Source organism: Crocodylus siamensis, chromosome 2 (assembly GCF_052110815.1).
Source record: "Crocodylus siamensis isolate JL-2025a chromosome 2, ASM5211081v1, whole genome shotgun sequence".
Lineage (NCBI taxonomy): Eukaryota > Metazoa > Chordata > Crocodylia > Crocodylidae > Crocodylus > Crocodylus siamensis.
The window spans coordinates 50,420,727-50,564,905 of NC_143396.1; the positions used below are offsets into that span (position 1 = coordinate 50,420,727).

At 42.8% G+C, this 144,179-nt stretch overlaps 1 protein-coding gene and 1 pseudogene across 1 annotated transcript; both read left to right on the top strand.

Annotated features, from left to right (window-relative positions):
• The first annotated feature begins 24,521 nt into the window (after nt 1–24,521).
• Nucleotides 24,522–35,494, top strand: LOC149870227 (syncytin-2-like; annotated as a pseudogene).
• A 4,094-nt stretch (nt 35,495–39,588) lies between these two features.
• Nucleotides 39,589–112,076, top strand: GRXCR1 (glutaredoxin and cysteine rich domain containing 1). The gene is made up of 4 exons (XM_090035858.1): nt 39,589–40,133; nt 85,390–85,629; nt 104,827–104,892; nt 111,568–112,076. The coding sequence occupies exons 1-4, from the start codon at nt 39,627–39,629 to the stop codon at nt 111,745–111,747; spliced, it is 993 nt and encodes a 330-aa protein (XP_089891984.1). The 5' UTR covers nt 39,589–39,626; the 3' UTR covers nt 111,748–112,076.
• The last annotated feature ends 32,103 nt before the right edge of the window (nt 112,077–144,179 follow it).

Consider the following 144,179-nt stretch of genomic DNA (forward strand, 5'->3'; position numbering starts at 1 on the left):
AGATTGAGTCCAAACACAGCTATTTCCAAACAATCCATTTTCTCTGGAGGAATATTGATCTCCTGAAAAATTTTGAACACAGCACTGTGATGGCTATATTCATGAAGCCAAAGGTCTTAGTGTATTAAACCTATTCTGGTAATTATAGGGACCGTGTGCTACATTTTTACATTGATTTAATTAAAATCATACATCATGAAAAGATTTTGCAATCATTTGTCAAGTATGAGTAAGTTTATTTGCTGCAGGTAGTCTGACAAGTGATGTTGTAGCTATCATGGTCCAGAAATTATACAGTCATCCCTGAAGAATATCCTGTATTCAAAAGTGTCCCAACCATACAATTGGTCTGATAAAAGATTACCCTAAGAAATCCTTGCCTTTCACATTTCTTTGCAGCAGAAATTCATCATTAGTGCATGAAGGACTCTGGGGCCTTTGATGCATCACACTGCATTATGTGATCCTCACATAGGAGTGTGACCAACCTACAGTGAGGGGGTTTAAAGTCTGAGGTATCTGTTACTCCCCAGTGCATGTCAGTGCTAATTAACTTTTGTTCAGAAGCTGCAAGAGGAAAAAGTCCTTCTTTTTAGCTGAAAAAGAAAAAGAAGAGGAAAGCAGGATGAAGTATGAGTACAGCCCAACTTTCCCCCCCTCCACTATCGTACTTACTGCTCCATTTTATTTTTTCAGATAATGCTGCAGCAGAATGAGTCACTGGCCAAGAACAACTGTTGCCTAATACTACAAAGGCACATACAGAAAAAGAAGGATGGAGAAGGGATTTTCAATTTGTTTCCTAGCTGTGCCACAAATCTTTAATAATGTTTTCATTGATTACATCCTCCTGCTCAGCACTTACACTCACTGAAAATTTACTACAGTCCATAACATATGGGACTCTAACACTGATGAATGATTTACTGTTCTACCAGTTACTTAATTAGAATGAATTATTTATAGACTTTCCTGATGAAAGACCTAATTATCATGATAATCATAATAGCCTAAATCTTCAGCATTTTCTCCTAGCAGGCCTTATTGAAAGAGGCTGTATTTTTTGTTTTGTGAAATAGGAAGCACTGAGACACATTTTGATAGAATTTTGTCAGTACTGTACTTCAAGAGAGTCCAAAAATACATCAGAAAAAGCAGAAGTTGCACATGGTTCAGCCTGTTCCCTCTACTTGAGCAGGTTGGAAGGACAGACAGCTGACTGCACTAGGAAGAAGAAGTAGTTGTGGTGGCTGTAGGAGGAATATGATGGATGAAGAGCAAAGAATGCTGGAAGGGGTGAAAGATGAGCCCCAGTAAATAGCTGCCTTATATAGCCTGTTAGGTTCCCACACAGAAAACTCCCAGGATTATAATGAGCATTAACTTAAAAGGCGCTCATCTTAGGGCCTTGGAGGGGCAGGTAAGGGAGCTCCAGGAGGAGGTTAGCAGGCTGAGGAGGATCAGAGAAGCAGAGGATGAAATTGATGGGTATTTCTTTTCCCTGCAGGGCCAAGCACCAAAGGGAGAAGCACCCTGGGAGATGCTCTCCACAGCAGAATGGCAGAAGGTTCCCCGCAGAGCCAGGGCTGCTAACAGCAGTGCACTACCAGTTTCCCCCAGTCTAGCTGGAGATTAGGTATGAGGCCCTAGTGACACTGGAAGAGGAGGAGGAAGGAGAGGAGGAAACCTCTGGAGAGGAGACCGCACCACACACTGAATTGACTGAAGGAGGCACGTTGACCTGGAAGAAGAGATGCCGAGTGCTTGTCATAGGTGACTCCATCCTGAGACGTACAGAGGGTCCCATCTGTCACCAGGATCCTTTGACACGCAAGGTCTCCTGTCTACCCAGAGCGAGGATTCAGGATGTGACAGAGATGATCCTGGCCATTATCCGGCCCACTGATTACTACCCCATGGTACTAATTCATGTGGACATGAATGATGCGGCCAGGAGAAGCTCAGATCATCTGATGATGGACTACCATACTCTGGGGGGGGTAAGCTGAAGGAGACAGGGGCACAGGTGGTCTTCTCATCTGTCCTTCCAATGAGCAGAAGTGGATGATGCCATGAGACTTGCATCAGAGAGGTCAACTTGCACCTTTGAGAATGGTGTCTAGAGGTGGGCTTTGGCTTCTTGGACCATGACCCATACTTCAAGACAAGAGACATGCTCGGGTGGGATGCGCTTCACCTCTCCCCCAAAGGTAAGTGTATGTTCTCTTTCAGGTTGGCTGATCTCCTCCAGCGGGCTTTAAATTAGGCTCAGTGGGGGAAGTGGAGGATGAGGTTGGAGGGAACCTGAGAACACCAAACCAAGTGTTGCCTACAAGAACATCCCAGCCAAGACTGATGATGAGCACAAGAAATACCTGGGTAAGAGACCTGGATAGTCCTGTGATTAGAGGGGCAGTGCATACACCTTCAGGAGGCCTTAAATGCTTCTACACTAATGCTCATAGTATGGGGAACAAACAGGAGAAATTTGCCCTCCTGCTAGCTAACACAAACCCAGACATAGCGGGGTCCACCAAAACATGGTGGGATCCAAAGAACGATTGGGTGGTGAATATCTAGGGCTATAGGCTGTACAGGAGGGATAGAAAAGGGAGGAAAGGTGGGAGTGTGGCGCTGTACATCAAAGAGCAATACACATCCTCAACAAACAGCACTGTGTCAGAAGAGGGGCAGACTGAAGTGCTCTGGATCTGTATACAAGGGGGTCAGAGGGACAGGGACTTAATGGTGGGAATCTACTACAGACCACCCAACCAGGGAGAAGAGCTAGACCAGGAATTCTCAGGTCAGCTCGCAGAGGCAGTTAAGTCAAAGGATGTGGTCATCATGGGTGGCCTAAACTGTCCGGACTTTTGCTGGGAAGAGCAGTCAGCCAAGTCTGACTGCTCACATAGGTTCCTAGCCATGTTACAGGACCTCCATCTAACGCAGGGGGTGCACAGCCCCACCAGGGGAAATGCCTTGTTAGACCTAGTCCTGGCCACAAGCGATGACCTGGTGAGGGGACTGTGGCTACTTGATCACCTGGGCGTTAGCGATCACTGCCTACTGGAATTCACTATCCAGCGCAAGGTGACAAAGGCCTGCAGTAAGACAGCAGCCCTGGACTTCAGGAGGGCAGATTACACTGAGCTAAGGAGACTAGTTGGGGAGGCACTGAGGTCCCAGGGGGGTGGGGAGTTGGGAGTCCAAGAAGAATGGTCATTCCTGAAGGAGACGATCCTCCAAGCCCAAAGGGTGGCAATCTCAGCATGGATCAAAGGGGGCAAGAGTGGTCAAAAGACCCCATGGCTCACCAAAAGCATCCAGGAACATCACAAAGCTAAGAAGGAGTTGTACACCCAGTGGAAGGGAGGGGCCATCACCAGAGAGGACTATACCTCTGTTGCTCGGGATTGTAGGGGGACTGTTAGGAAAGCCAAGGTGGAGATGGAACTGGGACTACCAACCCGGATCAAGGATAACAAAAAATCCTTTTTTAAATACATAGGGGGTAAAAAGAAGGATCCGGGTAATGTGGGGCCTTTGCAGGACATGCCTGGAGATCTGGTGGTTTCACCAGATGACAAAGCTAACCTATTTAACAATTTCTTTGCTTCCATTTTTCTGAGCAGGGATCAGGTCATACCCCCCACTGGGATCCCTGATGATCCCAGGGGAGGCTCAGCCAGGCCCAGGGTCAGTGAGGACCTAGTCAGGAAACTTCTGGAGGGACTGGACGTGTTCAGATCAGCAGGTCCTGATGATCTCCACCCCAGATTGCTGAAGGAATTAGGAGAGGTCATTGCGGGACCCCTAACATGGCTTATGAGCACTCGTGGCACTCTGGCGAGGTGCCAGAGGGCTGGAAAAGGGCCAATGTGGTTCCCATTTTCAAAAAAGGGAGGAAGGAGGACCCAGAAAATTATAGGCCTGTTAGTCGTACTTCGATCCCGGGGAAGCTCTTTGAGAAAATTATTCAGGCGCACATCTGCGAGGGGCAAGCAGGGGAGTGTATGCTTAGGGGCAAAAAACATGGGTTCATTAGAGGCAGGTCCTGTCAGACCAACCTGGTGGCCTTCTATGACCAGGTCACAAAATCCTTGGACGCAGGTGTCGTGGTGGACGTAGTCTTTCTGGACTTTAGGAAGGCCTTCGATACTGTCTCTCACCCTGTTCTCGTTAAAAAATTGGGAGATTGTGGTGCTGATGCCTACACAGTCAGATGGGTTGCCAGTTGGCTGGAGGGCTGCACCCAGAGAGTGGTGGTGGATGGGTCATTTTCGACCTGGAGGAATGTGGGCAGTGGGGTCCCCCAAGGCTCAGTCCTCAGGCCCGCACTGTTCAACATCTTCATCAGCGACTTGGACGAGGGGGTGAAAATCAAATTTGTGGATGACACTTCTGCTAGCCAACACAAACCCAGACATAGCGGGGTCCACCAAAACATGGTGGGATCCAAAGCACGATTGGGTGGTGAATATCTAGGGCTATAGGCTGTACAGGAGGGATAGAAAAGGGAGGAAAGGTGGGGGTGTGGCGCTCTACATCAAAGAGGAATACACATTACACAAGATGTGAGGAGAAGTGGGCATGCTAGAAGGGAGGGACAGGCTGCAATTGTATCTGGACAGGTTACAGGGGTGGGCGGATGAGAATAAGATGGATTTCAATACTGACAAGTGCAGGGTACTGCACCTAGGGAGAAAGAACAAGCAGCATAGCTACCGGCTGGGGAACTCCCTTCTCATCAGCACAGAGGCAGGAAAGGATCTTGGAGTCATTATAGACTCCAAGATGAACATGGTCTGCCAATGTGGGGACGCAGTCAGGAAGGCTAATTGCACCTTGTCAAACATCCACAGATGCATCTCGAGCAGGTCCAAGGCCGTGATCCTCCCCCTCTATGTGGCACTGGTCAGGCAGCAGCTGGAGTACTGCGTCCAGTTCTGGGCGCCGCACTTCAGGAGGGCTGTGGACAACATGGAGAGGGTCCAGAGGAGGGCCACTCACATGGTCAGGGGGCAGCAGAGTAGGCCCTATGAGGAGAGGATATGAGATCTGAACCTGTTCAGCCTCCACAGAGAAGGCTGAGAGGGGATCTGGTGGCCATCTATAAACTGGCCAAGGGAGACCAGCAGGCAATGGGAGAGTCCCTGTTTCCCTGAGCACTACTGGGAGTAACAAGGAATAACGGCCATAAGTTGACTGAGCGTAGATTCAGGCTAGACATCAGGAGGTGCAACTTCAGTCAGGGCAGCTAGGACCTGGAACCAACTTCCAAGAGAAATGGTGCTTGCTTCTACCCTGGGGGTCTTCAGAAGGAGGCTAGATAGACATCTTGCCAGGGTCGTTTGACCCCAGTACTATTTCCTGCTTATGGCAGGGGGTTGGATTAGATGATCTGCTCAGGTCCCTTCCGACCCTACCAACTACGAAACTTTCACTTCTCTTTCTATCCCCCGCTCCCCCCACCAGAAGGGAAGGGGAGAGCAATGACAGGATGATCTGAGGGTGCTAGAATGATAGGGAATCCTGGACAGCATGAAAGAGGGAGAAGTTCTCCCTGAAATTCATGGCATTGCATCCAATTTCTTTGCAGAGGCCAGAGCTGCTTTGTGCTTCTAGTCACAGCATGACATTGCAAACCTCTTCCTCTTATCAATTCCTGTGCATTCTCCTTTTATAAGAAGGATGGCAAAGTTTTTAGCAACCTTTTAAAGAGTAGCAACTCAGTTTAAATCTGGTGACGTCTATTTGAAGTAAGAGAACAACCCCCCCCCCCGAAAACAACTATTTTCTCTGTAATACTTTGTATTAAATTTGCATTGCAAAATGGTGGCTGCCCCTGAAGGGTAGGTCAATGCTTAGAAAATTTAAGGAGAAGCAATGAGAAAACAAAGCCATTACAACCACATTGTTACATATAGTACAGGAGTTACTGGGTTCATTAGTTTTAATGAGGTAATTAATTAAGATGATATTTCATATTATGTATTCAAGCTCTTATTTGATGGGTGATAAAAGTACAGTAAATTTGCACTGGTTTTGTAAATAAAGGCCTAAAGGGCTGTCACTTTGGCACTTCTTAATAGGAGGCAGATTTTTTCTGGCTGATATAAAAGCTGAAATACTTGATTCATAAAATGAAATAAGCAAGATGGGGTTAGTTTCAGTTACCAAGAAAGCACTTTGAATTCTCATTGATTTGTTTGTACACTGGATCTCATAACTGCCCCTTTAGCAATTTCTTTCCACAGGTCATCCAGTCAGCACAGGCACCACATAAGAGAAACAGTAAAGAGAAAGACTGATGATAGTACGTTCACAAGAGTTGTAGCCAGGCTGAAAAGAGAAGTAATGAAGAAGTAATGAGAATGCAACATCTCATGACACAAGTGAGTTTCTCTCATGTGGTAAAATGTCTGTCTCCTTATTTGTCTCCTTATTTATGCTTTGGGCAACAATGTCGTTTGTTGTTTGCATTGATGTTTGGGCAACAATGTCTTCAGTAACAGTTTTCATCTGAAAGGTTTACTAGGGGGCTCCTATGTTTTGGGCATGTAATATCTACCTTTACATGAATATGGAGGAAATCTGAATAATATTAGACCAACATCTGCCTGCTCCTGGAAGAACATAAGCATATGATACAATAGATTAATTAGAGCCAGAAAGGAAGAACTCAACCTGTCCATGCTGTAAAAGATCACAATTAGTTGGCTTATTGTAACTGATGATGGCTGTGAATTCTAGCTGTTGAAATATCTCACTTAGGCTTATTAGTAATGGTGAGAGCTTTTGCATTGTTTAGATTCGGTTCCATCTGGAACAAACTTTTAATGTTTGGCACATATCCAGAAATGTCAAGTAAGGACATAGTCACAGCTGACTGCTCAGGCTGTAACTAGAGGGCTTGCTATTAACTCACTGCTATTGAGATTGCAAAGGTAAAAATTGCTTTTCACATTAAAATTCAAGCCACAGCAATACAGGAGGAAAATAAACAAAACCTTCCCCCTTACAGAGAACAAAAAGTACCTTATTACATTATTATTATTTGTCTCACTTTGGCTCAAAAAGTGATCACTGTATGAGCTCTTTTTTGTAACCCACCCCAAAAATAACTGCTCAGACTGGAAAATAATTGTTCTGAAATTGTTTCCAAGCCTCCCCCATTTTGTTAGATACTACAAAGGGACAACTATTGTCTTTTTTCTGCTCAACTCTCAGTTTATCTAAAAAAAGAACTATAAATATATCAATATAAGGGAAACAGTAAAACCAAGCATGGCCAAATTCTGCTATCATCTGCTCTGATGCAAACCCATAAGTCTTTCTACTGAAGTCGATGGAGTGACTCTAGAATTACAGAATTATAAAACTGGCATAATTGAAGGCAACACTGCCCTTTATTGTTATTTACACTAGTTGAAATAGTAACAAAAATTGACAAATTTGTATTGACCTGATTGCATGACATAGGTAAAATCTCATTAGTTTTTCTTCATCAAGGTAATGGTGGCAAAGTAGACTTTTGTATTGATCTGTTAAATTTTATAATGATTTTGCAAGCTTTCCAGAAATTATGGAAAAACATATTTTTATTAATGTATTCAGTAAATGCAGTTATGATGTTGTCTTTTGTGCTAGCATGTAAGGGAGAGGGAAATAGTAGGGTCATTATACAAATTATTCAAAGTTTTAGTTATACTGATCCTGGTTTTTTTAAATGAGGATGTATAGCAAGTTTCTCTCTTGGATGAAGTAGCCTTTTTGATATATTTATTTACTATGATACATACCCTCATGTGGCAGCATACATGTATTACATTTATATGAAAAATAGATTGAAATATTTTGGAAAGCCTGTTTCATTTTTGTGCAAAACCAAATGATAACTGAAGATTATGATGCAATGAAAGTAGTGTGGTACTAGAAGAGTCAGCATCCTGGGAAGGTGGACATCCTCTAGTATCCCATTTACTTTGCAGGGCTTGCATAGGGTCTCATTCAGTACAGAGTAAAGTCTGTTAAGTTTTAGCCCCCCAGAGGACATTTGGAAATTATGATATAGTACAATGACATGTACCTACATTGAAAAAATCTCTTTCACAAAGAACAGAGTTCCAGCAGTTAATGTTCTAACTTAAATTGTTTTTACTTAACAGTGAATGAACTACAAATCACCATGAAAGGATAAATAGTAGTTATGTGAGATTTTTATATTCCTTTTAAAAGGCCTGTATGTTTGGACAGTTAGCACTATTGAATACCTCAATAGACTACAGCTTATCCACACATTTGGAACTACTAAAATGTTTATATGGGATGTGTATGCTTCTGGTTTTAACATCTTTGTTCATAAACTCCTTAACATTAGCACTTGGTCCAAAAGTGTGTTAGATACCTGTCCTGAGGAGCTGGCAGTGTAGATTTTAGTGAAAGTGGGGATGAACAAGATTGTAGAAGGGGTCAGATGATTGATTCATGTACTTCTCTTAAAACATTTTGAAAAATCATTTTGCTTGAATGTTAATTAGTTTGTTTACTGCAAGTCTTTCAGCAAAAGCTATTTCATATCAAGTTGTTGGTGGATGGATAAATACATTTTTGGAGAGGGTTCCAGACCCTAGCACCTGCTCAAAAGAAAGAAAGTGATACTTGTGCCAGGAAAGGTGAAGGTGTGTCAAGGCTAAATCTTTAGAAATTTGGGAGGGTAAAGGCATAAACTAACAAAGCAGGTGCTTTTCAGTGCATACTGTTTCTTCTTTGCACCCTTATGCAGAAGGCCCTCAGAGACTATGTGCATCATTTATGTCTCACTTGAGCCCTATTTTGCTGATCTTTGCACAAGGATGAATTTCACTTTCTTCAACTTTCTAATACATTTCATATCTCTGTTTTGGTTGTATTAAGGTTTCTAGTTTTTGACAGACGTGTTTGCCTACAAAATGTAAATATATTAAATGTGGGATCTGTGTGAACACTGTTTTTGCAACTTTGGTCCCATTTCAGATTTCAGTGAACTTAGCTAACCTTAACTTAATGTCAATCCAGAACGTAGCAGGTACATTGCATGGGAAGTGGATGGCCATTCACAATATAAGGTGGTACCTAGGTACGCTATTTGAAGATATCATATGAACATTAGATACTAGATTTGTAATCTTAGGGCATGTCCAGAAATTCAAGCACACGTGCTTACAGCTGCTCAAATAAAAGCGGTGCAAATTTGAGCTGGAGCTTTCTGCCTCAGCACACGTGCCCAGACATGTACTTTGGTCTGGGGCAAATTGTGCCACATGGGGAAAAACAACCCTGCCTGGCTCCTCCTTGATCTGCAGCCAGGGGGACCTACAGCCCAGGGACAGCATCCGTGCTGTCCCCAGCAGTATAAAAAGCTGCCCTGTGCTGTCCCCATCAGTACAAAAACCTCCCCTGTCAAGTAGCTCAGGGCTACTTGCTCTCAGGAGCTTCAGGGGCCCAGCCAATTGGTACCTGGGGACACTACCCCTTGTGCCAGCTGCACTGCTGAAGCAGGCCTGAGAGTTCCCTGCACCCTCTACCCACTGCAGCAGTCTGGCAGTGGGGGCTGCTGCCTGGCTGTGACCTGCTGTGCACCTGCCAGACCCACATGGGGACTGCACAGCCAGTAGAGGCATCTGCCCCTCTGGGCCAGCTGCCAGTGGGCTGTGGCTGCAAAGTTGGCCTTTGTGTGGCACTACTGCCATGTGTGCCCCTGCCTGGTCATCTGGGCAGTTAGCGCATGTCCTTCTGGTCCCATTTGGCCAGGAGGTCAGCCACCTCTAGCTGGGTCCAAGGTGTCAGCTCTGAGCAGGCAGGGCCCTGTCACTGGCCTCCCTAGCAGGAATTCTGGTGTTCCCTATTGGAAAACTGAAAAATCCCTGATTAAAAAATCCCAAAGTCACTCTATAAAATACCTCCAAATCCATGTTCCTCAAGAATTAAAACAAAATACCACTATATATATATATATAGAGAGAGAGAGAAAGAGAGAGAGAGAAAGAGAGAGCGCGCACAATCAGGTGGGCAATGTTTTATTGCTATATCCAGCTCTGGGGCCGGGATTTTGCAGTGGTGATAGTGTGGTCTGGAGCTGGGGCAGAGCTGCGATCCGCTGCCTATGTGCCTCTGCCTAGAGCATGCAGGCAGTGGATTGCAGCTGTGCCCCAGGCCCAGACCAAGCTGTTACTGCTGCAAGATTTTGAGGAAGATACAGATGACCCTATGTTCCCTTCTTTTGTATTTATGTGGTTAATAACATTGATAAGATGCAGGTTGAGAACACAATGGTTTCCCTTTGTAGGTTTATTGTCATTCCCATTTACCCTTAGCCTATTTACATCCTTTAAATTTCACTGTTGTTAAATTCCTCTCCCATCTGCCCCAAACCTCAAGGAATGATTTGTAAATCTGTATATGTAGGAGTATTCTGTCTCTGGACTTTTACGCTACTTGTCATCAAAGAACCTTTTATGAAACTTGGATATAAAGTGGATGTTTTATCAATGTTTTGACCAAAATATTGATTATTAAATATTAAATATGTAGAGTGGGCTGATCAAACTTAACATTGAGTTATTCCTACTCACTCTACCTATTTTGGTTTTTAAACATAGAGTTTCTTAATTCTCTGGGTTTGGAGGGATTTATCTTCTCCCTTGTATCACCATGGAATCCACTTTTTGTTTGATTTAAACGAGCCACTCAATTACTGCAGTTTTCCATGATCAGACAAGTGTTCAAGTCACATTTACTTGTGTATTTCATGCTTTAAGGTATTACTAAGCATTTTGAACTGGTAGCTGTGATACTGAGTTGAAAAACAGAAAGTGAAGACTATCATACCAGTATCACTGTTGCCAAGATCTGGATTGCCCATATTTGGTCTACCGCACAATTAGGACACAACTGTAGTGCACACTGCACGTACATTGAGTGGCTACTCATTTTGTATTGGTTTACAAGTCAGGAGGAGTTCGTGGACTTCACTGTGATGATGCTAAGGCTATGGCTAAAATATGTGCAAGGCTTACTTAAGCCTTTCTCACATTTTCACAATCCTGTTCTTCACTCTCTCCCTTTTGCCTAGTATTTTAAATATTTCCCCTATTTTATTGTACCACTCATGATTTGTGAAATAATTTTGCAAATGCAAAAATGCATATATTTTTAACAACTGGTGGCCCGGGGAAAATACCAGATCTCAAGATAATTAAATTAACTTAAAGTTGACTTATGTCAGCTTAGACCAGCTAAGGATCAAGCCCTTGATTTTAACCAGAAGAGTTAATCAAGATAATTTTAGGAATTGGTTATTGAATCTGGTGTTTTTCCTTCCAAATGATATAAGAAATGTCATAGATTTCATAGACATTTGGGCTGGAAGGGACCCTGGACGATCATTGAGTTCAGCCCCCATTCAGATAATACTGTTACAGAAAATCCTTATGGTAGTTTTATCAGATAATAGTAATGTTCACTAGTTAAAAAAATAGAACTAAGTAAATAACAGCCAATTATTTGTACTTGCAAACTATCCTGTGTGAAAATTTCTCAGACTTATTCAGTATTCAAAATTGTTAGTTGATTAGTTTTGGGAAATTGTTCTTGGTATGTGGATTGTTTGCAAGCTATTCCCTGCAAATATTTAATATTCAAGTTGCAGCAAATTTTGACTCCAAAATAGTCAGATATTTGTAGTTAAGAATGAGACATTTACTTTCTGCAAATGGCCTACAATGTGCATGTCAATTTAATTTTAGTATTGAAATACCTGCCAGTAACCTCATTTTCTAAATTATTCATGGTAGGTGATCAGATGCTGGTAGGAAGTGCGACCTTATAAAAGTCTAAATAGACTAAACACCAAGTGGATGCGAACATACGCTAAACTAAAGTAATTAAAATAGCAAATTAATAACCAAGAACTTTTATTTTTGCAACATTGTCTAGCCTTCATTAAAGAAATGCCCTTTCAGACCCTAGATTTACTAAATAATTTCTGGATTTAAATATTTAAAAAGTCATTCCCTCCCGTACTTCAAGCACAGTTGAAAAGGTTTTTGCATATTTTATTTCTTCATAAATTTTGTTTTATTCTTGCTTGAATTGAGCCCAAGTACAAGAAAACATTAAGAAACCCCAAACCTATAAAAATCCTTCATTTCTATTCTTAAAGTGTTAGTTGCCTGAGAAATTCCTAAGATAGATAGCTCTCATGGGTCAACAAATTGTATTATATAATGTTAGAGTGTCAGTCTTTTCACTTATAGATATAAAAATATTTCATTTCCTGAGACAACATATTTAGCTGTGTAGTTAATCTGAGGATAATACATAATTTCTGCAGAACTGTATATATATAAGGTTATGTATTATCCTCAGATATATTTAATTACAGGATCTAGAGAGCTATGAAATCATTTATTTGCATTATTCAATCTGTTGATCATATAACAGCAAATTGGATGTGTCTGATCATTTATTATGAAATAGCTTTGTTATAATGCAGCTTGTTTTAGTCTGGGAGAATATATACTTTATGTACAGAACTAGGGAAATGGGACTTTGTAGTTCAGTACATGGAACCCAGGTACCTGTAAAAATACAAATATAGCATAGAGATATTGTTGTTACTATTATTGTTCATAATAAAATAACATACTTATCAAATCATTATAATATTGCTTAAAGGACAATTAAGGATGGCCTTCTGTGCTGAGCACTGTACAAACACAGAATATAAAAGAGGGTAAGGGGAATGTGTGTAGTGTAAAAATGAGGAGAGACTGTGGGAGCAGAGAAAGGCTGGAACCAACAGCCAATCAGAACAGGGCCAAAAAAAATTCAGTCAATATTTTAGAAAGTTTTCTGAATATCAGAAGGTACCTGGCTGCAGCTTGTGGTCACAATCGCATCAGTTCTTTCCCAAGATCAAACATCACGGGGAAAACATATTTTAAGAACTTTAATTAGACCTGGAACCTTCTGGATGACGACTTGTGTACTTGTTCAGTGCACAAATTGGTGTCATTACGATGTATCTTAATGCAAGTGCTTGGAAAGGGTGTTGAAACAGCTTCTCCGGTGAAAATTGAGTTATTTGATATCATCATATTTGTAATTTTCTGGACCATATTGCTTTCTAGGTGATACTATCCTCCCTGCACTGGGACTATAAAACACCAAGAAACTGTAAGTGTCTTATCACACGGGACACTTAGCACATGTTTTATCTGTGAAATGTTATGCAGTATTAAGAGCTAGAATGTGTCCTGAATAGTAATGCTTACCACGACTTTCTAACATGTATGGCTTCCACTCTCTTGTGAATGTTCTGTTTTGTTTTTTGTTGGCTCTGGACACCCGTTCCCCTCTGTACCAGTGCCACATGGAGCCTGCTGATATCTATTGCTTACCTGTCTCACAAAGCCTGAAGTTATCTGGAAGCAGCAGAAGAACCCCTGCTGAACTGGAATTGTGCTGAAACTGTCACTCGCCACCTGCAACCCAGCACTACTTCACACTGGCTCCTTCTTCTTCTTTGCAACTCCCATGCTTGGACACTCCCTACCACATGCCCAGCACCATCCAGCTTGGGAGTGCATGCCCCTGGCCTCCTGAGATGAACTGGGTCTCTGCTGTGGGTAAAGGGTTGCACAGAGATCCAAGCTCAGAAGAGGATGCTGCCTTTGTTTCTCAATCCTGCTTGTGCCAGGAGGACTGCAAACTGTTCATATTATCTCTATGGAGTGATCTGACAATACCTGAACACATTGCTTATTATGATCTGGAGATGCCCCTCCAAAGAAAAGTCCTAACTTGACTATGATACTAGCATGCTTTGGGTCTTGAACACATGTGTGCTCATGTTTTAAGGCAGTTAACACATCCTAAGTGGAATGTGCGACATGGCCCTAAGCCTTCTCACAATAGCTTTATGCCTGGTGTGGTCCTCTTAATAGGACTAGAGAACTGGTTAGACACATTAGTCTGAGGTAATGGTAGGTTAGCAGAAGATAGCGCAGGATGGCATCTTAGAGACTAATTTTTTCAACTAATGGATTCAGAGAGGCATGAACTCTTGTGACAGCCTACACTGGCAGATGCTGTTGCCTACAAAAGCCCATGCCTCTCTGAATTTCATATAATCTTTCTCTGTACCTCCTCTGTTTTCTATTGGATTGTGCCAAATGTTGAGGGAAATGACACGAGTCACTTCTACATGGTAGTACCAAAATAGGACAAGCAATGGGGCTGCCTTTTGTCAAAAAAAAATTAAAAAAAAAAAATTACAGTGAAAAAGGTGGGATGACATGAGTCTTTGTGAGGTGATCGGAGTACTGTTGCAACCATGATGGTCCAAGAAATACGTGAGAACCAAGGGTTTTTTTTGGGTGATATCTTCTATTGGACCAAACATACAGTTGAGAGAAATGTTAGACAAGCTTTTGGGCATAAAGCTACCTTCTTCAATTTACTTTGCCTTCACTATACTTTGGGTGATAGGGTTTAATTTTCTGGAACCTGAATGATAGTCCACTGGCTTGGATGATAGCCTGGGTGATCCAAATCAGTTCAATTTCTTACTCCATCACAGCATTTGTGTAACCTAGGGCAAGCTTCTTAGGCCCAGATCCACAAAGCCACCCCTGCACCTAGGTCCTATTAGCAGGCATTCCCTGTGCTGTTAATTTGCAGCACAGGGGCAGTTTTCTGACATTGGGGGAGCCTGGTATAAAAAAAACCCACAGTGGAAAAAAGTGAGGTGGCGCATGTGGTAGCAGGATGCACCACCTAAAACTGGAGCGTGGCCAGCTGGAGCCATACTCCAGCTGCCAGTCAGGAGCCCTCATCACTGCTGGAGCCCTGGGAGGTCCCCTGGGAGGTAAGGGTGTTAGGGCCAGCTCAGGTGCTGGCCCCAGCCTTCCCTACTCTACCTGGGGCAATGTGCTGCACACCATAGCATACATGCATGGGATTCCCTGGGGACATATATACCTCTGCTGTTTGTCCCTGGGGAAGCGCATGTGCCTACAAATCTGGATCCGGCCTGTGTGTATATATAACAACAGATAAGCAGATGCCAAGTGTCTGGACCTAAGGACCACTGAAACGCTGTCCCCAGATTTAGATATTTTTGAAATGTTACTTAGCCAGCTTAGGTGATATAGTGGTGGGTGCAACATAAGACTTATGCTGTTGGAGGTGGTATGTCTTTTTCAAGTAAAATCTTTCTTTTTTTTTGCACTTAAGATTTTTTTTGGGCATTTTGGCTCAAACTAAATTTTCAAACTTTCAGCATTAGATACAGCTGGTCAATTATTTATTCCTGACTATTAGATATGGAATATTGAACTTGCCATAATTTACTTTAGCTAAATACACAACTATGGAAAAAAGGGAGCTCATTACACTGGTTGTTTTTTAGTGTTCCCCACAGCTTTCCATTTCTAATCTAGTACTCATTTTCAATTTCCAGTTGCAAATTCTTGCAAATGGTTTTGGGGCCAAATTCATTATTGTTATAATTTTTTGGTGTTACTTATATCATTGAAAAACCAGAATAACTCCATTAGCAGGAGTAGTATTTCTTTGGATTTCTAGTTGAGTGACTTGCAGCAGGTTTTTTTTGCATGATGTAAGCTCATTTTGGCTCTAGATTCATTTAAAATTAAATACTCCATTACTTAAATTATTTTGCATCTACACTTAAAGTTGGTCAGCCATATTTCTCTAAGAACTGTTTTTTTATCATTTACTTAAAATCTTTCTTGGAATTCTTTTCTTTAATTTATTGATTTAGTACTCTTTGATTTAAGTGGCTATTTGGTTTCTAGTATCTTGTGAAACATTCTGTCAAGCAATCTGATTTACACCCAATTTAGACATAAGTGGCTGGTAAAAATTAATTTTCCTGCTAGTCATCTGCCAGGTTACACAAAGCTCACTTTATATACTTAGGTATGATAGAAGTTTTAACATTTACCATTATACCTGATAATGCCAAATAATTTGACTTGGTTTTAACTGGGTATTCATTGAAGCTCAGAAGCTGGATTCAAAGGAGATGTTTGCACACTGTGCCTGTGGATCCCAGGTTTCAGTATTGCCAGTTCTGGTAGTTTTATCACAAGTCCTGCAATAACTGGTAATTTTCTTAAAGTTCCACAAGATAAAAGGATTACATGAAATTCTTAGCTTTCATAAGAAAAAACATCTTTCTATCCCTCGTCAGTTCAAGGGAAAAAAACCCCCTTAAAATGATGCAAAGGAAGTGCAGTTAAAAGGCTCATGAATGGCAACAACTATGCATAAGTGTGTGTGTGTGTGTGTATAGATAAATAGATATCTGTAGATAGATAGATAGATATGTATGTATATATGCTGCAAATAAACTTCATGATTTTAAGATAATCTTACGTGTGTTTTATAGCTTCAAACATTATATTTGAACATTTGAAGCTGGCCACACAGGTGACTGATCCAGTCCATTCGCTGGCACATATTCAAATATTCTGATGGTGGCTCTAAATTGCCCCAGCAAGAATTGTGACAAATGAGGACCACCAGGATGTAAGCATGGATGCTAAACTAGACATATGCCTTTTATCATTACCCCTGGGTGGGGACAAAGGTGTGACTGGGACAGGGCTCTGATAAATCTACACTGCTGAAAGCTTCCTTTATCTAAGGGAAAGCTGACTAGTCAACTTGATTTTCAGACATATTTTTATTACTGAAATGGCATAAAATTTCTGCAAACAGATGAGGATCTGGTCCAGAATTTGTAATATGTGGTAAAGTGAGGGAGACTTTGCAAATCATCAAGCCACATAAACCAAATGGAAACAAAATGAAAGCAGGAAGTTTTAAAATCCTGTATATGCAAGTTTCTGCATATCACATTAAAAGAGAGTTTTAATGCAGGTCTCTGAAGAGTTACTGTAGTATCACGCATTCTAGGGTGCATATTTTACAAGGAATTATTATTTTTCAGGATATACAAGGCACAGGTCTGGCCACCAGGTGTATTCTGTGTTCAGAGAGATGGCACTCATTTTTAATCATCTGGTCCAAAATGTCAGAAATTGTGAGAGGGAAAGAGTGTGAATGGGAATGAAGTTACACATTACACTTAGACTATACTAAATCTATGCAATGTTAAGTGATGTTAAAATTCATATGTGCTATGAGTCATGTCATGTTAAGGGTTAATACCACTTCCTGCATTTCTTGTGTTTCTTGCGAACAGGGGCAAGGCTAGGAGCCAGGACAACTGGGCTCTATCCCTGCTCAGTGGGGTGGGATGAAGGGCTGGGAGCAGTGCATCTTGGGATGATGGATGACTGCAGATTGTTTGTTTTATCTCCATGGAACAGACTGAAGTTATACTAATGTCCAGCCCAGAGTTAACCTTCAACTCTGAGACCCCCAGGAGGCACTTAGTATGAGTTAATGAGCTTTAACCTGTGTTTTAAGAGTCATTGGTATTTTTAAGTTTAACAGGTAAAGCATGGTGTGTGTGTGGGCTGAATCACTACAGTGAATACACTACAGTGGCTTAACACTACTTCAGGGAAGTGCTGAAAGTCTGCAGTTCCTACCAAATTTATTTAGAATTAAGGTTTTTATCAGACTTTCTGGAAGTCCTGAATTTGGGACTTAACATATTTTGAATATACACCTCTTCCCAATCTAATAAAATGAGAAACCACCACAGAATTCATTTCCGAAGAATGTATGATGTGTAGGAAAGAGAAACTGTTATATTCAAATCTGCAATTTAGATTTGAATCCTCTGGGAGTGCATGACTCCTCAGTTCCAGTGAACTGAGACACAAATTAGAAAACAGTTTTACAAAACATCAGTACAATGACCAGGAAAATAAGGTTAAGTCTCTATTACTTATTAATGAGCTTAACTTTTCTGTTGAGAGCATTGCTGCCTGTCCTCCTAGATAAAGATGCTATGTGCTTAACAGTTACATCATGAAGAAGGGGGGAGCACCCTGCCTTCCTGTGGAGATTCAGCATGAAAGCCTTTTATGGTAGCACTCAATTAAAAACCATGGAATAGTATTTCCCTTCAATTCCAGTGGTTCCTAAATAGTCTCAGAATAACATACAAGTTTCAGTAGTCTCCTAAACAAACCAGACTGTCATGCTTTTGAGTCAGAAGGGAAATAAGGATGATCAGCTGCTTTGAAACGTGCTGTTAGTCCTGCTTCCAGCTGTACAGGATAAGAGAATGAATTTGACAGTACAAGGAGCAGGTGGAGTTTTCTTCAAGTGTCAAAGCAAACATTTTAAAAATTAAACCAGAACAATTTGGCAATTAGAGTAAGACATTTATATTAATGTTATTCTCCCTTTTTGGCAAGTCAAATATATATTTTTAAAGACTTTACCAGGATGCCCAAGTAATCATATATACATAGATAATAGGCTGAAATGAGGGCCATTAAATTGCTCCCATCCAATTTTTCCTTTCTTGGCTACCAGTCAGATTCCCTCTGGGGTTTCTGGTGCAGGGAAGATAGATTGATGCTGCAGTAATAACCCATGAGATTTCAAACCGTTGGTACTGCCCTGACATTGAAGATTCCTGTGGAGACACACTGTTTTCCCCTTTGATTTGCAGTGTGGTTAATGAGCCTGTAAATTGAATTAGCTCAGTCTAAGTGCTCAAAATCCAGGCTGAAATAAAGAATGATATCACAACAGAGGATGGAGACAGTGGTTTGTTTGTGCTTAGTTTCTTGAGCACTAACGTAAGACTGAAATATTAATAACTTAAAATAAAAAATACTATATTGAAGATGTATAATATATGGTAATTTTACAAGTCAAAACATTAAATCCTGTTCAGGTATCAAGATTTGTGGCACTGAACTGACAGTTTAGTGTTTCCAGCTTGCTTATGACCAAAATAAGAAGGCAGATCATTATCTTGCTTTCCCTGATGCAAAAATACCTGAGCCATCTTCATGGAAATTTCTGACATATTTTCTGTTTTGAGTAGCAACTGAATGGCTCAAGGAGGAGACCTGCAAATTAGAGTCATGAATAATTTGGCTCATAATAACATCCACATACTGCTCTGTGCAGAAAGCTAAACAGTAAGGATTTTTGTGGGTGATATCTTTTATTGGACCATCTGCAAGTTGGGAGAGATTTCGATACCCCTGCTCCTGCCTTTTTGGCACTGTCCCTCACTGTGGGGGCCTTGATCTAGCCCTTACCCTTTCCCTCCCCCACGGACTGACCTGCGGGGCTGGGGCGCACATGCATGCATGTGGGTACTCAGACCCCCACCCCAGTCTCAGACCGACTCCAAGAGGCTCCGAGATCTACCGCAAGAGGCTCTGAAATCTACTGGTGGATTGAGATCTACTGGTTGGTGACCACTGATTTAAACACTTGTTCTGGCTTACTCAGTATAAAAGTATTTGTGCAATCAGTCTAGGTAAGTGTGCCCAAACAGAGCCTGGTTCTGCTCATACAGTTAGCCTGAATCAATGTTAAGACAGTGTCAAATTGAATTTGAAAAACACTTACAGGCTTCGTTCAGCTAATGTAACTCTTGGCCTGGGATTGACAGAGATTGTCTTGGTGAATGATCAATTTAGCAATTTGCTGCCCAAGTTTCTTTTTGATTGTCCACTGTTCACTTTAGAACTAGTGATTGGTTACTCTCACATGGACAAAAATCAAACCCATTTCAAAATTGTCTTGTGGAGCTTGTAAGCAGGTTGCTTAGCTTGCTGGTTTCTGCAAAGCAGAGGGGAGGTTGATCCCTGAGGAGCTCCACAGCTCAACTGAAACACAGTCTTTGAGCCACAAACACACAGGCAAATAAGCAAACAAGCCAAAATCCCTCTGCTCTGTCCAGGGCACTAGGAAGGGAACCCCTTTGGTTCTGTCCCATGGCACGGCACGGCAGCCTTGCCCCTTATTATGGCAGACTGTTCTGCTCAGAACCAGCTTCCTTCCCTCACAGTTCATCCTTTTTGCTTTCTCCTGGGTTTTCAGCTCCCAGTAGGACACTCCCTTACTGGCAGAATGCTTCTCAGCTACAGATCCTTAACAGGGCTGTCTGCTCCTTCTTAAGGGGATATAGCATCCTGCTGTGGTATTATCTTTGGAAATGTATGTCTGCTTAACGTTTAATTTGGAGACAAAAGCTGATCGTTGGGGACAATTATTTTAAATGAAAAAGGTTTATATTTATAACTAGCTTCATTCTTTCAAACCACAGTTGATATATATATATATATACACAACTTATATATATAAGTTTAGGAAGCATTTATAGATAGAAATGCTTCCTAAATTAACAGATATAGGTTCGAGATTATACTGTCAGTTAAATAACACTGTAAGAAAACGGTCTGTGAGCTGTATTTCTGTTCATTTATGGGTTAGAAGAGAAATCACAGATATGAAGATTTAAGTCATATATCTATTCATGAAGGACATTCTATTATTTATGTTAAAAAGTACACTGTGGCTGCCTGCAGTTGTTAAAAAACAAAGAAATTGCGCTTTACTGGAAGAAACAGCACATTACTTCAACTCAGCTCCGCAGCATCTATGTAGATTGTACACTTCCACAGCACTTTTGGGGATTGAATCAGCTATTAGATAAAAGCCCCCCAAAAGCCTCATTAAAGTGCCTGATCTATACAGATGTTGGGAGAGCCAGGTCCAACTACTGTGATGCCTGTTTTGGGCATGCACTGGGCTTGGTGCAGGGTGTGAATAGTTTAAAGTTTTAAAGCACTGTTGTTTTTTTTAACATCTGCAAGCAGCCTGCAATTTTAAATTAAAAGCAAACAACCCACCCCCAATTTTTTGAACATTTTCTCTCTGTGTGGAGTGACTTAGGGATATTGAGGACAAATTTATAATAATGCATTCATTTTTTAAATAAATGAAAGCCATAGAAACAGTGCAGCCTGCTACTCAGCAAGAAGGCAGCTATATCACCCTCCATCACTTGCATGCCCATGTTCTGGAAGATAGGTAAGTTGTTTTATTATTTGTTGCTATTGCAGTGTTTGAAATGAAGAAAAGGTCACAATAAATATATAGTGTATTGAGGTGAAAATGCTGTTGAAAGTAGTAAAAAAATAAATGGTTGATTCTCTCATTTGATAGAATCTAAGAAAAACAACACAAAAGATCCGCATTGTGGGGTAGAAATTTGATTTCTTCCAATTCTTGTATGCTCCAAGGAGGAGTTTTCAAACACTATATCTGTATTAAATGGGTCTTAAAAAGAGAGCATGTTCTGGTCAAAAAAGCTGTGCTTATTTACAGCTGTGCTTACCACTGCAGATGGATGGGTATATGAACATATAGATCCCTTATTAGAAAGGCCATAAAAACCCATCAGCTATCCAGCAAATGAGCTTGGTTTTGTGGGACATTCCTGCTTCCCAATCTCTACACAATCTTGTTTGATGGCTTGTAAAAATATATTTTTGCTACAACTAAATAAATACTTTCCACTTCAAACTTTTATCTAAGAGTCTCAAAGTGCTTAAATAAAATCATTAAATTTGTTCTTAAAATATTCCTGGAGACAAGAAACAAAAATTGAAATAAAGTAATTCATTAATGAAACTCAGCCAACACTGTGGTACAATTCATTGATTGCTTAACAGCACATGACAGCTTGAATTGAATATTACCATATCCAATTAAAACTGCAGAAGACATTTAAAGATGCAGAATGAAATGTTCTGATTTGGACCTTTTCCAGATTAATGGGACAAACACCTGGGTATAACACATCTATTCTGAAGAAGTGCTAAAGGAATCTTATTTTTAATTTGTAATAGATATTTCTAGGAGCTTCAAGATGACTATATTAAGATTGAATGTAGGTCACATTTCATTCAATAATATTACTTGGAGCTACATAATGCATGCTACCTCACGCTGTGTAGGGATACGAAAAAGACTAGAAAGCTTTATGCTATAATATGTAACCAATAAATATGAATAATGTAAGGAAATGCAACACTGAAATGAATGAGCACCTGTTTTATTCCAGTGTGATGGCAAGCCAACTTGTCCTCATCCCAGATGCTGGTGCAATTTGCATATTATAGCAATGACCCTTGAGTAATATCTCTGACATAAAAATTGTACCAGTTTATGATTCAAGGAAGTTAAGATGAGCAGACAGACATGAGAACATGTGCCTGGGAAATGGACAGAGAGACTCCTGGAAAAGGGGCTGAGATGTACATACTATTTATTTTGGAGCTTTGAGATTGATGCTGTCCATGTGAAACTTTAATATTGTTTTTCTGCAGTCCTCATTTAGGACAGAGGGATTGTCTACATACCCAGAAATAAATAACCTGGAAAATATCACAAATCTGGACATTATTTTTCTTTTTTAGCAAAGATTAAACATACTTTAGAAGGCACATGCCCTCTATCCAGTTCAATTTAACTTGGCACTACTTGGATTCTGAGATTTGATAGCGATCTCAGGCCAGACAATTATAAATAACACTATAGAAAAGTGCCAGCATATTTTCATACTTAGGGAACAAAACGGAAAAATTGTGATTCCAAATTGACACAACTGTTTGCAAGCATTTTCTTCCACTAGTCACCTGCTTCTAAGTTCCCAGTGCTTTCTTTTCAAATGTGTAACAATTATCTCTGATAATCAACATTACTTGTGATGGTAAACACAATTTGACAAGAGTTCAAGAAAAGAAATTATTCAATCCTTTGTTTATAAAATAAAGATGTGGAGAAGCTTGAGAGAGTCCAGAGGAGAGCCACGCGCATGATCAGAGGTCAGGAAAACAGATCTTACGATGACAGGCTGAGAGCCATGGGACTCTTTAGCCTGGAAAAGCGCAGGCTCAGGGGTGATCTGATGGCCACCTATAAGTTTATCAGGGTGACCACCAGGATCTGGGGGAACGTCTGTTCACCAGAGCGCCCCAAGGGATGACGAGGTCGAATGGTCACAAACTCCTGCAAGACCGTTTCAGGCTGGACATAAGGAAGAATTTCTTTACTGTCCGAGCCCCCAAGGTCTGGAACAGCCTGCCAGCGGAGGTGGTTCAAGCACCTACACTGAACACCTTCAAGAGTAAATTGGATGCTTCTCTTGCTGGGATCCTATGACCCCAGCTGACTTCCTGCCCTTTGGGCAGGGGGCTGGACTCGATGATCTCCCGAGGTCCCTTCCAGCCCTAATGTCTATGAAATCTATGAAGAAAATAACACCATTTTTAAAAGTGTTTTCTGGATGGTGTACAATGGAATAACCTTTTGGAGCAATAGTTGTGACCTGGGTGCTAGTCTGTGCTATAGTGACACTGAGTTACAATACAGGGGAGGTAGTTAGTGGGAGTTTCACCTCTCTAGATGTTACTTAGGGTGTTGTTTGTACTCAGGTGATACGAACTCTCTCTTTCTCTCCAAAATCTAGTACTCAATTTATTATCTGTTAAGAGCTAATAGAAACGTGCAGGGAGCCAGGAGTTCTCTTAAACACAGAGGCTCAAAAATGGATGGTATTATCCTCAAGGTCTTTATGGATCCCAAGCAATTCACAAAGTACATTAATCCCATCCTCACCCTCCTAAGTGGAGAACTGAAGGAAGTTCTGTGAGTAGAAAGTTCAGTTTTTATCCCAGTCCAAATACAGAAGTTGTTAGAAATGGGAAACTTTTTTCCCCCTGCCCTTCATAAATTTCTATTGATTCAATACTGAGTTTGGACGTGCAAATTATTTAGGGTGATTGACACAGACATCTTAATGATGTAGGTTAAAGGCCAGTACTAGCTGCGTAGCTGGAATACAGGGCCTGAGACAATAGCACCACCTATGCTATTTAGACTTCTTTATGATGTATAGTGGTAGAACAGTTAAGGTATTTCATTACAGATCCAGAAGAGTGAGGCTCTTCTGGACCTGTGCTGGGAGATTACGAAATTGTGAGTACTTTCTCATCAGGCTCGAAAGCCAAAGGTGGCCATATGTGATGGTGACCATATTGTTCCCTGCATGTAATTGGTTATAGACACTAGTATTAACCATGATAGCTTGATGAGATGGATTGTGCATGTGGACCACATCTGGAAGAATATATAAAGCAACTACCACATTCTGGGGGGCATGCTGAAGGAGATAGGGGCACAGGTGGTATTCTCTTCTGCCCTACCAGTGGGCAGACATGGAAGATGACATGAGTCCTACATCAGAGAATAGAACTTGCGGCTTCGGGAATGGTGTCTTGAGGCGGGCTTCGGCTTCCTAGACAATGACCCGCACATCAGGACAAGAGACATGCTCGGGTGGGATGGGCTTCACCCAGGTTCTCTTCCAGGTTGGTGGATCTCCTCTGGTGGGCTTTAAACTAGGCTTATCAGGGGAAGTGAAAGATGAGGGTGGAGGAAGCCTTAGACCACTAAACCAAGCGTCGTCCACAAGAACAGCCCATCCTAGACCGATGATGAGCCGAACAAATACCCAGGTAAGCAACAGGGGCCAGGGCAATGTTGAGATTAGGGGGCCAGTGCACACATCTTCAGAAGGCCTCAAATGCCTCTACACAAATGCTCATAGTATGGGGAACTAGCAGAAGGAACTTACCCTCCTGCTAGCTGACACTAACCCAGACATAGTGGGGCTCACCAAAACATGGTGGGTGAATATCAAGGGCTATAGGCGGTACAGGAGGGATAGGACAGGGAGGAAAGGTGGGGGTGTGGTGTTCTATGTCAAGGAGACTTACACATCCTTGATGAGTAAGGGGCAGACAAGTGCTCTGGGTTAGAACACAAGGAAGTCGAGGGGTAAGGGACTTAATGGTGGGGGTCTACTACAGACCAACCAAGGGGAAGAGCTAGACTGGGAATTCTTAAGTTAGCTCACGGAAGTAGTTAGGTCAAAGGATGTGGTTATCATGGGTGACCTGAACTTTCCAGACATCTGCTGGAAAGAGCAGTCAGCCAGGTCTGACTGCTCACGTAGTTCCTAGCCAAGATACAGGACCTCCATCTAACCCAGGAGGTGCACAGCCCCACCAGGGGAGATGCCTTGTTGGATCTAGTCCTGGCCATGGGCGATGACCTGGTGAGGGGTCTGCACGTGCTCGACCACCTGGGCGAGAGTGATCATCATCTGCTGGAATTCACCATCTAGTGCAAGGTGGCAAAGGCCTGCAGCAAGGCAGCTCCCTGGACTTCAAGAGGGCAGATTTCTATGAGGTAAGGAGAATAGTTAGGGAGGCACTGAGGTCCCGGAGGGGAGAGGAGTCAGGTGTCCAAGAAGAATGGTCGTTTCTTAAGGAGATGATCCTCTAAGCCCAAAGGGAGGTAATACCAACACGGATCAAAGGGGGTAGAGGGCACAAAAGCCCCCATGGCTCACCAAAAGCATACGGGAATGTCTCCTAGCTAAAAAGGAGGCATACACCCAATGGAAGGGAGGGACCATCACCAGGGAGGACTATACCTCCATTGTTTGGGGCTGTAGGGGGGTGGTCAGGAAGGCAAAGGCAGAGATGGAACTGGGACTAGCTACCTGGATTAAAGGACAACAAGAAGTCCTTTTTTAAATAAATAGGGAGCAAAAAGAAGGTTCTGGGTAACATGGGTCCTCTGCAAGACATGCTAGGAAATCTGGTTGTCACACCAGATGACAAAACTAACCTATTTAACAATTTCTTTGCCTCCATTTTCCTGAGCATGGACCAGATCACTCCCTGACTTTCCACACCGGGACCCCTGTGGGCCCCAGGGGAGGCGCACCTAGGCCTAGGGTCAGTGAACACCTAGTCAGAGAACTTCTGGAGGGACTGGACACATTTAAATCAGCTGGTCCTGACAATCTCCACCCCAGAATGCTGAGGGAATTAGCTGAGGTCATTGAGGGACCCCTGGCATGGCTTTATGAGCATTCATGGTGTTCTGCCATACTGCCAGAGGACTGGAAAAGGGCCAATGTGGTTCCCATTTTCAAAAAAGAGAGGAAGGAGGACCCAGGAAACTATAGGCCAGCCAGTCTTACCTCAGTCCTGGGGAAGCTTTTTAAGAGAATTTTCCTGGCGCATGTCCACGAGGGGCCAACAGTGGAAATTATGCTTAGGAACAACCAACATGGGGTCATTAGAGGCAGGTCCTGTCAGATCAACCTGGTGGCCTTCCATGACCACCACAAAATCCTTAGACGCAGGGGTAGCAGCGGATGTAGTCTTTCTGGACTTTAGGAAGGCCTTCGACACTGACTCACTCCATTCTCTTTAAAATACTAGGGGACTGTGGCATCGACACCTACACCATCAAATGGGTCACTAATTGGCTGGATGGCCGCACCCAGAGGGTGGTAGTGGATGGGTCATTTTCAACCTGGAGGGATGTAGGCAGTGGGATTCTGCAGGGCTCGGTCCTGGGGTCTGCACTGTTCGACATCTTCATCAGTGACTTGGACACGGGGGTAAAAAGCACCCTGTTCAGATTTGCAGACAATACTAAGATGTGGCGAGAAGTGGGCATGCTAGAAGGGAGGAATAGGCTGCAATCGGACCTAGACAGGTTACAGGGGTGGGCGGAGGAGAACAGGATCAGTTTCAGCACTGACAAGTGCAAGGTACTGCACCTGGGGAGGATGAACTCACAACATAACTACAGGCTGGGGAACTCCCTTCTCATCAGTGCAGAGCCAGAAAAGGATCTTGGAGTCATTATTGATGCCAAAATGAACATGGGCCAGCCGTGTGGGTACGCAGTCAGGAAGGCCAACTGTGCCTTGTCATGCATCCACAGATGCATCTCAAGCAGGTCCAAGGAGATGATCCTTCCCCTCTGTGTGACACTGGTCAGTGGAGTACTGCGTCCAGTTCTGAGTGCTGCACTTCAGGAGGGATGTGGACAACATGGAGAGGGTCCAGAGGAGGGCCACTCGCATGATCAAGGGGCAACAGGGCAGGCCCTATGAGGAGAGGCTACGGGACCTGAACCCGTTCAGCCTCCACAAGAGAAGGCTGAGGGGGGATCTAGTGGCCCGTTACAAACTAGTCAGGGGGGACCAGCAGGCATTCGGGGAGTCCCTGTTACCCTGAGCGCTACCAGGAGTGACTAGAAATAAGGTCACGAGCTGGCAGAGGATACATTCAAGCTAGATATCAGGAGGCGCTACTTCACTGTCAGGGCAGCTATGATCTGGAACCAACTTCCAAGAGAAGTGGTGCAGGCTCCTACCCTGGGGGTCTTTAAGAGGAGGTTAGATGAACACCTTGCTGGGGTTGTTTGACCCCAGTACTCTTTCCTGCCATGGCAGGGGGTCGGACTTGATGATCAGGTCCCTTCTGACCCTACCAACTATGAAACCATGAAACTATTACAGCATGTCACCTTACCAGTATTGTCTGATGGGTTGCATCAAAGATAGTATATTTTGGCTGCTTGCAGATGTGAAAAAAACCAAAAGTGATTTACTTTAAGCTTGGTGCACTCCCACACTGAGTGCAGCATATGCCCAGAAGAGGCATTACATTAGTTTGACCCTGCTCGCCCAATGTCTGTGTATCTCAGGCACTTCAGTGGGGCTTTTTGGCACTTTTATCTAATAGCTGATTGAACCAAAAGGCCCTGCTGAGGAGCCCAATCCATACAGATGCTTTGGGGCCAGGTCAAACTAATGTGCTGCCTCTTCCGGTAAAGTACTGTTTTTTTTTCCCCACATCTGCAAGGAGCCTTTATGTATTAACGGTAAAAGCAATCAAAGACAATGCAATGTCATTGTCAATGTACAATAAATTAATTGTATAGTACATAGGTAATCATGTGACTTATGATAATTCTTTGAACTAGAGACTATATAAAGTGCAATAATTTAAAGGCAAAGCATGTCTGAACATGTCTTGGATTGCTTGGTTTGGTCAAGTAAACAACACATTGCATTTGACATAGCTACAGTAACTCAGCTTCCATGTGCAATTCATTTCAGCCAAACATCTGGAGTTTCAATTGTTTCATTAACAATGGGTATCTTCAGGGGATTCACCCTTTATCTATTTTGTCCATTTGGTAATATACCTAGATGAGCTGACTGTACCAGGGAGTTACCTGGCACAGCAATTCATTTCTGTGACTAGTGTAATCTGGATTTAGTTGGTAGGAGATATTCATTTTCTTTTCTGGTGCAGCAAAACTTTATAGTAAAAAGACAAAATCCCTCCTTCTCCTCTAGAAACCGTTAGTATAAAAGGTTCTGGGTTTTAGAAACAGTAAGCATATATAGTTCTTCCATTCTGATGAAATTGTTATCTTTTTCTGAAATATCACATTCAATTCTCAAATAATTTTGCCTTTTCAGAGTCAGGTGGAACACTGGAGAAAACATATGCGGTATCTGCATGAACAGGAACAAAAAATTCAGTGCCACACTAGTCACTGAAAAGATTTGTAATGACCAAAGAATTCATTATCAACTTTAGTGTTAAGTTAAAGCTCTGTGTAATCCATCTAGTTATCAACACACCTCACATCAATGCCTATTACAGTAGCTGCTGCCATGTGTGAATCCTGACCCTAGCTGTGAAACAGTATTGAATTATGCACCTTGGCCTTAGATGGCTAAGCTCAAGGCTCAAAATCAGCAGAGCTGATCAGCTGTATCAGCTGTTACACCTTGCAAGTATAGTATTGGATATTCTTAAGAGTGCCATTAGTTTGAAACACTTTATTGGTTCCAGGAATATTCTATATGTCTAAACTGAGAAACTTTGATGAAAATGGTACAATTGTCCTTCAAGTCATGGAAAGCTGAAGGCATCATATTTAAAAAGGGAAATAACAAAGATTAAAAAAAAGTTGCCTAAATTTAGGCTCCTAAATCGATTTATAGGAATTAGAAACATAGATTGACAGATTTCTATAGATCATTATTCATTTAACAAAATAATTTAACTTTTTAATAAAGAAGGTACAGAAAAAGTTAATAGTTGCATATTAAAACAGCAAAAACAAGCTTGGTTTGGTCAAATTATCTGCTGTACATAGTTAATGGTTTCCAGGTACTAGGACTCCCTAGTAGCTTGCAGAACTTGGATTGACTTTGTGTCCTCTGGGATATTTTCACAGCTGAAACAGTTTTCTGTATCCTAGGTTCCTTTTTTTTTTTTTTTTTTTTTTTTAACCAAACAAGGAAATCTAATCCAGTGGGGAATTAACTGAATTTGTCTCAGATAGGGACAAATTTTACCTTTCATGGTACAAATCATCTAAATCTGCAGCTCCACCTGCCATATCTTCTTTTCTGTTGCTTCTGGTGTTCAATAACCTTACTTACTCCAAACAGAGCAAATTAGGGCCAGAGCTCAAATGCACATATATATGTTAGAGCATGGGACCTCACAAACACGTGTGCTTTTAAAAACCTACGGTCCAATTCATTGTTGTAATATTAATGTAGTAAAACTGTAGGAGCTAGTGATAGGCTTGTGGAAAACTATCCCTGTAACTGAGCCAACAGGCTTCAAAGAGATCTCACAGTATACTGAAAAGTTAATATTGCATCAGTATGAATTTGTACCATATTTCTACTGATCAATGGCAGCACTGTGACATATTAATGGCTTTCAGATTTGCCATAGGTATTTAAACATTATAGGAGGACTTCAAATTAGGAATTTGTAGGTCTCTAAAGTTGAAAGCTCTAAGGGAAGAGGGGCAGGGGATAGATCAGTCTGGATAGGCCCTTTCTTCCCCTAGCATCTGCTCTGTGCCACTGTGAGATACAGGATACTGAGCTAGGTAGACCTGTAGTCTGACCAAGTATGACATCTCTTATGTTTTTAAAAATCTGCAAATAAGTAACAACATACAGAACATGTGCAAATGAGGTAAATTGACCCCCTTTATGTGTTTATGTGTTTTATGTAAAATTTTGTTTTATGGCAAGTTGCTTTATAAACATCACAGATGAAGTGCATGTTCATTTATTTAAATTTAGTACAATAAAAGCTGTGTTAACCATAGTTTACTAATCTATTAACTGAAATTGCCAGTATCCCACAATACAAATCTTCACTTCAGCAACTGGAATTTTTGCTGAGTCTATCTGGCATGCGCATCAAGTATTTCTGATGCACAGCTGGGGCAGGGCAGGGCACGGGACAGAGTCACGGCTCAACCGGGGGGTGTGGGGAAAGGTGGTGGCTCCTGCCACTACATGCATCCTGGGAAGCATGTGGGGTGCCTGACCCTGGATCTGCGTGGGGCAGGGCGGGCTGTTGCTGCAGGCTGGGGCTGGGGCAGCACTGGACTCCTCTCAGCATGGATGGCTGCACTGTGCTCTTGTCTTTCTTCTCAGATAATTGGTTTTAGAAAACTGGTACCCCCCTTATTCCACTCATGCCAGGATAACAAAGCTTTTACTGTACCCTCTTTTCCTTTTTATTTTGACATCCATTTTATTCCAATAGTATTTTTTCCATGGTTCAATTTCCTTTTCACTGCTATTTTTACATGGCTTATTCTAACCATTCTTTTTCAGTTTTGCTTTTCAGTTCTACCATCAAATAGAGTCTTGTAAAGTTCATTTTTACTGTGGTTTCAAAAAGTACAGTTGGAATCTCTTCAGCAGAGCTAATAAATGATTAAGGAAAAACACTCTTTGTTGATCTATGGACTTTCACTAGACCCTGCTTCATTTATATTGCTACAATCCAATCTAATTAATTTATGGTCCTTTCCTGAAGTGAAGCACAGTCAACTTGAGTAACATAAAGTTGTACATAAAATTGAACTGAGATACTCAAGTTGTACAGGGAATTAGTATGCTAACCCTTAAAATCTGTAGATCAGGGCCATCCAATTTCTAAGAAGCCAAAAATCCACAAATAGTGGGGGCTGCACTGGAGGGGGTGAGGGGCATGGAGCCCTTGGGGCCATACATTCCCCCACCACATTTTGTGGCATCTCTTGTTCCCCTTTTACACTGCACACTCAGGCAACATCCCCCTACACCAGATACCCTGTCTCACCTAAGCTGCTAGCCATAGGTTCCCACTCTGCATTGTGCCTCAGACACCCTGGGCCTTGGGCTTCCCCAGTACTATGAGCTATGCTGTGCTGCACTGTACTGCCTCAGGGGCAGGGAAGAATAAGTCAGAGGACAAGAGAGTTGGTAGATGCTAGCTGCTTCTACAGTCAGGACAGTAAAGGTAGTGGTAACTAAGTGACTGCAATTTATGCTGCCTGTGGGCCACCAGTTGGACAGCTCTGGTGTAGATCATGGGTTGGGTCCTCCGCTTTTGCAAACTGAGTGTATCTACGTGTGAAAATAATCTGAAAGAAATTTACTTTGAGCAAACTCTCCTGGGCATGTGTCTACATGTGCAGGGATGTGGGAACAGATTTGATGCTCCTAGAAGCAGACTGTTCCCACTCCCTGTGGCTTTGCAGTGGGCCCTTGCAGCAGCCAGGAGGAGCTCTAGACTCCCCATAGGTGCTAGCCAAGGGGCCAGGAGACAGCTGTCTCCTGGTGGAGGCTGCAGTATTGCTCCCTGCCCCCAGGACCAGCCTGCCACCAGAGCTGGGCAATGTCCCCCTGCGTCAGCAGTAGAGAGCTCCCAGCCCTCGCTCTGCAATTGGAGGGCCATGGCTGGGAGATCGGTATCTCCCAGTGCCAGCTCCTCAGTCATGAGGCGGGCACTGAGCAATCTCCCAGTGGAAACTTGCAACACAGGGGGACATTGTCCCCACCTGGGCTTCAATGGCAGAGCCTGCCTTGGCAGCAGGCAGCTCGTAGGGAGAGGGAGCAATCCCCTGCCCCCTGCTGCCTGGCTGACCATGAGCACATTTTCTTCTCGTCAGGTGTCTACATGTGCGCTACTTATGCACAGTTACTAACGACAAGTAAATTTGCTACTTGCATTTACAGGTAGGAATTTACTCATGGTTAGAGCCAGTGACTGCATAGTAAGCATCTGCCCATGTAGATAGAGACACTTACTGTGCAGTAATTAGCTCTACTGCACAATAGAGCATCTTATGTAGACACACCTACTGGCACAGAATAATCAAAGTACACAGAGCTACACTGCTCTTTACTAGGAGTTCTAGATCCATATATTCAAGGTCTGCTTTTAGCAGCTTAAATGATTTTCCAGCTGGTCTCTTCTGTACCCTTTCTGATGTAGTTATGAGGATTTCACCCCTATTTTTATTCCTTAGTTAGTTTCTTTTAGATTCAAGTTTTAATTCTTAAGTCAGTATGTTTTGAACTTTATCTGGTAAAAAGATAGATTTTACCTTTAGGTCAATTCAGTGCTGTTTTCCTTGAGTCTGCAGAAAGATGGATTGAATCAATAGCTGCAAGCAGAAGTGTGTTCTGCTCTATTCATCTCTGTTAGATGATATCTTTTTCACTATGGATCACATGGTAGCTGAGTCATTATACTAACGTGCTTATCCACTAGTGTTATGGGTGACAAGTATGGGGAAAAGAGTCAGTGAAATGAATTCAGCCTCAATCAATCATTTTTAAAAAATGTTACTTAATAAGTGGTGGATTTTAGTAGTGCTTTTCTTTTTCCTTTTGACTTGTTATGCTCACTCATAGCTTTCCAACCTGCTGCCCTGGAAGGAAAAGACACAGGAAGAGAAGCTACTCTGTGGGGTTCCTGCTTCCCTGTAGAAAAGAGAAAAAATTAACAGTCTTCCTATAGTTTCCCTCCAGGTTCCAGGGGTGCTTCCTACAGCAGCTGAACAGCAGTCAGTTTCTACCTCTCTTCTTCCCTGAGCAATTTATTTTCTCATTGTAATGCAGCATAGCTGGAAGATGCATAGAATGGAATACCAGGAATGGGGCTGTGTAGAAGCCCAGGGAGGATCCTAACTGCACCCCCTTTTTTCAGAAAATGGGAAGAGGATCCCCTAAGATTCCTGTGGAAGTTTACTGTCTAGGGATTATACAGAGGCAAGAGAAAGTTGGTGTTAGGTTAGGTGGAGGCTAGAACTGAAACATGAAGAGCAAGAATTGAAGTTGTGTTATCATGTGGGAGAAGACTGGAAAAAATACATTAACACTGCACTGGCATGTGCTCATATCATATCTATATGACTCCCATTACTCTTAGGTTAAGTAGTGGTGTGCCAAAAGCCTGTGGTGGAAATGAATTAAGTTAAGCAGTTTTCTGTAAGTGAACTGGTAGAAAGGTTAAATTGGTAGTCAACAGTATACATGTTTACCCTTTGGTGGTGGTGGGGAGGGAGGGGGGCACACAGGCTGCCTACACTGGCTGCAGCCTGCAAGTTGGGGGCACATGCCCATCTCCAGCATGCTCTGCAGGTCCCCTGGGCTGTTGGACACTGCCAAGTGCAGCTGAGCACCTGGGCCACCTGTAACTGGCAACTAGGCAAGCATAGCATGCCTCCTACCCAAGTACTCTGGCTCCTGTAGCTGGGCCAAAAAAACCTGGCAGCATCATAGGTGCCCATGGCCCGGTATCTGTGGGAAGTGGTTGAGCTGTGGCGCTCAGAGTTGCCTTCATACAGGCCAAGACCTGAAGTTCTTCCCCCTGCCATGCTGACCCACTGGAGGCACTGGCTCCTGCTCGAGGGAGAGTCCATGCTGGGGCGAAAGACCTGAAATGAGACATTTAAAAAATGAAGAGAAATGGAAAAAGGGAAAACACTTAGCACTGAACAACCACTAGCTAAAAGCATGAGAGAGAGAGAAGCTTTACTGGAAAAAAAATTCAGTGGTAGAGTAATAAAAAGGATAATTAAAAAAAAGTGACTTTATTAAGCAAAAAAATTCCTCAGTGTTGCATGGAAACTCCCCCCCCCCCCCCCCGGGAGTGACTCTGTTTTGTATTTTGTGCTCAGTGTTTTGTTATTAGTGTTGTGCTGGAGGCCTAAGTTTTAGCTGACGAAAGTTCCTCAGAGTTCCAAGAGATAGCTGCATTGGGATAGCATTTCGGCAGGCCCTAAAATGTCGTCCCTTTTTTTGCTTTGCCTCTTGCCAGGGGTTCCAGTTGGAGCATGGGAAGAAAAAAGCATTGTATCTCTGGGACAGAGCATTGCTCGTGCAGGAAATCTTACAAATTGCTGGGTATGCATACATGGGCTCATGCATCTGACCAAGGGAATCCCAATGCTTGGGGTGCCGATTCCCCTTGAGGTTTGGGGAACTGACTCCAATACTAGCTTTGTCAGGTTCTCCTCCCCCATCTAGCAGAGACCAACTGTCAATACCTACATGGTGGAAAACAGCTCGAGACAATTGGAAATTGTCCTCAGGGCTGGAAGCAGCCCTCTGTTATAAGTTTAATAGGACAGGAAGGATGGGGAAGGCTGGCTACTTTGTACAGCACTACTCCAGATGTCGAGTAACCTTTGATTATCACTCCCATAATACGTCTAGGTCCTGCTAGGAAACACGTCCCTTCAGTGCACCAACAGGTCTCTCACTATTTATAAAACCCTGGAGGACACCCATAGTGTGGTAATCAACGGGTCTGAATTTTACGTGTTGTTAGGTTCTACTTCTTGTAACCAATCAATATCTTGATGCAGGTGGGTGGGGAGTCAACGTGCCCCTTCTTACACCCTACAGGTAATCAAAAATGTCGGGAGGGGAACACACCCTGTAGGGATCTTAGTACTGCAGCAGCTCCCGGTTTGTACTGGCTATGTGGGGATGATGCCCATAAGACTTTACCATGGAATTGGGTTGGCACCTGTACCTTGGGTGGAGTCATCCTGAAATTTGACTTGCACTCTAACCTCTCTTGGCATGAAGTGTCTAACTTCTCGCCTGGCTTGCCCAGACATGGTCATGTGGTTGAGAGAACCCTCTGGTTCTCTGACACACGAGGTTTCACCAGTTCACCAGGGTGTTTGTCCCTTGGCTAGGTGTAGCTGAATTAGAAAAGGCTATAATAAATATTTTGGGAGTCATGGAGAACTTTTTCAATGCTAGTGCTAACGCTTTAGGAGCTCTCAATGATGAGATTACCCAGGTGAGACAATTAGCTGTTGAGAATTGTATGGCCCTGTATTATCTCCTAGCCGCCCAAGGCGGGGTATGTGCTGTTGTGAACCACACGTGCTGCACTTGGATAGATCAGCATAAATGAGTGCAAGGGGATCTCTGCACCATAAGAAGGCAGGTGCAAGTAATACATGCTGTTGCTGAAGAGAAATTCTTCGATTGGTGGGGTTGGCTGCCAAATATAGGGGGATGGGTGAAATCTCTATTGAAGTGGTGCATTATAAGTGTATTATGCCTTTTGCTCTTTTTATTATTATCCAAATGATTTTGTGCTGCTCACGCCTTTGCTTATCAAAAACCGCCCAGAGTGTTTCTAGGTTGTCTGCAACTGAGTTGCAGATGATGGTGCTCAGAGAAGTGGCCTACAAGTGTGTGTGTCAAGAAGAGGTCAAAGGGCTTATGAATATCGAGATGTAAGCACAGGTGCTTACAAGGGGGGAATGATGAGGAAAAATACCGGAGCAAGCAAAATAAAGTTAGGCCATAATAAGGAGCATAAGTAAAGGCCAAATAACAAAGAGACCTTGAACATTAGCTTATTGGGAGACAGCTGGAGAAAACCAGTTAAGTCTATCAAGACTCCAGGGTGAGTTATTGTCAGACTGCCAAGAATGTATTAAGGGGAGACTGATCCGTATCTTTTTCTCACAAGTATATAACAGAACCTGTGTCCTTTTTCTGTTGAGCATCAGCTGCCTCTTGCTGATCTCCCGTGGCCATGTAAAATAAAGCGCTTCTGTTAGTCAAACAGTGATGCAGTCGTGATTTCCACATCAGTATTTACTTACCTTACTCCTGACAACCAAAGCATTCAAGTTTTTCATTTTCATAACCTCTCATTCATCAATAGTATTCTCCAATGAAATGTTGAGTTGTTGCACAGTGGAATTATCTTATAATATTATAATAAAGTATTCATACTCAGTTAATACACAGTTTAGAGCTTAATTTAAATTAGAAGACGATGCCTGCATTTACTGGATGTTGCATTAACACTTTTTATTAGATGGTCCAAGTCAGCCTTTAATCACAGAAAAAGCTTAGCCTTGCAGGACTTTGCCACTGAGTCCAATTGGCATGAGATCAAGTCCATAATAAAGAAAGCACGTTATCTTCTAGAGGAGAAAAATATTAATTTGTTGTGTAAAATAAACCATGCAGGGAATCAAAACTTGGAACACATTCAAAAGTCCTTGCAAAACAGTTGAATTTTACTGTTGAAACTGAAGAAAGAAAACTAGTAGAATAATTACTGTACTATAAAATATTATTCATTTTAAGTAATGTTAATAATGAATTGTGCTGGCTCTCATAGGTCATGTGGGTAAGTAGCAATTTTGTAATCTGTGATTCAGCCTATGGAGAGACATTTTTTATCAAATGTATGATATACATATTTGATAAAAGTACAATTTGATAAGATATTTTGCTTTCTAAAGGATTAAATCTTTTTACTTCTGTAATTAATTATTTTAGAGCATTTCTTCTCTGAAAAATAATAGTTGATTATTATTCACATCACATTTTATTATTCAAATTACATCTTTTCAGGAGAAAAATGTTTGACAGCTACACACTGTTATGAAATATCATTACCCTTTAGATTAGAGAAGAAGAGAAGATGTAATCCTAAACCACATCCAGATGTGTGCAGCCATGCCACATACTGCACATTCAGCTATTCTCTTCACTGCAAGGAAGCAGTGTGGGGGGGTTTCTGAAAAAGAACCCACACAAATAAAAAAGTGGAGTGGGGCACATGGGGGCAGTGCACACCACTCAAAACTGGAACCTGGCTGGCAGGAGCTATGATCTGGTTGCCCGCCAGGCTCTGAGCAGCATGATTGGCACTGCTGCAGCCCCAGGAGGCCCCCAGGACCCTAGGTAAGACTGCTGGAGCCAGCCCAGTACTGGCCCTCGCCTCCCCTACCCCACCTGGGGCAACTTGCTATGTGCCAGAGGGCATGTGACACAGGCCTTCCCCAGGGACAATTAGCAGAGGCACAAGATGTCCCACTGCTAATTGCCCCCGAGGAACCAAATGTCCATGCTTGTGTGGATGTGGCCCTAGAGTCTAGATTCCTGATTCTTCTCTATCCTACATAGTATTTATACTACTACCAGGGCACATCTGCACGTGCAATTATACTGCCTGAATAAAAAGTGGAGCTTATTGCTCTGGACTTAATTGCTCTGGGGTGCGCCTTCTGAACATGTGCCCAAGAGCAATTGATGCTAAAGTAATATGCTCTGCAGTTCATTCAGGCATAGCATGTGAAGCCAGGGTGGAGAATCCCTGCCTGGCAGGGGACCCTGGGGGTCTGGTTTATGTGACCAATAACAGCTCAACAACATGACCTGAAGTTTCTGTATCAAGCCATGAATACTAGAGTGAACCATTCACTATCATTCTATATAGTAGAAAATGTGCAATTTCTTCAAATGTAAACTGCTCCAAACAAATATGTTTACACTGGCTGCCCATGACTTTTATTCTTGCAGCTATTAATACACTGCCCAGAAACCTGCTGCTTGAATTTAGTACTGACAGGTCACTAATAGGCCTGTGTGAGTAGGCAGCTATTTGATTTGGATTAAGATCCAGCCTCTTAGGATGCCAGCAATCCGATCCAGAGCTCCAGATCGAGTCCTGCTTCAATCCGGCTTCAGAGCTGCCTTGGAGATCTGGCCATAGAGTATAATGGGGAATCAACCAAATATCTATAACTTTGTTGCTTGAGGTGCACTTTCCCCCAAACCCCTGCACTTATCTCCTTGAAACTTGGCAGGCTTTGTGACCTAAGCAGGAGCCACCATCCCTGCAGTTTTCAGCCCGCTGCACCTTAACACACACAGTGTTATCTATGTCACAAGTTTTGCCTGTCAGCAGCTTCAGGAGCAGCTCCCCCCAAACCCCTGCACCTATCACCTTGAAACTTGGCAGGCTTCATGGCCTCAGCAGGGGTAACCACCCCTGCAGTTTTCACCCCCCCACCTCTCCCTATGGTGTAACACATACACATGACATGAGTTTTGCTTTCAAGAAGTTGGAGTGCAGTTCCCCCCGAACCTCTGCACCAATCTTCTTGAGACTTGGCAGGCTTCATGCTCTCAGCAGAGGCTACCTCCCCTGCAAGTGTCATCCAGTTTAGACAAAAAACAACAACGTTATAGATACTTCATTGATTCCCCATTATACCCCATGGCCAGATCTCTGAGGCAGCTCCGAAGCTTTTCCGAAGAGGTTTGAAAGCTCTGAACCACTTTGGAAAGCTGAAAGAAGCCAGAATTTTGATCCAGACATGCTGCTTCAGTTGCCAAAGCATCCAAAGCTTCTCTGGATCCAAAACATGGTCTGAAGCCTCGCACAGCCCTAGTCACTAATATACCATTTAGCTTTAAAAATCAGTAAAGTCTTAGTTCCAGTTATAGGAGTTACTCCATGTTTAGTCACACTGGTTTCAGAAGTAGAAGCTGGCACTAAATGGTTGTGATCTCTTGTGGTGGATCCAAGCATGTAAAACTCGTTCCTACTCCCTGTTCTTGCCCCATTTTTCTTCATTTGCCTGTTGTTGGCCTGAATTATTTCTTTTCTACCTCTTCTCAAGACACCCTTAACTCAGCCTATCATGATTTATAAAACAGAATAGAAATACAGCTACTGCAAAGTATTACTTATGTCTAAGTTTATTATTTATTTGTTACTTTGTGGGCATGTCTACACAAGATACCGATTGTGCAGTACCTGAAAAATACTGTGCAATAGCACATCACAGCATGGACTACAATATTATTTGACTACTGTGTAGTAGAATCATCTAAAAGATGTTCGCTGGTGCCACTGCGCAGTAACTCCAGTTACTGTGCAGTTTTTTAGCTAATACAAATACTAAATAAATGTGCAGTAATGACTGAACAGTAGCATCTCATATAGATGTGACCCGTGTATCAAAAATGTGTTTATTCACTTTTTCTACCATTGTATGAGCAGGCCACCAACACCAAATATACACATTTAATTCTGCCCTTATTTGTAAACTCCATTGATTTTCCACTGAATTGCATGGAAAGCAAATACTGGCTTTTAACCTATTATTGAGAGCTTATCAGTCTGTTTAAAACTATGCATCCATCATTGGCCTCTCTTCAAACCCGGAGCAGAGAAAAACAGAAGTATAATTACAATGGAACTAAACGCCAAAGAAAATTTTTCCTTCCCTTTTGACTCTCTCAAAAAGACCTTTACCTCAAATAAACTCTCATAATTTTATTGTTATTATTTTGTTTTTTACATATTAATTTGATACTAATTTTAGATATTATTTTCTCTTTAAATCAATAATTATTAACACTTCCTTCTTTCCTGCTTTCCTTTTCTTTCTTCCTTGGTGCTAAAAAAACTACACAATGCCTCTTTAATATTTAATTGATGATATCAATTTTCAGGTTTTAGTTTAAAGGTAACCATAGCACAAACACATTCATTATTAACCGGAGAACAGCAGTGTAGGTTCTTGGGAATCCTCTTTCTTTTAGACATTAGTTCAATATGAGTCCTGTTGTCACTGGAAAATCTCTCTGTTGTAAGTGTGACAAACTGGCAAATACAGTGACAACGAAACCAGAACAATGTAAACTGCTGATGTCAATGGGTATGACGATTCTTAAAAATGAGATGAAGACTGAAGTTGAGAGACTGTCAAGGAAAGTCCGCTTTCGAATTGCTTCTTCTTATAGTGGGAGAGTACTAAAGGAGGTGTATGCAGATGGAGAAACTGCAGACTCTTTAGATTCTGAATGTGCCAGTAGCTCGGAGACTGACCAAAACAGCAGACTGAGTGAACTGGATGGACAGCAGAATGGACATTTAGGATCGGAGTGTGATGAAAATGAAAATGAGCAGGATGACTTGCTCATTTTAGCACGAGCAACTAAAGACAAGGGGTTTGGTACAAAACGAGTCAACATTCTAAGCAAAAATGGTACAGTCAGAGGAGTTAAACATAAAGTCAGTGCTGGTCAAGCTCTGTTTGATAATTTGGCAAAAGTGTTTCAGGTAAGTGAAACAGATATGTTTAGTGAGAGAACATTCTCTCTCATTTATTTGTACTAATAGTGACCTACTATTTCTTCCAAAACTCTCTTATTAATTAGTCCTTATGAACAGGATTCATAGAAGCACACCTCTTCACTGCAGATTTCCCTATGTGGTACAGGATCATTGTTTCTCTCAATGCAAGTTGGTTATGCAACCACTCTCTCCATTTTTACTTCCCTTGGGGTTTGCTGACTAAAATGTTTATTCTTTGCCTGGTTCACAAAGACATGGAAGGGAGATATGACTGAAGAATGAATTACCAGCTTAATTATTTGAAGTTTTTGGAATGGAACTATGGGGTTATATTATATATTATCAGGCTTACTGTGTATGTTTTAATGGGTTTACTTTCCTAGCTAGTATCCTCTGTATGTAAATAGTTATACTTACAGATTGCATTGTGTTTAACCTAGTAGTGAATCAAGTAAAACAGAATGGCAGTAATAACCATTCTTACACCCAAAGGTTTTAGAGTCAGAGATCTCTCTAATTAACGTCTGGTCACAAAATTGCCAAATACCTACATGTGAAACAGTTGATTTCTCTCTGAATCCTTAAAACTGAGAACAAAATTCCTCAGAAAAATAAAATCAATTTGCATCTTAAAGTAACCTATATTTCAAACATGAATATTATAAAATACACTATTAACGTTTTTTAATATTAATGTCCAAACTGGGTGCATGTACACATGCAATTAGTATGCAGCAATACACTCTGGTGCTGCTCACGCTGGAGTTTATTTCTTCAAGGCATAGTGTTTACACGTGCACCCAGGACCACTGCACATTGAGATAGGGCAGAGCAGCCCTGAACTGGCAGGGGACTCTGGGGATCAGCCTGCCAGCTGGAGGCTGCTCCACCCCAGTTCAACATGCTGTGGAGGGGCTGGCTGGGGTATGAGGGTGCTACAGTGTGGGGCTAGCCACCACTGTCTTCATGTGCATTTTGGTGCATGTAACTACTCTGCTGTAGGATAGTACTTGTGTTAGGCAGTCCTATCCTACAGAAGAGTTAATTAAGTTACTGCACCCTAAGGTGCATGTGTAGACAGTGGTGCTTTAATGAGAAGCCAATTAGGTCTGCAGTAAAGCGCACATATAGATGCACCCACTGAATTGCAACTTGTAGGCTTTCAAATAGTTTTCTAGATGCAGCTAAAATCCACAATTATTATTAGAATTAATAAGTACTTACTTAGGTAGTCTTGTTTTCAAAATACTTATGTACCTCTGGTGTTTTAAATATTTTTAGTTTCTTAAATTAAATACTCATATCTATGCTAAGTTTTTGTGTCCTCCACTTAGGAATGGCTATAGAAAACCAAACACTCTATTACATAAGTATTTTGAATGCAAGTGTATCTCCTGTATTGTTTCATGTCCTCTTGTTAAATACTGGCTTTCCAAAGGAACAAACACCCTTCAAAGAGGCCGTGCTCAGTCGATGCTAGTGCCATGTAAGCATTCTGTCCCACTTACCTGATGCATGGTGTCATTCTTACTGGTTACGCATGTATTATCTCTTGAAACTACTTTCAGTCACCTTACAAGGGATTCTTCCTAATTAAGTCATGAATCAGGAAATGTTAATTAAGATGTGTTTGTGGCTTTCTCCTCTTTTTTTGGCTCTATATGTTTGTTAATGCTGCTATCCTATGTGAATCAGATCTCCACACTAAGTCACTTCCTCAGCTTCTGTCCTTGTTAAAAAGGACTCACTTAAGCCATGTTATATACATAGAGTTAAAAAACCCCTAAATATCTAAGTTAATGGAACCACCAGAGTGGGTATGTACCTTATTTAGTAATTGTGTGACCTTCATCACTCTTAACTTTCTGTTCCCAAGTTTGAACTATAAACTAAATTCTGTTTCACCAGTTTTATACATGTAATTGACTTCACTTCAGTGAAGTCATTCCTATTATTAGTACAGTAAGAGTCAGGTCCAGCCATTTTAATTATTTCTTTGAGTGGTTTCATAGGTGGGTATGTTGGCAAAGGTGCTAACTTAACAGGGCAATAACCAGATCCGATTTGTACCTGGATAGAAGGATATGCCAAAAAGTGTATCAAACTCTTGGTCTTATGCCCTTTCACTCCACTGACTGATAAGACTGCTGCCAGGAAGAAACTTTTTTTTTTGAAATATTGAAAAAGGTATAGATATAAGCTCTGAGAAACCCATAGTTTGGGGCTTTGGCAAACTGTTTTCTTCAGATTTAAGGCTCAGGACCTAGGGGTGAAAAATTATCTTTGAATATCTTCATCTCAAGTCATAGAGTAAGTTCTGTATTATACCAGACTAAGTCACAATGTGTGAGAATGAAGTGCATAGGTAACCTTTGAGACTGTCCCCGTCTTGTGGAAGATATGATCACCTGTCCCTCTGGGTAGGAGTGGAATAGTATCTGCCCGTCTCTTTAAAAAGAGTATCAGAGGATTTCTATTATCCCATGACCTCGTTCAGGACCTTTTGATTTCAGAGGAAACACTGTGCAGAAGAAACTAGTAATTCTGTGGTCAAACATATGACAGGATAATTATGTGGGTCTCACAAAAAAAGCTTCAACTTCTGATGAAGGGATGCCCGAGAAGATCCAGTGGTAGATAGGCAAAGCTCTCCATAGTTACATGCTTTTTCCCTACTTGAGAACAGCAGTCTGATGTCTCACATTAGTTTAGTTAAACATTTATGGATTGTTTCAGTATCTGTGGGGACAGTCTGTATCTCCTTGCATGTTGACTGAGAACTAGAAGGCCTGATAATATGTTTGATCTTTACCTGATATAGCCATTCAAAATCTGAAAGTCTGTACACAAGCACTGGAAAAGCGCTGGGACAAGATGAAAGTTGACTAATGAAAATGTTATTTGGGATGTCAAATATATGAGCATTCTCTGATCTGTTGTGACCACATTTCAATCCATTATGCCAGTATGTAACAAAAGGTTTGCTAACTAGTAACTGTCACAAATATTTCCTGATGCAGAGGAAAGGGAGGCTTTAAAACAAAGTCATTTTTATAGCAGAGATTCTAGAGATGAACAGGGATTTTCAGTAACTGGAGTTTGGTGAATACTATCTAGTCAATTATTTTGGTCTTTTATTGTACAAAAGATGCTTTTAAGGACAACTGTATCTATCAAAACTCCCACGTATTTTAAAATGCTCCAAGATTTGGGGGTGCTATTATGTTTGAAGATAAAAAAGTGAATCTTGTCTAGTAAAGAACGGTGTGGAACAGAATGGTGTGGTGGGATTTATATTGTGGTCATCGTAAGAATGGATGGCTCTTTTAGGTTGTGAATACATTGAAATTATGGTAGAACACTGCCAAGAAACCAGCCCTGTTGATGACTTAATAGGAAAATGGTTTCCATAGCAACCCCTCCAGACTTCACCTCTAAGCAGCTGGTGCTTAGATTGGAGATTGTCATAGCAACCCCCTCATGATGCTATGTGAGCTTCAATGAGGAAGGGAACAAAGTTGCTATAGCAACACCTTCCAGATTTTTCTTAATGTGAGTTGATGCTTTTAGGATAGCAGGTGACATAGCAATTCCTAGGTCTTTCTTCAGTATATTCTGAAGTCCAAAGGTGAAAAAATTCTAGATTCACTTTGTATCTAGTGTAGAGCACTGGGATGGTAAAAGCTTTGACTCACTTGATGTTTGGGGGCCTCTCCTCCCCTCCAAACCTTCTGTGCTGGAGCAGACAGCACAGCCCAGCCTAGGGCTGGAAAGCATAGTTTCATAGTTTCATAGTTTCTAGGGTCGGAAGGGACCTGAGCAGATCATCTCGTCCGACCCCCTGCCATGGCAGGAAAGAATACTAGGGTCAAATGACCCCAGCATGCTGGGGGACTCTGATTTAACTTAAACCAGGAAGAGGTCTGGGACAAGTTTCATAAACTTGTTTGACCAAAACCAGTTAAGTGTGATACTACATTCAACCAGGTTTATGTTAAACCAGTTTTAGCCATTTTGAAACTGGCTTATGTGCACTGAATTGCTGTTCTGTTAGAGGTTTAAAGCAGTTTCTGATGACTTAAACTGTTTACATGTCTCTAGCCTATATGACTCATACTGGGAAGTCAGAGTAGTTAATGCAGAGTAGCTAAACTGGGCCAATTTTTATCTCTGAAGTAACAGCAGTCAAACAAATTGGATACTCTTAACTATCCAAGGTTAAGAAGGAAGAGGGCTCCCTGTATGCTCCACTGCTGCACCTACTTAGTGGGAGCATCTACATGAGATGCTACTGAGCATTTATTTAGTAGGGGCAGTCCCTGACTTACAACATTTTAAGTTACAACATTTTGCATTTACAACATTTATAAATTGACACTCTGTTTCAACTTTCTGACATCAGTTTTGACCTTACAACGCTTGATCCGATGCAATGCCACACCAGCAAATAAGTTCGCTGTGTCACCCATCTCCCTGGAGAACATCTGTCCAAACGTGCTTGGACACTTCCTTAAAGAAAGCAGATAAGACTCCAGAAAAACTTGTGGCCAAGACTCCTGAGAAGACTCCAGTCTAGAGCCCTTCAAAAAGTCCAACCAGGAGGCTTTCAGAAAGTCCAGCCAATTCACCTCAAAGAAGTCCTTCCAAATAACATGAATGCTATTTACAATATAAATACATTAATGTAGGTATATTACTCATCTATAATTGATCGAGTACAAAATTCTTGGTTACTTTTGGTGAAAATAGGGTATTGGGCCCTGGTTCAGGAACCAGGCCCCCATTTATAACATTGTTTCCTATGGGAAAATTAGTTCTGAGTTATGTTTTGACTTAAGACGCAATTTTCAGAAACCAATTGGGTCGTAAGTCTGAGGACTGCCTGTACTTGTATAATCAATGTGCATAAATAAATAATGTAAATAGTACCATAAATAAATGCGCAGTAACTGAAGATACTGTGAAGTAGTGCAGGTGAATCTTTTAAATGATGTTACTTTGCAGTAGCTTAAAAAAACTACACAGTAGTGTATTAGCACTGTCGGTGCTGTGACGCACTACTGAGCAGTATTATTCAGCTACTGTGCAGTCAGTGTCTCGTGTAGATGTGCCCAGTGTGATGGAAGATACTACCTGCTGGTATTGTCAGAGTAACTTGCTGAAATTTTAGAGCCGTTGGAGTGACAAGCTACATGTAGTAGGAACAGATATATCCAGTAGGTATGTATCTACTTTAACTGTAGTTTTAGGTTGGTGCATTCTTAATATTTGTTTGCATTTCACATTCAATTTTATTTTCCACGCTTCTTAAATATTTGTTACTTAAAAATTATCAGGTTTGAATATACCTAAGATTTCTATAGAAAACTTAAGTGTGACATGGTTTCTCATTTCTATGTAAACACAATGCTCTTTATAACCTCTTTGTGACTTGAACATGCCTTTTGTAGCCAATAGATAATGTTGAACAAAAATGCTCAGATGATTTGAATCATCATTAATTAGCATAGTGTTCGGTTTGCCAGATCAGATTTCTATCCCAAGGTGTGGTGTAATGGAGTCCAGCCAAAGGCTTTGTATGAGACCTTTTTCTCCTCAACACAATTCCAGTGAAGAGCTTTTTCTTTAATTCCAGATTTACACACACTGTTGATCACCCAGTATGTTCTGAAAGGTCACTGTCTGTTAGATTAAGTATATACCTAATTCACCAGCAAGCCTGCTAATGTTCATTGCAGGAAGGTTTGGTTAAGACATATGATTAATGCAGTTGTGGAAGGTACAGTGGAAAGTGATACAGCTGAAGAAACAGAGATAATACACTTGGTCTTCAAGGTATTATCAAATAGAGTATCATGGAGAAAACTAAAAACATCCTATGCTGAAATTCTGGGAGGTAGAAGCAAACATTCAGTGAGATAAAGAGCTTGTTAGAGCTGAAGAACAGTTGCAGACAGTTAAATCAGATAAAAGTTTAGCAATAAATATAGTACTTTCAGACTCATTGCCATCCCAGCCCCAGCCGCAGAGCAGCTCACCACCCAGCTGTGTGCCCTGCCAGCACTGCTGGGGTTGGTCTCCATGGAAACCCTGGCCCTGCATCATCATGGTGCTGCCGCTACTGGGATCTCCATGGAAACCATCTGCAGCAACATGGGCAGCGGCTGCTCGGAAATGGAGTCTGGCCACTGGCTGAATCCACCATTTTGCACACCCTGATCTAGAGGGAAGTAACGTGTAAGACACACCACTGTGTTTCCTATTGACTGCCTTAAGTAGATCCGTGCTAATTGTGCTCACTACTGTGGATCCCACGCTGAAGCGCCTAACTTTTAGGAGCCTAACTTTGGCTGTGGATTCAACTATAGAAACCACGTGCCCCAAAGTTAAGCACTGTGACACCATGCATGACAGCATCTGAGTACCTTTGCAGACTCAGAGCTTACTCTAAAATGATCTCAGCAGGGCTTTCAGATCCTTAATTATAATCTAAAATATATTCTCTTCCTTTAATTTGGCTTTATTAATAATTCAAAACCACTATCACAATAGATGACTTTGTCTCCCCCAAATCAGCTTTTCCACTTCCCAGAATCTTACCTTCTTGGATTTTCTCTCTCAGAGGGAGACTCCAACTTTTCTTTTATCCATGGTGGAGATAACAAGAACCATTGGCCAGTATTAATCATTAACCAGCAGTAACAGACTTGTATCTTTTTGCAGTACTCTATGACCTGAGTTTAATTACGTGACTCAACAGAACAAATTATGTGTTTTTACTGCAGTCTTTCTGAAGTAACCTTACAACTAGGACCCACTGAAAGATAACAGAACAAAGCAACTCCTGACATACCTTTCTCATTGTGGAGGAAACAGGAGTTTGCCTTGTCGTAGTGAACAAATTCTTGCTCCTTCCCTTTTAGTTGTACAACAGGCTGCTTATTGGGTGCTTGGATGCTGTCTTTCCTCTCTACATGGGCTGCATTCCTGTGGCACTGCATGAGCTTCACTGCATGAGGTGTAAAACATTTGAATTTGAAAGGTGAAAAATAAATGCAAAAATTACTTACAATTATAAATAGCAATTATAAATATTTTCTTAGGGAGCTGAAGTCAGTTGTGATTATTTAGCAGTACTGGATGTGTGGAAAATAAAAAGTGTTGCACCTGAATTTTTAAGACTTGCATAGCAGGTATTTTATACTTATGTCTGTAAATGTAACCAACTTCTGGCTGCCTTGGGCTTCACAGTCATCACATGGTGCAGCTACCAGTACAATGATAATGGGGGCCAAACTCAGCTTCTGCTATTCCAAATGCACAGGTTCCTGCCAATTGAAATAAAAGATAATTTCACTTAGCTGTTTAGCAGGATATGGCTCATAACACCAATAGCTCTGATCCCATCTAGCAGAAGGCAATGGCACTAATATACATTAGCCATTTATTTACACTCTTTACAATACTTAAGTAATAGTATTAGTGAACCTGCACTAAGGCTTACAAGTATTGACTAAAGAATTCATGCAGTGCTGGTGCTGTACTATGACAATAGGAAAAAAATCTGATAGAGAATTTTAGTAGCTCATCATAAGCCACTGACATTTCAGTCAGTCATATGCTACTAACATGACCAGCATATGGGAGTAGTTTCTTCTTTCTTCTAAGGACAGAAGTAACAAAGGAGTGATTTTTTTTCAGATGAAATTCAGAACGAGAAATAGCTAGACTGTCTAAATAGGTCTACCTGCAGCAGTACTGGCATTTGTCTGCTGGTCTTGGCAGTTTATACTGCATACAACACCAACACAAAATGCATGAATTACAGCTTTAAAAGAAGATTATAGGTGACATAGGTAAATATATAAAAGACATACCGTACAGTCGCATCTTACACGGGGGTTATGTTCCGAAGTCAGCGCATATAGTTAAAATCACATATAGTTGAAATCGCTGGGCTTTGGCGCTGAGCAGCGGCAGGGCCCAGACAGCAGGTGTGTGCAGGCAGTACCACGCAGCGCCACACTGTGCGCTGTGCCCTGCCCGGCACCCAGCAGCCAGCCCCAGCAGCTGAGTGTGTATAGCTGAATTTGCGTAACTTAAATATGTGTAAGATGCGACCATACTGTAGAGCTATTCTTTTTGGATGTGCTAGGCACAGAGCTTCTACCTACACTCTGGAGGATTCTGAGTAAGCCCCTACTTTAAATGCAGCTCAGTGTTTCAAAATGTGGGTAATTTGAAGGCAGAAATATAGGTATATGTCTGTTGTGTTCTTTACTGCCTTGTCCCACATGCTTCGGCATCTGTTACTCAGTGATGAGGGTGTTGGAGTACAAATCATCATCAACATTCACAATTAAAGCTGGGCCTTGCTTTATATGTAAAAACTGGGATATTAGCTACTTTCTGCAGGTGTTTAAAAAAAAAAAAAGGGTTAAGGAAAAACAATTTCTCCCAATTCAAGCCGTCTGTACTGTGTATTTGCTAGATGCAGGAATCAAATACAGCAGGAGCATGATTTTTCGTAGCTTAAAACAATCCAAATCAACAAAACTGGTCACAGAAGACTTGCTGGAGCCAGTGAGGTATAGACTCATTTCACACATGACAAGAAGGATGACAGAAAAGCCATCTGTATAGCTAGTGTGAGCTGTGGAAAGCATTTTAAAAGCCATAGTGCCAACTTTGCTTTGGAATTATCTCCAGAGACATCATCCATCAATATTGTCAGAGGAGTACTTCTGCCATACTTCAGAAATGCTACACACAAGTTTTGCAAAGAGGCATAGAAAAGTTTGTTCTCAGCTGATATTTACATCCATGTATAGAATCATACAGTATGATAACACTCATTCCCCCCTCAAAAAAATCACTAGATATCACTCACTGTGGGGCCTATCACAGAACTTTTCCCAATCAGATTACCCCTTGCATACTTAGCTTGATGACAAGTGGATCTAATGATTTTCAAAAATATCCACAGAAAGACTGAAGAAATGCCAGAAGCCAGCTGGATATAAGTACTTTACAAAAACTTGTTTCCACAGTGCACATAGTGGAGAAAACGGTCAGAGCCCCAAGAAGGTTCAACACCTGCACCTAAAGCCATAAAAGAAAATCTGTCCCAGGTGCAGCTAAGTGATGAAGTCCTTTTGCTTTCCATGAATTTCATCTTTAAATATAAGAGGCATCTGTGAAGTTTTCTGATACCAGCCAGATGTAGGATATCACAAAATGACAGAATTGGTGGAATAATGACAGCTTTAAATACTGCTGCAACAACTTTCTCTACTAATCACAAACCTTTATCTGCTTTGTGGAAGCCTCCCTTTCAGCTGTTGGTTAGTGCTTTCATTCGGACCGCGCATCTTTTTGTCAGGGTGATGATTTTCGCCCATGTTCTGAAATCTTCTGGGTACTTAGCACTTTTATAAATCAGTCTATTTATTTAGGGGTTTAAATATAGAAATATATATTTATGCCTTTTCATTTGACAGTTTGATGGGTAGGAGAACATATTTACAGTTAGTATTTGCAACTAAATACAGGTATTCTTTCTGCAATTGAAACACCTTGCTGTGTACCTGTAAGTGATTATGAAGTAACCTTGAACTGTGTGGAGATACCATATACTTAGCTTTTCTAAAAATTCTTTCTTGAAGCCATAATTGGCAAGAGATATAAACACAGGTAAGTCCAACTATGTTTAGAAAGATTTCTAGCCAGTATTCTATTCTGTTCATATCATATACTTCAGCGGAGGTGCTTTCAGGTTACTTATTTACATACCTACATATAGATTTAGGTGCCTAATTTTAGCACCATTGAAAATCTAGTTAATCAATGCACCTGTTTATCTTACGTGCTTCTATAACACCCATAAATATCAACATTCCTACTAAAATTCTTCCGAATATTTTCCTTCAAGGATATTTGTCTCCCTACCATCATGGGGTAAACTCATGTTTTTTTCCATGTTGATTGTTTCCTCTCACATATGTCTATTGTTTTCATTGCAATCTTGATTAGTCACTCCAGTTCTAGGTCTAGAGTAAAGCAATTTATGAACATTTTCATAACATGCTATGAAAAAATAACTTTTGGCAAAGTGGTTTAATGCACCCCTGGGACTAGAAGGTCCGGAGTAGCTTGAATAATCATGCATTATATGCACAGACATGCACTGTCAATATTACCTTCTATTTTATTCTTTCTACATGCTATTATTTTTTGGAACCTTCACTACACATTGAGTGAATATTTTCCTTGAAGTATCCACAGCGATTTGCAGGTCTTCTCCCCACAGTTAATTTATAATCAGCCAAGTATACAAATGCTTCAGGTCTCTCTAATCTCTTGAACCTTGCATTGGTCAGCAGCACATTTCACCTGCCTTCTTGCTGCCCACTTACCTAGGCTTGTTCACCTATTTTTTCTTAAACTTTTGCATTGGCTCTTTTCTAGGTTATTAATAAATATATCAACCACCAGGGCCACATGCGGATAATATACTTTTACCGGTATAAGTGATCGAAAACCGGTCTATACCTGTGACAGAACAGAAGTTTAACACACAAAACTGGTCTATATCCATAACAGAACAGAAGTTTGGCATGCATAGACTGGTTTAAAAATGGCAGAACCCAGTGTAAGATTTGGCCTTACCCCACCAAGGGTGAATCTGGGTTCTGTTTGCTACCTATCTAAGCTACACTGCTTACAGAAAACCATGATTTAGATCAATTCCACACGAGACTTTCTGAATGTCTGTACTTATCCCAGGAATCCTCAAGGTAGCTCAGTGTTAACTTTTTTCAAGGTTAGAAAATAGTAATTTAAATTGACCTTTGTAGGACTGCACCGGTCACTCTCTGACGAAAGTTTCTTTAGGAACTTATTTAAATTATTTTGTCACAAGCTTTCTTCAAGTTCAAACAAATTATATCTATCTGCTTTTGTCTGTTCTTTTTCTTAGATGATGAAAGAATTGTAGTGGATTGGAGAGGAACAATTTTGCATTACAGAGGCTATGCTGGTTTCTAATTGTTGTTTCTTGCTCTGCTCCTCTGGCTTCTTTGTAATTATTTTATTAATTATTGTTTCAGCCAATCCAGTTATGAAAGCTGGTCTGAGCATATTGATCAAAGATACACTAGGAGGGATAAAATATTGCACAGTAAGGAGGTATACTAGGTTACCTAATTGCTTAACAGAATAGCTTAACAGAATTTTGTTTTTAAGTAATGAAGGATAGTTGACAGGTATAGTTCCAATTATGTTAAGTAAGCGGTAAGGGGATTCACCCTTTGTAACATTTAATGATGGTACAACACCATGTAGTATAATAACTTGAAGAACACCGGTTCATCACTACTGTATTCTGAATTGGGTAAGGCACAGCAACATCACTGCAGACTCAGGACTGAGTCAACACTTCATCAGCACTTTGTCAGGCTAAACGTAGTCTGCATCTTTGCCTCATTAAAATCTCAGTGGAGAAGTCAATAATGTTTGCATGGTGCTCTATGATCCTTTGGGACAAAATGTATTGTGCATGTGTAAGGTATTATTCTTAACTGTTCAGTCATCAATTTTTAGAGAAGAGCCCATTTTCAGTTTATTACTACTTTTCTTTTTAGCAGAGTTGATTAACAATTTCACCTCTTTAAATAATGGACGTACATACTGCATTAAAAAAGTGGCATGACATTTTGCATTTAAATAGCAGGATTTTAGAAATGAAAATTAAATATAAAGGATTTGAAGATAGTTTTGCAGTTGTATTTAGTACAGTGTCTCAGTGCCATGATCTCTGGGCAACCCATTTCAAGTTCTAACCATGGGAACATAGTACAATATGAGCTGACGGTTTTATTGTTTGTTTGTTTTTTAAAAAAGCTAGTTATTGCCAAAGGTACACCCCAAGCAATATCTAGACTTTAATTCATTCCCATGACTGAATCTATTGCTTGAAAAAGTAAAACCATGAAGAAAGGATTTTTCCATTGCTGATTGCATATCTAACAAAGTGGGGTGACACCTTATTTCACTAATACCCATTGCATTCTTTAGTCTTTCACTTGGATGGGGTGAACAAAAATCGTTTTGTTGTTCCAGACATACTGCTCCTGGCGTGTAATTAATCCATGATGAAAGGCTGGATCAGCTGCCAATGAAAATTGTAAATGCTATAAATTTTCAACTGAGCTAAGTATAACTGATAAGAGCTTTACTGGCAACTTGTTTGTTGCTTGCTGATTACTATCTATAACACTAGGAGGGTTACTAATCGAAGCACTGACACTTGTTTTAATTAAAAAAGGCACCTCAGATAGTTGGAAAATAAAGATAGTCAGAGAATATTGAACTGATGATTGTTTCTTTTGTTTCTCTGGGATGTCAAAGGCAAGCCTGAGAAAAGCTAATCCTTTCAGCAGATAAAATGCATCTTGGCGACTAAAAAGAGATGTGATAAATGCATACCATTAGATTCTCAACAGCTAACCATATTATTCTCCAGCCAGAAAGACAAGTCACAATAGTAGGGAGTTCAACAAGCTAGAATTCATTTTTATAGGCGAGTAATGCCTTAATGAGATTACATGGAACTGATGTTTTGAGATCAGTAGGGAGGATGAAATTGCACCTGGCTATGTTTAAATGTAAAATGACTGAGACACTGCTTTGTGTATGTGTTATTATTAACCTCTATAAATTTATATTAGGGTTTAGGACTAAAATGGACATATTTTACGTGGTGGGAGTGTAGAATCCTGAAAAAGGTAGAAGGGAGAGAATGATTTATTTTGCAAGTGGAAAAACACTTCTAAAACTGGCAGAGGTAACACCTCTTTCAATTTTCACTTCCTGAGTGAGGACAAGAAAGAGGTTTTTGCAAATCTACTGAGAAGCTTAAAAGAAAATCAGCCAAAGTAGACAGTCATTTTCATAGCTGTCATACACTGCCTGTGCACTTGGTCTGAACAATCATGTTTCCTTGCAGTGAAAAATATCCTACTGTGTGATACAGTATATGCTGGTGGAAGACATAAGCAGCACAATGATACCCCTCTGCTGCATGTCACCCAAGATTAATGTGTCTTGAAATATGGGGGAAGTGAGGAAATAAGAGGAAAAATTGCCCTTTGGCTTATAGCAGAGGACAGATAGCTCAGAGACGAGTTCTGTACTTGAGGGGTTCTGTTGATTAATGTTTCTAAAGCACTTCAAGATTCTGTCATAGAAAGTATTATCTAAATACAAAACAGAATCATCATTAGAAACTATGAATGTAAGACTAAAACATCCCTACTCTGAGCTAAATAAATTTGAAAAATGTTACCCTTTATATAAAAGTCTAGGAAGTTCCCCCAAAAGTGAACTGGCATAAAAAAAATGACAAAAATAAGAAAAGTTGCATGGTATTATATATAATTATTAAGTATGAAGCAGGGACAGTAAGGTCCAAATGACATTCTACCTACTGAGCATCTAAGTGTATTTAAGCACCTTCATGTGATTCTATTTTACCGTGTTCAAGTTCCTGAGAATCCATTAATGCATCTAATTGTGCAACACACTGGGTGCATCTACACAAGACACTTTACTGTGCAGTGGAGCTAATTACTGCATAGTAAGCATCACTGTCTGCATGTGTTGACCCTTACTACTCAGTAATTTCCTCTACTAGACAGTGAAGTTGATACCTGAAAATGCAAGTATGTTAGGCACTGTTGCAGTGTAACGGCACGGTACAGACCCCGAAGGGCAAAAGGGGAACCCTGGGACCCAAAACAGGACTGGGAAGATGAGGGGAGAAGAAAAAAAACAGCAATCTCCTTACCTGCAGCCGATGCCACGGAGGGATCGGAAGAGGCGGCGGGACCCACGTGGCTGATTAGCCACATCTTTTTGAAATTGCAGCCAGCTGTGATCAATGAAGATCGGAGCCGGCGTGGGGGGAATAAAGAGTTCCTCGAGGGAAGAGGAAGGGGAGAGCAGTAGTGGAGCCATGAGCGGAGGCACTCTTGGGGCCCTGCTCGGAGGTGAAGAAGGGACCAGTGGACCGCCACGAGGCGGGAAGATATCCCATGGCTGCGGGAAGGAGACCACCCATAGAGAGGTGGCGGATGCCTGGGCTCGCAACGGCAGAGCTGGGTGCGAGGATCCGGGGATGGAGACCGGCGAGAGAAGCCACTCAGAAGAGAGAGGGACAAGGGAGGACCTGGCTATCCAGGTGGGACCGGCATAGGTTTGGGGACACCTCCGGAGTCCATCCCGGCAGAGAGCCGAGAACATAAGCAGCGAGAGGGGCTGCAGAGGACAGGATCCTGCCGGGCGGAACCACTCGACGAGGGACCGAGTAAGGAAAGAACCGGAGTGACCGGGAGTAGCCCAGGCGGCACTTAGAAAGTACAGTAACCAGATAGAGGGGTGCTGTAGAAAGGGCTGGAAAGGGGAGAGGATTTTTCCCGGGCCAGGGAGGCCAAACTTTATTTTGTAACCAGGGAGGCTTACTGGTAGTGTTTTCTTTGAGTTCTTTGTTAAGTTGCCTACTTTTGGAGGGGTAGTGAGGAAGCCTCAGAAGGGCTTCTTAACCAGCTGGGTCTAGGGTCAGGATAGACCTACGGATTTGCAACAGAGTACCCCTTGGCATTGCAAGACGAGGGTCGGGCCCAGGAAACAACAGCAACTTGGTGTAGCTGGGTACTAGAGCGAGGTGTAGGGGAGGGCAGAGCGCCCCTAAGAGTCCTGGCTCCAGATAGGCCTGAGTAGTCGACCCCTCCACTGAAAATTACAAGCAAAGTCGTGGCAGGTGAGATAGGAGTGGGAGCTACCCCAAGGACATATCTGGGATAGACAACTTCCGGGATGAGGTGACAGACAACCCCACACATCCGAAGCTGAGCAGCACGGGACTGGATGTTTGAAGCCCGCCGGGTGCAGGCACCTAATGGGTGGAATAAAATCTAACCCTAAATGCTCATAATGTTTAGAACTTTTTGGACAAGCAACCAAGAATCCAAACAACCAAGAGTCCAAGCAATCAAGAATGTACTTACCCTTTGGTTTCCAAGCTGCATTACAAACACTGCATTTTCTTGCTTACCCTATGTTTCCAAATGTTTCTGGAAACTGGGATGAAGAAAAAAAGATATTTCCTTGAAAATACAGGTAAGTATTTTTGGAGGGAAAACATGAGCACCTGAATAAAGGGGAGAGCAAAAACCTGTGGCTGCTTTGCTAAACCTTAGCTGTGGGAGGTAGCAGGTGTTACTTGCTGTCCATGTGGCTTGAGAAGACAGCTAAGCAGTTCAGCTCCAGCAGGATCTGTCATCACTCATTATCAGCTACCTTGGTAGGTGCTACTGGCTGAGCCAAAGTACTTTGGCCCTTTCCTGAGGCAGGGAGGCAGCCTAAAGCACCTGGTGAGCCAGCTGAGGACATGATCCTGCTGAAGCCAAACTGCCTGGCTTCTTTTCTTGAGCTGACATCAGTAGCTCTGCCACTCAGTTCCTGCAAGATTGGACCCTCTTTTCACTTCATTTCTTCATTAAGACACTCCACTTTCTAGTACCTAATTTTCAGAAAAGGTGTGTGTCATATATGAGCAAATATAGTATCTTTAGTACCAGCTATTATTTGAGATTTCTGGTGCTTCTGTTTTTTGTCTTGATCAGGATCAGAAAATGCAAAGGCACAGGAAAAATGAAAGATAAAATAATAGAAATAAAATAGTGTTAACCCATATGTTCTGATTTGAGAAAAAAAATTATTGCAAGTCAATTCCTATTTTGTTTAATTTGTTCTTCTGCTCCGCTAGAAAACAAAGTAAGAGAAGCAAAGTGAAACACAGGGTTATACTGGTCATGTCTACACAAGACTTACCGCACATTGGCCTAATAACACTGTGCAGTGGAGCATCACAGCACAAACAGTGCTAGTAGTCTACTGCACAGTATTATTAGGCTACAACTTTAGGTACTGTGCATTTACTTAGTCCTTTATTGAGGAAGTAGTATCTGAGACTCATTAATGAATGTGTAGATGTGGCCACTGTAGCCCAAAAATAAAGATTAAGTTAATATGTCTTCCATACCTCTACATATAATTTTTCTTACAAAGCTTAACTCTAAGTATTATGCAGTAGGAATTTAAATTTTGTTACTATGCAGGTAATGTTTAGTTTTTAGCATTCTTAAGACTTTCATATTGTTTAGAATTTTATGATTAATATTAAACTTCTAATTTATGATCCTTATGTGATCCATTGTTTCATCCTTTAGATGTTTTGTGCTAACTAACTGCGGACCCAGGTTTAGGTGGACATATGTTAAGCCCACAAAGGCATACATTTTTAATACCTTGAGAGCAACATTTCTTCAGTTAACAGAGAGAGGTCCTATTTTTTGCTCTTAGATTAATTAGTCTATGTTGTAAAGTGCTCTGGAGGAGTAAAAATAATCTTAACAATTTGGCAGCTCTGTAAGCTAATGTTTTGTGTTAGTGACTAGGGAGAGGAAAACTAAGAATGAAAATGGTGAATTCTGCAAATTTGTGTTCTTTACTTTTTGGGTTTGGGGGTTTTTTTTTGCTTTACCCCACAGCTTTTCATATATTCGAAGATTTCTGTATTTTTTTATTGCGAAGTTGTAACTTTCACAAGCTAAGCTCTTCCCTTAACAGAAAACTGTCTCCAGTTGAACAATGACTGCAGCAAGAAAAAGCTCAGTTCCTTCCTGCTCTCTTCTCATTAGTGAATGTGAATATCAAAACCTGCAGGGATTATTTGAATACTAATATTGCTTAGCATAGCTTAGAAAAAACATTTAGCTGGATTCAGGGAATGGTTAAAATGCACTGAAAACTGAAGCCTGAATGAAGAACTGAATAAGGCATCCAAAATGTGTTCATGGCTATGGAGTGAAAACAGTGTTGTTGTGTATGTGTCGTCAATAGCAACTTAGCTTCTCCAGAACACGTTAGTTTTGCCCGCAGGGGTTATTGTAGCATATTCTAGAGGACTTATATTTAACCATAAAATACAGCTTAAATACAATACATCCTGTACCAAATGGTGGTGGGATAGAAAATGACAACTGTGGCTACTGTGTGGGTGCTGAAGAGTCTGAAAGCAGAGGGGTGCATTTCTGGTGGGAAAGGCAAGGCTTCCTGATTTGTGATCTTTGTAGGCAGAGGCAGTGGGAGGAAGCTGAGTGGCAGCTCAGGGAAATTTTTTTATGCACATATCTGGGAAGGATGGAATTATACTGGGACCTGTCAGGGGAACTGATGGAAACTGACATAGATAAGGGAAGCTGAGTTTGGAGGATGTCTGGCTGCCCTAGCTCAGGGGAGGGCAATTATTTCAGGCAGAGGGCCACTTGCTGAGTTTTAGCAAGCCACTGGGGGCCACATGACAGGCAACCAGGGGCAGATAAATATTAATTTTCTAAAATTTTTAGATAGAATGACCTGGCAGGCTGCATTTTGCCCACCCCTGCTTTAGCTGGTTAAAAAGTTAGCTTTGCAAAGATGTCCAGGTGTAAAGAAGAAAGCAAGCTCAGTGGTTATGGAAGATATGGGTAAAGGTTGGGGTGGGAAGGGAGAAGCTGGGAACCACTGGGGATGCCTGGGAGGCTGCAGGGTAATTTGGATAAGAAGCTGGGTCTGTGATAATGTGCAGGGGATCAGAGGAGCTTGAGATTTTTTGAGATATCCAGGAGGAAAGATGGATGGATGCTTGGCTTTGGGGGTTGGAGGAGGGAGCAGGATCTTGAGGGTTGAGGGAAATTGGGGAGTGGTTGATGTGATAGATATGGAGCTGCTTTGCAATCATTCATTAACACAATATGTTGCTATGGTTATTGGGATATTTACTGTATGAATTTATTGGTTTAGTTAAATAAGATCTGTCAAGGAAGAAAGCAAGTAGAAAGAAAAACAATGGCACAAGGTAACATGGGTCATTAGCAAACTGTTGAGGGTAGTTCAGAGATAATTCAAGGCTGTAGTGTTGCTAGCTTAATTTCTTCCTGCTTAGCCCATGAGATTGCTTAAGACCCAGTTATATAAGCCTCAACACTTAAATTAACAAAGGAACCCTTGCATGATTAAGAGAGAGGTAGTTCAGGAGGATCAGACTGAGACAGGTATCTTCTGGAACACCTGCAAATGTCAGGCCTGCTGTATGTCCCATTATGTACCATACTCAGCATTTAAATGAGAAAGGTATACATTTCAACTAACAATTCTCAATCTTTGCTGGCCTTTGAGCAGCAATACTGAATAACTATCCTACTGCAGGCAACATCATACTATGCTCTCGCTGTCAATCTGGATCAGAGTACCAACCTGGATCAGAGTAATGGTAGCCTCAGTTTGAACTTGATTATTTCCTGTAACTGCAAGCAATGTCAGAGGATACTTTGCACAACATGTTGCACATGAACCACAGGTTGAGGGCTACTAACGTAGACTGTTGTTTTAATATCCTTTTTCTCTGTTTTGTTCCTAATTTTAGGACAAATAGTACTTTGGATTTAAGAAGGCAGAGAGATTATTCAATATTGCTAGTCACAGGCCGGAGGCATAAGTAGTGAGTTGCAAACCATGAACAAAACTCCCCTACTCCATGGGAGGGAGATGCTGAGTGCTAGGGAAGGGAAGAGGAGAGTGGTCCTACCTACTCTCAGTGCCCCTGCAGCCAAGTCTTCTGTCCAGGCAGTGCTACAACCTGACTGTCCTGGCCTAGAGGTACAAGGCTGCGTTTGCTGTGGCAAAGACTGGGGAGGTTGGGGGGCAGCCATTCTGGCACCCTTTCTGAAGTTGGCATTGTCAAAGATCAAAGTCTTTGATTTCAGATGCCGATGGCAAAAGGTCAGAGACAAAAGGTCAGAAGCTAACACAACAAACTCTGTAATTGTAATTTATCCCTCTGTATTAACAGTGCTGTGTATACACACCCTGTCTGTGCCTCATTTCAAATCACTTGAGTTCCCACAAGAGAGAGAGATACTAACCTTGAACAAATTGCAGCTTGGTACCATGACATCAAAAAAAGATATCGGTACCCATGGTGACCAGATAAAAATGAAACTACTTTAGTGAAGTTGTAAAATTAAGTAATACACTATGCGCGCCATCCTGTGACCAAACAGGACCAGTACCACCCAAGTAAAAATAACCCCCCTTTTTCTGAAACCTGAGCAAACAAAGAAAGTGCCAACTCATTAATTATTCATGCCTAGCATATAGTAATTGGTCACCTTTGGCAAATATAACTTTGAAAGAACTTCCGCCCAAAGCAGAGAACTGTGTATACACTCAAGAAGAACAGATCATGCACAAATATTATCTCTCCGCCTACGTATCTTTCTGGCATATCTCTGTCTTGCTGGCCCATTTATCTCTCTATCTCTGTCACAATCTTTCTTATCAAGAGCTCTTGGTAATCTGCAGACTGCAACAGCTTATGTGAATCGCTCGGAATCTGTAACAAGCAACTCTCTTACCCACCCTGTAAATGCTGGGTAACACGATATCTTCATGCTGTAACTGAATAAATCAACTCCTCTGCCTACGCTGCAGCACATCAGTAGCATAAGTAAAATGAACCTTTTGTGTAACCATACGCTGTGTTTAAATCCTCTGACTCCTGCTCACCGTTATCACCCACCTGTCCGGTTATAAATCCCCCTCCTCATGCCAAGCCGGTCGTGCCAACCCAGGCTCGCAGGTCAAGGGTGCACTGGCATTAGGGGCGTGACAGGCATCTAGGACTGGGACCCCACTCACCATATCCCTCCCCACCTTGAAACAGCTTGGAAGTTCAGCTTGCTTTAGTGAAAAATCTATGAGTTAGGAGATGTGAGGTCTAGAGAAACAGGTGTATGCATGGTACCCTGGTGCTGGTCTTTGTTGCTCAGGTCCTGGTCTAAGATATTGCAGACTGTGGGATTCTGTTAGTCAGGTAAAAACACAAGACCTGATGCTCCAGGGTGTGAGCTCAGAGGTATCAGAAATGGGTAGAGGTGCAGTTAGCTCTGTAACTATGACAGTTGGGTAGCTGAAAGGGAGTTTGGAGGTCACCAAGTTTCTTGGGTATGTCTGGATGAAATAGGGAAGCTGGAACAGCTGATATTTTGGGTGACTGGGCCCATCTTCCACTGCCACTTGTAGGCCCCTGCCAGATGGTCCTTTCCTGCTCAGAAATGAGTAGTGAAGTCTTTCAGGCACATGGAATGCAGGAGCTGCCATGTAAGTAACTTTTTGCTGCCCATCCAAATGTGTAACAGTAAGCATTGTCCATGGAAATGCATGAGGACAGCCTGGGTGTGTGGATGGCACATAAGATGTACAGCACTTAGTAGCTCTGGAGCTTTACATGCATGAACACGTGAATTGTGTACCTCACAAAAGTTCCTGTTAAAATTAGATTTTAAGAAAGCCACAAGAGTAATATTTTCTTGCTCAGCATATGTTTGATTTTGTCTTTGCCAGATTTTGGCCCATTCATTTTATGGTCTTCTTCATACTGGGTTTGTTGTATTTTTGATTTGATGGAAAGCATAAATCCCACACTTGACTGATGTTGGCTAGGTTTAATTTAAGTGGATAACTTAAAACATCTTGGAAATTCAGCTTGCTTTAGATAAATGTCTATCGGTTACAAGATGTCAGGTCTAGAGAAAAAACCTCCTTGACAGAGGAAGAGAATCAGGGCAAGAAAAAGATAGGACTGAGGATGGAGTGTAAGAAGTTGATGTCCTGGGTCTGATCTCAGTCTAGGCCCTCTCACTTGATTCCAGGTAAACCACCCACCTGTCTCTCTTGCCATGCCTCGAAGCTCAGATTATTAGATGTTAATCAGGCAGGAGGCTGCCCTTTACCTGCCCTGATGACAAGGGCCTCTGTATACACTCTGACCTTCCCTTAATGTGTCCCATGTCTTTCAGATGTTTCCCCCAGCTGGCTAGCACTGGGATCTGAGCTCTGAAGTCTCAGGTGGGACTCTCACTCCCATTGGAGGTTGGGATCCCAGCACCCTCACACTGGGTTCTCTATCCTGGCTTCACATCAGGCTATATCATAACCTCATTATCAAGAGGGCCTACCAGCCCCATCTCTGGGCTCTCTCTCTCTCGGGGCCCCAGGTCCTCTCACTATGGGCTCCAAGCCCCTTAACTAGGGCTTCAAGCCCTGTCCCACTACTCTAAGTTATTTAACTGATATCCCCTCGCCCCAGAAGCTTCCCTAACTGCTCCCCAAGGCTCAGGGCCCTACTCCTCAGGAGCCTAATTCCCAGCTCCCTAATGTACCCAGGCTCTCCTGCGAGACTGGGCACTGCCAAAGGTCCCACCACCTGGCCTGGGCCCTGCCTCAGTGCTTGCAGTGAGCCTGGGTTCTCCCTGTCTCAGATCACAACCCACCAGGGATGTGGGGGCTAAGGTTTTCAGGCACCTTGACCCAACTTTTGCCAGGGAGGTAACTGGCCTGGCATTCCTGGAGAGGTACCCCACCACAGGTAGCTCCATCAGGCCACCCTTCCCTGGCAGGGTGCAGTTTCAGATCATGCCCAAGACCATGGGGTCTCCTCCTTCCCCATAGCCCCAGCTCTTACTTCCAAGATGTTCCAGGCAGCAGCTCAGCTTGATGTTGCCTCCTCAGGTGGTAGCAGCAAACTGCTGCCCTGCTGTTCAGGGACCCAATCCCTACCTACCCCCTGGGCCCTGCTCCCTAGTCAGGCATCCTGATGAGGATTGGAAGTTGCTGCCAGGTCCCTGAAAGACATTAGCAAACTGGCTCCCTTGTGCAAGGCAGTGATCTTTTTTGAAGATCTGAATAAGATTGTATGCTATAGACACAAGAAGAGAGAGGAAAAACAATTAACTTTCCCTGATGAGAAGGGATATTTAGACTTCAGACTATTCATCTGCTCAGTGTACGGGAAGATTTGTTGGCTTCCCTGAGGGAAGAGGAAAACATAGGTATACAGAAATTTTCCTTTCTGGGATAAGTTCATAAGCTCTTTTAAAACTCTAAGCTATCCTAATGGAAATGAAAGCCCTGGTAATTAAATAGGTAATTGGTAGCTTACATAAACTTCTTGACAGTGTAACTGAGGCATGGCACACTCACATTCATTTTTGTTCTTTGGATTACTATGTACTAAAAGGTATATTTTTCCTACCCCTATCTTGAGGTGGGTTTTCTTTCTGGCCCTGCCCTAATGGGACTCTTCAGTTTTAGCCTGTACCTTCTACACTGGGCTCCCCATATATTCTTGAAACTTAAGAGTCTTCTCTGTTTTTATTTCCCTGAGTTGCTATTTCCTCACATGTATCATTAATAACAGTGGACTGATATATGGCTTCATTTTAAAAGTGAAGTTTAAGTGAATGTTATGTTGCAAGATATCAAAGAACTAAGGTGAGAACCAACTAGACTGTGTTTTCTATAAGCTGTTAGACATAATTTGGGAAAAGAGAAGGAGAATGAGTTCAATTATTAGTGAGCACTGAATCCAGTGATTAACTCAAGCAAAGAGAACCTGTTTATCTCTGTAATAGAATGCAAATTGTTTGGCTGGGATGCCATTTATTACACAGTGGATAATCAAATAATGCTACCCTGGCATCAGTAGTATCTGTTCACAGAACATAATGGTCTCTCTCATATATATGAAAATTGTGGTTTCATTTTGCTCCACTTATGCATCAGTCAGAGGCCTAAGATGAAGTAGTTGTGTTGGGAAAGGTGGAAAGCTCAAACTTACTGTTAGGGCCTCTGTGCAGCTGCTTTGATATACACTTTCTGTGAAGAGATTTTTATAACATTAACTTTACATATAGCATGAGACTGTAGCTTTGGAGTTCAAACTTTATGCTCTAATGCAGTAATTTTTTTTTCTGTTTGTTCATTATGCTTGAAAGAAAGACTTCTACTGTTTAGACTGATTCTTGTAAACTGACTCAAGAGAACCATTTCAGAAGAAGCACATTTATGAATTTTAAATGATATTACACCATGGAAACAAAACAATCCCAATACTGTTCCTCATATACAGGGCCACGGTATAATCCTTGTTTTCCTGATGCTGTTCATTAAAAGCTCCATTCATTTCTGTTTTTAATACCATCTCCTCTTCCCACAGCCAACTGTTGTCTTGTTATAAGAGCCAATGTTATAGCCACCAAACTATTAGTCAAGATGACTACATTAGACTAGGTTATAATCCTTTTATGGCCAATTCTTACTGAATCTGCCACTGAGAAATGGGTGGTTATTGATTTGGTGAATAGGAAAACAATATCAGGTTTCCACTTATATGAAGCCAATTCATTAACCCCAAAAGTTCTTTCAGATTAACAAACCCTATAGTTGGCTAAACATATATACAGTAAAAACTGCGTTATGTGGCACCTTACAAGCCAGCATGTTGTATTAACCCACATGCCAGCTTTTAAGGTAAAAGTGAAACTGAAAGTGCCCACTGTGGCATTCCAGTTTTGCCAAGCCCCCACGGCCCAGGGCATAGTAACCTGTGTGGGGCCCACTTCCCTGTCCTTCAGGGCCCATAGGAGAGGCAGCAATGCGGTGGGAGGGGCAGCAATGCCCCAGACGTGGTGGGAGAGGTGGCAGCCTGAACAGGCAAAGGTGTCTATTCGGGCCTCTCAGTTAACCAGCATATTTTGTTATCTGGCACCCCCCATTCCCCATGGCTGCCAGATAACAAAGTTTTGCTGTACCTGGAAATTCCTGAAGTCCTGGTCATACAAGTCCATGTGTCTCTTTAGGTCCCTTTACTCCTGTAAAGTTCCACAGAAGTCAAGTTGGGCTCGGGGGGGGGGGGGGGGGTAAAGCTTAAAACATTAAGAAATCTCCCTACAGAATTTACTTGTGACTTAGCCCAGGGGTTTTGAAAGGGCGAAAGATGATTAGAGGACTTGGGATCCCTTTCCGCAGCAATCAGGCCCCAGAGACTCACCCCGCTGTGTCCCGATTGGCACCTTGGGTCACCTGGAGGAGGATAAAAGGGGCAGCGTGGGCTAACTTAGGAGAGAGACCAGTGAGGGACAACAAGGAAGGGGCTTCACAGAGCTGGCAAGAGCTGAGCCAGCGGGGCAGGAGCAGTGCCCTGGAAGAGCCTGAAGGAACAGTGGGGCCCTCAGTGCGGCTGGCAGGAGAGGCTCCCCACTGGGCTCCAGGATCCCCTGGGAGAGGCTGCAGCCAGCAGGAGAGGCTTCCCGCACTCCAGGAAGGATCTGAGCAGCGACCTGAGAGGTTCTTAGCTCTGCTTCCAGCTCCTCCAATGAAAGGCCAGGTAGCTCCACATGACGCTGGGGCTTCTGGAAGGTCAACACCCCTAGCAGACTGAATTAGTGTCACCTGTGGTGGCTATGTGGCAGCCTTCCTGCCTGCTATGTGGGAGCTCTGGGTTCAAGTCCCAGTAGAGGTGACTTGCAGTGAATGAGATAACAAGAAGCAAATCTTGCAGTGGAAAAGGGCCATTGTGCTTTCTTTTTCCCCCTCCAGGTACCAAGGCCCTGTGTTTCCTTATCACTCTGCATTTTGTGCCCTTTTTATATTTCACCAACCCGTATTGTTTGTTCTGCTGTTTGTGTTTTATATTTTGTTAACCCTGTTTTTTGTCAGTGATTGTAAGTGTCTAACTTTTGTTGAATCCTGCCCCCGTGGGGCATTGTAGTGTCCACTATACCCTCTGATTTATGCCTGTTATGTTCCCAGTATTAAAAGGTATATGGTTAAGTACCAATTCGTGGTCTGGCTCTGCTGTATAGGGGAGGACAGTCCCTACACCTCCCACAGTGCTTGTGCACCTGCTTTGATCCCTTCAATTGGAGAGGGGGTACCTCTTGGAGTACTGCCTGGGTTACATACTTCTTAACTTCCTGGTGGCAAAATCTTTCTTTGAGAGCTGCACTTTCTTAAAATATTGCCAGTCTCTTTACAATTATGTGAAAGTTGGAGAACTATCTTCAAGTTTATTCATTTGTATTGAACAGAGGAGAAGCAAAAAAGGAGTTTGCTGCATGAGGAAGCCAGGGAGCAGGAGACTGTATGTGTGTGTATGTGCTTTTGAGTGGGTGTGTATGTGTGTTGTTTGTTTTTTCCCCTTTGCTTTGTTGTCTGTAGCCTACATCTCATTCAGGGAACATAGGAGGCATAAATGGAGATGGAATCAACAGCTGTTACCTGCATGGATGTGCCATGTTCATGTGCCTCATAGAGGATCAAGACCATTTCATCTGCATCATCTGGACCATCTGCAAATGGTGTCATCTGGTGTCCACCTTTGATGAAAAAGATTCAAGGGCAGGAACCACAGCTATTCACACTGTGTGCTACCAGGGAAAATGAAGACTTCTTGGATAGGAGTCATGAGAAACTCACACTGGAGAGGCCAAAGGGAAAAGAGGAGAAGTAGCATACATGTGACTACTAGAAGAAAGAGGGTCCCCAGAATTCAACAGGAACAGACAAATGTCAGCAACTGCTTTCAAGCACTGTGTAGTCGACCAGCTGGGGAAAAAGCAGAAGTGAGGACATTAAGTAGGCAGATTAGATTGACCCAAATGATGTTGTCTGCCAGTGCCATGTCCTTAGACCAACACCACTAGCACCTGACCAGAAGGACACAGGGACCTGGGCACATCTAAGCCCCAAGGCTGGGGCCAGCAGAGAGAGTTCTTTGGCAACTGCTGGAAAAGAAACTCCTGCAAGAAAGGAAAGAAAGGCTGTGACAGTTTGGCTGCCAGAGATGCTGCTAGTGCTACTGTGCTGCTTACTTATTACCTGTTGTTATTTAAAGTGGCAGACTGAGATAAGGCTGTAAGGGAGGAGGAGACCTCATTGGGGCACACTACCGTGTCATGTAGAGGCCCCAGCACCAGTGAGGGCACACCTTAAAACACACACAACGTCAGATATCACAAGCTTTGTTTGTCAGCAGCATGAGGTGCAATTTCCCAGAAACCCCTGAACCTATCTCCTTGAAATACAACAGACTTCATGGCCTCAGAAGGGGCTACCATCCCTACTATGTTCATCTAAATCTACCAAAAAATGACAAAGTTATAGGTATTTCAGTGATTCCTCATTATAGCCTATGGTTGAATCACTGAATCTCTCTGAATTAGAGCCGAATCTTCTAAAGCCAATTCAGCTGAATTGATTCAGGACACAGCTCTGAATCTTTGAATTGAATTACTGTCCTCTGAATTGGCCATATCTGAATCCAAAGTGAATACTTCCCTTTTCCCACAGGCCTGCTACACAAGATGCTTAACTTCACATTAACATAGTTTACTGTGAAGTCTACATGCGCACATGCTTACTACTCAGTAAGCCTCCCTAATCCTAAGTAAATATGCTACCTGCATATACAAGTAGTGAATTTACTTGAGATTAGTAATGATGCAGCAGTGCTTGTGTAGATGCCTAACTAGGAGCCCATCCTGACAACAGGCAGCTCCCAGGGCAGGGAGCTATGCCCCCCTGGCCTGGCAGCAGGTTGCTCCAAGGCCTCTGCGCTGAGATTGCAACTGGGGAGTGTGGGCTGGAGATCCCTATTTCCGAGCCCCTGCTCTACCATTGCAATCAGGGAGTGGGGGTCTGGGAGACCCCTATATCCCAGCAGCAGCTCCACGACTGCGGGACAACTCCTAGCAGTGGCCCCATGGTCACAAAACTGGTGCTGGGAGATTAATGTCTCTCAGCAGTAGCCCCACGGTCATGTAGCTGGCACTGGGAGTTCTCTGCTGGCAGTGGCTGGGGTGCCTATTCCCTGCCCAGCTCCGTGAGCACAGGTATGGAGTGGGGGAAAGAACAAGCTCCTCATCCCCCGCACTGTGTGCCTGGGTGGGGACAATGTCCCCCTACCCTGGCAGCAGGCAGCATCCAGCCCCAGCTCTTCAATGGTGATCACGGAGCAGGGTCAGGGAGCTTGTTCCCAGCCCCTGGTCTGCAATCATGGAGTGGGGGTTGCAAACAAGCTCCCCAGCCCCCAATCCCTGCTCTGATGCACTGTAATTATAGCATGCTGGGGTAGCCTCCCAGCTTATGTACAGGCACCCCATCTGACTAGAATGGGAAGAAGCATCATTGGAAGTCATCTGGCCAACCTAGTAAGGAAGGCTTTAAGGTTCCACAGGGGATGGGGAACAAAATGCTTCAGCAGCAGAGCAAATGAATCTGAGGGGAAAGAACCTGAAAAAGTAGCTCAATTATAGGAAAGGGCCAGAGAGCCATAGGACAGTAGCAAGTGATTCAAAAAGGAAACAAGTAGGTCAGAATCCAAAATATGTCTGATGTATGTATACAAATGAGAGAAGTATGGGCAACAAGCAAGATGATTTGGAAGTATCAGCTTGTAAAAGGAACTATGATCTGACTGGTATCACAAAAACTTAGCAGAACAGCTCTTGTGACTGGAACATCAACACTGAAGGTAAAATTCAGTTTCAGAAGCTTCCAAAGGACATAATATTGGAAACTCAACAAGACATTGTTCTGATATGATAGAAGCACAAAAAGAATGGCAAGAGATTAATGGGGCTTCAAAAGAGGCTTCTTGGATGCCTTGAATGGAAAAGAAAGGCATACAGGTAATGGAAAGATGGGCAGATCAATGATGAAACATACCAGGAAATAGCAAGAATCTGCAGGGCAAAATTAGGAAGGAAAAGAAAAAAAAAGAAAAAAAACCAAAAAACTTTACCTGGTGATGTAAGTTAAGGAAAATAAGAAGAGGTTCTATAAATATGTTGGTCAGAAAAGAAAGGCCAAGAATACTGTGAGTAAAGAAACAGCTAAAAAGCTTGTGATGAGTCTGAATAAATTCAAGTCAGGAGAACTTGATGGACTTAAGTCCAGGGTTCCAAAGGAACTGGCAGAGGAGATCTTGGAGCCTTTGGCAATAATATTTACAAAGTTGTGGGAGATGGATGAGGTAACAGGACTGGAAAAGGGCAACCATAGTGCTCCTCTTCAAAAAAGGCAAAAAAGAGGACAGGGAGAATTACAGACTGGTTAGTCTTGCCTCAGTATGCAGGAAGTTACTGGAGCATATCATAAGGAAGTCCATTTTCAAGAGAAGGAAAGACTGATCAAGAGCAGCCAACATAGATTTTCTGTGAACAAATCTTGCTGAACAAACTTCATCTCCTTTGAAAAGATAACTAACTGAACTGGGTGGATGAAGGGGATGCTGTTGATTTTATGTATATATATAAAATATATATATATATATATATATATATAATATATATATATATATATATGGATTACAGCAAGGTTTTTGACAAAGTTTCATAGTTTCAAGTCTTTATTTCAAAGTCTCACATTACCCTTTCATAAACAGATCTGAGAAATATGGGCTAGACAAAATTTCTTTGAGGTGGATAGACAACTGGATCAATAGCTACAAGCAAAGGGTAATTATACATAGATTCATGTCAGAATGGCAGGAGGTTTTGAGTGAAGTCCCACAGGAACAGGAGTCCTGGGCCAAGTGCTGTTCAATGTGTTTATTAATAATTTAGTTGCTGGAATAGAAAGCTTCTTGAACAGGTTTGCAGATGACAAAATTGGGAAGAATTGCAAATGCACTGGAGGACAGAAGTGGAATTCAGAAGGCTCTGGACAGATTGAAAAGTTGGCCTGGATCTAAAAGGATGATATTCAATGCTGACAAATACAAAATGCTACCCCTCTGGAAGAATAATTGAAAACACAAATACAAAATGGCAGAACTGCACTGTTTGTCATCCTGGAGCCTTGCCTGCCTGTACACTAATGCCAGGAGCCTGGGCAACAAGCAGGAGGAGCTCATCCTCCTGCTCAGTGCAAAGAATTATGATGTCATTGGGATAACAGAGACCTGGTGGGACTCCACCCATGACTGGACCACAGGGATAGAGGGCTATACCCTGTACAGGAGGGATCATGTTGACAAAAGGGGCGGAGGTGTAGCTCTCTATGTGAAGGAAAGCTACATGTCCCTGCAAGCTGATGTTGGTGACCAGCATGGACAGCTAGAGACCCTCTGGCTAAAAATTCGTGAGGAATACGGCACAGGGGACACAACGGTGGGAGTCTACTACAGACCTCCCACTCAAAGTCCCGAGCTTGACCAAGAGTTCGCCCAGGAACTGACTGAGGCCGCTTACTCCAGGACCTTGGTTGTCATGGGTGACTTCAATTACCCAGACATCTCGTGGGAAGATCACTCAGCAAAATCCGAGTGGTCGCAAAGCTTTCTCTCGTGCGTGGATGACCTCTACCTGACTCAAGAAGTCTATGGGCCAACGAGAGGCAAAGCGCTGCTTGACCTGGTACTGGCTACGGGGGACGACCTAATCGGCGAACTAGTGGTCAATGGGAAGCTGGGTGACAGTGACCACGAGCTGATCACCTTCACCATCCACCGTAAAGCTGGCAAGTCAGTCAGCAACACATAAGTCCTTGACTTCAGAAAAGCCGATTTTGACAAGCTTAAGAGGCTTGTCGGTCAGGCCCTCAGGGACCGTGACCCCAGGGAGATGGGAGTTCAAGAAGAGTGGTTGCTTCTCAAGGAAGTGATCCTCAATGCACAAGCCAAATCTATTCCAACACGGAGGAAAGGCAGCAAGAAGGCACAGCAGCCCTCCTGGCTCTCCAGGGACCTAGCGGACCTCCTGCGGCTAAAAAGGAAAGCCTACAGAGGATGGAGGACAGGATTCACCTCCAAGGAGGATTATTCTGTGCTGGTCCGGTCCTGCAGGGAGCAAACCAGGAAAGCCAAGGTTGCAACTGAACTCCAACTAGCTACAAGCATCAAGGACAACAAAAAGTCCTTTTTCAGATATGTGGGGAGCCAGAGGAAAAGCAAGGGCAACGTTGGACCCCTGCTAAACCAGACAGGGCAACTGACAACTGATGCCCAGGAAAAAGCCAACCTATTAAATAGGTACTTTGCGTCAGTCTTTCATCAGTCCCACGGGACGCCCATGCCTGCTATGGGACAGGGAGATCCGGGTGATGGGGATCTCCTACCCTCCATAAATGCTGACCTCGTGAAGGAACACCTTGAGAAGCTGGATACCTTCAAGTCAGCCGGCCCTGACAATCTGCACCCCAGGGTACTCAAGGAGCTGGCGAGCATCATAGCCCAGCCCCTGGCACGGATCTTTGAAAACTCCTGGCGCTCTGGTGTAGTGCCCGAAGACTGGAAGAAGGCCAATGTGGTGCCGATCTTCAAGAAAGGGAGGAGAGTGGATCCGGCTACTACAGGCCCATTAGCCTGACTTCTATCCTGGGGAAGATCTTAGAAAAGTTTATTAAGGAGGCCATCCTTGATGGACTGGCCCAGGCTAACATCCTAAGGGATAGCCAGCACGGGTTTGTTGTGGGTAGGTGTTGTTTGACAAATCTCATTTCCTTCTACGACCAGATGACTTATCTCCTGGATGAGGGAGATGAGATTGATGTCATATATCTTGACTTCAAAAAAGCTTTTGGTCTGGTATCCCATGATCACCTCTTGGCCAGATTGGCCCGTTGTGGCCTTGGCTCCACCATGATCCGCTGGCTGGGAAACTGGCTCCGTGGTCAGACCCAGAGGGTTGTATTTGATGGCAGTCACTCATCATGGTACCCTGTGACCAGTGGGGTCCCTCAAGGCTCTGTCCTTGGACCCATACTGTTCAACATCTTCATTAACGATGTGGACATTGGAGTCAGGAGTGGACTGGCCAAGTTCGCCGATGACACCAAATTTTGGGGCAAAGCATCCACGCCAGAAGATGGGCGGGTGATCCAGGCTGACCTGGACAAGCTCAGCAAATGGGCAGACGAGAACCTGATGGTGTTTAACACCGAAAAATGCAAGGTTCTGCACCTTGGGAGGAAAAACCTGCAGCATCCTTATAGGCTTGGCAGTGCTACGTTGGATAGCACTACAGAAGAAAGAGACTTGGGAGCCATCATTGACCACAGGATGAACATGAGCCTGCAGTGCGATGCTGCGGCTAGTAAAGCGACCAAAACGCTGGCTTGCATCCATAGATGCTTCTCGAGCAAATCCCGGGACGTCATTCTCCCCTTGTACTTGGCCTTGGTGAGGCCGCAGCTGGAGTACTGCGTCCAGTTTTGGGCTCCACAATTCAAAAAGGATGTGGAGAAGCTTGAGAGAGTCCAGATGAGAGCCACACGCATGATCAGAGGTCAGGAAAACAGATCTTACGATGATAGGCTGAGAGACATGGGACTCTTTAGCCTGGAAAAGCGCAGGCTCAGGGGTGATCTGATGGCCACCTATAAGTTTATCAGGGGTGACCACCAGGATCTGGGGGAACGTTTGTTCACCAGAGCGCCCCAAGGAATGACTAGGTTGAATGGTCACGAACTCCTGCAAGACCGTTTCAAACTGGACATAAGGAAGAATTTCTTTACTGTCTGAGCCCCCAAGGTCTGGAACAGTTTGCCAGCTGAGGTGGTTCAAGCACCTACACTGAACACCTTCAAGAGTAAATTGGATGCTTATCTTGCTGGGATCCTATGGCCCCAGCTGACTTCCTGCCCCTTGGGCAGGGGGCTGGACTCGATGATCTCCCGAGGTCCCTTCCAGCCCTGATGTCTATGAAATCTATGAAAACTTTATTTCTCAAATCAGAAGCAGGGGAAAAACTTAGGATAACATAACATCACTAGAAGCCAATATCTATAACATTTCTAGCGCTACAAAAAGGGATCTAAGAAGCTTAGTTGACTACAGACTCAATAGGAGACAGGTGTGATGGAGCAACATAAAAGGCAAATGCATTTTTGCGCTGCATTAGATGCAAGATATGAGAGGTGATAGTACCTCTTTATTCAGCTCTACTTAGTCTTCATCTAGAGTTTTGTGTACAGTTTTTGACTCTACATTTTAAAAATAGAAGAGTCAAAGAGCGTCCAGAGGCAGATGACAAAAATGATAAAGGGAAGGTGAGCCATATAGGAAGAGGTTGAAGCAAATAGGCATGTTCAGTTTATGAAAATGGTGTTTAAGGGAGGATATGATAGAAGCCTTCAAATATCGGAGGGGCAGCTGCCATAAAGATGAAGGAGAAAGCCATTTTTCTCTTCCTGCATAGAAAAGGACATGGACTGATGGCTTGAAGTTGAAGCAAGTAAGTTTTGATTGGATACCAGGAAAAGCTTCTTCTCTGTTAGAACAGTGAGGCAGTGGGCTAGACTGCCTAGGGAACTTCTGGAATCTCCATTATTGAAGGTGTTCAAGGTAAGGTTGTATAAGTAGGGCCCTATTGAATTTATGGTGAAAGTGGGCTGAGCTCCTTTAATCGTGCAGGTTCTGCCCCCCCCCCCGCCACTGCTGATTGGCTGAGGGCCCCTGGTGGCTCTGATCTTTGTTGCTGACCAGCTGGGAGGCAAAAATGGGGTGGCATATTTAAAACAGTGGTGTTAGCCTCCTTACCAATCAGAAGCAAGTGGCAGGGCCCCTCCACCAATCTGTGTGTGTGGGGGTCATATGGGGGAACCTGCAAGATTAAAGTTGCTGCCATGCAGCTCACTTCTGCTATGAATTCAGTAGGGCCCTATGCATAAACATTGATCAGGGATGATTCCATAAAGAGCTGGGAAAGAATTTTTTCCTCCCTCATTTTGCTACTCGTGTCAGGGTTTGGGGTTTTTTTTGCCTTTCTCAGAAGCATTGGGTGTTGGCTGCAGCCAAAGCTAGGCATTTTGACTGGGGTATGCCATTGCTCTTGCTGGGACTAAAGCGTGTAGGTTCCTGGCCAAGCATCTAGCCTCTTCACTCAGGGTCAGAACAATTGCCACATTTGGGGTCAGGAAGGATTTTACCCCAAGTTCAGATTGGTCTGGATTGTGGGAGTTTTTGCCTTTCTCAGTACTGAGGGCTGTGGCCCTCTTCTTTGGATCCCTTGAGTGTATTTCAACAAATCTTTCAGCATCAGGACTTTGCCCACCATTATCCCTTTGCTCTGCCTGTGGAAAGTTGGGGTGCTGTGCCTTGTGGTTGTATGACAGGATTGCCTGTGTAGTTTTAGTAATAAGTTTGATCAGGAAGTTCTGGATAAGGATGTTCCTTCCTCAGGCACAGCATTGGTCCCTTCCAACCTTGCTTTTTTAGGATTCTATGATTCTGTCTTGGTTTTTGATCTGGGAATTGCTAATACCACCATATATATGTATATTACTGATCACACTTGTCAATTTAAACTGAATAATGCTCTTCACATTTTATAATGGTTAAATAGTTAAAGAAATGCAAGTACTGTTGAGTAAGGAGGAGTGGAATTAAACCAAAGCCCTTAATCTAAGATAAACTAACCTCAGAATGAATTTGGCTGTAGATTTACATTTTACAGAAAGGTTGCCCTGCATTTATATTATTTTTAAAGTAGAGCCTTAACATGTTGGTGCTGTGTTACATCTAAAGCCACTTCTTGCTAAGGTAGTGGATTCTGCTCCTGGAATTTGTATACATTTTAGTTCGAGAATTCCAGAGTGTCCATTTAAAATCCTCTGGGTAATTTAAGTCCCGGTCCTAAGTTGTTTTAGGCATGTACTGTTGTAACTGCATAGTTTATCACAGCAGTGGCAACATTTCACCAGTGGATGATAAAAGTTACATAAACAAAGGTCTGATCCAGTTACTATCACTGGAACTTAAAAGGCAGTGAATTGTCTGTCTGAATTTTGCCAGCATAGATGTAGCTATAGAAGTTTTACTTTAACTGCTAGGAACAGTTTTATTCCTAGCTACAGCCTTAAGGTTGTAGAGGCCATCCCCAAAAAGCTGCTAGTGCAATCATTAACTCAGTTCACAACATTTTTGTTGTGAAGATTTATTCTGTTTTTGTCCTTTGTTTTTATAAGATTTATGATCAAGGCAGGGAGGTTAACAAATTGTATGACAGTGATCTATGCAACAGTGAAGGGTTTCAAAATAATGAGAAAGCATGTGCTAGTATAATCAATTAACTGAGGTGAACTTTATTTAGGATGTTAAGCATTTGGTTCCAAATGATTGTCTTTGGATTTACTTGAGAAAGCTTTTTGACTGCATTTTAGTGGTGGAGTTGCAAATATTTGTATCAATTAACAGCATAATTATATTTCATTGGTGTGTCTACACATGCAATTAAAGTGGCTGAATAAACTCCTGTGCAGTTTGCACTGGAGTATGTTGCTCTCAGTCCCTGCATTTACACATGCACCCAGGACCACAGCCTATTGAGCTGGGGTGCAGCAGCCTCTGCAGGCAGGCTGGCCCTGAGGCTTAGGCTGCCATGCCAGCCCAGGGCTGCTTAAACCTGGCTAAATGTGCTGTGGAGGGGATAACTGAGGCACAAGGGTGTTTCAGTGCGGGGCTAGCTGGGGCCTTTGCACTGAAGCACCCTCATGCCCCAGCCAGCCCTGTCAGCATCTGTACATTACAATGGGGTAAATAAGCCCACTGTAGGATAGTAGTTATGACTGGCAGTACTATCCTATGGCACAATTAATTAGTTTATTCCATCTTAATAGCACCACATGTGTAGATGGTGACATTTAACTATGGACCTAATTTGTCAGCTCTACAGGAAATGTCTCATGTAGATGCACCCTAAGTAATACAAGTACTATTTTAGGAAATTATATTAATATACACACGCTGAGTACATTTTCAGGAACATCTATATCTATAAAAAAGGATTTAAAGTAGAATTTTATATCTAAAGCTATTTCATAGTCCATTAAGGTTGCACTGGTGAGCTTTGTATTGAAAATTTATATTGAAAATAAAGTAGAACAGATTAATTACCTGCATTTTCACAATTGCAGTTAAGTTTTTTTGTTTTGGGGACAGTAATTTAATAGTTGCTACATGTTATTACAATCAAATCCTTATGATTTCTGAAACTAGATACAATAGGCCAAATTAGAAATGGTTGTAACAGAGACCATTCTTTTAGCATTGGATTTGACCTTCTAAACAGTTACATTTTTCCACATATACAATATGTGGTTGAGGAAAAAGGGTAAGAATTTGAAAGTGTATAAATAACATTGTTTGTTTTAAGTCAGCATATTTTCTGCAGAAATGAAGGAAGCGATTTACTTTTTATGATGAAGACTAAATGTGGAGGAGAAAAGCACTCAGCTAGCAAACAGCTGAGATACAAGTATCTGTTTTAATCTGAACCCTGCACATCAGGCTAGCTAATAATGACTTCAGCAATTTTACAGAACAAACTAGGTACAACTTGTTTAGCATGAGGCTGTTTTGCTGAATCAGGACAGCAGAAACTGTAGCTCACAGCAGTGTAGGAGCTGATATTAGATTAGGTAGTTAGATAGTATAATAGAGTATAATATAGTCTTGCCAGGGCTGAGAACAAACTTATTTTACTTTGTTTTCAGTAATTCTTGTTTATCCTTGTTCTGTCCTTACTAGATTTTTCCTCCCCATATATTCTCTGTATTTTAAAGGTGGCAGTATTTGGTGCTTATAAGTTGGCTTCAAGGATGATCCTCTGTGGGCTGAGAAGTCCTGCCTTTTCCAGAAATTTTTTTGGAGAGCAAGAGACAGATAGACAGGCACAGACACTGGTGCCATGTAGGGGGTGCACATGGATGCATATGCACCCCCTGAATGTGGCGGTGCACCCCCCCAGGAAAAGATGCCACTGATAGCATCTGCAGATGGTCAGCGATTTGCTGCTGACCTCTGCCACCACTGCCAGTGGCATCTGCGGGTGGTCGCCGGCCCCTGCTTGGCGCTCACCACCCCACCACTGGTGGCATCTGCGGGAGCTCACTGCTTACCACCTCTGCTTACTGCCACCGCTTACTGCTGCCGTGTTCCCACCACCGCTGTGCCCCCCCCACCCCCAGGTTCTGGTGGCATGTGTTGTTCATGCATACAGAGGAAATGTATGGCAAATAAATTAGAGCTGTTCATTTTGGAGTGCCTATGGGTATTGATTTTTGAAGGTTCAAGGGTCCTTGTAGAGCCAAAATTGATATTTATCTGTTATTATAATATGTAGGAAAGAATAAAACGTGAAGCATGCAGTGATGTGCTACAACATAAAGGAAATGTTGATGGTCTCTCTAAGGAGTAAACTATAAAGCCAGTTGTACTAGCCATGGGTAGATACTGATCTTTTGTTAGTGTTTCTTTTTTGTTATTTAATTATCATAAATCATTTCTCTGTGGGATGAGAAGTCCTGCCTTTTCCAGAAAATTTTTTGGAGAGCAAGAGACAGACAGACAGGCACAGACACTGGCGACATGTAGGGAGTGCACATGGATGCATATACACCCCCTGAACGTCCAACGTTCTCTGTAGTTTCAATTTTGTACTTTGAAACCAAATTCTCATCACAAAACAGAACCCACATTCTTTTCTTTTAGTCTTCTACTTCATGCTAGTTGTGCCTCTTGATGCCCTAAGCCCTCACTGTGATTCTGGTAGGAGCTCTCAAGCGAGTGCAAGGAGATGGTTCAGGAGGGTTCTTGTAATGATCTTTCCTGTAATTTCCACTCTTGGATCTGTCTCCTTTCTTGAAGATTGTCACAATTATGGCAGTCCTGAGATCATCTGGGATTTCCTCATCATTCCAGATCCTTAAGATAAAGGCATGGAGCTGTGATGTGGGCTCCTCATCCCCCTGCTTGAAGATTTTGGCAGGGATTTCATCATTTCCCAATGCCTTGTCATTCTTCATCTGCTTGATGGCATTCTTCACTTTGTCAAGGTTTGGAGGAATTCTGACTTCATTTCTGACTGGGTGTTGCAGGATGGAGTTGAGAACACTCTCATCAATAACAGAGTCTCAGTTAAAGCCTCCTCTTCATGTGAGGTGAGCAGATACTGAAGAGGGCTGTTCAGTTGCAGTTACAGCTGCTGAATCACACTCCTAGCTCCATGTGCTAGATGACCTTCTTACAACTGCCACCTTCTTGCCAGTTCATGACTAGCAGCTTCTAGACATCACAATCCTGCTTCCATTGTCACTAGCTGGTCACCAAAGGACTTGAAGAATGTGCTGGAAAAGCTGTTTCCATGGAAGATGCCTGTGAGTGATTTCTTTAATGTTTTCTAACACTCAGTAAACAGGTCCTAACTGCCAAGGCAAAATGTGGCTATGATCTGTTTGTTGGGATACAAGACATGTAAGTCAGGGAATTAGTTGTTTCTTCCTTATAATACCAGCAGACCTTTAACTTTGAGCAAACAGCCCCAAATGTCAGACAGAAGGAATTTTGGATTAGGATTTCATCAAATGAGTAATAACTCTAATATTACTGTACTCAGCTGTTGCATCAGCAGTGAATAACAATCTCTGGCCTAGGTGTGGATCCTAAGCCTACAGATCCAGGGAATGTCACCAGCAGAGCCAGCTGAAAATTTTCCATCTAGACAATATTTGTTGAAAAATGGTAGCCTTGGAGTGATGTTGTAGCCATGCCTTTAAAAAAATGTCCTGCCTTTGAAGGCTTGTCTAAAACTATACCAACCATGCACTTGGTCCAGTAAAACATATCACCCAAAAAATCTTTATTGAAAAATGCCATTTTAAACAAAATCTAAATGTCTTGAAAAGCATGTAAAGTTTCACAAATCTTTGTTTCAAAAAACAATTGTAAAGAAGTATATTAGTTATGCTGAAATTACTAATTTCAAAATTTTTGGAAGCAAGCATTTATTTTTTTTTAATTCAAAAGGATTTTTGAAACAAAATGAACGACAATACCAATAACAACAATCATAATGATAATGATAATTACATTTCACTTTATCCTGAAAGACTCAGAGCATCTTATATTGTTTCAAATAAATGTTTTTGGCCCTAATCTATGCAACTGTCTACATGTGGCGTGAAAAGCCTAATTTAAGTCTCTCAGGTATGCAAATATCAGCCAAATGTTTATTCTATGTAACGATCATCATCAAAGTGCTTTATTCTCCAATTAAAATCCCACTGGAATAGGGCTTGTGGTATACTGTGAACTCCTTCTCCTACAGGGTGCCTGGATAGTAAGTACCCATACCAGCTTGACACAATCCAATTACAAAATCAAGGGGTGTTTTTTAGTAGACTACTTTGAGATGCAGAAAGATGATATTGTTAGATAGAGAAGGAAATATCCAGTTTTTATATGAGGCAATGAAGCATTTCACCTCCACTTGAATGGAATTATTTGAAGGCTATATCCTCACATAATGAGAGCTTTTAGAAATCTCATATTTACTAAAGGTTTGGCATTTAATATTTCAGCTTTAGTGATTCGGAGTATTACAGCAGGCCATCAAACGCAGAGAAAAGATATTCTGCCACCTCTAGCATACAACAGATTATGCAATACAAAGTATAAAACTTAGTTTCATTGTATATGTTATTTGAAAGAAATGGGCCCGGGAAAAAAGTATATTCAAATATGCAGGAACTAATTCAGAGATGACACAATCAGTGGCATAACTTATACAAGGGTGTAAATATAAGCTCATGTTACTTTTATATAGAGGTGACAAAAAGAGAGCACTGGAGAAGGTTATAGGAAAGATGTAATGACATGTGACTTAAATCATTTACAATAACTCTAATGTTGGTCCACACAGAACAGCATTATGTGAATATCTATATTACAAGTCTGTTCAAGGGATAAAGTGCTATTCAGTGTTAGTAAGTGTGGCAGAATAAGTATTATAGATATCTGATAAAAATGTCAGAAAAATACTAAATGGTAAGCTGTAGCTTTGGAAAAACAGTGCTGGATAGACATACTTTTTTTTTATTAAGGTGGCATACTATTTATCATATTTTCCAGCATACAGCAGGTCTCAAATAAAACACTACACCTTGTTTTTGGCAGAATGTAGGGAAAATAGATTTTTCTAGGGTCATAGACAATTGTGTGACATAAAATAAGTCTTCCTGGGAATACAGAGTGTCCAGGAGACAGTCTGGATGAGGCAGCAGGCAGCAGAAACTTCCTGATGCCAGCTGCCTTACCCAGACTATAACTTGCAAGGTCAATAGCAAGACTACTTTTTTGTTGTTGCCATAAGTAGTTCTTTATATATGTTCCTTTAAATAGGCTACAGTGCTCAGCCAATAGCTATGGCTATGAAAAGGTTAACATTGGATTCTGTCCCTTCTGCTTGCTAAACCAAACAAGTGGCAGTCATCTTGGTAGATGCATCGCATGCTACTTCAGATGTGTTCTTTTCCAGTGAAGAAAACAGGTTTTCCACTTAAACCATGTACCCCAATTTTGGGAAAAAGGCACATGTTATTGTCCCGGAGTTGATAAATCAAGCTTACGGTGTCACAGTTGGCAGCCGGGTGGTGGCAGATTGGAACACGAACAGGTAGGATTAGTGGCAACGGAGTCTGAGAGGCACCAATGCATATGGTTTCAAACAATGGATTTATTTACTCACGCTTTGAAGCGGAGGCACAATTCTTTCTTCAGTTACAGTTAAACAGGAATGAAGACAAACAACAGAAGGGCTCTGTTGGCCCACGAGGTTCCCCAACAAGCCCTTGCTTTCTACCCCACTGGGATAGGTGTGGCTGCCTGTTGGATAGTCTCAGGGCTGGTCAACAGCTCATATAGGGTTGAATGAATAAAACGAACAAGAAACAGAACTGTAACTCATTGAGAAGAACGAAATAGTCGTGACGCCAGTCCAAAGACAATCGAATGGTCGTGAAGAAAGCCGAGGTCGAAAGCCAGGTGAGTCGATAAAGGAAGAAGCCGAAGTCGAAGTTATAGGGATGATCTGGATCAGTGGTCGTTGATCGGTGCCAGTGTTTAGAAGCCAGAAGATCGGTATAGTAATAACAATAATGAGAACAGTGCGAAACGCCAAGTAAGGGAGGAGACCAATAGGCCAGGAGGCCTAGCTGAGGAGCAGTCCCTGTAGCAACAGCCTCTGCTTTCAGCTCGAGAGGGTTTCCCCCCACAGCGTGAGACAGTCTCTGCTAAGAGCAGTCTCTGCAACACGCTGCGTCTGGTCTCCCCCTGAGGGAGGGGCTCACAAGTCTTTTATACAAATTTAGTGGCCAATCAAAGGCTCTCCACAGAGAAATTTCTAGTCCGATTACCTCATGTCAGGTTCCTTCTGAGCATGCGCTCAGTCAGAAGCTGACACAGTCTGAGCATGCGCCTGTGGGGAAAGTAGGTCAGTAATGACTGACAGGCCAGCAGGTCACCCCGGGGGCACGCACTGGGTGAGCTTCGGAATTCTCCATTCACAGAGCCAAATGCGCATGTCAGTTCTGGCACTTCTGTGTTGTCAGCATACACTTAAGATGTTACTGTGACAGTTATATGCAAGAAAATGGGGTATTATTTTGTAACTCAAGTTTAAGTATCCTATATCAGATTTTAACTAAAGAAAGGTAAAAGTTGAATGGCTGAGTGAGGACAGAACAGCTCACATGACTGGTAATGGGACACTGGCCATTTCTAAGAAAGAAGTATTTCAGGCCTCATAGCCAGAGACTACTATATGATGTGGAGGTTCTGAACACAAACAGTAACACAGGGTTTAATAGCACACTTTGAATATTTTTTTTTAAAACAGTAAGGCAGAAAATACTGTATTTTTGTATATTTGAGAGCATAATTCATTATTCTTAAAGATATTCGGTAATCTGTTACAATTTCCATCGGAGTTGTTTTTATGTATTATTTGCTTGTTATGAAGAACAAGTCATCACATGCATTTTAGCAGTATACATCCTATTTTATGAGGGCTGTACAAATAAGTCACTGCTTTGAAAAGTTTCTGAAAAACATTAACTTGAACTCATGGTTTTCAGGTTTTATCACGCAGCTGCTTTGGCTACCAAATTTTCGTTAAAAAGTTCAGGATGTAGCTATTCTGTCATCATCTCTTTCATGACTATCCTGATGAAGCTTTTCAATCTGTTTCTTTTATTGTATTTTTGTCAGTGTTAATACTAGATTTAAATTTGTCTTATGCTGTTCTTCCTTTATGATTACCCTATTCTTTATCTCTTCTCTACAACCTCCTTTCAGTCCTCTGCAACCACACTTTTACTCTCATTCTGCTTCCTTTAAGTCTTGCCTCTGTCTCCTCTCCCTGCTCCACTTCCATTCCTAAACTAAACTCACCTATACAGTCCTATAGCCTCATGTCACAGTTCTTTTCATACTGTTCCCAGAGCTCCTAGTCAACTTATGACTGTATCAACTTCCAACAGCATCCAATTAATAAGTGTCTGGGCAGGATTTCCAAATTTGAAGTGTTTTTCCTGTGCAAAAATACTGTTCAAAATCCCAGTGAAGTCAACAGACAGTCAGTGAATCAGACCCAAAGGGTATAATGCCAGCTTTACCTTCTCACATCTCACAGTAAAAAGGATTAGACTAGCACAAGATTTCATTTTCTTCTCCAGGTAGAGAATATGGCAACTGTCTCCTGGCCCAGTGCTCCCTGCCTGCCCTAAACTAGCATGCAGGGGGGGCATGGAACTCCCACTGGGTGGCAGCAGGGGCCCGTTGCAGGGCTCCTGGGAACTGAGAGCAAATTTTCTCCCTAATCCTCACATATGTAGACAAACACCAAAACCCTTACTGTGCAGTAGTTTACTGCACAGTAGATCTAGGCTGAAGTAAATGCCCTTCCTAATGCTCATTCAATGAAGATGCCTTCTCTGAATCTCAATCCACCAGAAACTTGGCTTGATTAACATGACCCAAGGTTTAGTTGATAATAGCACCTTCTGAAACCAAATTACATTGTTGGCTATAGGATTCGCTATGAATGTTCTTGCACACGCATGCCATGGTCAATATAAACCATTGTACTTTAAGCCCCTGTGATTTATTCCTTACTCAGCCAAGAAGGTCTGTTAAACAGCTTCTTTATATCTATTAACCCATGAATTATCTTCTATTAAATCCAGCTCACAATTTGAAATGCATTAATATATTTGGTACAATGAATCTTATTTAAGAACCACTACAGTAAATTGTGAAATTTATTTTCTGAAATGCTTTTGAATTAATGAATTTATGTTGTTGTTAGTGTATTATAGAACTACTGTCATATAAGGCCAACATAGAGAAGAATCCACATTTTTAGCTTAGCAAAGTGAAGATACGGGGAGGATAGTTCAAAATTGGATTCTGCTGATTGACTGCAAGAGTTTGTACTATTCAGTAAACACTGTAGGCTATAATGCTTCTTCAAACTGCATAATGAAATATGAAGTAACTGTAATGATGAAAGGGAAAATTTAAGTTTATTGTTTTAGAAAATATTTAAGGGATCAAGTACAGCTAAATGAATGTGAAATTAATGATTTCTGTTTGGTTTGATAACATCCTTCTAATGACACGACAGTCTAGTCTGTCTGCAACTCAGAAACCTGTTTGCCAAAATATAACTAAAATAGAATTAAATACCTTGCTCGTTTGTATCACTGAGACACCTTTGCAAAGTAAACAAATGTGTTGGTTCGTTTCCACTTTAGGAAAAATAAAGTAATAAAAGGAAAAGCAGACAACCGATACCTGCACAATCTCAGCTTGGTATCTTTCAACATTTCACAGCTTTCCATTTTCTGCCTGTTGATTTGTATGCTACTGAGACATCTTAGCTGATGCTACTTCAGATAATGACCCTCTGTATTAATCTTGCCCCCCATGGCTAGGAACAAATAGCATTAGAGACAAAGGCTGTGCAGGAACCAGAATGTCTATCTCACTGAAAAAAAAATAATTTCCAAACAAGCTATCTTTCCAAATAAGAACAAAATGCTGGATCTCTGACATGGTCTGTGGGAAGAATGCTTAAAATATCATTTTGATTCTCCTGAAATGGATTTTTTTTGAAAATTTCCAACCTGAGTATCTCTATCTGTCTGGCTGCTTTTACTCTGCTTTATTCTATATAGAGCTAGGGCCCTATGACAGCTGCATTATGCCTCTGTCAATCTAAAACATTGCAGAAATCCTACTGGAATATTTTGCACCATTATCTTATAATACTGACATTTTAAATAAGGGACAAACTAATCTTTTAACTAGGGAAGTATGCACAATATAGGGAAAAGTTTCTGGCAACAGCAGAAGTATAGTTCCTTCCTGAGAGTATAATTCAGTAAGCAATTGCCCAGTCTTTATATATATTTTCTTACAACCAGAACTGCTACAGAATCTACCTAGAGAGAAAGAACAGTTGGCCCCTTTATGATACTCATCATTCCTAGGATGCCAGGTGGGAAATTGGTACATTTCACGTTGTTGCAAGTACCCTTTCAATCAACTGAAAGAACAGAATGTTTTTCCTCAAGGACTTCCCTTGACTACAAGTTAAATTTTGAAGAAGAGTAAAATAATTTTTTTTGCCTGTGGCATATTTTTCATTTGATTAGCAAGATCAATCATTATTTCTCATCTGTCAACATTTGCAATGTTGCCTACCAATTTGACTGCCTTTTTGCTTTTGCAGTTATGATGTTACATAATTAAAAAATACATAATTATTTGTCAAATGTCATTTACCACAAATTTCTACAATATGTTATGGGTTGCTTTGTGTGTTGTGTCCTGACTTACAGCTTTGTTTTTACAGCATTGCTAAGAGAGTGGAATCTTCATTTGTATGAGGTAGTGAATAACTTAAATAGCCTGGAAGCTCAGCTAACTTTAGTTAAAAATCTGTTTATATAATAATAATCTGAACAAAATATTACACTGAAAAAATATCCTATCTAGGACAAGGGTATTTTGTTTGGTTTAATATTTTCACTGAAAATTGATTCCTCTGTTGGCTCTTGACCAGTAAGGACGCATCAGCCATTAGGTTTCATCTTCACAGAGAAGAGGTGAAAATTCAGGCCTAGCCTGTAATCCAAAACTCATTACATTAGGGTTGCTGGTTATAGCCATGTTAGTCTAAGGACCTGGACAGGCAAGGTTATTTGGTTGAATGTGATATCTTTTATTAGATCAGCTGAATAATTGGAAAAAATTGTTCTTTGCAAGCTTTTGGGCACAAACACCCTTCTTCAGGAATACTGAATGTCACAGTTCACCAGCAGACTCTTGATATGCCCAAAGAAGGGTGTTTGTGTCTGAATGCTTGTAAAGAACATTTTTTCCAACTATTTAGTTTGTCTAATAAAAGATATCACATCTACCCAAAGAACCTTGTCTGCCTAAAAGTTCATTACGGTCAGTAATGTTTTGTTTTGTTGATTGTAATGGGCTTTGGCTTAAACCCATAATGTACATTTAGTATTTTAAAAGCATTTAAAATAGTTTGGTTGAATCCTCACTGAATTGTAAGGGTATCTCTTTACTGCTATTGCAAAACTGACTGCAGTCGAATGCAGATACCAAGCTAGTTCTAACTTGGGTACTAGTAGCAGTTTAGTTTTAGCATGATAATTTAGCTTCCAGTGAGCTCTTTGCTGCTGGAGTTATACAGCTATGGGTATTCAAGCTGGTTTATTTAAAATAAGCTCAGGTATCCTTAAACTACACTACAGTAGTTACTTTAGTGACTACAGTGTGTATATATATATCCTAGGAAATACTGGGCTGCTAATTAAAAAATGCAGCTCCTTGTCCATTAGGTAAATTGCCCCTCTTTTCTCTTGCATCCTTATTCACTAGTAGAAGCATATGCATTTCATGAGGAATTGTGTTAGCATGAGCTGTGGTACTGATAGGTAATGTGAGATTGGGATGTCATTAACTATATGAGTCTCTAATTGGATTCCAATGGGAAATGCGCGCACGCATGCACACACACACACGTTAGGATTTGTGAAAGGAACTGGTAAGTCCAAGAGCAATCATATCATCACACTTCTACAGTCAGGTCACAATTTCAGCTTTGCATTTGTTGAAAATGTACTTCATTTTGCAGGTACAAGGTTTCTTACAATAAGCAAAACTCCTTGCATCAGTGTGCAAAGTACCCAGAAGCCCAGCTTAATTGGTTCCCTGCATGACAATTATGACAACAAAATTATAAATCACACTTCCTACTTTGCCATTCTTATGTTTGAGAAAAATACTGCTTTGGAACAGATTTTTCAACATGTGCTTATTGGTTAAATAATATTTCAGATAAATGGGGTAATAAAGATGCCTAACCAGCCATGAAATAAATATGACTATTAACATTTTATTTGCTGGAATGAGAACTGAGAACATTTTATTTTCCAGGTATCAACGGTTCTAGAATTTGGCCGCATCATAATTTATACTACCAGCCTTCGTGTGGTTAGAACCACTTTTGAAAGATGTGAACTGGTAAGGAAGATCTTCCAAAATCACAGAGTGAAGTTTGAAGAGAAAAATATTGCTCTGAACAGTGATTATGGAAAAGAACTAGATGAAAGGTGCAGGAGGGTATGTGAAGTTCCATCACTACCTGTTGTGTTTATTGATGGCCATTATCTTGGGGTAAGTACAGCAGGAATGCTACTCTGCAATTTATAGGTGTAGCTGTTAACCCATAAGAATGAAAAATTGTTATTGTTTGTTGTTTTTATTACCAGAGTACCTAAGGGGAGCAATCAGAAACTGAGGCCCATCATGCTAGGTGCTATCCAGATATTCATTGAAAGGAAAGTCCCTGTCTTAGGGAACTCACGGGCTGGATTATTACCTTATGCAATACATGGATGAAATAAAGGAGGGAAACTGGTGGGTGAGATGCAGCAACAAGAGTTATTTTCAGTCTCTGAAGAAATAGTTCATATTTACATGTCTAGGCATAAGAATACAGAGAAATGGGCATTTTCTCACACCACGAAACTTAATCCATGTGCTTTGGTAGAAAACAGTCAAAATGAAACTGGCAATTGAAACTTTTGTATTTGAGCATATTTGCACATGAAATTGTTCTATTTGCTTGCTTCTCAATTTCTTCAACGGGTATGCACTCTTACATTTTCTACACTATGGGCGCATCTACACACGACTTTGTTGCTGTAGCATCCATGGGTGTCATCTACACATGACTAGTAGCTACTTTGTTGTAGTGGCACACTCCCCCCTTATAGTGTGCTGCTACAGCAAAATAGCTGCTAAAATAACCATGCACTATGTGTATGGCATGATATGGGCAGTTACTAAGCCATGCTTTCATAATAAAGGAAGTACTAAAGGAAGTACTAAAGCACAGTTAAGTAACAACATCACTGTAGGGCAATGTGTAGACATGCCCTATGCTTATATACTTAATTCCCTTTGTTGATGCACACGTTTTTGCCTTTTAATTTTAGAGGGTTGCCAGCTGTATGTAAATTTACAGGCAGACCATCAAAAAACAGGCTAAAAGCACCTGTCTGTAAAGTCCATAAAAAAATAAACAGTCTGTAAAAAAACCCCCCCAAACAAACAAACAAACTAAACCACTGGGAGCTTGATTGAAGATTGCTTGTGGGAAAGAAGCTTGAGGTAAGAATTTAGGTTAGGGACAGATATTCAAAAAACCCGAGCCTATATTGATTCAACTTTTGCAGGTAAGTCTAACCTGGCTAGGATGAACCAGTTTGTATTCAGACAGACATTTTCTCTGGACTGAGGAAATGCAGGTATATGCCTGCAGTGGCTGAGGCCAGAAGTTGGGGGACACTAGAGCAGCCCTCCCTTCCCTTCAACAGTGCTGAGCTGAGAGGGGCATGGCCAGCCCCCAGCAGGATGCTCTGATTAGGGAGGTCTGCTGGCACCATTCCAGGCTTTTCCCCGATGGCTGCTCAAGAGGTGGGAGTGTTGCCAGACCCCAGCCTCCTGCCAGCACTCTGAGGCAAGGAGGGGGAGGAGGGGTACAGTGAATGCATCTGTTGATACTACAGAACTTTTCAATCTCCCTCTCCCTGCCTCTGTATACTTTCTGCAGCAAACGGACAGGCAAGCAAGCCAGCAGAGAGCTGATAACCAGGGATCCTGTTTTTTTCTGACTTATTAAAATCTCCAATTTTGGGTTAGAAAAGGTAACCCCAAATCCATATTGCCCCATGTTTTAACAACACTATACACGCGCACACACATGCACACACACACACACACACACATATATATATATATATATATATATATATATATATATATATATATACACACACACACATACACACTGCTGGGTTGCAGGTAGGCAGACAGTAGCCCTTCTTTGGGGATCTGTTCTGGGACCAGGGTTTGGGAATGGCAAGGGTAAGGCAGAGGGAGACAGCACACCACAGGGTTCATTTGGGGGATATTAGGATGTAGGGGTGAGTAGGTGTCCCCTGGGATGGAGGTAACATGGTGTAAAACCATTGCTGCAGTCAAGCAGGATTGCCAACCTAAGAAAAATTATTTTACTGATCATCTATAATCTTTTTACTGACAACTAAAGCTTTTTTACCATGAATTTGAATGCAAGCTTTGTCCAGGGCCTGGTAGAAGGGTAAAATACACATCAGCAAAGAGTTTGGTTCTAAGTAAAATGTTGCAGATTGCAGTACCAATATTTGTCTTGTGTTAGCAACTCTGATAATCATGTATAAATGTACCTAAGTGAAAAACACCAGTGCTCTTTTATGTTGAGATATACAGTACAAATGAAAAACTGTGATTAAAGCTTGAATTCTGGCAAGTTGAGGTAAAAATTTGGGGCTCAGCTACTCATACAACTTTCTTTCAGAAACAAGAATTATAAAGATTGGTGATTTAGAAAGAAAATATTCCTAAAAGAGTTCTGAAAGCTTGTGCATTATGCATGCATTTTAATGATTCAGGAACTAGTAACAGTCACTAGAAGTGAGGTAGGGAGTACACAGGCAAGTTGTATTTCAGCACATTAGGGATATTTTAGATGTGTTGCTAAACGCATTGGTTTTTATTAAAGAGGTGAGCAATGACAATAAAGAAGTAGATAAAGTGGAAGGTCTTGAGTTTGGATCTGAACTACTAAGGAAAAAACCCAACAAATTCGTATTTGCATTTTTTAGACTGTTTACATCTTACATGTGATGGCTTTCTCTGAACGTTCTAACAAGTAAGGGCACCGATATTTGTGTAACAAGGATGCTCTGATGCACTAGAATTACAGCATGTTGGAGCAGACTTGATTAATCAAGTCTTCCAGGTCTGCCTGCCAAAACAGCAAATCTTAAATTCTTAAAATATTTTTTTCAGAATAAGAGCATAGGATTTACAATACTGGTCCAGACCAAGGGTCCATCCAGCCCAGTAGCCTTTCTCTAACAGTGGCATATTTTAGAGCAGTGGTGGGCATCTTTTGGCACAAGTGCTATAAATGGTACAGGATAACTCTGTTTGTGGCGCACAGCATATGAGGGAGGGACAGGCAGCACAGAAGCAGATAGGGCAGGAAGCAGAGGGCAGAGCAGGAGATCAGAAAGGAGCAAATGGCAGGAAGGTGAAAGCAGAGCAGGAGATCAGGCAGAGAGTGCAGAGAAGGGAGCAGAAATCCAGGCAGCAGAATCAGCAAAGGAAGGGGATTGGAGCTAATTTTGCTACACTGGATAAAGAGCTTGGCCCCAACTATTTTAAAGAAGAAGTGTAAGAAACTAGGTAGAGTGATCTATCCTGCATCATATCCTCCTAGACTAGGGAGAAACTTTACACACAAACTAGTTAAAGTGATCAGAAACTTTTAAACCTGTAACAGAACAGATGTTCAGTGCACATAAACCAGTTTGAAAATGGCTGAAACCAGTTTGAGATGAGCCTGGCTGAATGTAGTATCAGACTTAACTGATTAGGGTCAAACCAGTTTATGAGGTGAACCAGACTCCCCCAGAATCCTGGCTTGCTCTCTGGGCTGGGCAGGGCTCTCTGTTCCACAACAGAGCTGGCTCCTCCCCTCTGCTCCCACTCGGAAGCTCCAACAGAGACTGCAGGCACAGCAATGTCTGCTTGGCTCCCCCCTGCCCCCCCACAACTTCTCACTGCTCAAGCCGGAATCTCCCCCTCCCTCCCTTCCTCCCATCTCCCACAGCACAGACCCCAGCCCCCTGGCCCATGGGCATGTGGTATGCTAGCTAATGCTGAGAGGTGTGTGTGTCTCTCTCCAATTTCACTGGCACAGGCAGACAGGACAGTGACTGCTTAGGGCTGTTTGGAATTAATCAACAGGTCATCCAGTAAGCTGTTTAAGAAGAGTTTGAAGTAATGGAGACAGCCTATCGTTTTGCTGATGAGGTGATAATCACTGTTATCAGTCCCCTGCTGGCTTGCTTGCTGTCAGTTTTCTGCAGACCATATAAAGAAGCAGGGAGAGGGAGATTGAAATGCTTGATATCAACAGATGCATGCACTGCAACCTGCCCCCCCTTGCTTCAGAATGCTAGCAGGGGGCTGGGGGCTGGCAACACTCCCACCCCTTGAGCAACCAGTGGAGAAAAGTCTATGATGATGTAGGCAGACCTCCCTAATCAGAGCATCCTGCTGGGGCCTGGCCATGTTCTCCCTCAGCTCAGCACTTGGAAGGGCTGCTCTAGCACCTCCTTGCTTGTAGCCTGAGCTGCTGCAGGCATGTGCCTGAATTTCCTCAGCCCAGAGAGAATATCTGTCCAGTTAAAGACTGGTTCAGCCTATCCAGGTTAGACTAACGTGCAAAGATTGAATCAATTCAGGCTCAGGCTTTTTGAATGTCTGTTCCTAGCCCTAGGCACCATGACTAAGACAAATTCCACATTGTTGTGTGTAATAGTCCCTGACTATTGATAAATGGTGAATTTCAGAGTTTTAACTTTGACTGCTTGTACTGAAAACTGATTTCTAAGAGTTACTTATCCAGTTAGAAACATCTGAGCTTTGTGATAAATGAAACAGTTCAGATTTCTAATACTGAGGAATTCCAATTAACTGATTATAAACAGGAAACAGACTAAGATTTATTCATATAATTTGTTAAGTTTAAAAATATATAGTGACCAAATTTAAGGAAATTTCAATCTGCTTCTAGTAAACTGATGAACAGGGAAAAATATTGACATATTGAAGTTAAATAAATAAATTATTTCATACAGCTTAGCTGTCATAAGCCCCTGATTATGGTCTTTCGAGCATGATGGATGAATTTTGTTTTCTTCAGGAAGTCGTGAGGTACTAGGGCTGTGCGAAGCAGGCTCTCTTTGATTTGGATTCGGCCCAAATCAGGGGCAGTCATTCAATTCGTTGATTTGGATCACTGTCCTGATTTGATTCAGCTGAATCAGAATTGGAAGATTTGATGCTGATTCAGAGAATCAGTGATTTGGACACAGACACAGCTTTAAAAATGTTTTATACATACCTTGAGGTAGCCAGGATACATACAGCATCCCATAGATGTGGGCGGGGGAGGGAGAGGCCTCCATGTGTTCAGTGGTGAAACACTGGGTCTGCTGGGGAGCATGCTGGGGGCCCCCCCACACCACCTCGGCTCGGCGATTGGCCCTCTCCCCCAGACCCAGGAGGCACCAGGCACTGAGCTGAGGGGGTGCAATGTGGGCCCCCAGTGAGCTCACCAGCAGACCTGGAAGTGCTTCTGGTCCACTTTCAGGTCTGCTGCTGAGTGTGCTGGAGAGCCCCCTGTGCTTATGTGGGATACTCCATGCGCTCCAGCATTGCAGCGATCACAAGCCCCTACAACCTAGAGGTATGTAGAAAAAACATTTCAAGCTCTTTCTATGTCTGAATCTCCAAATCTTTCCAAATCTCTCTGAATTGATTCGGAGAGTTCCAATTTGATTTGGAGAGATTTGGATTTGGAGATTCAGCCACCAAATCAGGCTGGATCTCCACTGAATCGAATCAGAGACTGAAGCTTTGCACAGGTCTACTAGTCATTCCTTAAACAGAGGAACAGTTGAGCATCAGACAGTATGGTCTAGCCTATTTAAAGCCATTTCAGTATTAAACACTTTGGATAGAATAAATCAGACTGTAGCTGCTGGGCCTCGACCAGTTACTCTTGTGCCGCTCTCGCTCAGGTGACTGATGTTACATGCCTCATGGGCTTGTGCCTCTGCCTGAGCTGGTGACTTCCACCTGAATCTTCGACCCCGTGCTCTCCTGCCACGATGTGTTGAACCTCAGTGTCCGGGGCCGTTCATCAGGCGTGCTCGTAGACCCACAGTTCCTCCCGGCGGTTACTCACAGGGCTCCGCCATCCCTACACCCCGGCCTCGTGCCTCCTGTGGACCAGTGTCCGGATGGTCTGTGTCTTGCTCCTGGGACCCTTAAGACCAGGTCCCCCTCAGGCCCTGACACTATCTGTCTCACACATGGGCCTGCTACCCTCAGATTCCCCTGGAGCTCGGGGGGTGGAACAAATCAAAGAAGAAAAGAAAGAAAGATGCTTCAACACAAAACCAGGCTCCCTGCCCCTTTAACTACCCTTCTACCTTCCTGGGTCTCAACAGGACACTGGCTGCCTCATCCCCTTAGGCAATCAGGTTTCCTGCCTAGTCTAAGGCACATCTAGGTCCAGTGGCGATGCTAACTCCGACAGCAACCCTTCCTGGGTTCCCCCGCAGTCCTTCTCTTTCGGGGCGGACTTCTTCCAGTGTTCCCCCCGTCGTCCTTAAGCAGCGTTCCTGGCATCCCTCCGTCGTTCCATCTGCAGCATCACCAAGATGATCCTCCTCTTCCTCCTTGCCCCTGTCCCAGCCGTTCCTGCTCCCCTGGTCCTGTGGATCAGGTCGCTTCCACTGTGGGGTCATATGTGGCTGCATCCTCTGACTCCCCGCTGCGTGGGTTCTGTCTGCAGCGTGCACTGCCATTTTTGTCTGTGCCGGCAGGCGTTCAGCACTTACGTCACCGGCTGGCCACAGCTGGATAAACAGGCGGCTGACGAGCTGCGCGGGTTGTGTCTTCTGCCCCTCGTGTGCTGCATTTCGAGCCGCAGGTGAGTATTCCTCTGTACAGTTCATCCCAGGACACAGACTGCTCTCTGTTATTTCTGGACTGTATAAATGACCTTATTGTTAAACTATCTTTCCAATATCTTCACACAAGCAGGTGAAAATGAAAGAGTGTGCCAGTAAGGTGTTCTGGTTTATGTCCATGCGCTGCAGCTGGGCAATTCATAGTTCATATGGGAACAATCCACTTTTCAACTGGAAATAGAACAGAGTCAGATTAAGAAAACAAAGGCTGAGGAAGCTGATCAAGGACCATGGGGCCAAGAGATAGAATCTATAACCCTAATAGGGAATCAAAGTTTTCCACTGCTAGCTGCTGCAAGGTACAGCAGAGAATACAACTTTCAGATTCTTTTCAATGGTGAACTTACACTTTTTTGATAACCAGAGATATGGAAATTTGTTCCCAAGACCATTGGTACATCTACCCAAGTTGCTTTACTTGAGATTACAGCAAATTACTGCACAGTAAGCATCACCATATACATGTGCAGATGCTTACTATGCAGCAATTTGCTCTAATTGCAAGTAAATTTGCTACCTGTAAATACAAATAGTAAATTTACTCAGGAGTAATTATTGTGCAGTACAGCATACATAGATGGCTGACTGGGAGCAAATGTGCTTCTGATCAGCTGGACAGCAGGGGGTTGGAGATTGCTCTCTGCCCCTGGGAGCAGCCTGCTGTAGGGGTTGGCTTCATCACCAGAGCCAGGGGGGATGGGACACACACACACACACACACACACACACAAGACAATGTCCCCCTGCCCTGGCAGAAGGGAGCTCCCAGCCCCTGCTCTGTGATCACATGGCTAGTGGGTGTGGGAGCAGACTTCTGCCATGAGCAACAAATCTGCTCCCATTTCTCTGCATGTGCAGGTGCCTGCCCGTGGGCGGTTTAATTTACAGTAAATTACTCTAGAATAAGCACAACCCAGAGAATTTTCATGTGTAGACATGGCCACTGATAATTTATGTCTAACAGTTCCTTCCTCTTGTGATGAAGCATGGAGACTTAGTCATCTGAGTGCAACTTGAAGTTTTGTAAGTTCACTTTAGTTGAACCATAAACATAGTAAAAATGCTGTGAGATTCTGCAGGTTTTTGATTATTGTGGGTAGCCATATTATGATCTCAGGATTGGGGAGAAAGAAAACAGATCAAATAAATATGTCCTGGTTCATACCAAGGCTATTACAAATATTTAGGTAGCATCCAGAATCTGCCTTGGATACACTGATTTTCTGGATCTTTCTATCCAGCTAACTACCCAGGGAAATGGCACCTGAAGTGAAGTGCATGATACAGTGAATCAGAACTTAACTTGTTCTTTGAAGCTTACTAGCTGCTGTACTGGATACATTTTTTCCATTAGGAACTGATTGGGAATTAATTACAGACTTCCCTCTTGTAGGTAACAGTGTATGTTTCTATAATGCCTTTTTGATAGCTTTCTTCTAATCTTCTGATATGCAAATGGAACAAAAGTACAGAAGCCCAATATGTTAGTAAATTAATCATAGAATTTTTTTTTATTATTCTAATCCTTTCCTAATGGGAGATTGCACATAACTTTATAAAAGAGAACCTAGATGTGAAGCAGACCACTTTAAGTGATTAAATAAAAGGAAGGAAAAAATAAGCCAAGAAAATTTTGAAAAGTTTAAAAGGGAGAGGATTATATCTGATTAGGTAAATCCAGTGATCAACCATAACACGCTGCATATATAATAAACTTCATTGAAATCAACCAAATTAACAATGCCATTATTAGGGCATTGTACATTATGTTGCAAAATCTTCAAGACACTATGATAATTGGCATTTTCTATAAGGACAGAATGAAAGAAATGGAATCCTCAGGCAGGGCAGTAAGACAAAGCGTACTGCCTCTGTTCAGTCTATGCTGAGACTAGTCCTTTATGAAACATTATATTTGATTTTTAAGCTCCCTAAGTTTTTTCAAAATTGAATTGCCAGATTCCTTGACACATGCTTTCATGTTATCACTCTTTCAGTAAATTCCAGATTCTTTTTATGGCAGGCTCTTTAACATTTGCTCTAATCTCTTTCTTTGTTTACCTGAGGCCTGTCTCTATCTGAAACAGAATCATGCCCTCTGCTGGGATACAGGAGCAAAGTGAAAAATCATCTCTGAGAGAAGAAAGTGATAAAAAATTAAATTGAAGCATTCATCTAGCTTTTTCTAACGGCATTTAGGGCTGTTATATAATGTCTTCATTATGGAGGAAGGATAGATAGGAGAATAAGCAAAGTACAGTCCCTCAGTAGGAAGAGCTTAATAGGTAGTTGAATATTTTTTCAAATACATTCTGCTTTGCTTTATTTTCATATAAATATTTGATTAATTTTGTCTTCTATTATTCATCCTGTTTACAAAGCATGTTGAATACTTTACACATTTATCCATTTAATAATTTCAAAATGTTTAAAAAATGTATTTCCCTTCCTAATTTGCCCTATATATATAGGCATTGAGTTTAACAACCAGATTATTTTGATTTACTACATGAGCTAGGATTATTTAATAAAAACTATATTTAAATCTGTATAGCTTCATTGAAGTAAACAATATTTTCTAAAATATAATTTGCTGTAAAATAAGAAATGGTTATTGCTATATTTGCATTGAATTTAGCGGAGTCTTATCTATCCAATACTTTTGCATTTTGCAACTGTGTAAGATAAGGAACCAGTGGAATAATTTATCAGTGGCTTTTCTGTTATAATCAGCTCTTTGAATAGCCTTCTAAGAGATGCTTTAGTTCAGCCACAAGTTAAGGTGTCAGTTATGCAGGTGTTGGAAGTGTGGGGGTGTTAGGTTTGTCTCAGAGCCTGCAGAAATAAGTGACCCCAACAAAAAGTGTGGCAAAGAGTGCTACCAGCCTGGCAGGTAGAAAATATATTGTAAACAAAATTAAAGTATACACGCATTGGCATTAGCAGACTCAACAGAAAGTAACTTTGGATTCATGTGTGCAGATTCAACAAATTCACATCTCATGGCAGGGGAAGATCTTTTGGTTTTAGAATGTATGAATCTGAGAGTCTATAAATCTGAGAACATTGCTGTCAGAAGATATGCCTGTTTTGACACTACTGAATCTAGATCTCTTTCAACTGAGAAATGGCAGATATTCCAGACATAGGAGTTTTTTGAACTACAGTATATTTTACTGAGATTCTCTTCATAGATTCATTGATTCTTAGGGGCTGGAAGGGACCTTGTAGATTATTGGGTCCAGTCCCCCTGCTCTAGGCAGGAAAAGACAACTGGGGTCAAGTGACCCCAGCAAGATGACTGTCTAGTCTCCTTTTGAAGATTTCCAGGGTAGATAACTGCACCGCCACTGGAAGGAGTTTATTTCACAGTCTGAACACCCTAACTATAAAGGAGTTTTTCCTGGAATTGAGCCTGAAGCGGCCTTCCATTGCTCCTGGTCTTCCCCAGGGGTGCCCTGATGAACAGCTGTTCACCAAGTTCTTGATGTACTCCCCTGGTGTAGCAGTAAGCCACTACCAAGTCCCCTTTCAGCCTTTGCTTCCGTAGGCTGAAGAGGCCCAGGTCTCTCAGCCTTTCCTCATATGGTTTGTCTTGCAAGTCCCTGATCACATGGGTGGTTCTTCTCTGGACTCTCTCAAATTTTTTCACCTCCTTGTTGAAGTGCGGCACCCAGAACTGGACGCAATACTCCAGCTGCAGTCTCACCAGTGTGGAGTACAGTGGGAGTATAATTTCCTTAGTTTTGCATGAGATGCAATGGTTAATATATATCAGCATGTTGTTTGCCCAAGGTTCACTGACAAAGGTTACCAGTGCTTCAGAAACTGCTTTCTATCAACCATTCATCTGCAGAAGTTGCATAATGGACCAAAACGAAGCCAAAAAAGTTGTTTTGGATAAATAAAAGTATAACTGAAATAAAAACTGGCCCCATGGCCTTAATAAAAAGTAAAAACAAAAAAGTTGATTAAAACAGTGATTAGCATAATAATCAAGTTAATTTTGTTTTATTAATACATAGAAATAAATAAATATTCAAGTGCTCTTTATTCCTCTTCTCACTGATTGACCAGATTATCACCATCAGAACAAATACTGTCTGTCATTGACTGGCAATAGATAAACTTGCCGTTGAAAATGTATGTGAAAAAAGGATTTTTTTGGAGACTAAGTACAGAGAATCAAAAAGCCCAAGGCTGAACCAATTCAATCTTCCCAGGTTTCCCTAAACTGTAACGAAGTGAAGTGAACTGACGTGCACGTTTTAATCTGGAAAAGCAGCCAGACGGCTGTAGTAGCCCAGACCAGAAGCTGGGGTGTGCTAGAACATGCCTCCCAGACTGTTGGCCATTGCCAAGAGTACATGAATACAGATGAGTGGGGCCCATCCCTGACTGGCTGCACAGCACCTCCCTCCCTGGCCCCCTGATGTCCCCCTTACCAGGGGTGAACATTCCCTCTATCCTGAGGCCCAGCTAGTGCAGGGCATTAAGCCACATGCAGATATCCCCAGACCTCAGCCGAGGTTTGCCATTCCAGGCAAGGTGCCCTGAGCAATGTCAGAGGAGGAATTACTTCCTCCTACCCTTCAGCATGGTCTGTCACCGGCTTCACCCTGCCCTCACAGGTGCGGGGGAGAAGGAACATTTCCTCCATCCTGGGCTGAGTGATACCCTGAATCATCCCACATGGCCTCATACCTCAGCAGGAGCTTCTCTTGCCCTGGGTAAGGTCCTCAGACTCCTGACACCAGTGCAGAGGGGAATTCCCCCCTTTCACCCCTTAGCATAGTCTGGTGCTGGCTCAGCCCTGGCCTGGAGGGCCTGTCACCTCCACACACACAGACCTGGGGGGTGGGGCTAAGCCAGCATAGGACCATGTTGCGGGGTGGGAGAGGAGAATTCCCCCTCTGCATTGGCAGCAGGGCCCAGGGTGGGGAACCCCCACTGAGGCACAGGGATCCAGGCCAGCCCTGGATTGGAGGGACTGCTCCCTTTGCATCAGTGACTGGCATGGGCCAGGGGAAAACCCTTGCACACCAGGGATCGGGGTTGGGGCTGTGGAGGGAGGGCTCTGTTCTCTCTTCCCTGCCCCACCATGCTGACTGGATCAGGCAAGGCCAAGGCTGCAGAACAGAGTGTTTCCTGCCTCCTGTTCTGTAACAGCCCAGGGATGGGGTGGGCTGGGCATGCTTGGCTGGAAGAGATGGCATGGGCCAAGGCCAGCCTGCCCATCCCATGAGAGAGGGTTTGTAGAGGAGGTGCAAAGCATCCTGGGATGCTGGGGGATTCTGTTAACTTGAGTCAGGAGGGAAGCCTTGAGGGAACTGAGCTGAACAATAAGACAGGCAATCCAGAGAGATGGACCAAAAGAAGAATGAAATAGCCAGCCATGTTACTCAAGTCAGAAAGGAGGCAGGGTACACCTTATGGAGTTATGCATCTCTGATTCGGTTAGTGTATTAGATATACTTTTACCCTAACTTCAAAAGAAAGTGTCCGCTTTGGCGCAGGGAATCAGAACTCAATGTACTAAAACAAGGGCAGATTTGATGATTGAAATGGATGGCTTTATCATGGATTCTTTTGGATGTTTTCCAAGGCAAATACCATGCAGACAGTTTCCAGTTACACCAAAACATGTGAAGTTATGTTGTTTTCTTCTAGTATCTTAGAAACACTCACAACTGTACACTTCCATACTTAAAAAAAAAGAAAAAGAAAAAAGAAAGACAGTGTTGGGCTTAATCTAAACATCACTCTGCATCCCCTACCATACTTGGTGGTATGATACCCTCAGCCTTTAGGCTGTTTTTCTGAATTTTAGTGACATTCCCTTTAACTTTTTTTTTTAGCAAATAATCCAGTATCGGATTCATTTCAATAAAACTCCCATAAAGCATAATGATTTGTATAATCACAGGTATTTCTGAGTCTAACTGCCCTTGATTTCAGCCAATAGAAATTAGACACTGAAATACCTTTGAGGGACTGGACCAATATTTTTCTTCTCAGCACTTGTGGTTACTAAAATAGTTGTGTGTAAATGGTGGTATTCTCTTTAATTAGGGAATGGACAATTTCTGAAAATTAAATGAATATATGTGCCAATTAGATGGGGAAATGAAATAAAGAATAGGTATGAATTTAAGCCCAGCTCTTTCATCAGTGACTCTGCTTATTTTATGATCTTTACATATCTACATTCAGTACTTTGTATTCATGTTACATTCCATCTTAATGGCCAGTGGACTTAGCCACCCATGTATGATTCTATTTTACACTGATCAGGTCCATGGAAAACAAAAAGGAAACAGAAAAAAACAAAACAAAGCAGGTAATGAAAAAGGAAGATGGGTCCTCCTCTTCCTCCCGCTCTTCTTTGAGGCTCTTCTGGGATTTAATTTTTAGGGTAAAATGACAACATGTTACAAAAGATGCAGGGAAGATTTTCAGAGATTTGAGCTGGGTAGAATAGAATTGCAATTAGGTGCCTACATTCATGTAGATGCTAATAGGTGGAATAGAATCTGGCCCTAATTGTATTAAAATATGTGAATGTCACATCATTTTCATGCAGGTATCCAAAAGTAGTCTTTGTTCAGGAATTACATGCCAAGAACTGGAAAAAGTAAGGTCTGAGATTCTTTGGCAGGACAATCCAAGAAATCTCCCACATCATGTCCCTATCCCATGTTACTATCCCACGATCACCTCTTGGCTAAACTGGCTAACTGCAGCCTTGACATCACCACAATCCATTGGCTTCGGAATTGGCTCTGTGGTAGGGACCCAGAGGGTGGTAACTGACAGAAGTCAACTGTTGTGGTACACTGTGGCCAGTGGGTTCCTCAAGGCTCTGTCCTAGGGCCTATACTATTTAACATCTTCATTAATGATGTAGGCATTGGTATCAGAAGTGGACTGGCCAAGTTTGCCAATGACACCAAAGCATCCATGCCAGAAGACAAAAGGGTGATCCAGGCAGACCTTGACAGGCTCAGGAAATGGGTGGATGAGAACCTGATGGTGTTTAACACTGAAAAATGCAAGGTTATCCATCTTGGGAGGAAAAACGTGCAGCATGCTTATAGGCTCGACAGTGTCATGCTGGTTAGCACTACAGATGAAAGGGACTTGGGGGTCATGATTGACCACAAGATGAACATGAGCCTTCAATGTGATGCTGAAGCTACTAAAGTGAGAAAATGCTGGCTTGAATCCATAGATGCTTCTCAAGCAAATCCCAGGACGTCATTCTCCCCTTGTACTCAGCCTTGGTGAGGCCACAGCTGGAGTACTGCGTCCAGTTTTGGGCTCCACAATTCAAAATAGATGTGGAGAAGCTTGAGAGAGTGCAGAGGAGAGCCATGCATGTGATCAAAGGTCAGGAAAACAGACCTTATGATGAGAGGCTGAGAGCTATGGGACTCTTCAGCCTGGAAAAGTGCAGGCTCGAGGTGATCTGGTGGTCACCTATAAGTTTATCAGGGGTGCTCACCAGGATCTGGGGAACATTTGTTCACCAGAGCACCCCAAAGGAAGACAAGGTCAAACGGTCACAAACTCCTCCATGACCGTTTTAGGCTGGACATAAGGAGGAACTTCTATACTGTCCGAGCTCCCAAGGTTTGGAGTAGACTGCCCCCGGATGTAGTTCAAGCACGTACTTTGAATGCTTTCAAGAGAAATTTGGATGTTTATCTTGCTGGGACACTATGACCCCTGCTGACTTCCTGCCCCTGGGGCAGGGGGCTGGACTCAATGATCTTCTGAGGTCCCTTCCAACCCTAGTGTCTATGAATCTATGAATTAGCAGGTGCATGACAAACAGATCCAGGGGAGTGATAGTTCTCCCCTATGTGGCGTTGGTTAGGCTGCAGTTGGAGTTCTGTGTCCAGTTTTGGGTGCCTCACTTTAAGAGGAATGTGAGCAACCTCAAGGGGGTTCAGAGGAGAGCCACTCGTATGGCTAGGGGCCTGCAGGCAGAGCCCTATGAGGGGAGATTGAGGGACCTGGATCTCTTCAGCCTCCACAAGAGAAGGCTGAGTGTTGATCTTGTGGCTGCCTACAAATTCTTCCAGGGGGGGTGGGGGTGGGGGGGAGAGTGGGCAGGTATCAAGGAAGAGGAGATGCTTTGTTTACCAGGGCACCATTTGGAGTAACTAGGAACAATGGCCACAAACTGAAGGAGAGCAGATTTAGGTTAAACGTCAGGAAAAACTTCTTTATCGTAAGGGTTGCCAAAATATGGAATGAGCTTCCAAGGGAACTGCTGCTCTCCCCTATCTTGTAGGTCTTTAAGAGGAGGCTAGACATACACCTGGCTGGGGTCATGTGACCCCAGCGTTCTTTCCTGCCCAGAGCAGGGGGGCAGATTCAATCTACTGAGGTCCCTTCCAACCCAAACATCTATGAATCTATAAATCTATTAAACATGTGCTATATCAGGGGGCTTTGCATTGCCCAGCCTCAGATCAGCTGTTGTGCATGCAGATGCCCAGGGACCATGGTAAGTTGGCCAGGCAGGCCCTGGTACAGGTGGCTGCCAGCCAAGCCTCATCACTGCTCACTCTGCAGGGGCAGGTGGACCGCTGGGTGCTTGCTGCAGGCAGCCTGTCTTCCCTGCCCCATTCAAAGACTGTGACAGGCTTGGCTTCTGGCAACACCTCCTGCCATGGCTCCAGACCCATTCCCCGCTTTCTCCTCCTTCAGGTCAGGCAGTTTCCTCCGTTACTCAGAGGCTGAGAGGCTCCCAACTCTCTGGGACATGGAGCTGCTGGTACCCTCACCCTGCCCCCTGTTATGCACTCATGGTGCTAAAGGATCACTAAAGCATAATTAACCCAGACTGAACATGGAATATGCATCACGCAGTTTAATTTAACTAAAATCTAACTTTATTAATACATTAAGTGCATTAATAATTTCTACATACACAGAGAGAAAAACAGTCCAATGGTCTCATCCAATCCTAGATGCTACTCCACTTCACAGACAAGGTGGCCAATCAGTTCCCTAAAGTAGAGGATGCATAATAACTAGCGGTGCACCAATACAGATTTTTGCGGCTGATACCGATAGCTGATATTAAAGGAGGCATATCAACCAATACCAATACGATTTCTGATACAGCTTCCTCCAGCTGATAAGTCCAGTGTGGTGGAAGGGGAAGGGGGAGGGAAGGGACATGGGGGGTCTGATCAATGCCCCCTATGGTTAGGGAGGGGTTGGGGGTAGGGGCAGGTGCTGCCCAGGTGGGGTGGGCGGGCAGAGCCATGGCTCATGCAGTGGAGGAGATGGCTCCTGCTGGTGCTTGCACCCCAGGTGGGCATGGGGGTGTGTGTATGACCCTCTGATCTGTGTGGGGTGGGCTGCAGCTGGGTCTGTGAAGGGCTCTTCTTGGCGGAGCCTGGGCTCAGAGTGGGCACTGGTGGCACTGGGAGGATGCCGCATGCACTCCAAATTTTGCTGCTACTCTGCTCCCAGTGCCACTGCTACCACCTGCCCAGTGCAGCCCCAGTTCAACACCCTGCCTCCACCTACGTGCCAGGAAAAACCCGGACTGTGCTGGATGACTGGCACTGGGAGCAGAGTGGCAGCTAAATTTGGGGTGGATGCAGCATCCTCCCAGTGCCACTGGTGCCCACTCTGAGCCCAGCCCTCACCAAGAAGAGCCTTGTGCAGCCCTGGGTGCAGTGTGTCCTTCCCCATGCAGATCGGGGTGGGGGGCACCCGCCATGCCCTCCTGGGCTGCAAGCAGTGGTGGCAGCCTCCTCCCCTCCCATGAGCCATGGCTCCGCTCTCCCATTTGAGCAGCCCCTGCCCCCTCCCTCAACACGGGGGGGGGGGTGTTGATTTGCCCTGCCATGCCCCTTCCCTCCCCCCTCACCTTCTACCACACTGGACTTACCAGCTGGAGGCAGCTCTCCATGGTGCTGGCTGTGCTCCATGCTGCCTGAATGCTGCGCTGTGGCTGCACACAGCATGGGCATTTATCAGCCAAATTATCGGCCCCATAGGGCCGATATCTTATCCAGCCAGCTTTCTTTATATTAGTACCGATTTGATATTGGACCGATGTATCAGTGCATCTCTAATCTGAACCAATTAAACTCTAACATGCCATCTTGACCTACCTTCTGTTTGACTTCAGACTGACACAGCTAATCACCTCCTAACAATTTATAACAGCTGAGGATATACTACTAGGATCTGCCTAGTGGCATGAAAGCAGCTGTGCTACCACTTTGCTGTTTCAGTCAGTGAATCGACTGTATGTGCATCTAGATTTCTCACACCCAAGGTTGCCAGTTCAATGTATTTCCTTCTCTACTGGCCACTCACCTACTTCTGTTCTGGGATTATCCCTCCTCAAATAACATTCCCAAATATACTGATGGAGGTAACATGAAGTACACTCTCATGATGTTTGCAGAGAATTTATCTGCTTGTCATCTACATTTCAGGTTTGTTTTCCTACTCAGTCAAACAGGAGAAATTCTTCTCTGTTCAGAGGCTTTTAAGGCAGGGCACAAGCACTTGGACAATAATGTCTGGAGACAGGGTGCCAGTGTATGTCCTTCAAAGTGTCTGTAACCAAAACAATTACATTCAAATCTGCACAGGATCATAGGAAAGAAAGGCTGGAAGAGAATTCATGAGATCATGTAGTTTAGGTGCTTGCTCAAGGCAGGATCATGCTTAACTAAATCAACCCAGCCAAGTCTAACCTGCTTTTGAAAATATCCATGGATGGAGATCCCACAACTTCTCCAGATAGTTTGTTCCAATGCTTGACCATTCTCATTATCAGAAAATTCCTCCTAAACTCCTAACTAAATTTTATCTGTTGCAGCTTGAGACCATTACTCCTCCTGTCCCCTATAGCCACAGAGAATAGTCCATTTCCATCCTCCCTATACTTGCCTTTCAGGTATATGAAAACTGTTATCAAATTGCCCCCTCAGTCTTTTCTCTGGATCAAATAATCCTAATTGTTTCTGCCTTTCCTCATACATCGTAGTTCTGAGGTCTCTAATAATTTGTATTCCTCTCTGCTGAAGCTTTTTCAGTCAGTCCACATCCTTGTTTAAATGTGAGGCCCAAAACTTGACACAATACTCTAGATGAAGCCTCACCAGGGCTGAATAGAACAGAAGAATCACTTGGATTTGCAAGTGGCACTCCTGTTAATACAACCCATATGTGGTTGACTATTTTTTGCGACAAGAGCTCATTGTTGGCACATATTCAGCATATTCACTGTAACACCCAGGACCTTCTCTCAAGTACTGCAACTTAGCTTTGTAGTTATTTCAGTATATTTAATTATTCTGTCCCAAGTTAGGACTTTGTATGTGTCCTTGTTGAAGTTCACATGAACGATTTTGGATCATTTCTCCAGTGCAACCAGGTTATGCTGGGCCCTAGCCCTACCCTCCCAAATCTCTGCCATTCAATCCAATTCTGGTGCTGGTAACCTTTACAGATCTTTTAAGTATGCAATCAATCCCATCATTCAAATAATTTATGAAAATGTTAATACTAGAACCAAGAAAGACCCATGGGAAACTCCACTTGATATCTTCTCCTTATGAGACATTCAGCCATTGATAAATACTCATTCAGTATGGTGGTCTAAGCAATTATGTATCCACCTTACTATACTTTCATTTAGTCTGTATTTTCTTTGTTTGTTAATAAGAATGCCTATGCAGAAGCTTTTCTTATATGAGACACTGTTTAGTGTAATACTTTTAATTATCAATCTGTGGCAGAGATGGTACAGCCCAGGGAAAACAGCAGTCCACTGGAACTCTGGACAATTGAATTTTATTCCCAGCTCCATCACTGACCAACTGGATGACTCCCTACCTCTGTTTCCTTATCTGTAAGATGGGTATAATGACGAATATGTCTTTTGCAAAGTGATTTGAGTCTTATGGAGGAAAAATGCTAGGTAAGAGATGGGTACTGTCATAATTCTTCTGTACACATTCACAGCTATATAATTTAAATGGAAAACATCCAAATAGCTCCCACGATGATTAGAAAAAAGAAGGAAAAAGTTTTTCATCCTCCTTGGCACTTTCATTTTGTTTGCAGTAATCTCTGAACATTTAGTTTCAGAGAGAAAAATGAGGACCTACTTCATTACTGCTTTGGTTCATATCACAGAAATCCCCAAAGGCCTAATGTACTCAAACTAAATTATTATTATTCACTACTGAGTTTGACTTTACAGAGTTGTTACAGTAGTTTCATTGCCCTTATTTTCTCTCTCTTCTGCATTAGCCACTTTATGTCTGAAGTCAGTGCTGAACTGCCAAAATAGTTGAAATACAGTTTCTCTCATATTGCTTAGTTACATTCTTTGGTGAATTGTATATTTATATAATTGTATTTTTGACATAGTAACAAGACATATTTTCTACTCTATCAGGAAGTACATGCTGAAAAATATGGTGAAAACAGTCTTGACATTCAAAGTTGTGGCAAAATTCACAAGAAGAGAAGCTTTAGTAACTAAAACTGCAGGAAGCTGGCTAATGTTGTTTGCCATTCTAGCAATCCAAAGACTCATCTAATAACAAGAGCCTTCATGTGATTTATGTTTTATCTTCAAGCTAGTTACATTTTCAAAACCAAATCTTCAGGTAACTCTTGTTACTGAACACAAAGTCTACTATTGTTTTCTTTTCATTAATAGGGTGCTGAGAAAATTTTGTCAATGAATGAATCAGGGGAGCTTCAGGATCTCTTAACCAAAATTGAGGTAATCATGTTTAAGGAATTAATTTAAGAAGTTTAAATGGAAGTTGTACTGTTTATAGTCACTAACTAAGTATTGCCTTTCTTTCTTTTAAAGCTGATGCTTACAATGAACACATGATTACAATGAATGATTACTTACTGTTACAAACCAGTGAATGTTCCACCCCATTAGAAGTTTGGATTTCCACTCAGCCAAACCCAATAGTCCACATCCAGAATTTGACAGTCAGAAGCCCAAGTACTATTTTCTGTAATAATTATTTGTGCAGTCTTCAAGATCTGAAATGAAACAAGTCCATTGTGAGTAGTCTGTGTCTGATCTGAAGGCAAATTATTTTCTGTCAGGATCAGCAAACACAACAGTTAAAACAGCAGCAACAACAACAAAAAACAGCATCCAGTACAATACAACGAAAGGAAAAAATCTCCAAACCATGTCTATTCAATATGTGATGGACTTTAAGTAGCAGTGGTAAAGGAATAGACTTAATCTCTCTGAATGCGTCTACATGAAAGTTCACTGTGGAGTAGGTTAATTGGTTCTGCAGTAAACATCTCGTGTCTACAGGTACAGGGCTATTAGGCTGGAGTAAACTAATTAACTCTGCAGCAGGAGTAAACTTTTAAATACAAGTACTATCCTGCTACAGTGTTTTTTACTGTGTAGCATTGCATGTGTAAATGTTGACATGACTGGCTGGGGCAGGCAATGTGGGGGCTGCCTGCTGGCTACCTGCAGTGAAGCACCCTTGTGCCGAAGTCAGCCCCTCTGCAAGACATTGAGTTGGGTCAGAGCAGCCCTAGGCTGACCTCCCCAAACCCCTGCCAGCTGGCGCTGCTCTGACCTGGCTCAATGTGCTGTTGTCCCAGGCACATATTCAAACAGTACACCCAGAAGCAATAAATCACAGCACAATACATACTACAGTTTATTGCTTCGAACTAATTGCACATGTAGATGTGCCCTTCATGCCTTAAATGAACTCTATAGCCTAGTCATTATGGCATTGTTGGGATGGGGGAAATCTGGCTTTTAGTCTCTGTTCTAACCACCAACCTACTGGATATTCTTGGAGAAAAGGCGGAGGAGTTTGTTATTCACTAACCAAAAAATCCATTCACACTCAGCCATACACACAAAACATCATCCTGCTGAGACTAATCAGTTTCTGAGAAAAATTTCCACTTTGACAAATAAGAATTTTGCAGTAGAAGAAACAATTAATAGATTCATAGATTGTTAGGGGTTGGAAGGGACCTTGTAGATCATTTGGTCCAGTCCCCCTGCACTGGTTAGGAAAAGACAATTAGGGTCAAGTGACCCCAGCAAGGTGACTGTCCAGTCTCCTTTTGAAGATTTCCAGGGTAGGTGACCGCATCACCATAGGAGGGAGTTTATTCCACAGTCTGGACACCCTGACTGTGAAGGAGTTTTTCCTGGAATTAAGCCTGAACCAGTCTTCCAGGAGTTTGTATCCATTGCTCCTGGTCTGCCCCAGGGGTGCCCTGGTGAACAGCTGTTCACTGAGTTCTTGAGATACTCCTCTGATATAATGATAAGCCACTACAAAGTCCTTTCTCAGCCATCTCTTCTGTAGGCTGAAGAGGCCCAAGTCCCTCAGCCTCTCTTCGTATGGCTTGTCTAGCAAGTCTCTGATCATACGGGTGTGCCCCTGTCTGACCTTGTAGAGGCGTTTTCGGGTGGCCTTCGAGTGTTCACTCAGCTCTGGCCGAGGGGTATGTCCCCAGATTTTAGCTGTTAGATCACACTCCACTCTGAGGAAAGCCCAAACACTCTCCTGCCATGACTTGGTCTTCTCTTTTTTCAGTGGGGAGGCTCCTTCCCGGGGTTTCTCACTGCTCCGGGTACTACATGTTGGAAATGTTCTTGGGGCTCCACCTCCCCTACACCCCAGCCTTGCACCACCCTTGGGATCACCAGATGGTGGGCCATTGGCCTGTTACCCAGTTTGCTTATCTCAGACAGCTGAGAGGTGTACAATTGTTCCCTGCCTTCACACATGACCGTCCTCCAGGTTCCTGCTCATCTGGTCTCAATCTTCCTTTGTGACCCTGGACCCATGGAGGGTTTTTCTTTGGTCATGACACCAGGTCTTTCAAAACTTAAAGTAAAAGGAAAGGAAAATAATGAAAGAATCTGGGCTTGGGTTTCTGCCCACCCCACTTACAGGTCCAATGTCTGCGGTACTCTCTGATCCCTTGACATCATGCCCCTTCTCCAATCTGGATGAGACACCCTTAAAGGGTCTGGGTACTGCCCCTACCAGGGCTGTATGCCTTCTGGGGATGTTGGCTTCACTCTCTGGCATCCCTGCCATCCCTCCTGCCATTCTTCTCTGCCGGCCTTTAAGTCCGCCAGGCGGTGGGTTTTTATGATTCATCTGCTGGCAATAAATGCAGCTGATAAACCATGCTGGCAACTCTTTTTGGCACAGCTCTTCCTTCCCTACCAGAGGTAAGTATGCCCTCTTCTCAGGGCTCTTTCTGTTTTTGGGTGGGTTGCCCCTGCCTTGGGTCCTGCTGTGGAAGGCCATTTTGGCATCTATGGTCTTATTTCCCTGGGACAGGGTGGTTCTTCTCTGGACCCTCTCAAGCTTTTCCATGTCCTTGTTGAAGTGCAGTGCCCAGAACTGGATGCAGTACTCCAGCTGTGGTCTAACCAGTGCAGGGTACAGTGGGAGTATCACTTCCTTAGTTTTGCACAAGATGCAATGGTTAATGTATTCCAGGGCTACCCTCAGGGCTACCCTCAGTGTTCAAGCCACATGCCAGGGACAGAAAAGATACAACTGGACCTGGACAGGTTACAGGGGTGGGCGAATAAGAATACGATGGGATTCAATACTGACAAGTGCAGGGTACTGTACTTGGGCAGTAAGAACCAGAAGCATACGTATAGGCTGGAGAACTCCCTTCTCAAAAGCACAGTGGCAGAAAGAGATCTTGGAGTCATTATCAATTCCAAAATGAACATGGGCCACCAATGTGAGGACGTGGTCAGTAAGGCTAACCGTATCTTGTCATGCATCCATAGATGCATCACAAGCAGGGCCAAGGAGGTGATCCTCCCCCTCTATGCGACACTGGTCAGGCCCGAGTTGGCGTACTGCATCCAGTTTTGGGCACTGCACTTCAGGAGGGAGGTGGAAAGCATTGAGAGGGTCCAGAGGAGGTCCCTCTGATATGGGTACAGCAGGTCAGACCCTACAAGGAGGGGCGACAGAACCTGAACCTGTTCAGCCTTCACAAGAGAAGGCTGAGAGAGGACCTGGTGGTCATCTATAAACTTACCACGGGGGACCAGCAGGGAGTGGGAGAGACCCTGTTCTCCTGAGCACCTCCCGGAGTAACAACGAATAACGGCCATAAGTTGTTTGAGAGTAGGTTCAGGTTGGACATTAGAAGGCACTACTTCACAGTCAGTGCAACTAGGATCTGGAACCAACTTCCAAGGGAAGTGGTGCTGGCTCCTACCTTGGGGGTCTTTAAGAGGAGGCTTGATAATTACTTAGCTGGGGTCATATAAGCCCAATATTCTCTCCTGCCCAGGGTGGGGGGGTCTACTTAGGTCCCTTCTGACCCTACTTCTATGACTCTATGACCTCAACCAGCTCCATCAGTACTCTCGGGTGAAGTCCATCCAGTCCTGCTGACTTATAAATGTCTAGCTTTTCTAGTTGGTTTTGCACCAGCTCATCATTCACAATGGAAAGGCTATCATTCCCACCATCCCCTGTGTGATCCTTATCTAGCTTGTCTTTCCCCCTGGTCTGGTGAAATACTGAAGCAAAGTGGGCATTCAGGAGTTCAATTTTTTCCTGAGTATCCATTACCAGCTGTCCCGAGGCGTTAAGCAGGGGCCTCACACTTCCATTTGTTTTCCTTCTGCTCCTTATATACCCAGAGAAGGACTTCTTATTGTCCTTGACTCCCTTGGCTAACTTACACTCAGTCACCGCCTTAGGTTTCCTAATCATATCCCTACAAATACGGACCACTGTTGCATAGTCTTCCTTGAGGACTGACCCTAGCTTCCACTGTATTTATGCCTCTTTTTTTCTTTTTCAAAGGGACCAGGATGTCCCTATTGAGCCAGGAGGGCTTGCCAGCCCTTCTTTTACCTTCCTTTTTCATGGGAACAGTTTTCTTTTGTGCTTTGAGGATCATATCCTTGAGGAATGTCCACTCTTTGTGCACCCCATTTGCCTTTCATCCCTTGTCCTGCATCATCTCCCCTATTAATGCCCTGAGCCTGTTGAAGTCAGCATTTTTGAAGTCCAGGACTTCAGTCCTGCTAGTTGATTTGTTAACCTTGCGGTGGACAGTGAACCTGATGAGCTCATGGTCGCTGTTGTCCAGGCTACCCTCAGTGTTCAAGCCACATGCCACCTCCTTTGGCCAAGACTGAGTCTAGGAAAGTGGTACCTGTGGTTGGCCCTTGCGCTTCCTGGGTCAGAAAGAGCTCCTCAATTATAGTTAAGAATCTACATGACTGATCCAACCTAGGCAAGTATTCCTCCCAATCTATGTCCATTTTCAATGTTTAAGTGAAAAATTTCTGACCAGCTCTTAATCCTTACTCCATATGCAGATTAATCTAAAGGCATTATTTCTTTTTCTTGTTATGTTCCCTTGCTAAGGGTTGCAAGATGGCCTGCTTTTCACAAGAACCTAAGCATAGATTGTTAAGAAATGTAACGATAAAATATGTTTCCATTATGATTTTGGAGTTAATCGAAAAACATGGCCATACCAGTAAAAGGGCCAGTACAGTAAACAACATAAAGTATGTGGGGATCCCTAGATATGCATAAAAAAGTTTAGATTAAATACCTGTACAGAGAACAATTTCCCCATAACAACAGGCATTGCCTGCCCAAAGACACAATAAAAGAAGGTACTTTTGTCAAATGCAAGAAAAAACAAAAAAGGGGAATTCATATTATTATGAAGTTTCTGGTTTTCTGTACCCGAAGATGGCAATATCTTTGTCAACTGTTTTGTTAACTACATCAAATACTTAATTGTGACAATTTTGCACACGTAAATAGATGATCTAATATAATACCTTGAGTTTGGGAGGCTGTAGTTTTTCACAACCTTTTGTGTAGCATTTTGCTGCAACTTTGTGTATAGATTATGACTTGGTCAGGTCAGTGTCTACCATTCCAATATTATTTTTCTGAAATTTAAAAAGGAGCAGCTACTAGTAAACTTCAAGCTATTACCAGAGGCATAACTGGCAAGTTTTATGCCCTGAGCAAAACCCTGCTGGGAGGAGGATAAGGGGGAGCAGAGAGCAGTAGGTGAGGGGTAGTCAGGGTTACTTGTCCTTGGGACTCAAAGTCTTTGGCTGCTGCTGGCATGAAATGTTCTGCCCAGTTCCAGATGTTTTTGCTGCTGCTACAGCAGTTATGTGGAGTTCTTACACTCAGCTGCCGCTTCTATAGCTATGGTTAGTGGCTGCTGCTACAGCAGCATTATGGACTCCCCAGGTATCTGCAATTCTGGCACATCTTCTAAGTGAGTGCCTGGGGCTGGTGCTACCCTTGTCCACCCCAAATTACATTACTGTCTATTATATCCGTGCTATGTTTAACCACTGCTCTGCATCACACTAAGTCTCCACCTCACTAGTTTTTCATGGACGCACCTTACACCTTGGGAAATACTATATCATGTCATGGGTTAGACACTGTTGGAAATAAATATGTAGAGTGAAAATAGATTTGGAACAACTCCTCTCCCAAATCAATATTGACTTCAAGGAACCTGCACTGATTTATATCAGCCAGCAGTCTGCCCCTCCTCTCCTGCCAGTGCCTCAATCTGCATGACTAGCAGATGAATATTTTTTCTGACACTTCTGAAGCACTTCTGTTGAGCTCTTTGATACAACTACAAAAAGAGTGCTGTGTGTGTTCTATTTATATTTTAACATAATCAGGTAATTATGTATAATTTCTCAGAGCAATATTAGCAGAGACTGTTTATATCACTGGCTTTCTTTGTAGAAGTCTTTATCCAACATTGCAGCACACATCTGTGTTACTGCAAGTACTTACTACATGGTTCTTTTATTTCTCTGATATAGACCTCTAGAATGATCATTAAATAAACTAGTGACATTTTTATCCAAAAAAGACCTAGAAATCTGCTCCTTATATCTTTGTCTTTAATCTAATATATTATAAAGAAAAAGAAAACAAAGAATTGTTGTTACACAATCAAAACCAACTGAAAGCTGGATTATCTCCTAACTTGTAATATTTTCCCCCAGTATAACTCTACTGACCAGCCTAGTCAGTATTTTTTTACAATTAAACCTTAAGCTACCTAAAAGAGCATAATTTAACTGAACAATATTCACCTCCTAGCTAGTTATTTTGGCAAATGTAAACACAAATTATCAAGCATTATGTTAGATATCCACACCTCTAATGAACCTGGTGACTATTGGATGCTGTTCTTACCAACTGAAAGGGCAGAGAAAATGAAATTCTGTGGCAGTAGAAAAACATGAGTTTCAGTAGTCAGAGCTCAGTGTTTCTTAGAACATATGAAACATGAACCCCCATTCAGAACCCCTTTGTCCTGAAGCTTCTGACCATTAACCAATATTTAGCTTTCTCACTCTTTCTTTTTTCTTATGCAGAGAGTGCAGCACCCCCACGAGTGCCCCTCTTGTGGGGGTTTCGGCTTCCTTCCATGCTCAGTGTGCCATGGGAGCAAGATGTCAGTGATTCGGAACTGTTTTACAGACTCTTTCAAAGCCCTCAAGTGTACTGCTTGCAATGAGAATGGGTTACAGCGCTGCAGGAGCTGTGCAAGCTAAGAATGGCATCTTCCGATATATAAAACCTCATTTTATGTTACTGCAGCAGTTTGTTATATGCTTTTTTTAAAAATGATCCTATTTACCAGATAATCAATAAAATTCATTTGTAATACAACTTTGTTGATTTGATTGCTGAAGCCATTTAATGCAGGCCTTTGCTTATATCCTGTACATCTCAGTAAGGAAAATGAATAGGCCATTGCTTTCTTTATTAGAAATTAGTGCTCATAAAAGCTACCAGATTGGCAGCCTTTGGATCTGAAGCCTTCTCTGTTACTAATGAATGTTAGTAGTACAGTATGAATCGCCTCATACTGTCCACCCAAGTTTCAAGACCTGACCTGGAGATAACACCAGAACCTTTACCATCTTCATTTCTGTTCTCTGGGTGACGTGTCAAAGCAGTGGTTGTATGATGTGCACTGAATTAAGACCACCAAGTCATTTAATACAGCATTTCAGAAAATAAAACATAGCATTTCACAATAAAACAAAATCAGTTATGACTTTCATCACTACTACCCTCAGCCAAATTTTACCTAGTGACTGAATTATGAATACAAATATCCCTTAGCAGCCCCCTGAACTTTCAACTTCTTGGTACTTCCAATGCCAAACTATTTTCAATAGGCTGTTGCGTAAGTATGTGCTGTTTTAGATTTTACTTGTATTGATCATTACCTGTCATAAGAATGTACAGGTTGCCTGCATACTAGAGTGGCATCACAAGACAGATTTAAAAACTGCAGAGGACTAAAACAAACAGGATGAGATTTTTACTTTCTTGGCTTAGTAACAAATGATCTTTCCCTTCCCAAAGGTCTTTTCTGATTGGATGGATATTAACATTGTATTCCATACCATATCCAAAATTCCACTAGTATATTCTGCAGTGCAGCATCAATTATCAAATTCTTTGAACTACAAGGACAACAGGAAAGAATTTGCAATGCCTTCTTTGTATTTTATATCACCACAAAGAGGCAGCCTCTGTTTGTGTCTAATGCAAAAGAACTGATTGGATTAATGGAAAATGGAATGGTATTAGAGAATATGCTGATGCTTACAGTCCTGCCATTTCCGATGAATGAAAACCTGCTCTTTTTGCATCCAATGCCAGAGTTGTTAATGCATCCAACAGATATGCTCTAAGCACACTCAGAATGAATGTCGTGATAAATACCATATAATTAAACTCTTTCCAAAAGAAAATTACTGCTAAAAGCAACAGAGATTTCCAGTTCATTTATGGAAATGAAAACCTAAAGCCTATCACTCATAAAAATGTAAGACATGGAGTAGAATGAGAAAAATAAATAATCCATCCTTCCTACAGAAATTATTGAAGATGGATTAAATATGGTCAAAATATATTTTACACAGCCTTCTTGGTTTAAAGAACCACACTTTTCACCAAAACAAATTACTCAACTGATCTGGAGCAAGCACTTGAAACTAGCTCTCTGGTTCCCTGAATCAATGCTACGGTAATCAGGCAACTAAGTCATATCTGCCAACATGCCTAACCGTTTTCCAAAAACCTTGGAAAGGTCTTGGTTTTGTTTTGCAACAGAATGGAAGTAATTTTAAAACCTTGACACAGAATTCTTGTTTTCTGAGCAGTCTTGGTACAGATATAAAAAGAGTCATAAAATAACCAAAAGACCAGACAGTTGTCTTTGCGTGAGCCAAAGTAAATCACAGTAATATCAAAATATGAAAACACTGTTCAGATAATTATTATACTGCCACACCTTTAATGGAATTATAGTCATCTGCACCATCTGAGGATCTGCCACTAATGCTCTCCTATATTAAGAAGCTATCTTCAAATGTCCTTAAACATATCTAATATAATTCCATTCTACTTTTATTAGAATACCCCTGTGTTATACAGTTCAGTTTCATTGCTTCCTTGTATGGTTTTGTAAGAGAAGCTTCACCAGATTTTGCTTGCCTAGAGTGAATGAGGAAATCAGAAGGCAAAGTGCTGGCAGCAAACGAAGTTTTAGAAGTTTTAAGAGTTTTATGGGGGAATAGAGAATACAGTGAAAACTTGAAAAATACTAAAGGTACAAAAATGAAATATTATTTAAAGCACTAGGAACATTAAAAGCTGCAAAGGGGGCAGCAGGCCAGGCCCTACGAGGAGAGGCTATGGGACCTGAACCCGTTCAGCCTCCACAAGAGAAGGCCGAGGGGGAATCTAGTGGCCTGTTACAAACTAGTCAGAGGAGACCAGCAGGCACTGGGGGAGTCCCTGTTCCCCCGAGCACTACCAGGAATGACTAGGAATAATGGTCACAAGCTGGTAGAGGGTAGATTTAGGCTAGATATCAGGAGACGCTACTTTATGGTCAGGGCGGCTAGGGTCTGGAACCAACTTCCAAGAGAAGTGGTGCTGGCTCCTACCCTGGGGATCTTTAAGAGGAGGCTGGATGAACACCTTGCTGGGGTCGTTTGACCCCAATACTCTTTCCTGCCATGGGAGGGGGTCAGACTTGATGAGCTGCTCAGGTCCCTTCCAACCCTACAAACTATGAAACTATGAAATGAATTAGGATTACAATACAAGCCTTTCTTTGTGTTTTGAATTTTCAAGTGAAACTTTGGTGTGTTTTATCCATCTGCACTGACCTTCTAGCTGGTCAACTAGAAAAGTAAACTGAGAACAAAAGGAATACCAGTAGTTTTGCTATGCAGTATATTATTCCTTATTATTATTTGGTACAGTTACTGGGCCAGATCCTTGGCTAGCATCAATCAAGCCTATTACCACTGATCTCATTGGAATGATGATAGTTTAAATTAGCAACAGAAATATGAATAGTGGTTTACTGGCATGAAAGTAATGTACCCTTACCATGCATATTGTAGTCTGAGTTTAAGCTATATTTGTGTAAACATAGACAAAGAGCCTGATTTTCTTATGATTTACCTGCATTTTATAGTAGCATAATGCTATTTACTTAAAAGGAGTTGACATTATTCAATCCTGCTGGACATGAGAGGAGAGTACGATCCACCGATCTGGTAGTTTAAACCACTGGAAAAGAAGGCTTTTATTGCCAAATGTGTTTAAACTAATCTGAAGGAATACAGAACAGAAACAAACATGGACCAAATTGTATTTCTCCCCCCAAGTGTTTTAAATTGGAAAGAGGGATATGGGGCTGTCTCCCTAACATGGCTCAGGTGTATAAGAACCACAAATGAATGCTTCAAACTTTACAAAATCATGTAACCCCTGTGCTGGAATCCCTGCCAAGTTATACTTTCTGCTTCTGAGAAGGCAAGTAGGGTTGCAGAACTCTTGTAATAATTATCATGTATGCCACTGGGTGAAAAAGCACGTTATACCTGACACTGGTATGCCACAGCCATAACACATTCATTGTGTGGCGTTCTTTTTCCATTTACTAATATTCATGCCACAGGCTTAATATGCTATAATCTGCTCTCTGACTTTCTAGGAGGAATGTCCATTCTGTTGCAAGGTCAGAAAGCTGGGCTTGCCTTTACTAAGAATAAGCAAAAGTATCCAATGCAGAGATCAATATAGTTGCAAATCTATGGATAAAATACTGTTTGCTGTGACAAAAATCAGGGCATTTAGAACATCAGGATGGCCGGGATAGAAATCAGAGCTTCCTGATCTAAAGGTAAAGACCCTACTATCTAATGGAGAAATGTCTTTAGCTAAAAACAAAAAAGGGGCTATGACTTGCAGTAGAGAAGCTCCATTTCCAGAAGTGATATATATAACAATCTGTTTATGATAAGGCAGAGAGAATGCAGTTGCTGTGGAAGACAACAGAAAATACCAGACTGTCCTGCAAATGATTACTTCTAGCTAATAGGGAATACTAGGCCTGGCTCTCAGAAATAGGAGGTGCTTGGGGACAGCAGCCAGGAAGACACATACATAACAAAATGATCCTGCAGCAAGTTAAAAGTCTGCTAGAGTCTGGATAACGGCTGATTTCAGCCCTGTGCAGAGAGTTACAGCATAAAGTCCTTGCTGAAGTCCTGTTGACATAGTCCCAGAATGGAAGTGATTTAAGGTACATAGGTCTTGTGCTCTGGGGTGATTTTCACTCTGGATGAGGATGGAGTGCCAGTGAATCTTTTCCTTGGGAAAAAAGAGACTTCTATAATTCTAGCAAGATTTTTTTTTTTACTTTATTGTATGAGATTTTTGTTTTGTTTTTAATAATGAGCTGGTATTTATTAAGTAGTACATGTTTCATTTCTACTGTTTAATGATGTAGGGATTTTGCTTTTTGTTTAGTCACATGTTCTTTAATAAACTATTTGGATTTGTGATTCTGTGGAATAGTTTGCTTTTTTTTTAATATACTGAAGGGGATTATTTTTATTCAGTTCTGGGAGGTATCCAGCCATTTTCAGAGAAAGAGTGCCCCAAGGAATTGATTTATATTAGAAGTATGGCTTTTCCTTGTGTTATTTCAAATGACACATAAAAGTAGTGACATTTTCATGCCTGACAGTGTCTATACTAATACAATATTTTACAGTATGTTGGGATAAGAAGGATTGCTATAAACAATCCTGCTCAGACATTTCATAAACCTCTTGACCATGCATTCATCTCTATAACTATAATGATGAATTCATCCCTTTAAGGCTGCAGATGAACATTAAGGGAAGTCAGGAGGACGTTAGATCACATTAAAACATCATCCGATCTAACTTAGTTCACCCAAGTGCAGACCTTACCCTACTTAGATAGATCTAACTAGTTCGGTGGACTTACCCAAATCACAAATGGATGGATTTCATATAAATAGGGCAACCAACCCCCATAAAATCTGTTGGGGGAAAAGAAAACCTCACTAGAAATAAAACGTTGGCTCCCCAGTGGAAGCCAGCAGTCATCCCGGCTATGCAGCCCACCCCAGGAAAGGGCAGAGGGAGGCTGCTGGCACACAGGTGAGCAGACAAGATGGCTGTCACCTCAGCCCCTTTGCTGAGAAGGGTTGCCTGTTGTGCGGCTTCATCCCACTCTACCAATCAGTGCCAAGGGGCACAGCTGCAGGACAGATGGCCCTCTCAGCCAGTCAGTGATAAGGGGCAGGGCTGTATGGCAGACAGCCCAATTCACCAATCAGTGGTGGGGGCCTGGCCACTGGGGTACATCAGCCAATTAGAAGTGTGGGGGCTACAATAAGCCCTCTAAACTAGCAGCTGGCTCTGTGATCTCCCCACAAATTGGCCAACTGCCTCCTGAAGTTGGTTAGACCCCCACCTATGTGTGAACTGTAGAGAAGTTCAGGATGGCTACATAAGTCCAAAAATAGCTAACCTGTTCTAAGTTAAGAGTACCTCTGAGGTAGTTTAACTTTGTCTGGTGAGACCAAGCTAACTGAACTGTACCGTTCCCAGCACAGCCCTGGGGCTGGGAAAGCCTGGCCACCAGCCCCAGCCCCAGCCCCAGCCCCACCTCCAGCCCCAGGGCTTTGCTTTTCCTACCCCCTCCTTGGCACCTAGCTATTTTTAGGTCTCAGCCCCTGCTCCCCCAACCTCCAGACACCATTTGGACCTCCAGACACCAAAAATGGACACCATTCTCCCCACAGACTCCCCCCAAAGACCAACCAGTCTTCCTCCCTCCCACCAAATCCCCCATCCCACAAGCAGCTCCTAGTCCTGGTTTTATCAGCATTTGTCAATGCCAAGAGCCAAGGAAGTAAAGCAGGATATGGGGAGGGGTGATAGGGATGGGGTGTTATTTGTCTGGGGGTGGCAGAGGTCAAGGAACTAAAAATAGCCCCTGGTGTGAGGAGATGGGGGAGAGAGCCCCCCCACACCAAGACCCCTGCAGATCCCACAAGCCCCCCTCTTCCAGCCAAGCCCTCCAAGACCCCGGCAACACCTCCTCTGCCCACCCTGCAGACCCTGCTGGCTCTCTTGATCCCTTGTGTGGGCTCTGCCTGTCCCCCAATCCCTCTGCGGACTCTACTCCCTGATGCCTTCATGGACCCTTCATTTCCCCCTGGAGCCTGCTTTCCCCCTGATCTCTCCACCCCTCAATACCCCACATCATGATTTATCTTAGATTGGGTGGCTATTTATAATGCAATCTGAACTCTTTTTAACCTCCCCAAATGTCTGTACATAGCCAGAGTATAAACCTGATGTGGAGCTATTGATCTCTGGTTTCTAATTCTCAAGTTTACAGAGCCTACCCAAAGTCAATTGAGATGCATGGAAGACTTGTCATCGATTCCAATGGACTTTTGACAGAGCCTCAAAGTCTTTAAAACAAAGATTTTATTGTCAAAGCAGCATGGAATATATAACTACTAAGATACTACAAAATACAGAGTCATCATGTAACGCTTGTAAGACAAAATGCACAGTATTTTGAATAATACAAAGTGTGTTTTTACTTAGTGAGGTAATTTGCCACACCCATAGATTCATTATAGCTAATATAGCAACTCTGATAAATCTTGCCATATGAGGTAGCAAAAGCTAATTTTCAAGTAAAGGTGCATCACAGAAAAAAACTATTACATTTAACTTCAGTGAGATACAAAAATGAAACATACACATTTTTCAGAGGTTTTGCATTTTATCAAAAATACAATAAATGGATTTTGTACTTAAAATGCACTTCATAATTTCCATGAGGAAAACATAATAATGGGCACTTTATGTATTATTTCTAGCTATTGCCTCTGTATTATTGTATTAAAGCTAATTTTACTCACTTAGACTGAGATACATGATGTGACCACAAAAGCATTCAACAGGAAACATTTATGCTCTAAATAATTTAGACAGAAGAAGAATTTAGATTGCTCAGTTTACTTTAAATAATTCAGAGATGATAGTAAAGCACATTATAATCCAGCCACAATTTTTAACAGTGAAAATTATAAGAACATAATTCTTTATATTTAATCTTATTTTTTCTTTTCTTGCATTCTTTTACTAAGGGGTAATGGATCAAGGAATAATCATGCTAAAAGGAAAGGACTAGAAGAGATCCTTACAATACTGTATAAGCTTCTTTTGGCTTATCAGTGCTGCTTTGAGAAACTGCTTTCAAAAAGGTTAAAAAAGTAATGAAAATTTAGTGGATTTCATAAAAGTAAAACCACACTGCAACATTTGAGAAAAAAACTTATTATGTCATTCCTGTTTTAACAAACCAGGAATCAGATTTTGTCTTTAGCCAAAACTGAAGAATTCTCTTGAAAAGCAAACTAGCAGTTACATGCCACAAAAATGCATTATCTTCTAATGACTAAAAATATGAAAGCATATTAAGCAAATATACTACAGGATGGTCCCCTGCAGTGAGTTGGTAGTGAAGAACTAGGAGAAAGCAATCCAATTTTTTATGTGGAGCAAGTAGGAAACCTTACGATCAGTCACGAGGATAGGGCTGAATTTGCTATTTCTTCCAGTGATTATGATTAATTTTAAATAGAAGAGTAATAATCAATTTAAGAAGAAAACAAAAATTACCACTAAAATGTCAAGTTGACTAAGTTACCTCTAATACTGCCATTTCTTGTCTTTATGGCTTTATCCACACGAGTAGTCCCCTCAAGTTAATAAGACCACTGAGGTGAACAATGTTATTCATGTGTGCAAGCGCTCATAAGAACAGGGCCCGATATCATAGCTGTCATAGAGTTTAAAGCCAGAAGGGACTACCAAATCATTTAATCTGAGCTCCTGTGTGTAACAGGCCATTACATTTCACTTAGGTCCCCCCCATATAGAGCCAATGATTTCAGTTAGATTAAATCATCTCAATCCCTGAAAAAACTAAACCTCTGGTCCACAGGCTGAGAACAGGAGAGGCTGAAAAGCCACCAGTGCCTGAAACCTCTGCAATTTCAGGGAATTGATTTGGCGAGATATGTCCTAATAATCTTCAGGAGGAAAAAACACCTTCTGCTTCAGATTAACCTATTTTCAGCATCCCTGCTAATCTGACTTGATGCCAATGATTTAATTACTATCATTAATAACTAATAAACCACTTTCTTTTCTTAAATAATAGCTACCCTTCATTAATGGTATGTTTTATGCACTTTGCTGTTTGTAGAGCATTTTACAAACTGTGAAGAGGACCAAGAAACCAGTACTGTAGGCCAGCATTATCATCTCCATTTCACAGATACAGGAACTAAGATAGAAAGAGCAAACCTTAACTGCCCCTTTATTAAAATTACATCAACATAAAATTACTTAGAAGAGTATTAGATCTTTGCTCATCACCCCTGGTTTTACTGGACTTAATAGGCAGAATGGGAAATACAATCCATTTTTCCTGCCTCTGGGTCTTCTTCCCTTCAAAACTATTTATCTTCCTTTGACTTTCCAGTCAAGTGCACCTGAAAAAAAAATACAGGCAACTGGACAAACAGCCTAGCACAAATACCAGCAGGTAGCTCATTGTTTTGCCTGGTAAAACAGCTTTTTCTGAGAACAGCAGTAATTACTTCCTTTTGAATTATAGCCCTAAAGTGAAAACCCAATATATTTTTACAATCAAGCTAAAAAAAACCTGAAACCCTTCCTGTAAGTTTGGTATATAACACTGAGTTTACATATTTACAACATCTCCCTTGTTCATCAGGAATACATAGACTACAGTAGCTGTTCTCAGGGGGATGGTAGCAACAAAAATATTATCACATTTACTGCTAATATTTTATTTTCCACTTTATCAATATTTGATTCCCTGCCTTATTAATGCTTTCAATATTTTCACTATCTATTACATTTTCTGAGGTTTGCCTTCTTATATACAATAGCACAAAAGAACTAAGAATGGCATGTCTGTAAACTCAAGGTTTGTGTTCTGCTTAAAGGCAGTAACAATATTACATGGTTTGTTCATTTCAAACATGTCAGCTAAGTGTTACCTGTGCAGTAAACAGGCATTGATAGTGACTGCAAATATCTTGTCATTACACAAAATGATATAAGGATATTTTTAAAGCACTATTTCTATTGCCCAAATACTGTAAAACCGTTCAACTATGAAGAACAATGACTAAATATTTTAATGGAGGAGAAAGATTTTAACAGTGACATGAGTTATTTGAATATATTGATGGAACGAAAAATAATAGCTACCTTTCATGAATGAGATATTTTATGCATTTTTGCTGTTTAATTAAATCATCTAAATTAAAGATATTAACTAAATATAATTTATCCTAGAAGTCTTTGCACATGTTCACCTTAGAGCATCCTATGTCTGAGGTCTGAATGATTATTTTATTCATCTGAAAACAGACCCTGTCTAGAACAGTGATAGCATTACTACAGGTGATCTCTGTGAACAGAAGAACAGAAACAAGCAACAAAACTAGAAAAATAGAGATGTGTTATAAGTTATAACAACATGCATTGTATCTCAATTTCCCCATAACCTATTGTGAGCCCTCTCCTCTTGTCAGGTGAATGTCATAATTATAATAGCAGAATCTTCATTGTACAAGCTGTATTCACAAAAATTGTTCCTTTGCCAAGTACCTATACGTACTGTGACTTTAGGCTTCACTGGTCACTTTATGTTTTGTTGTGGTTTTAAGTTGCAGTACCCCATCAAGGATGTTGTGAAGCTGTATCACTTCAACAGGAGCTGTACCTCACCTACACAAAGCCTCCTTGATGCCTTGGGGCATTCCAGGGCGGCTTACTGTAATGGTGCCACAGATAATGTGTAATATACAATTAATAACTTATTTAAATAAAACCTTATTAGAAAATGTTAAAGAGTATAGTTATTACATGGCTTTGTAGAGTTAAAAGACAATTTGGTGGCTAAATAGTTGGTGCATGGTGATGCAATCAAAGACATGCAGTTGCACATGATGCTGCCTATGCATATATATTTTCTATAGTCATTGTATCAAAACAGCAAAATAAAGATGTTGGTTAAAATCTAAAAATTGTATGGAAATTAAAAATGAACTAAGCATTTTATTTTTCCTATGGGAAAATGATATCATCAAGATGACCTGGTCACAAGGTGTTCATACAATGTTGTTTATTTTAAATATAAATGTAATCAGTAGCACTATGTATTTTATATTTATATTTAACAAAGTATTAGCAGGATATTTTAAAGCTAAAGCAGGGAACAAATTCTGTTAGAATTCAATGTCAAGTGAAGGTAAACTCCTTAAAATGTTATAAGGCCTAGTGACCAGTTACAGACATGCAGCTTTATGAGGTAATCCTTTTAATGACAGCCATAGTACAGCTGTAGTATAAAGAATAAGCAAATATCAACATAGAGGTTTATATCCATTTTATTTTATTTTACAGTCACATGCTATTGAGGATTTGAACAAGCCAATAATGAAATCCTTATGCATATTTCTGCATAAAGCATTGCTGCCAAGAACAAAACCATCAAGGAACATGATGAAACTTTTTATAATGACATTGTTGCAATTCCAAGATAGATGTGTCTGGAAAAAAAATGTGCAAGGCTCGGGCAAAAGATACACCCTAAAAGGAATCCATGGAAAGTGGCTTGCAGGTTATAGCTAAATCAGGAAGTGTTCACAGTATTTCCTAATGCAGTGATATGGCACTATATAAATAAAAATATTTATATTTACAATTTAAATATTGTAGCAAGTAGCAAAAATTCACAAAGTAGATGCCTTGGTTTCTCTTTGGATAATGGAAAGACAGTCAGCTTCTGTTAGGGACCAGAGCATTGGCAGACAGAGTCAAAGCCGGGGTTCATGGTAAACCAGGAATCAAGGCCTGAGGTCAAAGCTGGAGCTTCAGGTAAACAAGAAATCAAGGAATTGTGAAGGTGTCAAGAGCAAGCACCAGAGGCTTTACCTAAAAAACCTGCTACTGACTAGGGCAAGCTTTTAAAGCCTGGAGTGGGTGGGACCTGTTTCTTACAGCCTCAGGATTGATCACCCTAACTGCTCAATTGGGACTGGCTAGGCCCAGAGCATGAAGATGTGGACACACAAAAGCCAGCAGGCTAGGTAGCCTGCTTTTCATACCCTTTTGCTGTTCAATTCTGCCCAAGCTTCCTTTGGATGTGTACAATGAAGTCATAGATGTCATAGACATTAGGGGCGGGAAGGGACCTCATGAGATCATCGAGTCCAGCCCCCCCTGCCATAGGCAGGACGTCAGCTGGGATCAAGTGACCTCAGTAAGAAAAACATCTGCATGTTTTTTTTGTTCTTTTTTTTTTACAGAGTCCAAACTAGGTGCCTGCACCACCTCTGGGGGGAGTTTGTTCCAGACCCTGGACACTCGCACCATAAAGAACTTTTTTCTTATGTCTAGTCTAAAACAGTCTTCCTGGAGTTTATGGCTGTTAGACCTTGTAATCCATCCTCTTATATAATTGTAGGCTGCTACCAAGTGCCTCCTGAGCCTTCTCTTTTCCAGACTGAAGTCCCTCAGCCTCTCCTTATATGGCCTGCCCTCCAGGCCTTGGATCATACAAGTGGCTGTCCTCTGGACTCTCTCAAGCTTTTCCTTGAATCCCTCCTGAAGTGGGGGCCCCAATACTGGATGCAGTACTTCAGATGCAGTCTCACCAGGGCTGAGTAAAGTGGAAGGATGACATCCCTGGTTTTGCCTGAGATGCATCAGAGGATACACACCAGAGTTTGGTTTGCTTTACCAGCCACAGCATCACATTGGTGGCTCATATTCATCTTGTGGTCAGTCAAGACTCCCAAGTCTCTTTTTGTCATGTGAGGTACTAGTGAGCACTGCTGAGCCTGTAAGTATGTTGAAGGTTCTTCCTAACAAGGTGCAGCACCTTACACTTCTCTACATTGAAGTCTATCAGATTTAGGTCAGCCCACCTTGAGAGCATGTCCTGCAGTGTGACCTTTATCATCAGCCTGTCCTTCAGTGTGACCGCCCTCCCCATAATTTGGTGTTCACATAATTTGCCAGTTCACATCTGACTCCTGAATGAAGATGTTAAAGAGTACCAACCAAGCCCTGGCTCTTGGCTGCGGGGGCTGCCTGTCCCTTTTTCAGGCTCTGGGGCCCGGGAGCATGGCCACCTCCCCTTGCGGGGTCTGCTCCCTACTGGGGTCTCTGGCACGCCAGCTGGAGGAGCTCCAGGCCACAGTCCAGAGACTGCGTGCCATCAGGGACTGCAAGCAGGAGATAGACTCCTACTGCCAGGCCCTTCTCCCCCGGGAGCCGCAGGGGAGAGCACCGTCTCCCTCCACAACTAAGGAGGACTCTGGGACCTCCCGCTTTGCCTAGTCAGGGGCATGGACCAAGGTGGTCAAGGGCCCTAAGGCCCACCGCACCAAGGCCCCTCCCTTGCCAGAGCTTAGCAACAGGTTCGCACCTCTTGCAGCCCCAGCAGAGCCTGCTCAGTTGCCAGCTCCCACAGGCAACCCAGGCTCAACCACAGCTACTGCCCCCACTCTCCCCAAGACAAAGCGAAAGGTGTTTGTTGCGGGAGACTCCATCCTGCGGGGGACTGAGGGGGCAATCTGCAGCACGACCCCTTAGCCCGGGAAGTCTGCTGCTTCCTGGAGGCCCGCATCTGAGACATTGAGGAGAGGATCCCACAGCTCCTCCAGCCCACAGACCACTACCCCATGCTCCTTATTCACGTGGGCACCAATGACACGGCTCAGAGCACCCCAGCCAGGTCATGAGGCGCTACAGGGATTTGGGAGCGGGGCTTAGGGGTCTGGGAGCTCAGGTGGTGTTTTCATCGATCCTCCCAGTCTCGGGTTATGGGCTGAGGAGGGAGAGGAGGATCCATGCAGTGAACCAAAGACTGCGGAGCTGGTGTCATCGGGAAGGCTTTGGCTTCTATGACCACAGCCCGCTCTTTGGCGAGAGAGGCAGCGAGCTGCTGGGAAAAGATGGCCTCCACCTCTCTCCGCTGGGGAGGAGGCTCTTCTCAGCTAGGCTGGCTGACCTGCTCCACCGGGCTTTAAACTAAGCCCGCTGGGGGATGGGGGGACTACTGCCACTGCTGGCCTGCTGAGCGACCCTTGCAAAGCCAGCAGACCAAGGCACTTAAGGGGGCCCACCCCTGTCCCAGCCCTGGCACAGTCTGTGGGCAAGGCAAGAGCCCCCAAGGGGACACTTGCCTGCATGTACACTAATGCCAGGAGCCTGGGTAACAAGCAGGAGGAGATTGTCCTCCTGCTCAGTGCAAAGAATTATGACGTCATTAGGATAACGGAGACGTGGTGGGACTCCACCCATGACTGGACCACGGGGATAGAGGGCTATACCCTGTACAGGAGGGATCGTGTTGACAAAAGGGGTGGGGGTGTAGCTCTCTATGTGAAGGAAAGCTACATGTCCCTGCAAGCTGATGTTGGTGACCAGCATGGACAGCTAGAGACCCTCTGGGTAAAAATTCATGGGGAATAAGGCACAGGGGACACAACGGTGGGAGTCTACTACAGACCTCCCACTCAAAGTCCTGAGCTTGACCAGGAGTTCGCCCGGGAACTGACTGAGGCCGCTTGCTCCAGGACCTTGGTTGTCATGGGTGACTTCAATTACCCAGACATCTCGTGGGAAGATCACTCAGCAAAATCTGAGCGGGCGCAAAGCTTTCTCTCATGTGTGGATGACCTCTACCTGACTCAAGAAGTCTATGGGCCAACGAGAGGCAAAGCGCTGCTCGACCTGGTACTGGCTACGGGGGACAACCTAATCGGTGACCTAGTGATCGATGGGAAGCCAGGTGACAGCAACCATGACCTGATCACCTTCACCATCCGCCGTAAAGCTGGCAAGTCAGTCAGCAACACAGAAGTCCTTGACTTCAGAAAAGACTTCATAGATTTCATAGACATTAGGGCTGGAAGGGACCTCGGGAGATCATCAAGTCCAGCCCCCTGCCCAAAGGGCAGGAAGTCAGCTGGGGTCATAGGATCCCAGCAAGATAAGCATCCAATTTACTCTTGAAGGTGTTCAATGTAGGTGCTTGAAACACCTCCGCTGGCAAACTGTTCCAGACCTTGGGGGCTCGGACAGTAAAAAAATTCTTCCTTATGTCCAGCCTGAAATGGTCTTGCAGGAGTTTGTGACCGTTCGACCTCGTCAACCCTTGGGGCACTCTGGTGAACAGACGTTCCCCCAGATCCTGGTGGTCACCCCTGATAAACTTATAGGTGGCCATCAGATCACCCCTGAGCCTATGCTTTTCCAGGCTAAAGAGTCCCATGGCTCTCAGCCTGTCATCGTAAGATCTGTTTTCCTGACCTCTGATCGCTTTACTAGCCGCAGCATCGCATTGGAGGCTCATGTTCATCTTGTGGTCAATGATGACCCCCAAGTCTCTTTCTTCTGTAGTGCTAACCAACGTAGCACTGCCGAGCCTATAAGGGTGCTGCAGGTTTTTCCTCCCAAGGTGCAGAACCTTGCATTTTTCGGTGTTAAACACCATGAGGTTCTCATCTGCCCATTTGCTGAGCTTGTCCAGGTCAGCCTGGATCACCCACCTATCTTCTGGCGTGGATGCTTTGCCCCAAAGTTTGGTGTCATCGGCGAACTTTGACAAGCTCAAGAGGCTTGTCGGTCAGGCCCTCAGGGACCATGACCCCAGGGAGATGGGAGTTTGAGAAGAGTGGTTGCTTCTCAAGGAAGCGATCCTCAGTGCACAAGCTAAATCTATTCCAACATGGAAGAAAGGCAGCAAGAAGGCACAGCAGCCCTCCTGGCTCTCCAGGGACCTAGCGGACCTCCTGCGGCTAAAAAGGGAAGCCTACAAAGGATGTAGGACAGGATTCACCTCCAAGGAGAATTATTCTGCACTGGTCTGGTCCTGCAGGGAGCAAACCAGGAAAGCCAAGGCTGCAACTGAACTCCAACTAGCTTCAAGCATCAAGGACAACAAAAAGTCCTTTTTCAGATATGTGGGGAGCCAGAGGAAAAGCAAGGGCAACGTTGGACCCCTGCTAAACCAGATGGGGCAACTGACAACTGATGCCCAGGAAAAAGCCAACCTATTAAATAGGTACTTTGCATGAGTCTTTCATCAGTCCCATGGGACGCCCACGCCTGCTATGGGACAGGGAGATCCGGGTGATGGGGATCCCCTACCCTCCATAAATGCTGACCTCATGAAGGAACACCTTGAGAAGCTGGATACCTTCAAGTCAGCCGGCCCTGACAATCTGCACCCCAGGGTACTCAAGGAGCTGGCGAGCGTCATAGCCCAACCCCTGGCACGGATCTTTGAAAACTCCTGGTGCTCTGGTGTAGTGTCCGAAGACTGGAAGAAGGCCAATGTGGTGCCGATCTTCAAGAAAGGGAGGAGAGTGGATCCGGCTAACTACAGGCCCATTAGCCTGACTTCTATCTTGGGGAAGATCTTAGAAAAGTTTATTAAGGAGGCCATCCTTGAGGGACTGGCCCAGGCTAACATTCTAAGGGATAGCCAGCACAGGTTTGTTGCGGGTAGGTCTTGTTTGACAAATCTCATTTCCTTCTATGACCAGGTGACCTATTACCTGGACAAGGGAGAAGAGATTGATGTCATATATCTTGACTTCAAAAAAGCTTTTGATCTGGTATCCCATGATCACCTCTTGGCCAAACTGGCCAGTTGTGGCCTTGGCTCCACCACGATCCGCTGGCTGGGAAATTGGCTTTGTGGTCGGACCCAGAGGATTGTAATCGATGGCAGTCACTCATCGTGGTGCCCTGTGACCAGTGCCGGTCCCTCAAGGCTCTGTCCTTGGACCCATACTGTTCAACATCTTCATTAATGATGTGGACATTGGAGTCAGGAGTGGACTGGCCAAGTTCGCCGATGACACCAAATTTTGGGGCAAAGCATCCATGCCAGAAGATAGGCGGGTGATCCAGGCTGACCTGGACAAGCTCAGCAAATGGGCAGACGAGAACGTCATGGTGTTTAACACCAAAAAATGCAAGGTTCTCCACCTTGGGAGGAAAAACCTGCAGCATCCTTATAGGCTTGGCAGTGCTACGTTGCATAGCGCTACAGAAGAAAGAGACTTGGGGGTCATCATTGACCACAGGATGAATATGAGCCTCCAATGCAATGCTGCGGCTAGTAAAGCGACCAAAACGCTGGCTTGCATCCATAGATGCTTCTCGAGCAAATCCTGGGACGTCATTCTCCCCTTGTACTCGGCCTTGGTGAGGCCGCAGCTGGAGTACTGCGTCCAGTTTTGGTCTCCACAATTCAAAAAGGATGTGGAGAAGCTTGAGAGAGTCCAGAGAAGAGCCACGCACATGATCAGAGGTCTGGAAAACAGATCTTACGATGACAGGCTGAGAGCCATGGGACTCTTTAGCCTTGAAAAGCATATGCTCAGGGGTGATCTGATGGCCACCTATAAGTTTATCAGGGGTGACCACCAGGATCTGGGGGAACGTTTGTTCACCAGAGCGCCCCAAGGGATGACGAGGTCGAACGGTCACAAACTCCTGCAAGACCGTTTCAGGCTGGACATAAGGAAGAATTTCTTTACTGTCCGAGCCCCCAAAGTCTGGAACAGTCTGCCAGCGGAGGTGTTTCAAGCACCTACATTGAACACCTTCAAGAGTAAATTGGATGCTTATCTTGGTGGGATCCTATGACCTCAGCTGACTTCCTGCCCCTTGGGCAGGGAGCTGGACTCAATGATCTCCCGAGGTCCTTTCCAGCCCTAATGTCTTTGAAATCTATGAAATCTATGAAAGTACCAAGCTCTGAGGGAGTCCAATGGCTATCCTGTGCCACGTTGATTTGCTCCCTTTGGTGTGGAGCCCGCTGCAGCTTCAGGTTTCACAGGATAGGATGGGCCAGCCCAGCTTATCATTTTTCCTCTGCTCGCTGCTAGACTTTATTGCTGGATCCATTGCTGCCCCACAACCTGGCTAGCTGGCATGTGCTCTGCAGGCTGTTTGCATGGGGTTACATCCTCAGTGATGGGATGGTCATACCCCCAGGGGCAGAAGGGGAAGTTGGTTTGGAGTCAGAACCCCCTTTGGACAATACAGTTCATGGGGTGGAAAATTTGTCCACACAGGAGGGTGGGAAGGGAACACTGCATCCTGGGATGCTGGAGGAATGAAACCTGGGTGACTCATTTGTGGTGAGTGGCCACATATTAATGGAACACAAGCTAGGTAATATGGATCAGAGATAAACCTACCCTGGCCTGGCCTAACTTTAAGTCTTCTAAAGTGTGCTTAGAACTAGTTTCGAGTGTTAATATTTGGGCAATCTAGGGGTTAAGAGTTCCAGAAGCCACCTAAAATTAATGTGTAAGAAGGCCCATACAGACATTCATTTGAGAGAGAGAAACTCTGATAGTGGAGATCTAGGTGTCCCAGTTGGGGCATGTTTTCTCCAGAAGAAACTGAATGAACACCTTTATGCTGGCAATTTGGTGAGGAAAGCAGTTATTCTTCCACCAGTAGAAACTTAATGCCTATACATGGCCTGTGTTATCACAACAAGGTTGCTACTTGAGCTAGCTAGTTTATAGACTCCACTTAGCCTCTCAAGCTCTGTGCTCTTTAAGACTCAGAACTAACAGCTGTGTTCTTTGCTTTGATATTGAAGAAATTTCACTCTCTCAAATCTCAATCCCCTGCTGTGATGCAGAAAGGTTGATAAAATTGGCTTAATCTAGGATATAGTTACTCCTAGGTGAGAGCTATTCAGCTGCTGTTGGTTCTGAATGATCGAACTGTTCCTTGATGGACATGTCAGAAAAGCAGACTTCGACTCAGGGAACTGATAGGCAGGGTGCCCTGAGAGGCCAGTCTGAGGGGGGAAGGGAGTCCAGGTGAGCTACCTGTATTTTAAAGAAACCTTACTGAGAGTACTATCCTGATGCGCAGGAAGACTAGCAACTATGGCAGAAGACCAGCATGGCTTAGCAGGGAGCTCTTCAATGAGCTAGACCACAAAAAAGAAGTAGTTTACAAAAAGTGGAAACCCTGATAAATGACTAGGGAGGAGTCTAAGAGTATTGCTTGGATATGCAATTCAGGAAGGCCAAAGTGCAATTGCAGTTGCAGGTAACAAGAAGGGTTTCTACAAGCATGTCAGAAACAAAAGGAAGATCAGGAAAAGTGTGGGTCCTCATTAAAGAAGGGAGGCAACCTAGTGACAGATGATGTGGAAAAGACTAAAGTAGTTAATGCCTTTTTTAACTCAGTCTTCACAGGCAAGGTCAATCCCCAGACTACTGCACCTGGCAGCATAGTTTGAGGAAAAGGTGAGCAGCCAACAGTGGTGAAAGACCAGGTTAGGGACTGTTGGAAAAGCTGGATGTGTACAATTTCATGGGGCCATATGCGAGGCACCAAAGGACACTGATGGAGTTGGCTGATGTGATTACAGAGCTGCTGTCCATTATCTTTGAAAACTTGTGGTGATTTGGAGAGGTCCCAGATTACTGGAAAAAGGCAAATCTAGCATCCGTCTTCATGAAAGGGAAGGAGGAGGGACTGGGTAATTATAGACAACTTCCTCACCTCAGTCCTTGGAAAAATCATGGAGCAGCTCCTTAAGGAATCCATTTTTTAAGCACTTAGAGTAGGAGGTGATTAATAGGGCTGTGCGAAACTGCATCATTTTGATTTGACTTCTGTTTCAACGATTCAATGGAACGTGTTTCATTTTGAGTTTCATTTAATTTTGAAAGCACTGTCCCATTTCATTTAGTCAAAACTGTTTTGATGTTTTGCCCATAGGTTATTATGGAGAAACATAAAATGCAGCAGGCAGGCAAATCAAGGGCTTGCCCACACCCCCGGGAGGGCTGCTGGGGCTGTGCCTGAGTCCTTTTGGGGATGTGAGCCTCCGGTCTGCCTGCCAGATGAGAGAAACCAGGTGCTGCCACATGGAACCAGACCTGGAAAGATTGGTGCTGCCGCTGGCCCCAGGCAGCAGCACCCGGATCCTGTTACCCGCCAGGCAGATCAGGGGCATGCACCCATGGGAGGACTCTGGCACACCCCTGCAGCCCTCCCGGGGGTGCCAGTAGGTCCCTGATCAGCCTGCTGGCTGACAGGTACCAGGTGCTGCCATCTGGGGCCAGCGGGGCCGGGGCAGATCAGTTTGGGCGGGAATCCACTATCTCAATCCCAGGGCTGGGGAGGGTCCCTGCACCAGCTGATCTGCCCTGGGCCCTGCACCCACCTGAAGCTGGCTCTGCTTCAGGGCTGGGGCAGATCAGCTCGTGTGGGGACCTGGCGCCCTGATCCTGGGGAGGGGGAGGGTCTCCACACCAGTTGATCTGGCCCGGGCTCCCACCTGGAGCCAGCTTAAACTAAGCCACCTAAACCTGAGCTGGGTTTTGTGTGACATTTCACCACTGAGTTGTATGATGTATCTTCTTCACCCCACCTGTTATTTGCTAACAAATCTGCATGTCTTTTATGGATCATGTTTTATCCAGTATTTGATTTATCTAGTGACTTTAGGCACAGTGCTTAGTATGTGGTGGCATGGTATGAGGTGAGTATGGTAGCTGTGCTGCCATAGGAAAAGTTTAAGAAAGACAATGGGCCTCAGTGTAATTCCTCCTGAGCACATCCTCTCTGTAGGAGAAGGGGGGACAGGGAAAAGTCTACTTCAGATCTCTGTGAAACCCAGCACATTTTTTTGTGTGCAGCCAGTTCTGTTTAACAGCACACAGGGTTTCCTATTCCCATAGCGTTTCCTATTTCCCTCCCTTTCTGCCTAACTTCTCATTCCCAGCCACTTGCTCATATGGGAGAGCTCACAGCACACAGCAGCTATTTGCTACACATCCTTGATATGCTCAGAACCACAAAGCAGGTAGGTATTCCCAGACATAGTCCAAAAGGAACTGCTCGATTAAATCCTTCTCAAAATCTCTTCTTAAACTCTACTATGTATATTAAATTGTCTTATTCTGTCTTCATTTATAATCTCTCCAGTTCCTTGAATTCTTTAATTCAGTATTGTCTTATACAATGGAGAGCTTCAAGTTGTACAGGCATACCTTGTACCTTGGAGATATTGCGGGTTCGGTTCCAGACCACTGCAATAAAGCGAATATCGCAATAAAGCGAGTCACACAAATTTTTTGGTTTCCCAGTGCATATAAAAGTTATGTTTACACTATACTGTAGTCTATTAAGTGTGCAATAGCATTATGTCTAAAAAAACAAATGTACATACCTTAATTAAAAAATACTTTATTGCTAAAAAATGCGAAGTGAGCAATTGCTGTTGGAAAAATGGTGCTGATAGACTTGCTCGAGGCAGGGTTGCCACAAACCTTCAATTTGTAAAAAACCGCAATATCTGCGAAGTGCAATAAAGTGAAGCGCAATAAAACAAGGTATGCCTGTACATGGTAATTTCAGTGTTACCTTGCTAACGGTGTATATGCAGGGCTCTACTGAATTCACAATGGAAGTGGGCTGTGGCTTCTTTAATTTTGCAGGTTCTCTCACGTGCCCCCCACCACTGATTGGTAGAGTGGTCCTGCTTGCTTGCAGCTCAATTCTGATTGGCGGCGGTGGGCAACAATGCAGTTTTAAATATGGTGCCATTTTTGCCTCCCATGGCTGACTGGCTGAGTGGACCTGATGGCCCTGCTGCTTGCTGCAGACCAGCAAGGAGGCAAAAACAGCATCATGTTTAAAACCATAGTTTTTGCTTCCCTGCCGATCGGGAGCGAGCTGCAAATGGGGCCCCTTCACCAATCAATGGTGGGGAGTACACAAGGAACCTGCAAGATTAAAGGACCTGAAGCACAGCCCATTTCTGCTGTATATTTGGTCAGGCCCTACAGATAAGAAAGAATTATTACCTCTCCTGTCTAAACAAGAAGTAATACCTTTTTACAGATCTTTTACACTTGAATTGCACAACAACATTACAGTGTGAGATGTTTTGTTCACTATCATTCACAAATTGCTTTGCACATATTACTTTCTATAACAAGCAATTCCTCATTTTGCTATTCTGCACTATTTTCCTTCAAAGTGAATTATTTGAATTAAATCTTATCCTACTGAGTTTTGGCTGTCTTCATATACTTGTGTAATTACTCTCTAATTTCCACTGTTTCAGCAGTCTATCTGAGCTTATTAAATCAATCCATTTTCTGTGTACCAAATACAAACATGATCTAAGAGAAAAACTCTCAAATGATTAGAATTGTGAGAAAGTTTTCTTTTTATCAAAATGTCTTAATTCACAGCTTTCAAGTGCAACTAAAAGAGAGGACATTTGCCTTCCTCCCTGAATTAATTGCTATTTACTTACAATAGCAGAAAAATGTAATTATCCCAGTCAAACATACTGGAGCCTTTCAACAACAGGAAGTATCTGTTTCAACCCAAGGCCAGTAATCATGCCAATCATGTGTTCAAAGTAATAATCATAAAAATGGCATTTAAGTAATGCTGACATGGAACTTCAGACAGAGAAATCAAAACAATCTAGGCTGACACTGTGGTCTTAAAACAGTTATAAAGAAATAATTGACTAACATTTGTAACATTAATTACAAATTTCCTGGCTTCTGGTGAGGAGGGGTTATGTTCCTAGTTTCCTAATTTATATTTTATGCTATGTTATTTTAACAAATTATCACCTGATTCATGGAAATTCAGAACAACACTATAAATCAAGTCTATAATATCTTCTTATTTCTTAAGATAGCATATTGAAGCTTGAGCTTTGCTTCTGGAGAACAAGGAGAGGTATGGTGAAATGAGGAAATGGAATTTATCCAGATTATGCTGCCCATTTAGGAAGCAGTAGATAGTTTGGGGATGCTACAGGCTGGTTTGTTGTTGGAAAAAATTCATGATACAGTCCTGTTTTTTTCAAAGTGTAGCTTCTTTTATTTATATTGTACATGGCAGTCCCTGAGCAAAGATTATCACCAAAAGCCGGTAGGCAAATTCTAATGCTTGGCAAACAACATGTTAAGAACTCAACAAAGGATTTCATGCTTTATTTTCCCTTTCTAAGTATCTAGGTAAAGTTTCTCAGTGAAACCAATCTAAACCACCTCATTCCTCAACAGCATCTGGCTGTTAAGAAAACTAGTGAACAAAAGAGTTCTTGAAGTTATTTGAAGACAGTCCTTTGTATTTATTATTTTATGTTGCAAACATGGGTCTCATCCCTGATTGAGTGGAACAAGGTTTCCCTCAGTTCAGGAAGTTTTGAAAAACAAAACTCCTTCTCAACTTCATGACAGTAGGATTAGATTGTTGTACTGTGTCACCCACAACTCTTTATTTGAAAGGCAGAGAGACCAGTGTGAGATATGATATTCTCCATGCATCAACTTCAAGAAAAGTGCAGACAGCAAAACCAACCATTGTACATTGTTTTCATGGATCTAACCAAAGCATTTGACACCAGCAGTAGAGCAGGCCTATTCACAGTCCTAGAAAAGACTGGATGCCCACCAATCCTATTAAGTTTCATACATTTCTTCCACGACAACATGAAAGCAACTGTTCATTTTAATGGGTCCACTTCAGACAGCTTCAAGGTGAAAGGTAGAGTGAAACAAGGATATGTTCTTGCCCCAACACTTATTGGTTTATGCCACATATTCAACATCAAATGGCAAAATAAAGTTACCAATGCAGAGGTTCTTTGAAGGACCAATTTACCAAGTGTGACAGCCCTACTCAAACACAGATGACTGCGCTGGCTAGGCCATTCGAGCAGATTGGAAGATGGATGCATACCCAAAGACATGCTACACAGGGAACTATTAGAGGGAACAAGAACAACAGGACATCCCAAGCTTTGCTACAAATACATATGCAAGTGAGATATGAAGGGATTTGGAATCGATCCTGACCAATGGGAAACCTTGGCAAGTGATCATAACAAGTGGCATCATCATCTCCACCAGGGCATCAAAGTCCATGACAGAAACTGGCTTCAACGGCTTGAAGAGAAAAGAGCCCATAGGAAGCAAGCCTACCTGAACCCCGGAACCATGACATATACATTTGGAACTACTGCCATAGATCATGCAAATCTTGGATTTAACTATTCAGTCACATAAGACATTGCAAACCATCAATGTCATAGGCTGCAATATCTACCATCTCCTGTAGATGAAAGGATGCCAAAGAAAGACTGCTTCACCCATAGCTCTTTATTTGAAAGGCTGTGAGACCAATGTGCAAACTTTTACTTAGATCAGTGATTCTCAGCCAGGGTGCCGTGAAGCACCTGGGGTGCCTTGAGATGCTTTCAAGGGTGCCATGAGGTGTTAGCACTGTTACATCTGCAAATACAATTCATAGAATCAATACAGAGCTTGCCTATATGTGAGCATAAGGGCTACTCTGACGTTCTGTAATTATGATTAATCAAGTCAGCTGAAGCATGGCAATTACCGTGCTCCAGCAGCCTCTCACATCTTGTGTATCATCACCCCTGCACTTCAAAATGGCAGGGTGCGTGCTTTAACTAAAGCTTGTCAAACAATTATTAATTATTACAGTGCAATTTAATTTAACACAGCACATGTAAAAATGCTTCCTCAAACAGGAATCCATAGTGTTAAAAACATTCTGACCTGTTGTAGTCTGTTGCGTACCTGTTAAGGTCTTTGGAAGAGAAGAATTTTTCCATCCATTCTTTTTCTGTAGTCAAGATATGCATGAAAACCAGTGAGAACCACTGAGGTTGAAGTTACACATTACTTTTAGACCATATTTAATCTAGAGAATGTGAAGTGGAATTAAAGTTAGAATGTGCTGTGAGCAATTAGTGTAACAGAGAGCCTGGGACTCTGTTACTTGAAGAGAGAAGCAGCTCAGAGAGAGAGCACTGCAGGCCAGGCAGGGCACAGCTGCTACAGGTTACCATATTAATAAGTCAGTGAGATTAATTAGCAGGCACCTGCAGGCAGCCCAGGATAGTCTCCTGACTGGAAGGGGACAGGGCCCTGGGAGGCATGTGATTTCAGGGCCTGAGCTTGTAGGGAAGCTAGCCCTGCAAGCCACAGGGGTAGAAGCTCCTGGCTAGGAAAACTACCAGAGAATACTAGATGGATTGCTGTGCTGCCTTGAGTCACCAATGAGGCTTTGGGAGCTCACAGGAATATAACTCAGACCTGGGAGGTTATCCTGGCACCAGAAGGGACGGGAAGTTTTCCATTTCAAAGGGCCAGAGGGCTGCTTTCTCTTTTGTTGATGTTGCTGGGCCTAGAGGGGAGAGTTCATGTTATAGCTTGGTGGGCTTTTTGTTTAATTGCAGTTTACAAGTGGTGGTTTGGGTTGGGACTACAAGGGGCGGTATCTGGACGTCCCATTACTACCCCAGGGGCATGTGATCACCTAGATTCCTGCCAGGGAGCAAGTGCTGACCCCAGAGCAGGGCAGAGTGAGTGTTGAGCCTGGAGCAGGGCAGAGCCCAGGGCTGCAGAGCCCAGAGCTGGGCTAAGGGGTCTGGTGCCTGAGCGGGGGTCCAGTGCAGTGGGCCTGGGCTAGAAGGCCCAGCTAGAAGAAAAGGACAGACGCTGAGGAGTTGAAAGCCCCAACAGGAGACTGATGGTATAGCAACATCTGCAAGGCTTCGGGCATGGCGAAGGGAGGAATAGAACCATACAATTAGCCCTTAAGGCAATAGGTGTCCTGTAGAGACATAGTCAGGCCAAGAGGGCCCATTAAGCCTGAGGGTATAGTTAGGACCAGTGGGGTTCTGGGGAACCCCAGTGGGGATTTACCTGGACTGGGGCTTGCTCTAAGGTCTATGGGAAACCTCCCTTTTAATTCCATAATTGCACCAAGTTGTGACAGGTGAGACAGAAGGGAGGAAAGCCTAGAGGCAGAGCGGGGCATGGCTGCGGAGCCACCAGGGGGCATCATGGCCATTAGGGCTATGTGAAATTTCACAGGCAGTTTCATTTCAATTCTGTTTCAACTCATTTTGAGCTCGAAACAGAAAAATTGAAATGAAACAGACAGCTTCAAAACAGCCTCAAAATGAAATGAGGCAAGTTGAAACATTTCAAAACATTTTGAAATGTGGGGGAAGGAGTGCTCTTATTATTGACTGTGTAGCTGGCCAGTGACTGCCATCCATTCCTGAGGTCTCTTCCAATCCCAGTGCTCTGGGGGAGGGATGAAAAAAATGCATAAAAGGCAGCATTGTTTGAACTGCCCTGCTTTCTGCCTTGGTGTCAGTTGAGTGAGGGCACACCTTAACACACACGGTGTCACCCACCCACATCACGAGTTCTGCCTGTCAGCAGCTGGAGGTTCAGGGCCCCAGAACCCCTCTGCACTTATCTCCTTGACAGCTGGCAGGCTTCATGGCTTCAGCAGGGGCTAGCATACTGGCAGCTTCCACCCTGCTGCGCCTTAACACACAGTGTCACCCATGTCACGATTTTTGCTTGTCCACAGCTTGAGGTGCACTTTCCCCCAAACCCCTGCACCTATCTCCCTGATACTTGGCAGGTTTTGTTGCCTCAGCAGGGGCTAGCATACCCGTAGTTTTGACCCTGCTGTGGCTTAACACATACACGTGATATGAGTTTTTTGCTTTCAGGACTTTGAGGTGCAGTTTCCCTGAAACCCCTACACCTATCTCCTTGATACATGGCACACTCATGTCCTCAGAAGTGGCTACTATTCCTGCATGTTTCATCTAAATCAGAACGGAAATGACAAAGTTATAGGCTGTTTTGAGCTTTCTCATTATAGCCTATGGGCAAAACATCAAAAGAGCGTTGAAACAGCGAAACTGTTTTGATGAAATGAAACAGAACAGTAGTTTTGATTTGAAATGAAATTCAAAACAAAATGCTGTTCTGTCGAAATGCAAGTCAAAATGGAACAGTGCCATTTCGCACAGCCCTAATGGCCATCCCTGTGTCCCTGACATACTACAGTTATTTGTTAAGGGTTAATAACACCGCTCTGGCTTGCCATGAGCGCTAAGTACAGATGATCAAAAAGCTGAAGGCTGAATCAATTCAATCTTTGCAGGTTAGTCTAAGCTGCATAGATTGAACTGATAAGCAGGGGTCTGGGTTTTCTGTTTCCCATGGAAATTTGGAAAAAACTGTGCATTTCCTCCTTTACCTGAGAAAAACATGCCCTTTTCATTTTAATGGAGAAACACATGGATTTTGCACTTTTTCAGTGAGCTCTCTGCAGTCTGGCAGAGTTGCAGTCTGCAAGAGGCTGGGGGGAGTGGGAGGGGGACAGCCAGGCAGAGGGCACCACGTGCTGGGAGCTGTACATCCTGGGATGCTGAAGGACTGCAAACTGCTCATTTTATCTCCGTGGAGCCAGACTGAATTTACCCTAACATGAGTTAGGTAGCACAGCTGGGAGTGAACTCTCACTTGAGTAGCATAACTCTGATATGCTCAAAGAGCACTCACCATGAGTTAGTGAGCATTAATGTGTAGATTCTCACATTTTTAGTGTTCTTAATATGGCCTAAGTGTAATGTGTAAATTTACCGTAATTTAGATGGTTAAGTGCTTCATGAGTTTGCTGTACAGGTGACTAATTAACTGCACAGTAAATGTCTCAGCATCTACATGTGCACCCCTATTAGGACGCACAAAACTAATAAACTCCACAGTAAATACAAGTCCTACCCTGCTGCAGAGTTTTCTTATGCAGATCAGTGCATGTGTAGAAGGTAACTAGGGCTGGCTGGGGCACACGGGTGCTTCAGTATGGGAGCTGTCTGCCAGCTAGCCCAGCACTAAAGCACCCTTATGTCCCAGTCCAGGGGTGGGCAAAATTCAGCTTGCTGGTCAGATCTGGCTTGCCAGGCACTTTCATTCACCCTGTGGGCCCCCCCCTCCCAAATTGCACTCCACCCAGCCCTTTCGCTCACAAGGGTGGGAGTGAGGCACCTACATGTACTACCCCCAAACATACTCTATTGGGCCTTGCTCCCACACTCTTGGGTGGAAGGGCTTTGCTCAGCCAGTAGCTTCTGGGTGAGGACCTGCTTGCTTGGGGCAGCAGGTAGGGAAGTGACAGGGCTGGTGGGGATGATGGAGTTGCAGCTGGATGGAAGAGAGAGCGCAGCATGGAGCCTGCACCCAGAAGGGCAGCAGGAGCATATGCAACTCAGCTGGGCAGGGTGTGGGTGTGGGTGTGAGGGGTCCCTCACACACTCCCCCCATAGTGTTTAGCCCCTGCTGCCTGGCAGCAGCAGCAGGTGGGGAGGTCAGGGCACTCATGATTGGCACAGAAAGGGACTTCTGGTGGCCCAGAGAGGCTTCCAGAGGCAAAAGTCAGGGGTTAGGGGGCAGGACTTCTGGTCCCAATGTGACCAGGGGGCAGGGCAACTGTCAAGGGGCGAGGCTACCTATGCAACACCCGACAGCTCGCCAAAACTTGTTAAATGGCTATCCACTTAAAATAATTGCCCACCCCTTCCTCTGTCAGCCCCTCTACCACACTGCTGAGCCCAGCAGGAGCAACCCTGGGCTGGCAGGCTGAGTTTTTTAACCCTCTGCCAACTGGGGCTGCTGTGACCCAGCTGAGCTCAATGTGGTGTGGTCTGGGTTCAGTCCAGAGCTTCCCAATATATTGCTGCTTATTAATGGTTCACGTAGCTGTGCCCAGTATAAAGTAAAAAAATCTACTTAACTCTGTAGTCTTTTGGGCAGATCTGACCTCTTTAAGGAAAGATTTGACACTGCAAACAGAGCAGTAACTGAATATAAAAACAAGTACTGGACAGAAAAGCTGGTCTGATGAGTCCAAAGTTATTTGATCAGACAGTAGTCACTCACAGTACTATTTTTGATGCATTAGGAAAGGTCACAGTATCCTGACAAGTATTGCTGAAAAATGGCAGATTGCCATAAGTGGCACACAAAGGGAGCATGCACTCCAGATGGAATCTAATACAAATTAAGAAAACAGTGAAACAGGTGGTAAAGGGGTTTCAGATCTGTCAGAAAGAAATTGCAGTTTATAATCCTAGTTTAATAGAGTAGGGTAGCAGAACTTCTATTTAATTTGGAGGGATGTTTGCAGTGTCTGAGAAAAACAGAGCAGCCTGGAAGAAGTCACATTGCTTCCCTCTAATGTTGCTAAATGATACATGTGCTTAGATGATGTAATTAAGATGGATAGTGCTGTACACAGGAACAATGCTGAGCAGAGTTGAACAGGCAGTGAAATTGCTGCTGTTTTAAGACAGATTGGTTTGTTGGGTACTTACACATTTTTATATCCTGCCTAAAATCTGATGGATAATGGTTAACCAGGGGCCTAATTCTAACATTCATAGACTTCATTTTATTCTTCTGCATAATTCTATGCTTTGTAATTTAAGTAATCATATTCATAGAGTAACACTTGCATGTGATAAGAACACTGCCACTAAATCAGTATCCTGATACTTAACCTGGAAGAAAACACTTTTTATTTACCTTTTAACTCCCAATCCCACAGTCAGTTGTAGCATCTGCAATGAACACGGGCAATAATTTATTATGTTATATAGAAAAGCAGTCTGTATGGTGCAGATGAACACTGATGTAACCCCGAGTAACATGACACTAGCTCTTTCAGCTCAATAACTCATGATCTGTTTGGAAAGCAGACAAATGTTGATTGCAGCAGAAAAGAGGGGTGGAGCAGAGGGTAGAAGAAGAGAATGGAAGCTAACATGCTGGTGCTGCCAATACATTTAACAGGAAGGTATCTTGGAAGTGTTGGCACACATCTCATACTGAGATAGCAGTGAGGAAGGGCATTTCAAGTTTTATCAAATGCTTGGCTAATTCAGTGTCCCCAGAGGTAATATGGCACCAATCAGTCTATGGTGTTAAATAAGCCTTCTCTTGCTATATACTGGAAAAAACTTTTAAAGGAGCCAGATTTACAGGGTAAAAATAAAATCTGTCTTATCCCACTCTCTTCCTCAGGGAGAATGACAAACACAGGGCCTTAGCAGTAGGGCAACAGAAAATAACTTTCCTCGCTGTAACTTCCTGCAGACTGGCCTTATGCATGCTTGGCTGAAGAAAAGAACTGCTTTCTAGTGTTAACCTTAGTATGGTGTGTGCCAAGTCAGAGGTTTGGAAATTGAATCAGTGCTATCTGATTACTGAGACAGGACAAACATTTTCAATAAAACTTATATGCGTATCATGAGTGATGCATCTCACTGCTCAGTAAACTGGAACATAGCCATCCCTTAAGGCAGCAGTCAGGTTCTTGGTAGTTTACCCACACTTAGTACATAACACATATAATTCCTAACTGACCCTGCAATTTAAACAAGCAAACTTGGCATGGGATAATATATTTTTTTCCAAGTAGAGTTTTAAGTGTTGACTGTGAAACTCCACCTCCTTTTCTGTTTGCTTGAGTGGGAGCTAGGTGTTACCTCTTCCCTAGGCATGTTCTGGTCTTCTGTTCTCATGCTTTGTGTGGGAGTAGCAGCAGCAGCAGACGATGACAGAGGCGGATTAAAATTTGTTGGGGCCCTGGCAAACAGAAAATTGCATCATTACAAACATGAATGTATCAAAAAAATTAATAAATAGACCAATTAAACATTTACATGGTGCATTAATAAAGCACAACACACAATGTCAAAATTAACTACTTAGATTTGCCACACACAAAACTGAATAAAACAACTGCCTTAAGAAAATTACTCAGATGCACAGGATCACCATGGATGCATAACAACATGAAAGGAATGATGTTTTAGTTTAGTGGTCATGTAGACTCTTGTTTGACTATTTTTTTTAAATACACATTTTACATTGTATCTACACTACAATAAAAATTACTACAAGAAAAATACAGGCCATACCGATAGCCTTGGGTACGAGTCTAAGAATACTGCTAGTATTCTTGCAATTAACATAAGACAGTAGGCCTACACAATACAACTAAAATTTGACCCAAATACGTGTCTGCATCTGTAGGTCTTTGTCTGTGTGTCTGTCCCTCACCCCAAGCCACAGCAGTGCCCCCCCAACCCTAGCCGTAATATTGCCCCTCACTCCTGACCCACAGTACCTCACATCCTGCCATTGTGTGCAGGGACCCCTCCCCAGGCTCCACACTCCATACATACACCCACAGCCCCCTACACCTTCACAAATACCACCCCCAACACACAATTAGTTAAAAAATAGCCTCTCATGATGTACATAGCAAATCTCTTGATTTTTAGCAGTTTGTCTCATGATTTTTGACAGGGGGGGTTGGCGATATTGCATTGATTTTATGCCCCCCTGCAATCTGTTTGACATCTGATACCTACAGGTAAATAATCTGCTGTTGTTCCCTGGAGGCCTCCTAAATTACTACTCCTGCAGAGCAGGTTTCTAAAGACTGGCTTTTTCATACCTGAAGGATTCTCATTATCTTTCATCTCACCTTTTTTTTTTTTTTGCCTAAAGGAGGATGTGGGTGTCCAAAAGCTTGTAAATAACAACCTTTTTGCAACTATTTAGTCAGTCTAATAAAAGGTATTGCATCAACCCAAAGACTCCAGCTACAGGTCAACACTCCCCTCCCTCCACCCCTACCTATTTCTCACCCATTGTGTTGTGGCATTTTCATTGACTGGCATTCTTACATATTGGCTTCTAGGATAAGCCATCCTGAAAGATTAAACTGGCAAGAAGCCATGCTCCATTCCTTGTAGCTTAGTATATAGTAAATGTGGTCAGATCGTAAAACCACCACTATAAGCTATCTTTTATTAGACCAACTAAAATAGTTGGGAAAATTCTTTTTTTGCAAACTTTTGGGTACAGACACTCTTGTTCAGGCAAAGACAGCATCTGCAGGTATTTTGTGCTCTTCCTAGATGATCCAGGAAGGTGGAGGGAGGCGAATCTTGATCTGTAGCTGGACATTTTGGGTAGATACAATATCTTTTATTAGATCAACTAAATAGTTGCAAAAAATTGTTATTTGCAAGGATTTAAAAATTTTAAAAACACAGAGACCTAAACTTAGGCTTTAAAGGCTTTGGGTATCTAGGTAAGTAGCCTGCAGATTTTTCAAGTACGCACCCCATTCACTTAGGAGCTTAGCTTCAGATATAGAGCTTTTAAAATAATTTTCCCAGCTGCTTCAACTAGTATTTTCTTGGGTTCCTCTGAACTGTTTGTTGCCTTTGCCCTGGGGGACCTACACCCTGCCTGGAAGGGCAGGGAGGGGACCCAGGGCCCAGGCGAAGGCAGCAGGCAGAGACCTCAGCAAGCAGCTGCAGCCTGCTTCTGCCCTGTGCACAAACCTGGGGGGAACATGCCCCCCACCATGCCTCCCCTGGCCTGGGGTGCATGCAGCAACAGGGAGCAGCCCCTCCTCCCCCTCAGACCTCCAGTTCCCTGGACAAGCCGCCTGCCCATGTCTCTGCCCTGCTCCCTGTCCCAGGCATGCATGGCCCTTGCTGGGATGAGGCAGCACCCCAGCCCCAGCCCCCTCACCATAGGGGCTTCAGTTTGCTCCCTGACCCCTATACCCCCTTTTCCCTTCCACAAATTTACCTCCATGGGCAAGTGAGCTCTGGACTGTGCAGCTCTGTTGGGCTGCTTTGCTCCCTGCTCTCTGCTGGCTGGCCGGGTGGGCTCCTGATCATGAGGAATACCTGTGGGCTGCAGTATAACCTGCCTACCTGTCCCTCCCAGGGCCCCTGTTTCCTGAAGGGCCCAGGGTTACTGACCATGTGCCCAGGTATTAATCCACCTATGGCAGCGGCAGCAGCAGCAGCAGTATATTTTGAAAAACTTGGGCGGGAGGATAAAGATGGTGTGGTGCATCATCACATGTAACAACAATATGCTAGGGGCCTAGGGCTATATTATTCCATTTAAGATTGAAGCACAACAAATATTACTTTATTGGAGTGTGCATTGATTTGCTGTATCGTAATTATATATTAAAAACACAACAAAACTAGGCAAAATAATTAAATGGTGTTGTTTCTTTAGATCTGTAGAATTAAATGTACCTGTCTTTCAAAAATCAAGCCTTCCTGGACATTTGACAGTGCTTCAATGAACGTCATTTCTACCCCTTAGTTAATGTTCATCCAAGTTTGTTTTTTTTACCCCTTGCTAAAAAGTTTCCACACCTGAGCTAATATATCTGCAGGTTGTGAAACAGGAGCTATGTTACCAGGAGTAGCTAACAGACAGCAGAGTTACAGAAGAAAGAATAGCTTGACTACTGGAACATTAAGACCATTCAAAAAGGAGAGAGGATCATTAACACCTTTGGAATGAAAAGGTTAGAAGGAATAAGGTGGATTACAAAGAGTCACTATGTCAAATGACTTCCTCACTGCTGCTGTCATGCCAGCCAGTTTTTAAAGTTTGGATGGACCCAAGAATCAAAGGGAGAGGGGTGTGTGCAACTGTACCACTGAACCCCCACAGATTCACCCCCAACTCTAACAAAACAATGGTAAAAAATCAAACCATTTATTTCCTGTCTGT

Bases quoted from the DNA above. Each gene is read 5' to 3' on its own strand.
- GRXCR1 (XM_090035858.1), top strand. From the start codon at position 39,627: ATGAGTCCTGTTGTCACTGGAAAATCTCTCTGTTGTAAGTGTGACAAA. The intron at 40,134-85,389 runs GTAAGTGAAACA...TTTATTTTCCAG, and splicing joins ATTTGGCAAAAGTGTTTCAG to GTATCAACGGTTCTAGAATT. The intron at 85,630-104,826 runs GTAAGTACAGCA...TTTCATTAATAG, and splicing joins TTGATGGCCATTATCTTGGG to GGTGCTGAGAAAATTTTGTC.